This window comes from Heterocephalus glaber, unplaced genomic scaffold (assembly GCF_053883595.1).
Source record: "Heterocephalus glaber isolate CG9 unplaced genomic scaffold, H.glaber_assembly_v1.0 deba00001687, whole genome shotgun sequence".
NCBI lineage: Eukaryota > Metazoa > Chordata > Mammalia > Rodentia > Bathyergidae > Heterocephalus > Heterocephalus glaber.
The window spans coordinates 18,574,769-18,714,477 of NW_028258412.1; the positions used below are offsets into that span (position 1 = coordinate 18,574,769).

The window sequence follows — 139,709 nt, forward strand, 5'->3', positions numbered from 1 at the left end:
CTCGAAGGGACTAAACCTCATGTCCGATGTCAGGTTTGCAGAAACGGGAAATGGCAGAGGGATGTGAGAGTGATTTATGAAGGAAGTGCGCCAGGAGAAAGGGGGAGGAAGTCACCCCAGGTGAGACTGAAGCAAAGCCTGGGCTTTAGCCTGATCCTGCAGGGCGGCTCAGCAGTGTAAATTACAGCCCAGAGCCCATCCCAACTCTCCCCAGGGAAAGAAGCCAGGTTTCCACCTTCTTCTACTGGTCCATCGTTGGCTGAGGGTCGCCCCAGAAGGGTGCTAGTGTTGTGCACTGCTTCCCAGCTACATCAGCTCTCTGGTTTTGCAGGCAGAACAGCCTGAGGCCTAGGAGCAGACACCTCCAAAGACACCTGCAGGTCCCATGCAAGACGCAACACTGTACAGAAGCGGTAAAGGAAAGGGGATCCAGATGCAGCTTCAGCCCTGAAAATCTGCCAAGACCTTGGGCGAGCAAGTGAAAGAAAGCAAACAGCCCAGGTTGCCATTTCTGGTCTGCAAAGTGCTGGATCAGATCCACAGTCCCAACTTCCTAGGACCCAGCAGACAAGACAAGCACACCTGGCACCTTCTGTGAGTCAGAGGCCACAGCTCAGCTTCAGCGGGCATCTATCCACGCCAGGCGTTTTCAGGCTCCCCTCCCTGCCTGTGATTTATGTGTCTACAAAGGCCGCTCATTAAAAGAACATCTGTGTCTCCCATCCACTGGGCTCCACCCTCTCAGAGAGGTTTCTTCACTTTCCTGTGAGCAGCTCCTCTGAGAATGAAGCATCCCCAAAGGCCCTGAGCCACCAGAGGTCGAAGGGTAGGCGGGAACTTCCGGAAGTTCCTTCCAAAATTCACTGGGGCGGTGAGTTCTTTGCAGAAAGGATGGGTTGCTCCCGTTGGTTCATCCGGGGAGACCAAGACCCGAACTAAGTCCAAAGGTAGCACAGAGGCTCTTCTCTGGTGAGGTTGCCTTAGCGGCATTAGGGCGCGTATTGGTTCGCTAGGGCTGTGTTAATGAAATTCCAGGCTGGGTGCCTCACATGGCACAGATCAGCGTCTCACCCTCTGGAGACAGAAGAGTGAGGTCAGGTGCCTGGGGGGCGGGTCCTTCTGAGGGCAGAGGGGATGCACGCGTCTCAGCCTGACCTCTGCCGGCGTCATCCGAGTCCACACCCCCCTCTTAGGACACTAGGCACGTAGGACTTAGAACCCACCCTGCTCTCAGAAGGTGTCATTGTCCATCTTAACAGATTTCACCGGCTTCTCCATGAGGTCACATCGAATGGACTGGGGTGTAGGATTTCAACCTATGAAGATTTGGGGAATACAATCCAACCCGAAGAGGGTGGCTTACAACAGGGCAGGCTGCCATCCTGTGATGTTAAGGACGGAAGGGGAAAGCCAAGTGTGATGACACACACCTGTAATCTGAGGCTGAGGCAGGAGGACTGCAAATTTGAAGCCAGCCTGGGGTAATTTAGCAGCTTAGTGAGACCCTGTCTCAAAATAAAAAAAACAAAAAGCCTGGGAATGTAACTGAATATGAAGGCCCTGGGTTCCATTCCCAGTACATTAAAAAAAAAGATGATGATGGTGATGATGGTGATGATGGTGATGGTGATGATGGTGATGATGGTGATGATGGTGATGATGGTGATGATGGTGATGGTGGTGATGATGATGATGATGGTGATGATGGTGATGGTGATGGTGATGGTGGTGATGAGTGAAGGGAAATGGTCACAGGGTGGAGGAAGGAGGAGCGGGCAAGTGATTGGCCATGGTGACAATGAGCCAGCCTTGCACTCTTCCCGGGGCACTGAGTGTTGCCCAGCTGTCTGTGCACCTCTCCCTACCTGCTCACGCCTGCCCTTACCCTCCACTGACGTGGCACCCGCTTCCACGGCACCAGCTTAGCACAGACAAAACTGGAGGGAACCACAGCCACCCCAGGACTGCTCTGTCCCACAGCCTGGGGGCGCCGTCAACAAAACAAGCTCCACCCCACTGTGTGACCTGGGGATGCGAGCAGGAACGTCCATGGCCTCTGCGTCCCGGAAGGATGGAGCCAGCAGGTGCACACTTCTCCCCTTCATGTCCAGGAGACCTTTTAGGGACGCATCTCACGGTGTCCTAGTCCTGCACACCATGCACAGATGCCTGTAGCAGTGGCCATGCCCTCTCCCTCCTGTCCTGACCCTTGCATGCAGCAAAATGTACGTGAACCCTTGCCTCAGGCTCGGCCTTCAGACTTGGGCTGAGACATTCTGTGCGCCTGCACTGAGGGAGGTGGAGTGGGCTTCTCCCTGGTGCCATAGGAACATGCAAAACTCCACAACGAGGACCGGGAGGCTGAGAAGAGCGGAGGGCCGGCAGGGGCCAGGCCACTGAGGGCGAGCTCTGGCCCCATCACCAGGGCTTCAGGGCACAGGCAACCCCAGCTCTGCAGAGCTGTGTCCAAAGTCCTATAAAGAAGCACCACTGTCCCTCCTGACCATGCCCAAGGGGCCACCCTGCCAGGGCATCATGTGTGACAGCATTGTCTGTGTAAGATGGATGCAAAGCTGTCGCAAAGCAGCAAGAGCCCCAGAGCTGTGCCCAGGGCTGGACACTCTGACGCTCACCTTGCACCGCACGACCTCAGGCTGGTCCCGGGGCCCTGTGCCCCTCATGGCATGTGTCCCCGCAGCGCTGGCATCCAAGGCCTGTGTCAGCTCAGTGCCCATGAGCCAGGTGCCTGCCTGGCCTGGCTACCAGTGGGTGTGTGGTCCCCATGCTGTCGGGGCACAGGGACTGAGAGGGCAGGCAAGAAGTGTCAGGGGCCGTTCTGGAAGCGGTCTCCACGGGTGTGACCGGTCTGTGCACTCTTCTTTTGCACGTCACATTTGAACAAGAAGTTTCAAGGCTAAATGAAGTCAAGTGACCTGCTACGGCCTCTGATGCTGGCGATGATGGTATGGTGATATCATTATGGGAGAAAGCAGAGGACTTCCTGTTTTACAATAAAACCCCAGGGACCTTGCCTAGGGCCCCTTTGACTTGCAACATCTGGAGCAAGAGCCCCAGGCTCCAATCCAGGGGCACTTTCAGGGGGCCCCTGCTGGGCCAGGTCCTCATCACTTGTCTTCCCTTCTGGAGGCCTAGCTGTCCAATGGAAAGGAATTACCTCTGCCTAATTCCAGATCCTGTTATAGTTCTCCATTGTACTGATGGGGAAACTGAGGCCATAGATGGTTCAACAAGCAGGCCCTCAAGCTTCCAGAAGGGCCACACTCTGTCATGCTGTCCCAGGCCAAATTGAGGAATAAAAATGACAACAGCACGGTGATTACGAGTGCAGTCTAAGCCCTTTCCGTGTCTTAGCTCATTTTGCCACGTGTATCCCCATTTTATAGAAATGGAAACTGAGGCACAGAGCATCCATGCTCCTAATTGCTGCTCTTCCGGCCAGGCCCCTGAGGCCGGGTGGGTGCTCCAATGCCTCCTGCCCCTCACTCGCTCCGCCTCCCCAACCCGTGCATTTAGCCAGGCTGGGTCCTGGCCAAGTCTCGGCTGTCACCGCGTTCCCATCTTTGATCACCAGTCAGCCCAGATGTTGGGCTGATCAAAGGCAGCTGCTGCCCTGACCCTCCCAGCACACACAGTTAGGGATGCAAGAGGGAGTCTGGAGGGACAGACACGTGCTGTGACATGGGGCCTTGCTGCCCAGGGCAGAGCCGGGCCCCTCCCCATTGCCCTGGGCCTCAGAAGGACCAGGGTCAGCCCAGGTCTCCAGAGCACGCTGGGCAGAGAAGCAGCGAGTGCGGCAGTAGAGCCAGGGCCCTGGCCCCCAACAAGTCAGGAAGCAGCATCTCCAAGGTGGACGAGGTGGACACAGAGGGCGCGAGAGCTTCCCCGGGGTACAAATCCCATCCTAAGCAGGATTCAGGCAGGGGCTCCACCCTGCTCTCTCACAGGCCCTCACGGGCTGAATTTTCTGTTTACAGTTAATTTAAAATCAGAGCATGAGATAGCATATCCAGGTTAGCTCGTGAGATTTTAATTTCACAATTAGGGTAGTGGGACAGAAAAGATGACAATTCATGCCTGTAAGAGCATAAACCAGGATATTTACAGCGTGTGGGTCAGTGGGGAAGCGTTTCCTTTTTTTCTTTTCTTCACTCATTCATACATTGATTCAATACCATCTATGGGCATGTTCTTAAATAATACTACCTAAGATCAAGTAAATGTTTATTGGATTCCCAAAATAGGCTTATCTCTGTGTGGAACCATTAATATGTTATTTTTGTCCCAAAAATGTTTAATTTGAATAAAATATAAAATAGTGTGCATTCTTGAGTACCACTTTCTAAAAGATACAGTGAGAGAGAGAGAGAGGGAGAGAGAGAGGGAGAGAACGAGAAGAGAACAAGACAAAAAGTGAGCGGAGATGCGTTCCCGGAGTCCACAGGCTGGCAGGTGGGACTCCCCCCACTTCCGGTCCTCAGTGTCCTCTCCCAAGGGCTGCACGCATGTGAGCGGGGTGTGGATGTAACCCGGTTCCCTCCTCAGAGACCCCACAACTGCAGCCCCTAAGCGGCCCCCAGATCACAGCGGTGGCCTTTGGAGCCCGGTCTGGAGTAAGTCTTCGCAGATGCCCTTTCCGACCTTCCCAGCCAGATGCGGAAACGGGGAAGAAGGGCCAGGGCTGCGTGCGCTGGAGTTGGGCCAGCCTGGCATTCAGGCCCCAGGCACTGAGTGTTCAGGAACTCGCCTGCCAGGTGTTGAACTTCACCATTATTAAAAATTAATGTTGCTGGAGATTTAGTTCAGTGGCGCCACCGCCTGCCTCGCAAGCGCAAGGTCCTGAGTTTGATCCCTGGTACCACAAAAAACAAAAAATTAATGCTGTAGCTTGTGAAGGGTGCAGCTCAGTGGCAGAGCACTTGCCTAGTTTGCCCAAGGCCCTGCGTTCAGTCCCTAGCACCACCAAAACGTTAAACTATATAAACTTACAGTGAAATAAATTATATTAACAACAGGGAAATACGCAAAGCTCTTCACTTCCTAATCATCTCACTGCATTTTACTTTCTTCTGGCTGGTGGAAATTTGATAAAATAGAAATTTTACTACACACATCCTCCCAACTTCATATTCAAGGCCATAAGGCTTAAACAAATTGGCCAGGTGTATTTACACCAGGGGCATTGGTAATTGCTACATATCAGGATTTATTTATTTATTTATTTATTTATTTGGTGGTGGTACTGGAGATTAAACTCGGGGCTTTAACACTGAGCCATATCCCCAGCATATTTATTTTTTATTTTCAGATAAGGTCTCGCCAAGTTCCCCAGGCTAGGCTTGAACTTGCAATCCTCGTGCCTCAGCCTCCCACAGTGCTAGGATTACAAGCATGCACCACTATGCCTCTCATCCTTGGCATATGAGCAGGATTTTTCCCAGAGAGCCATTGTTAAATATTTACCTACACACACCACAGTTGGAGCTGAAGTGACTTCTCCATGCCTGTCCTGAATTGCTGTCACTCTAGCCCTGGAAGAGCTCTGTGCCACCTCCCACCCTGGCCTCAGAACCAACAGGTACCAAGCCCTCCAGATAGGGCAAGAAATACAATGTACATTTCACGGGACAGATATGGGTCCTTTGATTCTCAGTGCAAGATGCAGGGATAGGATCCCATTCTGTTGATGCTGCAAGCTTTTTTAGAAAAACTGAATTGTCGAATAAAGACTGGATGTATTTAAAGTGTTCCCGTGTACTGCATGATGACTGTCACCATCTAATTACTGCACACACACTCTAGAGAAAGAGCCCAGCCCTGCCCTTGCTCCTGCACTGGGCCCATAGCTGGTACGCAGTGCTAATGAGAATCAGGACTCGTTTACTGAGCACTTGCTGTTTTGTTTGTCAGGGTCTGGGCAGAGCACTTGAAGAGAATCATCTCTTTCAGTTGTATTTTTATTAGGGCCTGTTGCAGTACATAATGATCACATTCCTCCTGGGAAGCTGGTGCCTGCACACAGCACCTCTTCTTGCTTTCTTTTTTTTCTTTCTTTCTTTCTTTCATTCATTTCCCTTCTGCTCCCCTCCTCCCCTTCCTTCCTCTCTTGGTCCCCTCCCCATTTGCAAAAGATCTAGCCCCCTGTTTCCTATTATCTACCTTTTATTTTGCTCCTTAATTTATGTTCAGACATTCAAATGTGCTGAGGAAAACCACCCACTTTACCTTTCTATCTCCATGAATGACCAGCCTTGGGCTAAAAGAGCCAAGCAGCCACAATCCCCAGATGTGCTGATTTTCCTTCTCTCCCTGCACACTGCATCTGCCTGGCGTCTCCAAGCACTCTGATTCCCAGGTCACAAGAGCAGAGGTAGAAAGCCCCTGGTCAATGGTTTGGAACTTGAGAACCCAATCTGGCACCAGCAGCTGACTTCTCATGGTCCAAGAAGTTTGGGGTGACACCCAGCCCTTCACTCCCTGCCTGATGCGCAAACCCAGAGCTCTCAGGCGAACTCCGAACTCCTCCACAAGGTCCAGGGTCAGCTCTGATTGGACCTGTTAGGCTTTTTGTCTAGATGATCCCCAAGACCCTCTCAGGCTCCCAGGCGTGTTTGGGGGAAGGTGATTGGACCATGGGCCTCAGAGCTGGCCTGCTGTTAGGAGGTGGGTCTGGCCAGGAGAAGGGGTCGTGGAGGCGTGGCCTGGAGAGGCGTGTCTCTTCCCAGGCTCCTCCTCACTCTCCACTTCCGGTTCGCCACACTGAGGCCCTCTCCTCCGCCATTCCCCGCTGCCCAGCCGTCCTGCCTTGGAGCAGCCAAAACAAACCTCTCCTCCTTAAGTTGTGGGTGTCAGTTATTTTGTCCCAGGAACGAGGGAAGTAACTCGGGCAGGACCCAGGTTCACGTTTGCAGTCCGGTCTCTCGTGGCTGCCTCTGGTGTCCTCTTCGATCCTGCGACACAAACCATCTCAGGCCTTCCAGGACCGAGCGTCGCCACCTCTGCCCACACAAGCTGGGTCCCCTCTCCCGGGCCATGGCTCACCCTCCCCGGCGCGCTGCACAGGTCTGGCTTCCAGGCGCCTTCGGACTCCTGTCGTCCACCAGGGGACAAAGCGTCCGGACACCTGAGCATCCCGTCAGCTCTAGCGCTCACCCATCCAAATCCACTCAGATGCACGCAGGACATCCCTGGTCCCCCACCTGTCCCGTGAGCGTCACCTGTGCGGAGCTGGCCTTGGCCTTGCCAGTCCCATCACGAGGCTCCGTTTCCCTCTCTGCCCCGCCCGGAGAATGTGGGCAGCAGCTGCCCCAGACCCGATCCCCCAGTGCTTGCTCAGCGCTGATGGCACCCAGGCCTCCTGGCTGAGCTCCTCACCTGTGTGTCACCTGGGTGGCTTGGATGAAAGGACCGGGGATGACGCACTTAGCTACTAGCTCAGCATCCACTGGGCCTTTGGAGTTGTTATTCGCGCATGCGTGGTGGTCTCATGGCTGGGGGGCTAGGGGCGGAGAGATGAATGGGGAATCCGAGGCGGCCCCAGCTGGGAGCTGGAGTCTCCGCGCCCGGCCCACTGGCCCCCAGAGCAGGAGACCAAAGCAGGGCTGATCAATCACCAGGACTTTAAAGGTTCCTTGGCTTTTGTACACTGTGTCCTCCTGATGTTTCTCTTAGCTACATGGCAACACCCGTTTGTTTAGAACTCGCAGCAAATACATCTTGGAGAGGACTTTGATCCCTGGCAGCTGTGTATGTGTGAGTGAGGCCGAGTCCCAGGGGCACAGAGGACATGGGAAAGAGGCAGGCTGCTCTGGTCTCTCTCATGCCCTTGGGCTGGGCTGGGCTGGGCTGGGCTGGGCTGGACAGGACACCCCACCCACCCCACCCCCAGGCCGCACCCCAGCTTTCTGCGCTTGGAGGCAGAATTGAGAGCAGAAGCCCAAACGCTAACCTCAGAGAGTTCTGGGTTCGAGTCCTGACTCTGCCACTAAAGTCGCTCAACCTCTCTGGGCATCACTTTGTTCATCTGTAAAATGGGCATCACAGGAGTTTTGAAGTCAGTAGCTTGTACAGGAGTAAATGGGATCATGCTCTGAAAGAGCATGAGATGAGGTAGGAGCCTAACTTTTTATTTATTTATTTTTATTTTTTTGGCTGTACTGGGGATTGGACCCAGGCCTTCCACACTAAGCTACATCCCCAGCCCTTTTTAAATGTTTTTTATCTGATCTTGAAACAGAATCTCACTAAGCTACTAAGTTGACTGGGTGGGACTCAATCTTGTGGTCCTCCTGCCTCAGCCTCCCCAATGCTGGGATTAAACACATGCTCTTTTGGGCCCCACTTGCTAACAAATCTCTGAACAAACATTTTGACTCTGCTTCTGAGAAAGGGAGAGGAACATTGTAATTTAAATGTTACATCAAAAAGCCAGGCATGGTGGCCTGAGCCTGTAATCTCAACACTCAGGAGGCTGAAGCAGGAGGATCACAAATTCAAGGCCAGCCTGGACTAGAAATGAAGACTCTCCAGAAAAGTCATGTTGCATGGAACTGTAACATAGCACTGTGTTTACAGTGTATTGGTGACCCCGCTACTGTCCGGCTGTGCAAGCTTTGGTGAGTTTCTGCCCCTTTCTGAGCCTCAGACTCCCCATCTGGACCATGGAAATCATAAATAGCTGCCTGGTGAAGAGGTTAATATACAAGTTAACTAAGGGAATACTTAGAACAGTATCTGGGACATTGTACCCACTCCATAAATATTACCTTCACTGTCATCCCACAAGGAGAGATGGTGGGATCCTTCCCTCAGTTTCCCCCACCTGGCACACAGGGAGTGCCCCCCCCAGTAATTCAGACACAGCATTGGGTGTGACTCTTTACACGGTAGGTGGAAGTTTTTTTCTGATCTCCTTGGGAATGTCCCCACTTTGTGGAGCAGAGTCCTTTATCCTGGCTTTGTGAGATGGTGGGAGAGGACAGAGCTTTGATTTTGTCCCTATTCCTCTCCCTTTAGCAGCAGGAACAGCAGGCCCAGGCATCCCAGAGGCCTTGACACCCACATTCCAGGAGACCCCCATCATGCTCATTCTGTCCCCACTGCCACCATCCCAGTCCAGGCCACGAAAACCCAACTCCATACAGTACTTTCCACCTTCATAATGAGACCCTGAGTTTGTCAAGGTGGTGCTGTGACTGCCTGGGAAACTACATTTTGCAGCATGTCTTCTTCAGCTAGTCATGTGACTGATTTCCAGCCAATGGTAAGCAGATGTGCACTATTCCCAGCATGCCTTTCAGCTCGAGAGACATGTGACTGCGTTCCAGACAATGCTAAGCAGATATTGGGAGACACCTGGGAAACCCAGCCTAAAGAGCCCTTTGAAGGCATCTGACTGCCTGCAAGGATGTTCACTCATCCTCCTTTCCGTCTCCTTCTTGTCTGGAACATGGAGCTGCAGATTCCCCTTCCATTTTCAACAAACATGACCTTACCTCGTGATATGTAATGGCTCCCCCAGCTCCTGCCTTTGTGTCTCCATTCCAGACAGAAGAGGAAGCGGGGGGGGGGGGTGTCCATGAATTTTGTTGTATCCATCAACTATAGTATTTAATTTTTTTTAAATTTAAACAGCTCTTGATTGTTGATCATTTCCATGGCTTCATCTTTCCACTATTATAAACAACACATTGATTCACATTTTTGAAGTTTTTATACATGTGTTCAACTATCTCTGTAAGATAAGCTCCAAGAAACGACACTTCTGTGAAAAAAAACTCCTGATATGGCTTCCAAATCACGTTTCCAGAAAAACCATACCTCTTCATACCCGTTTATCAGGTAATAGCAGTGCTGTTTTCCAACACCTTCACCAATACGGATTTTAGTACATTCCTTTTTTTTTTTTTTTAACCAAATGGGGAGCCATGGCCATGATGTGGATTCTTCTTAGCTTTATTTTTTTTATTTAACCAGGGATTGTTGCCAGCACACAGAAGCAGGGTCCAAAGGCCCCTTCGGCACACAGACAGCAGTGACTCCCAGCCAGGGGAACACTGATTTTCTCACGGTTCGGGAGGGAGGCTGAAGCCCAGGATCCCGGTGAGGCTCGGTTGGTTCCTCATGAAGTCTCTCTCCTGGCCAGCAGAGGGCCACCTTCTCGCTGTGTCCTCAAAGAAATGGGAGGAGGGCCTGGGATTTCCCTCCTTTTCTTTTTTTTTCTTTTTTTCTTTTTTTGTTTGTTTCTTTGTTTGTTTGTGGTGGTAGGGGTTGAATCCAGAGCCTTCACACTGAGCTACATTTCCAGCAGTTTTTGAGACAAAATCTCATTAAGTTGCTAAGTAGCCCAGGTTAGTCTTGAACTTGCAATCCTCCTGCCTCAGGCTCCCAGAGTGCCGGGATTAGACATGTGACACCTCTCCTGGCAACCTTGATGTTTTGCAGATGCTTTACTCCAACTGTGCTCCCTGGTCACACAGTGTCCTCCCCTGTGTGCATGCGTCCCTTTCTCTTCCTAGGAGGACCCGGTCACATTGAGTCAGGGCCAATCCTGACCCAGTGTGACCTCAGTGTAACCTGATTACACCTGCCAAGCCCTGTTCCTAAGCAAGGCCACGTTCACAGACACCGGGATCAGGACTTCCTTATTTCTTTTGGGTGAACGCCGCTCAACCCACCACACACAATTGAGGAAAGTACTCCATTTTGCAGATAACCAAACTGAGGCCGAGAGGTGCAGGGACTTCTCCAAGGTCACACAACTGGCCGGCAGCTGAAGCAGGGCTGGAACCTCGGTGTGAGCTGGTCTGCCAGTCTGCTGGGCCAGACAGTAGTGGGCCAACTCCTCAGACCAGTGCAGGGAGGCTGAGCAATTACCCTAAGGCCACACAGCTTCCAAGTGGAGCATCTGGATTCTGAACCCCAAATCCAACAGCCTCCCCTAAGCCCCAGTGATTCCTCCGGGTCGGGAGGCTGAGCTCCCCCTCTGGACCCTCCCTCTCAGCCCTGCATTGGTTCAGCCAGTGGCTCCGTCTCTGCCCATGGTGGGCCCCCTCTCCCTGCACTTATCCATGCCCTGTGGCTGCTGGAAGAAATGACCCCAAACTTGATGATATAAAACCAGGCCGCCAGGCATGGTGGTACACACCTGTCATCCCAGCACTGTGGGAGGCTGAGGCAGGAGGATCACAAATTCAAGCCCAGCCTGGGCAACTTAGGGACTTAGTGAGACCCTGTCTCAAAATAAAAACTAAAAAGGGCCGGGAATGTAGCTGAGTGTGAGACCCCTTCAGCTCCTGTCCCTTCCTGCCTGTCCAGTCAATCCCTTTGTAGATCCAGAAATATTTACCAACTACTGTACAGCAGGCGCTGTATTGAGCAGCGCCCTTCTGGTCGGAAAGCACGGGTCTGTCTCCTTCCATCCGTCTACTGTGCACAGCCAGGTTGGACACGTGGTCAAGATTCCTGGTTCCCCTGCTCTGCAGCGGCTGATCCACGGTTCTCTGCCTCCCCCTGCTGGTAATTACGTGGAATTGCAGGCAGCTTTTCTAACAGCGGAACAAAGTTGAGCTGGCTCAAGGCGTTCAAACCCAGTAAGGAAAAGGGAAAAAGAGATCTAGGGTAGTAAGTTGGTGTTTAGCAAAAGCACTGGGAGACAAAAACCTAAATCCACCTGAGGACATCAAGTTGACCAGGATCGTTTCACAAGCAGCTCCCCCGCTGTATGGTATACAATTCAGTGGTGGTGAACCTGTGGCACACGTGCTGCAGCGGGCTCTTTGTTATCATTGAAAGCTCTAAAAGATTCGCCATTGCTGATATAGATTGTAGGCTCCGACTGTCCACTAGTCCTGGCTGAGGGAGCTCAGGTAAGTCACATCGCCTCTCCGTGCCTGGTTTTGCCATCTGTATAATTGTCCCTGTATCTCTGGGTACCGTGGAGTTTAAATGAGTAGGTCGACCTCACCTTGCCCAGCACATTCTGCACAGCCCTGGTCTGTTTGATGAGTGATTTGTGATTTGTACTGTTTCCAGGTAGCTATGGTCCACTGCCAGAGCTTGAGGGGTCCCCAGCTGCCCACTGTTCAGCCCCCAGAAGGGCCCCTAGCACCCAGCCCCAGCCCCCACCTGCCCAGGTGAGCCACAAGAGCTGCACGCAGATGAGGCGGAGGCTGCTGCCCACCCGATCTCCTGGGCCTCTCAAGGGCCCTGTGCAGGTGGCCAGGAAGGGGCTCTGCACAGTGATGGCATCAGGAGGTGACAGCCATCTCTCGCCTCCACCTGCCACCCTGACTTCCGGTCCCTGAAGACAGCCACAGGTAGAAGAGAGCAAGGGGAGCCCAGCTTGAACCCGGCCTCGATCTCTTCCGTGCGGTCTCAACCAAGCATCTTTTCTTCTGGGGCCTCAGTTTCCCTGTATGGGAATAGGTTGCTGCAGGAATCCTTCTGCATCTGAAAAATGTCCAAAAATTACTATCTCCATGCCTTTCTCAATGACATCTAAGTCCCCCAAAGCCACACGCTGCATTTTTTTTTTTTTTTTTGGTACTGGGGATCAAACTCAGGACCTTGCACTTGTGAGGCAGGCGGTGGAACCACTGAGCTAAATCCCCGGCCCCACACACTGCTTATTAATGACAAAGGGGAGAAGTGTACAGAGGAGAAACCTGGCCGACACTTCCTTAACTAAGTGACAAGGTTTCCAACCTCAATGAAGATAGTGAGACGCTGTGCATCCTGACACGCTCGCTGTGGGTGACTCATCGTTCAGAGAACAGAAATCAAGTGCAGAAGCCTGCTGCCTTGGTGATTTCTAACGTGCCATTGTGATTGGTCCACATCTATAAACACGGGACTACTGCATCCCTTTGTCATTTAAAAAGATCTTTTAAAATATACTTAAGCCATATTTTAGGGTAGTTTTAAATTTACAGAAAAATTGTGAGAACATTACAGAAAGGTCCCCTGTACCCTTGACCCAGATTCCTTTATTATTAGCATTACTCTGGGGCAGTTGTCACAATTCATATGGCAATATTGACACACTATTATTCACTAACGACCACAGTTAGATTTCCTCATTTGGTACCTAACCTCCTCCTCTGTCCCAGGACCCCATATGACACTGAGTCCTCACATCTTAGGCTGCTCCTGGCTATGACAGTTTCTAATACTTTCCTTGGTTTTGGTGACCTTGACACATGTGTGTGTGTGTGTGTGTGTGTGTGTGTGTGTGTGTTACTGGGGATTGAACCCAGGGCTTTCACACTGAGCTACATTCCCAATCCTCTCTTTGTTCTTTATTTTGAGGCAGGGTCTCGCTAAGTCACTAAGTTGCCCAAGCTAGTTTCAGACTTGAGATCCTCCTGCCTCAGCCTCCCAGAGTGCTTGGATTATAGGTGTGCACCGCTACACCTGGCAACCTTGGCAGTTTTAAGGAGCACTGGTCAGGCCTTGGAGGATGCCCCTCCATCAGGGTTGGCCTACTGTTTTCTCACAATGAGACTGGGGTTGTGGGTCAGGTGAAGAAAAGTATCATTTCTCACACATCCAGTCGAGGGTGCCAGCTGTCCCTGGGGACCTCAGCCCTGACTGCCTGGCCGAGGGAGTGTGGGCGTCTCTCCAGTGTGAAGTCGCTGTCCTTCCTCGCTGTCAGATCCTGGTCTTTGCAAGGGGGTCACCATGCAGTCCAAGCTGAAGGTTGGGGATCTGTAGCATACTTCTGAGGTGAAGCATTATCACAAATCGATGGAAAGGGCAGGGAAGCAGCTTTGCCCTGGGAGCTGCAGAGGACCAGCCCTGCCCACCATGTGGCTTTAGGATTTCTGCCCTCTGGAGCTGAAGATGATCCGTGTTTAAGGCCACTCTGCCTGTGGCCGAGCCAGGGGGTGCTTGCTCCAGGTTGATAGTGGAGGAGACGGAAAGGGGGTGTTGAGGCGGAGATTTAAGAGGTGGGTTGATGGATTCCACAGAGGCTGAGTGAGGATGGGTCTCAGGGTGACCTCCGGTTCCTGGCTGGAACAGCTGGGGGGACATTGGTCCCATTCACTGGGACAGAGAGCAATGCTACATGGCGGGAACCCAAGGTTCCTGTGGATTCCTGCTTGCATCTCCTGCAGAACCTTTCAGAATCGCTCCCACGGCTGTTCCTCCCCGGGCCCTCTCTTGGGGACAAAACCTAACTTCTCGCAGCCTCGAGTTCAGCTAGTTGTGAAGCCCCCATGATGGGCTGGCCTGGACCTCCCTGGCTCTTTCACTCCCTGGCATCATCAGAGAAGCCTCAATCCGAATCCCTGCTTACTACGTGCCGGAGCGTGTGGCCCTGTATGGCCGTCCTTCCCTGGACATGTGGCGGCCACATTTCCCAGCCCCTGTGCTGGGAAGTGGGGTTCATAAACGGCATTCCATTTTCCTTCCATACCTTTAAAACACCTTATGATTTGTGAGTGTCTTTAGGGAAGGCTATATTTAGGTGAACATTTTAATAAAGGCAGTTCATGAAAATAATAAAAGTCTATGAAGCCAAGGTGGGCAGGGTAATCCCAGCATGCCCTCTTATTAGAGGGTAATACCTGGGAGCCACCTCGTAAAACCCACTCCAGCCCATCCAAACGGGGTCATGGGTGCAAGAACAACCCCCTCCTTGTCATTTAACTATAGACATAGCAATCCATAAAAATATCTGTTGAATAAATGAATGACCTTGAAACATGGTGACCCCGAAGCAATCTCCAGAAGTGAGGGGACATTTTTAAAAATTTTAACTGACACCTAATAAGTATACTTATTTATGGGGTACAGTGGGATGTTTCAATACTCTGTTAGTGTGTTATCATCAGATCGGGGTAACTGGCATTTAGCGTAAGTGCGTGTGTGTGCGCGCATGCACGCTGGTGAGATGGGGGAAAGGTACTCCTTGTTTTTTCTTTTCCCTACAGCTGCCCCAAGTGCCTCACACCTGGCCACAGCCACATCAGCCACCCCATGGCTGCTCCAGGAGACATTTGCTTTGGCGACAGCAAGCTCTGGTCACGGGTCCACCCTCCCCCCCAAACAATGGCTGACACTGTGCACATTGCTGACACATCATTGAGGAGGGGCCATCCTTCACCCCACTTCACTCCGCACACCCTGAGCCATCTCTTCTTCAGCTTGGCATCAGTGAGGTCCCTGTATGACCCCTGTCCTGGTGACGGATGTGCCTGTTCCAAGACATGTGCAGCCGTCCAGCTCTATAGCTCCATGGATGTCTCGAGTCCACAGAGCCTCATTGGCAATGGCCTCAATGAGACCCTAGTGCTTGCCTCCTTCTGCTGCCTAGTGTGATGCTTTGCAAAGATGGACCAGGCTCCTTTTGGCCACTTACAGTGGAGAGAACAGGCCACCTATCAGTAACCAACCAGGCTCCCGGCAGCCATCTCTGCAGGCTTGTTCTGTGGGCGGTGCACATGCGCCCTACCTCCTGGGTCCAGTGTGCAAGGCATGGGCTTCAGGGTGTGCATTTGGAGCATAGGAGCCAGGGAGGTTGCAGAAAGATACAAAAGTGGCCAAAAGCATGAAAATATTCTCCATTTCATTAGCCAATAGGGAAACATCAGTCAAAACTACAAGAGGGTATACCACTTTGTACCCACTAGGATGGCTATAATTTAAGAAGACCTAATAAAAATCTCAGTAGAGCTATGGGGAAATCAGAACCTTCATGTAATACTGGAAGAAATGTAAAATGTGCAGCCACTTTTGAAAATAATTCAGCTATTTCTAAAAAGGGTAGCATATGACCCAGCAACCTCCCTCCTAGAGATATACCCACAGGGAATAAAAACACGCTCCACACAAAAACTTGTACATGGATGTTCATAGCAACATTATTCGTAATGGCCACAACATAGAAAAAACCTAAATGTCCAGTGGATAAATGAAGTGTACTATGTCCATACATGCTATTTGATTCTGCAGGAAAAGGAGCGAACTGATTTGTGCTGCTACATGGGTGAAAACACCACATTAAGTGGAAGAAGCCAGTCACAAAAGACATGTCTTATACCATCTCTTGTGACAGAAACATAAAATGTCCAAAATAGATGTGTCAGGACAGAAGGTGGACTTGTAGTTGCTAGCAATTGGCAGGGAGCAATTGCCCAGGGACAAAACCCAGCAAATGTACTGAAGACTGTGGAGTTTTACACTTTCATGGGTGAACTGCACGGTATGCGAATTATATCTCAATGAAGCTATTAACAGCAATGACAAAGGAGGGTGAGGGGGGAAGGTGTCTCTAAGGTGAAGAAAATTGCAAAAGCCTGGGCAGGGTGTCCACTGTAGCCCAGGGTCTATAGGAAACAGGAAGTGCTGCTGTAAGGGGAGGAGATGGGCCGACTTCTTTTATTCTTGGTGACTCTGCCCCATCTAATAAAGGGTGCAGGGAGTGCTCAGAGAAGCAGCAGACCAATACCCCAGGCCTGTGCGATCTCTCTTCGAATCCGAGACGGTACAGAACCAACCCCACTTAACGGAGGAAGGCACAGGGGCTCACAGAGGTTAGTTCAACCAGGAACTCTTAGCTAGAAGGTCAACGGGCAGGAACAGGCCTAATGCTTGCAGGACTGGAATTGACCATGCGGTAGGGCCCTAAGCACCCCCCAGCTCAAATCTCAGATTCTTTCAGTCACATGATGTTGATAAAGTTGCTTCACTCGTTTGGTTCTCAGTTTATCCGCCTGCAAAATGGGGCTGTCCATTTCCAGTACGCATGTTCTAATATTTATGCAGCATGCTCAGTGATTGATTCATAATGCCTGGCAGACTGTAGGCCTCAGTTTCTCTAACTCTAAAAAGGAACAAGTATCCCTTATCTTGCCCCCGCTCTCTGGGCTGTTTTGGGATTCAAAATAAAATCGGGGACGGGACCAGAAAATGCCTTTTCCTAGGCGTTGGACATTAAAGATCCCTGCAATTACCCGATGATGTTGGGAACTGGCGCCCCCTGCTGAATTTTCTGCCCCATTGGCGTCTTTAGGAGCCGCCGAGGAACCTGCGCCTGCGCAGAACTCAGGCACTCGGCCTCTCCTCTCAGGGGTGTGACTTCCTCGAACTGCCGGGTTTGGGTCCGCCTACTTCCGGATGGGCGGGCCTTGGGGTGGGCCACGTGACTTTGTTCCGGCTCGCTAAAGATGGCGGCGCCCAGGGCAGCAGCGTGAAAGTTGCGGTAGGAAGACGCTGTCCCGCGGTGCTGACATAAAAAGCGGAGGGGGACCTTTCGCCATGTCGCGACTGATCGTGAAGAATCTCCCGAGTGGGGTGAGTGAATGGCCAGGACTTGGGATCTGAAAATGGGACCAGCTGGGAGCTGGTGGAAGAAAAAGGTGGCCGGAAAAAGTTGAGAGGTTTTTCGCTTTGGGGACTCCGAGAAGATCCAGACCCCAAAAGGGGTGGAACCTGGGTTTATCCCCATTTGACTGTTGGGGAGGACGGAATGTGGCTGCTAAAGGTCTCAGCTGACTTGTGGGGACCTGACTCAAATCTGACAGTTCTTTTAGGGAGATGTCAGCTCCTACCCTGACCCCATGCCCCGTTTCCACGGTCTCCTTATATTGCTCTGGCACTCGGGAATGCGTTGGGGAGGCACTTGGCTAGTATGTGCGGACCGGTGCGCGTTCCATTTCCCTCCCCCGTCTCCCTCAGGGAAAGTAAGAATACTGAGCGGGTGTGAAAGGCAATTTAAGTCATTTACCCAGTAAAGTAGGGAAGACTGCCCCAACCATGCTTTTCTGTTTCCTTAGAGACTACCACCGAACCTGACGTTGGACATTCAGTAAAAACATGAGTGAAGAAATAGAGGAATGTAGATGGCTGGGCGCAGTGTAGCGGTGTGAATCATCCTGTTTCACTGTAACTCTTCTTGGGTGGAGAGCCCCACCACTGGTGTGGCCACTGAGCTCCTGCCTCAAATCCATAATGAGCCATTTGGATGGCGGGGGTGTCTTCTGTACTCTTGGGGGCGTCCCCTTCCCTAGAAAAAGAACAAACGCAAAGCGATGTCGAGTCTATTAGTTTTTCTTTCTTCTTTTTACTTTGTCAGATAGGAGGGTTTTATGATACATGATTTTGAAAATTCAGACAGTACAATAGTGTGTAAAGTGAGAAGCAAAGTCTTGCTCCATTCTGCTCTCCATGTCTCACCAGGAGTAATGATCTTAAAGTAGTTCGTTTTTAGGACTCCTCGTAGGCATCTCTGGCCATTTCTTGGCCTCTTTAGCCCAGTGACTGTCTGCTGACTCTCCACTCTGAAAGATGAGGAGCTTAAATCATCTATTCCTCCCTTCCCTGTATTATTCTTTTTAATTCTTCTATCATTTACACTCAGTGGTGTGCTTTAAAAATATTTGTCATTGCTCCATTCACCAGCTTTCAACAGTGTCTCCTGATGCCACAGTTTGGTTGAGAATTTCAACTCAGCTCATCTTTTCCCTCCCAGTTTGTATTTCATTGTGCATCTCAGTATAGCTCCATCTTTCTATTGCTTGTCCTGTCTGGGGAATGAAACCATTAATAACAAAAACATGAACAGTAGCAGCCCTTGAAGAGGTTACTATTTGGCAACATTGAATCAGATGCTTTACATAAAGTAACTTATTTAACCCCCTCCTTAACCCTGAGTTAGCTTCCAGTCTTTCTATCATTTTAAAGGTAGAAAAATTGAAATACAGCCAGATAAACTCCTCTGCCTGAAGTCACACACAGTTGGTAATTCATATAGCAGGGATTGAATTGAGCAATCTGGTCCTAGAATTTGCATTCCTGCCCACTTTGCCTACCGTCTTTTGTAGCATAATTGCATGAACTTGTCTTAATTATTTTCCAGCAGGTAAAAAATTTTATTAATGAGGATTTGTGGTGTTGCTGACTTGTGGATAGAGGTGGACAAGACTTGGCTCCTGCATTTGTGAAGCTTGCAGGGTAGTGGAAGAGACAGACACCAGACTAAGGTGTAGGGATTGAAGTAGGAAGCACGTGCGGTGGGACCACAGCAGTGCTTTGTTACCTGACTCATCTGAGGGATCTAGCAAAGGCTTCCTGGAGGAGGTGATAAACTGAGTGTGAGGAGGACTTAGGAAGTCACTCAAAAGGTTCTGGTGGAGGAATGGCAGAATCAGACTTGAGTGAGGACTCTCCCATAATATAGGGACATGAATTCACTGGTTTTGTTTTTGTTTCAGTACTGGGTGTTGAACCCAGCTCCTTTGCCATAATCCACATCCCCAGCCCTTGTTTTATGTATTCATTTATTCATTTATTTATTCATTGTAGTACCAGGATTGAACCCAAGACCTTCACAGTGAGCTGTACCCTCAGAACTTTAAAAATTTTTATTACTAAATTGCCCAGGCTGGGCTCAAACTTGTGATCCTCTTGCTTCAGCCTCCCAGAGGGCTAGGACTACAGATAGGCAGGTGCTACCATGCTCGGCTTTGTTTTTAATTTTGAGACAGAAACTCACCAGGTCACTAAGTTTCCAGGGCTGGGTTTGAACTTATGATGATCCTCCTGCCTCAGCCTCCGCCAGGATTACAGCCATGCCACCACAGCCAGCTGAATTCAGTCTTTTATAGATCGGAGCTGAGTCACAGCCCTTGATTGTATAGACCTTGGGCAGAGCATTTGTTTCTGGAGTAAGTCTTTCATTTTCTCCTCTATAAAAATAGGTATGAAAAATTCCTAACCCAGCGACTGTGAGATTTCGATGACAGCGGAGTGGAGAAGCTGCCTCAGGGAGTTTCTCCATCTCGGGCTGCTGAAGCCTCTAGGTTCTTGCATTTTCAAACTCGTTTTGGCTGTTGGTGGGGCCCTGAGTGCCCCCGCAGCCTGCTTCCACACACTGTCTCCCAGCCTGCTCAGAAAACCCACTGAGGTGTAAGGCCGGCCCTGCTGGCGTGAGGATGGGAGAGCTAGCAGCCAGTTCTGCCTAGCGTGGGGGCCTCTTGTCCAAAATGTAATGGTATGGTTGTGGGGCTTGTCCGTTGCGGCCGTAACAAATCACCGTAATGCAAATGGGTTCATACCATTCTGGAGGTCAGAACCCTGGAATCGAGGTTGGGGTAGGGCTGCTGTCCTTCTAGAAGCCGTAAGGGAGAGTCTGTACCTTTGTCTACTTTGCTCAGCTTCTAGGGCCACCTGCCCTCCTGGGCTCCTAGCCCCACCCTTCCCCTAATAATGTAGCATCTTCCAATTGTTGCCCTTTATTTTCATCCTGACATCTCTTTCTCAGCCTGACCCTCCTGACTGCCTTTTCTGGGATTCTTGTGATGCCATTAGTCCCACCTGGAAAATCCAGATCATGCCCCCCACTATGGGATTCTTCATCAGAAGAAAAGGCACAATCTTCCTTGCCTTATAATATGATGCCAACCACAGGTTCCAGGGATTAGGATGGGACATCTTTTGGGAAGCTCCAGTTAGCAAACACTTACCTAGCTCACCACGTTCACTGATTCATTTATTCTGACAAGCCTATGTTAGGTGTCCACAACCGTTAGGGGTTTACTGTGATTATGTCATTGGTCTCAGCCTCACAGCAGCCTGTAGGGAGGGAAACAAGCAAGAGGCCTGAAGAGTTTCATTTCCTCATCAGTGCAGTGGGTCGGAGCCTGCTCACGGGCACACTGTAAGTGTTGGGTGACAGCTGGGACCTGGTCTGTACTGGTTAGCTTCCCTGTAGCTGAGACACAATACCCAGTGACTTGAAGGAGGAAAGGTTGAATGTAGCTCACGGGTTCAAGACATTCAGTCCATGGTCTGCTGGTTCCAAGACAGAAACATCATGGCTGTGGGGCATACAGAGCAAAGCTGTTCTGTTTATGGTGTTTAGGAAGCAGAGCAGGGCAGCAGCCCTGGAGAGGAATAGGCAAGGGACAGACATTTTGCCAGGGTCACACTTCCATGACCCACCTAGACACACCCAGGAACTCGCTTCGCTAATCTGCTAGGCATTCTGTTCCTTAATCCCATGAAGCTGCCGAGTCAGGATGGACGGTCACAGCAGAAAAGCCCAGGGTGCCGCCTCCGCATCTCAGGTCACCCTGGACATCCTGGGGCTTCCAGGTTTTCAGCCCATTTTGCTCTTTTGCCCTGAGGATCCCCCAGCTCCTCCCTCGTGGCACCTCCTGTGTTTCAGATGAAGGAGGAGCGCTTCCGGCAGCTGTTTGCCGCCTTCGGCACCCTGACTGACTGCAGCCTAAAGTTCACCAAAGATGGCAAGTTCCGCAAGTTCGGCTTCATTGGCTTCAAGTCGGAGGTGGAGGCCCAGAGGGCGCTGAGCCATTTCAACAAGTGCTTCATTGACACGGCCCGCATCACAGTGAGTCGGGCGCACGAAGCTCGCCTTTGTTGCCTGTCCAGAGCGATGCCAGTGGTCTGTCCCTCCACACGTGGTCCCAACTCTGTCCTCTTCAGACTGTGTGGTCCCACGCTTTCATGTGTGTCCCATTCCCCGGGCGTTGTTAGGGCTGTTAGCCAGGCGTACCCCTGGGGTTACTCAGTCAGCAAGCAGAGGTGGGGCCCGAGAGCGCGTGTGGCACAGGCTCTCAGAGGACGCCTGGCAGCTGCGCTAGGACCACACTTTGGGAAGCACAGGCGTGGACCCTTAAGCTGCCCGAGTCCAGTGCCATCAGAGCTGTGGCAGGGCAGCACCGGGGACCTGAGGAGCAGCAGGCCTTCTGGTCAGGGAGGAGTCAGGCAGGCTTCCTGGAGGAGGGCGTCCCGCTCGGCTCCCTCATGTGCATTTAATGACGTGGTAAAGCATCTCTCATGCTTTGTCGACAAGGAAAAAACCAGACAGACAAGTGTACATCCATGATTGGATTCAGCACCTCCAGGTCTGTTGGTCGTTGGTCTCTGTGCATGACCTGCGGCAAGGGCTGCTGCTAGGGTTTTCACCAAGTTGCGTGACCCCTCTCTAGATGGCAGGAACTGGGTCGACTGTCTTGTAACTCCCACTGCACTCTTTTCCACTGTTTGGTTTGTGTGCCATGAGCACATCTCTGTACAGTTGCTTGGAAAGGCCACACTAAGGAGCAGAGCTAGATAGCTGTCTCTCTCCCTGCGAAAGTGGTTGGCCAGCGAGCGTCAGAGTGTCACTTGGGTGTCACTCAGAGTGGCTGAGGTGGCAGTGCCCGGCAGAGCCAGCCCTCCCAAAGCCTGCCTTTGAGAGTGCACTTCAGGGTTAGGGCCCGAGAAGTACATGGGCTTCATGCTCAGTGGTCTTCCAAGCCCCCACGGTCACCCTGCTTTCCCCATTGCCCTAAAACTGTTCTCTGGGGCCAGCCGAGCTTTGCCTCATGTGATCAGAATAACCTGGCACCTGTGGCCGGGTTCATGTCATGGCCATCTTTTGGTGTGGTCAAGTAAAAAGCTTGGACTCCCTATTCCTGAGACACCCTGCGGTCCTGTGTGCACCCTGTCCCGTGCTCCCTGGGTCACTCGGGGCAAGTTACTTTCTGTCTCTGTGCTTTGGTTTTCTGGTCTGGGAATGCGAGAGGAGGAGGCCCAGCATACCCACAGTGGACACTCGGAGAGCACTCAAGTCAGTGGCCACGGGAGGGTTCCTAAGAAGGGACTTAAAATGACTTTACAGGGACACAGCCAAGGCCCAGGGTGATAACATCCAATTTGCTTCCATTAACTCAAGTTAGTGGCAGCTGCCTGTCTATGAAGTCCAAGCCTCCCGATGCCGTGACAGCTGTAACAAGCACCCCGTTTTCCCTCTCAGGTGGAGTTCTGCAAGTCCTTTGGGGACCCGACAAAGCCCCGAGCCTGGAGCAAACATGCCCAGAAACCCAGCGAGCCCAAGAAGTCTCAGAAAGACTCTGCTTGCCCAGAAACTAAGAAAGTACGCAGGTGTCGCTCCCTTTCCACCCGGTGTCAGCAGGGTGGTCCCTCCCCAGGGCAGGGCAGGGCAGGGCAATCCCGGCTTCCTTTCCCTGTGTGACCCTCGCTGGCTGTGCCTTCTGCTTTTAGGAGAAGAAGAAAAGGGAGCCGAGTGAACTGGAGAAGGTGAGCGAGTGTCCCATTCACGGAGAGGGAGGGGCTGGCCAGGATGCTGGGCGCTGTGTCTGTGGTTTCTGTCTGCCTTCCACACCTGGCCCTCGGGTCCACTGGAGGTCGGGGGGCGCGAGCTCGGAGGATGCTCTTCCCCTCCTGAGAGTGAGGAAGGCCGAGCCTGTCTGAGCCGGCTCTGCCTCTTCTCTCTCCTCCCCCATCCCTGCGGCATCAGCTGAAGGAAGACACCGAGTTCCAGGAGTTCCTGTCAGTTCACCAGAAGAGGACGCAGGTGGCCACATGGGCCAACGATGCGCTGGACACTGAGCTCCCTAGAGGGAAGGGCAAGTCAGCCAGCGACTACCTGAACTTTGACTCTGACTCCGGGCAGGAGAGTGAGGAGGAGGAGGAGGAGGAGGAGGCAGCAGGGGAGGAGCTGGAAGGTGAGGCCGGTGCTCCATGCCAGGGTGTGTGCCTGGCCTGGCCTGTGCCTGCCATCGGGCTGACGGGCACCGGGGTGCCCTCTGTCACACCCAGGATGGGCAGGCCGGACACTGCCCTCGAACCCCCTCCAGTGGGCGATTACCGCAGGGACCTCCGCCCTGACTAATCTTGTCACTTGCTAGGTCAGTCAGTCTGTCACTCATCAGGCAACGCACAAATGTCCTCCTTTATACAAAGTGTACTGTATGCAAAGGGTACAGAGTAAGTAGCAAATTAGTAGAATGAGCAGGTTTGAAGACCTAATGTACAACATGAGGACAGTCGTTAGAACTAGTGTATTTACTCAGGATTTTTGCAAAACAAGTAGATTGCTACTCACTAGGTAGTAGGTGGCTGCCTCTACCACGGGGCAGAAACAGATTACTATACAAGGGACTAATTGCTTCCACTACGGTAACCATTGTATTGACAGTGTGTGTGACGTGTGTGCATTTTAATACAGTCATCTTTTCGAAAGAGATTAAATCAGCTGGGCACAGTGGCACATGCCTGTAAGCCTTGCACCCAGGATGCTGAGGCAGGAGGTTCATGAGTTCAAGGCTAGCCCGGGCTGCATTGAATTCACAGCCAGACTGGACTAAGTAGTAAGGCCCTATTTAAAATACAAATGAAGGGCCGGGGATTTAGCTTAGTGGTGCTGCCACCTGCCTCGCAAGCACAAGGTCCCAAGTTCGATCCCTGGTACCAAAAAAAAAAATACAAATGAATGACTAAACAGTGGCCATAAAAGGACACAGAAAGGCTGGTGATGGGGAGCCATAGAGCTCTCGGTGCTCCTTATCGTATGATTTATTGGAGCCTCTGGGCACAAGCCCTGGTCATGCTGGGTGTGGCACCGAGGGCCACCTGGCCCCTGCTGTCCTATTTGCTGGTGAAGGTCGTGACCCTGGCCTTGCTGCTTTTCCAGGGGAGCAGGACCTCAAGCCCAAGGCAGCTGTGCAGAAGGAGCTGTCGGACATGGACTACCTGAAATCCAAGATGGTACAGGCTGGCTCAGTCTCTTCCCTGGAGGAGGAGAGTGAAGATGAAGCCATGAACTGTGATGAAGAGAGTGAGGCCAAAGAAGAGGAGGAAACAGAGCGCAGGGCGGCCAGCCCGGGACACAGGGCCCCACCTGAGCATGGGAGACCCCAGGACTCCAGAGCTGAGGTGCGTGTGCATCTTGGGGACAGAGGGACAGAGGGAGTATGGAACTGCCGACCGGAGTTGAGGGGCGGAGGTGAGCTAGTGAGGGCCAGGAGTGGGTCACCCTTCCTGTTCAGCGACACGGCAGACTGATGGGAATGGGCTCGTCACACAGAGTGGTAGATAAGATTAGTCGAGAGCTTGCTACCAGCCAGGCCTGGAACCCGCAGGTCCTTGTGTCTCATCACAGTCCTTGGGGCAGGTGTCCTTGTCCCATCTCACAGGTGAGGAAACCAAGCCCTGGAGAAGGGAATTGACTAACACAGGAAGGTCATGGCCGGGACGGAGCGGCGTCAGGACTCAGACCCGGGGCTGCCGGGCTCTGATGTGGGGATTATAAAGCTCATGTGACCATGGAGGACAGTCTCCTTATCTTCTTATCCCCCTTATCCCCCACCAGGAGCGCTTGGGCATACAGTTCAGGGTGGGCTTTGCTGGGAACTGAGTTCAAGTCAGAGCAGGTTTTGTCCCCATGGAGTTTCCAAGAACTTGGATTTTTTTAGAGCTACTTGGATTCCAGAATTACGGGGAAAGATCCTGAACCCAGAATCCCTATGAAATTATAATAGGGATTTAGCAGGACACTGGCACCTACCAAGGGCTAGGCAAGGTGTGTGGCACTGAGGTGTCCCTGCAGCAGTGGCAGCCGTGTCGCTGTACCTCAAGGCTCCTTCCCGACCCTTCTGGCCTTCCCAGAAGCCTGGGACCCAGCACCCTTTCCGGCCCTGAGCCATCCCAGTCCACCTGCTGCCTCGGCACCAGGGAGCTCACTGAGCCCTTTCTCTCTGTTCTCTGCAATCCCTCAGTCGGAGAAACCTACAAACCAGAAAGAGCCCACCACCTGCCACACCGTGAAGCTGCGGGGAGCCCCATTCAACGTCACAGAGGTATGTGCTCACCGGGGACACGGGCAGGAGCTAAGAATGTGATCAAGAAGAAGCCCAAGGCCAGAAAGGCTGCTAGATAACATCTCAGGCACGTTATTATCTTGTCATTGCAAGGAAGCAGGGACACCTGCATCAAGACTGGCTTCATTCACCCATGTCTACCCAGGGAATGGGCAGACTTTCTATAAAGGGGACAGGGACAGCTGGTGAATATTTAAAGCCTATGGTCAGTACAGTGTGTTGCACCTCCACTATCCAGCGCGTATAACACAAAAGCAGTTAGACATGGGTAAGCAAATGAGCATGGCTGTGTTCCAATAAAACTTTATGTGTAAAAACAGGCAGCAGGCCAGATCTGGCCCATGGGCTGTAGTTTGCTGACTCTGGGTCTAAACGAGCAGAGAACACTGAATTTCCCTTCTTTTGAAAGTCATAGAAGTTCAATAGAAATTCAAAACAATGTAGCTAAAGAAAAAGAATGTAAAAATCACCTGTAGCTGGGATGACTGTGTACATCGTCAGCCCCACCAAGTGGAGAGTCAGGCTGTAGCCAGAGAGGTTGCAGGTGCAATGGCCACAGATGTGACAGCCACCTGTGCCGGGCTAGGTCGCATGGATGACACCCACTCCTACAATGGGGCCTGTCTGAAACAGTTTTTTCTTCGCATACAAACATTGACCCCGTCTTTTTATTTTCATTTGATTTTTTGGTTTAATTTTTATTAGTATGTTTACAGTATGTAATAATTACATTGCCATGCGGAGTTGGTGCCTATATATAATACATCTTTTTGCATCCCTTCCCTTTCTGTTTTTAAAAAGCATTCCTGGGCTAGGGATTTAGCTCAGTGGCACCACGCCTGCCTCGCAAGTGCAAGGTTGTGAGTTCCATCCCCGGTACAAAAAAACAACATTCCTTCAAAGGAAGTGCTGCAAAACTTCTCTCCCCTCGTCCAGATCCGTTGTAAACATCTTTGAATACCAGTGTGCTCTGCCACGGCGGCATTTTTCATGCAGCATGCTCTTCCTCCCTCAGCCTACTCTTTGATGTATTTACCCAGGATAAATTGGAAGATGGGGGCTTTTTTTGCTATTAGAAGTACTGATAGGGGCCGGTGATTTAGCTCAGTAGTTTTGCTGCCTGCCTCGCAACTGCAGGGTCCCGAGTTCAATCCCTGGTACCAAAAAAAAAAAAAGAAGTACTGATGCAGTTCTTTGCAATCAGAGATCAGCAGACTGTTTTTGTAAAGACCAGCTAATAAATAAATATTTTAGGCTTTGTTAGCTGCATCATCTCTGTCATTCTTTTTCTTTTCTTGAAAGAGTGCTTTGACAGTGTGGCGAACCATTGGCCGTACAGAACCAGGCATGGGGGGGCAGTGGCCCACGGGCTGAAGTGTGCCAGCCCTTGCCCCAGGTGAATGGTACCTCAAGTACATGCATGTGCGTTTTTAAGGCACTGACACAGAATGTCACTTGTCCCCTGGGTCCTAATGTCCCCTTTCTCACCAGAGGGTTAGACTACTCATTTCCCCAAGCGCTGTGTATTAGCATTGCTTTGATATTTACCAATATGACAGGTGAAAACGCATCGCCTTTCAGTTTATATTTTAAATTACTCGTGAGATCTGCTATCCTTTCACATTTGTAGATACGGTGTTTGTCCTTGTTTGGAAAATACTGAGCCTTTTTTCTCTCAAAGTGTTCATCTCTTTCGATAATTTGTGCATTTACAACTATAGTACTTCTCAAAGTTCTGAGAAGCAGATGCTGGGATTTTGTAAGAGTAAATTGTCTGAATTTTGGATCAGAATCCTTTCAATACCAGCCATGCAGGAAGCCACATGTTTTACTTACAAAAAAAAAAAAAAGTTAAATACTTGGAAATGTAATGTCCAGAAGTTTGTGAATTTCCTCTATACAAACAATAACGGAAAAAATAATGGAAAAAAAATTTCTTTTATATATCAACCGAACAGATAAACTAGATATTCTGACAAATGTTGCTGGGGAGAGGGGGCTGAATGGACATTCTAATGAAAGTTTGGGAGCTTCTGTGAAAAGGAAATGTGAAATTTCACTGAAAGACTTAAGAACATTTACATAAATGGAAAGCCAGACTTCATTCCCAGAATATAAAAATTCTAGTTTTTAATTAGTGAAAGAATGGAGCAGTTTGATGAGCTCACACTCACGGTGTTTGCTAACCTGGCCGATGTAGAGAGCAGGCTGCGATGTGCGGCAAGAGAGGACCCTCCCCCTACGCAGTGCTGAAAAATTATTTTAAAGCTACAGCAGTTAGAACATTGTGGTTTAGGGAAAGGGTTGACAGGTTATTGGGCAAGCCAGATTATTCTGTAAATAGTGATGCAACAAGCAGTTACCTTTTTAAAGTTTTCATTTTGTTTTGTTTTGCTTTGCTTTTTGACCTGGAATGGAACTTGGGGTGTCCTGCTGGCTCGGTAGGTGTTCTACCCTGGGCGACACCCTCACCCACTAATGTTTTTGAAGAGAAACAAAAGAATGATGAACCCTTGTCTTACTTGTGGCTACAAATTTAAGGTGCATTAAGGATGGAAGGACCTTTTTAAGCAATTTGTAAAATTTGATAGCCTTAAGGAAAAAGATTGATTACATGCCAATTAAAACTTGTTAGGCACCAAATGTCATAAATAAAGATAAACTACAAGTATTTATAGCACAACAGTAAAAAACTCTTACTTCTTTAATTTATTCATTTATTTATTGATTGATATTTAAAAATTTTTTGTGTGTTTTGACGCAGGGTCTCCCTTTGTAGTTCAGCCTGGCTCTCAACTCACTATGTAGCCCAGGCTGGCCTCGAACCTGTGGCAATCCTCCTGCCTCAGCCTCCCAAGTGCTGGGATTACAGGCATACGCCACTATGCCCAGCTTTACTTTTTAAATTTACAGATAGACATTTATAAAGGACATACAAACCAGTAGAAAAATGGACAAAGGGAAGGAGGTTTTGCAAGGAAAATGAGTTCCCATGGTGAATACAGATGTTTGAATTGGCTCACAATTATTTTTTTAAAAGAACAATAAAAAAACCTAGGTGATCATGTTTTCCACATGCCAAATTGGCAAACATTTTCAACCTTTGATGCTAAATAAACCCTTCCTTGTGCTTTTGGCTCAGCCTTTGGGAGGGTGACTTGGAACTGTGAGGATCAGGAGTGTTCATGCCTGTGCCAAGCCACTCTCTACCCAAGACCACCAACATCTGAATGCACCAGTGCTTACAACAGCCTCCTTTTGTTGCCTGTTATTTATAACTTAATGTGTTCATTTATAGTCATTTCATTTATAAAAACAAAGAACTGGAAACAGCCTTTGAGCTCCATCACTAGGGAAGTGGCTCTGTCCATGATTCACAACAGGCCATGAACTGCCCCCTCGGGAACATGTGGCCATGTGTGGGGCATTTCTGGTTGTCACAGCTGTTGGGGTGGGGCATCCAGGGAGCAGAGGCCAGGGCACTGCCAGATACCTGTAGTGCATGATCAGCTCCACAACGAAGAACCGCCAAGCCCCAGTGTCAACAGTGCCACCACTGAGAAGCCCCGGGATAACTAAACTGTGACACTGAAGCAGTAAAGTACAGTGTGTCATTGCAGCAACGCACTGCTCTTAGAAGGTGCCTAAGAATGAGAAAACCCGAAGAACTCAGTAAGAAGTAAGGGTGTAGTTCTGGTCATGGAATTATGGATGTTTCTTGTTTCCTTATTTGCACTTTTCAGTGTCTGTTAGAATATCATATCCTGTGTGTTTTGCTTTTAAAAATGTTTTTAAGTCATACCCATGTCCAAAATGGGGAGTAGTTAAGAAAATCAGGACCCAAATACAATATTACTTCAGGTTTGGCACCATAAAGTACAGTAGGACAAAGAGATCTTCATGGTTTCATGAGAAGGCCAGATTTAATCCCCAGTAAATTTTTAAAACTTCTCAGAAGATAGAAGATGCCTTAAAATACTGATGGTGACATTCCTTTTTATATTTATATTGTTAATTTCTTTCAGAATTTTCCCAAGGTAATTTTATTTTGGAATGAAGAAAAGATGCATGTAATTTTAAAGGAAAGAAGAAAAACTCTAAAGGCTGAGATGCTTTGCAGTCTTTTCTGACTTGGAGATTTGCCCCATATCTTCTTTTTTTTGGTACCAGGGATCGAACTCAGGACCTTGCGCTTGCGAGGCAGGCGGCAGAACCACTGAGCTAAATCCCCAGCCCCTTGCCCCATATCTTCTTATTAGATTGCACTTTTAGCATTGAACTGATAATGGAGAAATTTTTCTTTTTCTTACAGAAAAATGTTACAGAATTCCTGGCTCCCCTGAAGCCAGTGGCCATTCGAATAGTGAGAAATGCTCATGGGAACAAAACAGGTAAGGTCTTGGGGATGTTTGGGCGGGAGAGAGCAGGCACCCCAACCTTTTTAGCCCCAGGGATTGGTTTCAGGGAAGACAGTTCCCCACTGGCCAGGCCAGGTTCAGGCTGACTCGAGGGGCACATAGCCTAGATGCCCCATGCACAGTTCATGGTAGGGTTCCAGCCCCTATGAGAGTCTAATGCCACCAGTGACCTGGCAGGAGGCGGGGCTCAGGTGGTAATGCCAGCTTCAAAGCTTCATTTCCTCCGCTGCCATCCACCTATGTGGCCTGGTCCCTAATAGCACACAATCCATGGTGCAGGGACTGGGGACTCCTGGGTCCAGATGTGCAGGTCAGAGATCTGGGCCACTTGTTTAAAGGAAAAGGTTTAAGGAGGACAACCTTTTTTTTCCCCTATGTGTGGTCCTCAGTTCTGTGGCTGTGATTAAACTGTTTAGGACTCGTCCCTGCCCCTGGCTGCCTGGCCTGCAGTGACAGGGTTTCACCTGTGTATCTCCCTGCCCCAGCTGCTTACCCGTAGGCTCCTGTTCCCTTAGATCAACACCCACAGGTCTGTGGTCTCCGGGCCAAGTCCATGGACAGCTGTGCTCATGGGTGGGGCTCTACCTTCCGGCCCATTGCGGTGCTATCCCCACTCCGCCCTTGGCAGGTGTCCCCCATTCTCTGAGGTGGGGATCCCGGGGGAACTGGGCACTTGCCCCCAGCCTGTTGCTCGCCAGCCCAGGGGATGCAGCAGCAGAATGGCCACGTCCAGACCGAGGCCGCAGAGTCTGGCACTGCAGGGTGGTGACGTCCTTGGCAGGAAGAGGCTGCTGGGCAGAGCAATGGAGGTTTCCCAGGCAGCACTTGAGGAAGAGTGTGCGTCAGGGTTTCTGGTCCCCTTCCTGTTCTGCACTCCTTCCCCGGCCCACTCACTGGGCTGACTCCTGCGAGTGGCCTTCCTGCTCTCTTTGTACACTCACTTGGATGCAGTGGGGAGCAGGAGAAAGATCCCAGTCTTCTGAGCTTGGGCAGAGGACACAGCCTCGGTGTCCGTGTCCCAGCAGTGGGCTGAGCCTGTGTCATCCTTGGGGGGAGTCAGAGCTAACACTGGGACAGTGCTGAGCACCGACGTGAGCCCTGTGAGAACCACTGTGAACGTCAGTGGTCCTGGTGCTGGTGGTCGTGGGGACCAGACAGGAAGCAGAAGGGAGCATGTTGGAGTTGCCCAGGCTGAGAGAGAACCATGTTGGGGCCGCTGCTGGAGAGCACTGGCATGGAGCAGCTCACTTTGAGGGTCACCAGCGTCCCTGCCGAGGAGCTGGGACAGGGCAGGCCAGGCCCTCGGGCCTTGGCAAGGGTGGGCTGTGGGCAGATCAGCATGGTCCCTGGCAGGTGGGGCGGCCTGGAGCAGGGCCTGCGGAGGCTCTGGCACTCCTGATGCAAGCTGGGCCCTGTGACTGGGGGGGGGGGGGGGGCGTGGAGGATGTTTATGGGGTGGATGAGGTGCGTGCGTGGGGGCCGAGGGAGAAGGGACCGCGAAGGAAGTGAAAACACCCTCGTGAAAGAGGCAGAAACCCCACGGGCTTTGGACCAGGTTCCAGCATTGCCACCACATAGCCCTATGACCCTGCATGTGTCACCTAACGCGCCCAGTGAGGGGGGGGCGTGCGAGACCCAGCAACCCCTGTTTCTGCACAAGTCGGGCCTCAGGAGCTCGGGGAAAGGGTCTCAAAGGTGACTCCTGGCGCTGAGCTGGGCCCAGCGCTGCCACCGCAGGGGGAGAATGTGGTAGGTGGGAGGGGGCTGGGAGGAGGCCGAAGACCTGTGTCTCTGACTCCTGGGGCCCAGCGCCTTCAGCCACAAACCAGGCCTTGGGGTTTGAATGCGCCCTCCTGGGGGGCTGGGCTGGCCTAGGCAGCATCTGTTTGTTGTTGGAGATTTAGCAAAGACAGGGGCCCCCCACTGTGTACCCAGCACAGGGCGGGCATCCCTGTGACTCCCACGAGCGTCCCAGGTCTGCAGAGCTCACCTTCGCCGTCGTCCTCTCTCAGGGTACATCTTTGTGGATTTCAGCAGCGAAGAAGAAGTGAAGAAAGCGCTGAAATGCAACCGAGAGTACATGGGTAAGGAGCACCAAGTGGGAGTGGTCACAGAGCGTGTACGTGTTTGTTCCTGTGTGTGTGTGCATGTGTGTGCATGTGTGCATGCACTGAGCACTCTCTGCCAGGCACTGCTGTGGGCACCGGGAGTACAACAGTGAGCAAGGGGACCACAGTCCCTGCCCCTGCGGCTGCCACGGCAGGGAGATGGGCAGTGAGGAGTAAAGGAGCAGCCGCTGCATGGGGGGAAGCAGACACACGAGGCTCCCGAGGCCCGCAAGGATGGAGACGGCACGTCTATAACAGGAGCACATCTGCTGTGGCCTGGCTGAGGGCTGACAGTCCCAGAGTTGGGTGGATGCGATCTCTGATCTATCCTTGGTCTGGGAGCGATTGGATCCTGCCGGTTTTCTCGGTATCAGCAGTTCAGGTGGGAGGTATCCTTGAGCTCCTGGGTGTGTGTGGGACACAGGTGATAGGTGAGCTACTTAAACACATGGACGCAGCGGCAGTTCAGCAGCAGGTGTAGTAGTTATCCAGGGTCAGGTTGTCCCTGAGACCCGTCCCTCGGCACAGCAACCACCAGTGCCAGAGATCGGGCCGCAGAACTCAGGACACGTCCCTGGGGTCTGGGGTGGCCCAGGTGGGCTCCCCTGGGTCACGGCTGCACCGCATGATGAGTGAGGTCCCTCTGTCCCCAGTCCGTCCTCGCTCACCTTGGCTGTGGCATCTGGAAGGTAGCATAGAAGAGCTGGACTCGCCGGCCAAGGTGTCTGTAGTTCGGGGGATCCCCAACCCCAGCCCTGACCCCTGCCCTCTCATAGGTGGGCGCTATATCGAGGTATTTAGGGAGAAGCAGGTCCCCATGGCCAAGGAGCCCCTGAAGAGCAGCACCAAAGCTTGGCAAGGCCGGATGCTCGGGGAGAACGAGGAGGAGGAGGACCTGGCCGACTCCGGGAGGCTCTTCGTGCGCAACCTGCCCTACACCAGCACTGAGGAGGACCTGGAGAAACTCTTCTCCACCTACGGTAGGCGGCCCCTCCAGGCCACCGAAGCCCAGCGGCAGATCCCCAGTGCCCAGACATGGGCCTCCGACACAGTCCTGGGCCCGGTCCTGGCCTCGGGCAGGGGCTCCTGACCTCCAGCCTGGCTCTCCTTTGTCCTGTCTGTCATAAGGGGCTCCCTGTCCCTGAGCTGCCACAGGCTCAGTGTTGTCTTCAGCCGTCCGAACTCAAACTCTGCACTTTTGCTCTCTCGACGCCAAGCTGCAGGGGTGGAGCCGTTTTCCTTGCTGGCCACATCCTCGCCTCTCCATGCCCCTGGCCAGGAAACCTCCACTGCCTAAAGTCTTCCTGTGCAGCCCAGCTGTCGGCAGTGGGGGCTGGTTCTGTGCTCGTCCCACTGTCATTCTCAGGCCGAGAACTTGGGTGCCTATAGCTCAGCTTGGTCACACCGGGTGCACGGGCGTCAAAGGGAAGGAACACGGGGGTCAGAGAGGGATGAGGGCTTGGCGCCCGAGAGGCCGTTCTGGGTGCTGGAGGGTCAGAGGGGCTGCTCGAGTGCAGAGGAGGGCCAAGAGGCCCCGAGTTGTGGGCGTGGTGCCCTGCATGGGACCTGCTGGCAGGCAAGGGGGCGTCATCTCCGTCTGGTGTCCACCCTCTCCTCACCAGCTTCTTCCACATGGGCTGAGGCCCCAGTTTCGGCTGCAGAGCTGGCCAGGGGGAGAGGCTTTGTCCGGAGATGCCAGGTGTCCACTGGGGAAGACAGAGCCAGAGGGGACGTGGCTGCTCCCTGGACCATACTTTGAGTGTGACGAGCTCCGCCTGGCACTTTCAGGGCACGGAGGACAGCAGGGGTGCAGGCACATCGCGTGTCACCGGTTAGCGCGTTCCACCCTGGCGGCCACTCTCCTGCCGCGGTTTAGTGAGAAGCCGATGCCTGTGCCTTCCCTGAGGCAGCCACCATGCACTGTAGGCGCCTCACCCTGCGCTCTCAGGACAGACAGCAGGGCATATCGGGTGACACCCTTGGCCTGGAGCTTGGTCACCCTGGGCCAAGCGGCCTCAGTGACCCCAGCAGCTGTCCCGTGCTCTTAGGGTCACCCCAATTCACAGGGGACTGATGTGTCTCCTGTCCTCAGGGCCCCTGTCAGAGCTGCACTTCCCCATCGACAGCCTGACCAAGAAGCCCAAGGGCTTTGCCTTCGTCACCTTCCTGTTCCCAGAGCATGCCGTGAAGGCCTACTCGGCGGTGGACGGGCAGGTGTTCCAGGTGAGGGGCTCGGGCGGCCGGAGGCCTTGGCTGTGTGTGCCTGCGTGCACGTGTCTGGGTTTTGGGCCTAACAACCTGCAGCAGCCTGCCAGGCTGCGACCTCCAGAGAGCTGCTGCGGGCTTACGGGTGCGACCTCCACAAGGGCGGGGTCTGTTCCCCTCGCTGCTGTGCGGTGCCTAGAACAGCACCTAGCACAGAGTGGGCCCTGAGGACTGGTTGAGTGAATAAACGTGATTTTTGCTGCCAGAAATACCTCCCTCGGTGAGCGAGGAGGGTGTCTGCCAGGCTTGGTGGTGCACGCCTTGTAATCCCAGCACTCTGGGAGGCTGAGGCAGGAGGATCACCAAGTTCAAGCCCAGCCTGGGCAATTTAGTGAGACCCTGTCTCAAAAATTTTAAAAGGGGAGCTGGTGGCTGGGTATGTAACCCAGTGTGAAGGCCATGAGTTCCATCCCCAGTACTGCCGAATAAAGAGAAAGAAAGGCATCTGCCATGGGCGAGGACAGTGACGGCTTAGGGTAGTGTGGGACGCTGTCCTCTTCCCGGTGTCCCCAGGGGAAGGGCTTAGCTCACCCAGATCCCCAGGCTGCCTGATCCCCAGGCTGCCTCGTCATACTTGGTCCTTTTCTTCTTCCTTTCTTTTGTGGTCTCCAGGCCACGAATTCTCACATGCATGGGGCGGGGCTGGGCCGCTGTAGGCGTTGCTCGCACAGTACAGGTTTCCTTCCCTCATCCTTACCACCCCAGGCAGCCTGGGAGCAGCCACACGGTCACCCTGCTGGCGTCCCCGCCCCGCAGTCCCAGTCCTCAGGGGCTTTCCTTTACCCCTCGCCCCACCCCTGCAGGGCAGGATGCTGCACGTGCTGCCATCCACCATCAGGAAGGAGGCCAGCGAGGAGGCGGGCGCCCCGGGATCATCTTACAAGAGGAAGAAGGACTCCAAGGACAAAGCCAACAGTGCCAGGTCCCTCTCAGCAGGCCGTGCCCTCTGAGCCCCTTTGCCCGGTCCTTTCACTGTCCACAGTGGGTTTAGTCCAGAGCCTCGGTGTCTATCTGTGAAATGGGGCAGGCGGTGCAGTGCCTCAGTTGTGCAGTGTCGTGTGGGACGAGCCCAGCCCAGAGACGGTGCTTGACACCTTAGGGCCAGCCAGGCCCGCTGTCTGTCCCAGCCTCAGGCCTGTGTACTTAGCCAGGACGCATGTGTTGGGGGAGGGAAGCCCGACCCGGAGCCGTAGCTTTTTCGCCTGAAAATCCCCGGTCCAGCCACCCCATGACCCCGCCTGCCTCTGTCCCTCAGCTCCCACAACTGGAACACGCTGTTTATGGGGCCGAACGCCGTGGCCGACGCCATCGCACGCAAGTACAATGCCACCAAGAGCCAAGTGTTTGACCACGTGAGTGGGGGCGTGTGCGCGCATGCGTGAGTGTATGCTTGTGCATACTGGGTCTCCACACATCCTATTTTCAAACGCACATATCAGGCAGTAGACGCCTGCCGATGACTCTCAGACCAGACCCGGGAGTGTTCCCAGCCAGGTGACAGAGGCGTCCTCCCCAGACACCCAGGGTCAGTGCTGTCAGAAGTGGAGCGCACGCCACCTCTGTGACTGAGTATCCCGGTGGCCGCGTTGCAAACAGGCAAAAAGAAACAGGCAAAATTATGAATGATTTTAATAATACGTTTTACTTAATATATCCAAAATATTACTTCAACATAGGGACAATGTTAAAAAAATTTCATTCTTTTTTTCATATTAAATCCAGGGTATCTTTCAAAGTCAGCACAGTGCTGATTTGAACTTGTCCCGTTTCCAGTGCGCTGTGGCTCTGTGGCTTGTGGCCTAAGTCTGGAGGAGGGGTGTAAGGGTACCGCAGTCCCCTCTGAGCCATAGCAGGCCATCAGTGCCGGGACAGGGAGGTCCCCACCTAGTGCCTTGTAACGGGGAAGACCCTGACCATGAACAGAGTGAAGAACAGTGACCTCCAGGGCAGCATAGGCAGCAAGGGTGGGCAGGCAGTCAGCAGGGCAACACAGGAGCAGGAACTGTGGGATGAGGGGCTGGGGATAGGAGCCCTCTGAGACCCACGTCCTGAGCTCTGAGGGGACAGCAGGCTGAGCGGGCAGGGGCAGCAGAGATCCGCCACCTGGACAGAGAAGGCAGCGCGGGAAGGGGAATCTGCAGAGGGGACTGTGAAGTCCCGGATGTACTGTATATGTCACGGGGAGCCAGACCCACAGCGCCGCTGACCGAACCATTGCTCCTGAGCCTCCTCGGCGGCTGGTTGAGGAGGCAAGCAAATCAACTACCTGACAGGCCGCGAGCGTCTTCCTTTCCTCCTCCCACAGGAGACCAAGGGCAGTGTGGCGGTACGTGTGGCCCTGGGGGAGACCCAGCTGGTCCAGGAAGTGCGGCGCTTTCTCCTAGACAACGGGGTCTGCCTGGACTCCTTCAGCCAGGTGGGTGCTCGCTGCCCCTCCAGCAGGCTGCCATGGGAGCCTTATTTATTTCGGGGGAATCCTGCAGGCTGGGTCCTCATAAGTGTTCTACCCAAAGGACAGGGTACCCCAACTCCTGGGCTGCTCCAGGTTGAGCGCCTGGGCACCTCCTGCTTCCCACAGCCTTGGCAGCAGTAGGCAGGAAGAATCCCTGGGCACTGAGGCACCGGACTTGGTCATGGGAGGCCTGTCTGGGGTGTCCTGGGAGGTCCAGCTGGGGCCGTGGTGGGCCCTGTTGGATCTGTGTCTCACAGCGCAGGGGCTGGGATTAGACTCATGAGCCACTAAGCCGTGAGCTCCACCCGCCGAGAGCTGCCCCTCGTCCATGGAACCAGTGAGGCCGAACACCACTGGTCCATGCTGGTGCCAGGCTGAGGAGCCCCTCCTCTGGCCCACGCATGACCTCGACCCCGCCACCCCCCAACTCTGCAGGCCGCAGCAGAGCGAAGCAAGACGGTGATTCTGGCCAAGAACCTTCCAGCGGGCACCCTGGCAGCTGAGCTGCAGGAGACCTTCGGCCGTTTTGGCAGCCTGGGCCGCGTGCTGCTGCCCGAAGGTGGCGTCACAGCCATCGTGGAGTTCCTGGAGCCCCTGGAGGCCCGCAAGGCCTTCAGACACCTGGCCTATTCCAAGGTAGGGCTGCCGAGCCACAGCCTGTGATGGGCAAAGATGGAGGGGTGCTCCAGGCTCAGGGGTACAGGAGCTGCCGGGCTGAGGGAGCTCAGCCAGAACCCAGCATCTCTGTGTGATCCTGAGTATCCTCCTGGCTGCCAAGCACCTCGGAGAGCACGCATGGCTCCCACCAGCTCGGGCCTTCACTCCTAGCCTTCCCGTTCCTGGGCCACCTTGACATCATCCTTGCTGCCCTCGCTGCACTGTACCTCCAGGAGAGCAAAGGCAGCGCTGTTGCTGCGCCTGTTTCCTTATTCTTGGATATAAGAAAGAGAAACAATAACAGTAGGTTAGTTTCCTGGGGCTGCCCTAACCAGTTACCATGAACTCAGCAGCCTGCAGCAGCACGAATGTCTTCTCCAGCCAGAGTCCTAAGCCGAGGCGTCTGTGGGCCAGGTTCCCCGAGGCTCTGGGCACAGTCTGTCCCCTGCCTCTTCCTGCTCCCGGTGGCTCCTGGTCCCCCTGGCCTGTTGCACCCTGAAGGCTCTGCCTCCCCTTCCCACATCCCCTTCTCCTCTGGGTCTAGCGTCCCTCTGGGTTTCTCTTAACAGAACACTTGGGATTTGCATCCCACCCTGATTGGGGTTGCCCCCCTTTTCGTCCTCTGCTACCTTGGGAAGAAACTCAGTCACCCAAACGCTCTTGCAGTTGTGAGCAACAGGGCAAGGGCAGACTGGACAAGGCTGTCTTTACATTGACGGTGTCTGTTGCGCCTGCTCCTCCCCTCAGCATCGCTGTCCCCACTTTGCACGTGGAGCAGCCGAGGCCCAGTGGCCCCGAGCCACACAGCTAGAGTGCTGCAGCCAAGCGCCCGCCTGTCTCCCTCCTGTGCCCGTGTGTTTTCTTAAACGTAATGAACTTGTGAGGCCTGCGTGTGGTGTGGAATCTGAAGATTCTCAAAGGGCATAGTTGCCAGGGTTCCCTGCCACACGTCCTGCCGCTACACAGTTGCCTTCGGAGGCTGCTGATTTCAGTGTCTCGTTTAGGCTTTAAACACACCATGCGTGTACATGCATTGGGCCTCCCCCTTGAGCCCCAAGATCAGCACAGGCCTGGGTGTTTTTCTCAGGCTGTGGTCCTCCCCTGGCTCTAGGCCCTGATGAATCACAGTCCCGTCTGACCCTCGAGCTCTTCCTCTGCGAATGGGCCGAGGGCTGCAGTGAGGACCGCAATGTGGACACCCCTCTCTCCGCAGTTCCACCACGTGCCCCTCTATCTGGAGTGGGCTCCCATCAGCATCTTCTCCAGCACAGCCCCGCAGGAGAAAGCACCCCAGAATCCACCAGCAGAGCCTGCAGGAAAGGACAGGGCGGAGCCAGAGGCCGGTAAGAGCAGGTCTGAGCTCAGGGTACAGAGGGATGGAAGGGCGAGGGACAGTGCAACATTGTTCACCGGGCCCCCAGTTCAGGCCAGCAGGGCTGAGTCCCGCTGTGTCATGGAACATCAGAATATGGGTGCTGCATAAGGCAGCCAGTTTTTAGTTTGTCAGTTAGAGGTGATGAGGAAGAAAACCCTCAATCTGTTAAGAGGGATTCCAGGCAGAGCAAATGGAAACCACCTCTTTGATAGTTGGTCCAGGGGCCTGGAAATGACACTCTGGCGTCCTTACACAGCACCCCCTGGTGTCCGGTGGCTGCGAGGCAGGAAAGGAAAGAGCAGTGGCGCCATCCTTGGCATTTGAGGCAGGACAGTGGCTCCTGTCTGGACTGCTGTGCAAACGCCAGACCTTCCTCACCCTGGACCTCACCCAGCACATGTCAGCAGTGCCCTGATCACTCCCCTACAGTGCCAGGTGCCAGCTGGGGTGGCGTGGCCTGCAGAGAGAACCGCTGAGTCTGGGACCATGACTGTCTCGCAGTCAGAGCCTGGAGGAGGGTCGCCGTTCTTACCCAGGCACTAAGTTCTTAGCGTTAGTGACGGCTCCCCAACAGGGCTCCCTAATAAGCCCCGTCTGCTGTCTCCATTGTTCTCATGGATTTCTGAAAAACAAAAAGAACATGAAAAGAATGTTTTCACAGCAAAAAGATGGTGGAGAAGCAAAATTGTCAGAGGTGAGATCCAAATCGAGTGTGAGCCCTGTCCTTGTCCACCCGGCTGGTGCCGTCTCCTTGCGGGTGTCGGGCCCAGCCCGGCTGGTACAAGGCATCTGGGAACCGCGGGTCTGGAGGCCTTGTTCTCACGAGCAAGGAGAGCTCTTGGGCCACTTTGCTCTTTGACAGTCCAAAGTATCCCAAGCCATTGGGTCAGCAATGACTTAGTAGAACCCTAAGGCCCCCCCAGCCCTGTTTACGAGTCAGCTTCGGCCAGTTTGGGTGAGGATTTCTTTCAGACCCACTCGTGCTGCCATCAGGAAATTTTCTGTGTGATCCTGGTTTGTTCCTGATCAGCTGTGACCCCTCCCTTGGTTCTTGGTTCTTGGTTAGGTTCCTACCTTTGAACCTGCATAAGCTCCTGTGGCCCGGAATGAGTTGTTTGAAACACAGAGCTTGGCCAGGGTTTGGGGTCCGAAGACGAGCCTGGCAGGGGCCTCTTCTCCGCTGATGTGGCTGCTATTCCTAGGCAGCCACTTCCGCATGACCAAACACTCCTGTGGGCTCCCGGTGACTCCCCCATTTACTGTGTTGTGTTCTGCTGACACCTCGGCGTGTGTATTTACTGTTTGTTGTGCTTGTTTTGAATTCTTGTCACACCTGCCCATGTGGCTCGAGCTCCTGGCACACGTGAGGTTTACAGGTCTGGGGTCGTTAGCCAGCCTCAGAGCGCTCATGGTGGCGGCCACACCACCAGTCACCGTAACAGAAGCGGCTCCTGTTTTGCCGCCCCAAGAGCTCCTTGATTGTGTCTCTCACGCCTCTCACTTCCTGGAGTGGCAAAGCTTCTGAGTTCATTTGCACTCGAATGTTGCTGGCACTGCCCCACCTTTCCGACCGCAGTGCCTGGGAAGGTGCCGACCTGGAAGGGGCGCTGTGCCCATGGCGGGAGCAGCTTTGTGTCTTCATTCCATGGGGCTCAGGCACAGTCAACCCTGTCCTCCCTGGCTCTGTAACCAGGCGAGCGTCGCCTTTGGAGGCTCAGTTTTTGTGTCTAAAACGGGGCAACAGCCACATGGCTCCTGGGGGCCTCGGCGAGGGTGTGGGGAGATGCACCGTGCAAATCCCCTGTCCTCCCATGGGCTGGGAGCTGGGCAGCGGCCGCCAGAGTGCAGAGGTGACAGAGAGACCTCTTCCCTTTGTGGCGTCTGCCCCAGGAGCTGCCTCCTGGGGCTGGTGTGAGTGGGCGCAGGTGGGCCTGGGTGCAGACCCAACGTGAGGGGAGTCATCTCCAGGCCAGGGACTCAGGCCCTGGAGTCAGAGGGGCCGCTGGCCGGACGAGGGCGCAGCTGCCCGCCAGGTTTGGGCCCTGAAGTTGTGCGGGTGTGCGCTTAGGCCGACCCCCGCCAGCCTCGGGCCCCGCCTTAGCTTCCGTTGGCCCTGTTTGCTCCTTCCTGCGTGTCTCCTGCGTGGCCCCTCCCTGTCCCTGGTCCCCTCAGCCTGCCTCTTCGTCTGCTCCTCCCCACCCCTGCCTCCACACATGTCCCCTGATCCCACTCCCCTTGGTTCACGTTGTCACCGGCTCCGCAGGAGGGAGGGGCGGAGCTTCTCACCCCCTGCTCCCGGCACCTCCTTTTCTCCGTGCCAGCCTCCAGGGAGGGGGTTTCGTGTTTTATCTCCCCACAACCAAGACCCTCACCTCCAGATAAAGGGCTCAGCATGGGGGGAGCTCCGCAAAGCTGCTCGCCACTGATAACAGTCTCTGCTGCCAGCCCGGCCCGAGAGCCCGGCGAGGGGCGGGGGCGAAGCATTCTGCGGCCTGATTAGAATACGGCCCCATGTGGCGGTGCATGACTGGATTTGCCTGCGCCGGCCACAGACGGACACGCGGTCCCCTGCCGCTCCCAGCCCCCCACCGCGCGTCCCCCGCCCCAGCCCAGCCCTGCCTCCTCTCACTTCCCCCCCCCTCCTCCTGGGTCCTGGTGATTTGGTTGGCAAACATCTGTTTGAGTTTCACAATACCTTATTTTTCTCTCTCCTCTTTTGTCTCCCCACTTGGGGCCAGGAGCAGAAGTACTTTTTAAACAGACTTTTGGCTTCATCGCCTGGCGCTTGGCTGTGTTGCATCCCCCTGGACCCAGGCATGGACCACAGCAGGGCTGGCCGGGGCACTTGGGAAGCTCAGGGTGGCCGGCAGGGCCGTGGTTCCCTGGCCGAGGAGGTGTGGTGCTGGCTGAGGGAGGGGAAGGACAGCCTGAGTCCTCTGTCCCTTAGAGCTAGGGCTTCCCACCCTCTCCCCTCGGCCTTTTCAGCAAGGCTGGCAGGGCAGCTGGGGTGATGCGGAGAGTGAGGACAGGGTCGGTGACTTCCGTGGTGCTCACCGCAGGCCAGGCAGGTGCTGTCCTAAGGCCTGTGTGCTGTAGTCCTCGGGAGCATCCTCCAGGAGGCACTGTTGTCATTGTCCCCGATCCTGGATGGAGAAAAGGGAGCAGAGACAGGTTGAGAGTGAAATTAGGTGTTAAGCCCAAGCCTGAGCTCTTCCCTGAGATCCCGAGGCATCCAGCCGAGATCAGGCCTGAAGGAGAAGTCTGATCAGCCTCTCCTAAGCGCGGTGACTGTTCACAGCTGTGCTGCATGCCGCATGTTCGTTGTCCACGTGTTTCTGAAGCGTGAGCTCCGAGCCTGGTGCTGGGGGTGCAGCCGCCCCTGGTGTGCCTGGGGCCGGTCCTCAGGGGCTCCCTCGCCATCAGAGTGCCTCTTCCACTTCCAGCCTATTGGGTGGGGTGTTGGTCGACGCACTGGACCTTGGAGAAGCCGGGGAGCCCCAGGCTTGGCCAGCCACACACCCCAGGTCCTAGGCTCCCGCCATCCTCCCAGTCCCCGCTCCTGGGCTGGGGCTGAGGGTGCTGACCTGCCAGGGCAGGGACCCATCCATTCCTGGGGTGCTGACCCCAGCCATTGCTCAGCTCAGCTCTGTCACTAAAGCCAAGCGTCACCTCTCCCTGGGCCGGTGCTGGAACCATGCGGACAGGGTGCTGACCACTCCGGCCATGCTGAGGGCCTGGGGACAGTGGAGCAAGGGCATCAGTCTGCCAGAGGCAGGGAGCGGCTGATTTGTTACCACTGCTGCTATAAAAGCCACAGTGCCACTGTGTTGACACCAAGATTAAAAACTTTTCCCCCAAAAGCTGGATTTTTCAGCTTCTTGCTCTGAACTTCTGGCCACACAGAGCCAACCATGTGGCAGCCATCAGCCAGTGTCGAGGGAGGTGATGGCTGTGACCCTGTCACCATCATCCCTGACACTCCGTCTCCATAGAGACCCTTTCCCTCCCTGGGATCTGGGATTCCAGTGCGGCAGCCTCCAGCACGCCCCTCCAGCCCCGTGTCTGGGAGCCCGGCCTCTTTGGGTATGAAGGGGACAGAGCACTTGAGGTCCAGAGCGGAGATCTGATCGGCCTCCCTCCCATATCTCCGTGATGTCAGATGCCAAGGAGACCCTGTTGGGTGGGACTGTCACTCTGCCTGAAGGTCACTGTTTCCTTCTTGATCAGAGTCCTTATTTGGGACCTGAAGTCGGAGCTCTTTGCATAGCTTCGCCTCCTGTGGTTGGTAATGCTGTTTCCTGTACTTGGCTCTGAACATCGGCTTCTGAGTACAGATGGCCCCACCGCAGAGTCTCTCGGCTGGGGCGGAGCCTCTGTGGAGATTCCTCTTTTCGTCCTGCGGCCTGAGTCTGGGTTCTGGGCTCACCATGAAGGGTGACAGCTGCAAGTTCCACTGATGTCAAAGAGACAGCATTATCACTGTGGCTGTTTCCATTAGCCTTGAAAGGGTGTTTCATGCAAAGCAGTTGAAGCTCAATTAAACTTGAAAGCCCTGGGCTTGCCCGGAAAGGGCAGGGAGCCAGGGACATCTCCATGCCCGTGAGAGGGTGTGGAACGATTTGAACACCAAGAAGCCCCCTTAGGTCGTGTGGCAGTTGGAACTATTGAGGCAAAGGTGGGTGGGGAGAAGCGGCTTGGCTCCATCAGCTTCCGGCCTTGTGACCTTCACGAGCTCCTGCCCAAAAGGTGTGCAGGGTGTGAGTCTTGGGGAGAGAGGTGGACACCTGCCTGGGGAGAATCACTGAGAGGCTGATTTCAGGGGGGCCATGGAGGGGGACCTGTCCCGCGGCCCTGACCCTGTGACCTGGGGAGATGAGGGGGTTGAACCAAACTGAGCACCTTGCCCTGAAGTGCCTCCCCAGAGGTCACCGTGCTGTCCTTCGCGCAGCCTTCCAGGCTTCTGTCCCATCCCCTGCGGGAGAGGTCCATGCTCAGCAGCCGGGCCATTCTGATCAGAGCCCTGCCCAGCCCCTTGCCCATGCTGCAGCTGCACACTTGTGTGCACACACGCGTGCGCGCCCCTCACTAGTGCACGGCTCCACTTTGGCTCTCCCTTCAGAGCAGACTGGTGCAAGGAGTGGGCGTGGCGGGTTGAAAGGAGGCTACCTGGAGCCTCATTCCACAGAAACCCCCAAGTCTTCAGGTGCGTCTCTCCCACAGTCCCTTGCGTGTGTCTGTGTGCACACAAGTGTTTTCTCAGAAACACTGTAGATCATGATTGCAATCGCATTGTGCTTTTTAAAAATTTATCTAAATTTTTATATTATGGGCTCTTGTTTGATGTCATTAAATGTCCCTCAGAAACATCCTTTTCAGTGCCAGCATGTTATAGGACACCGTTCCCTGGTGTCCCGTAGCCTTCCTAATCTGTGAATATGTCGTGTTTTTCCCACTTTACAATACTATATGTAATATAATTATGTGAATTTAATATATCACGTGTAGGTAAAACCACACCCTTCTGTACGTCCTCAAAGTAATGTGTAGTAGGGATTTTTCTTGAATCCTTTAGGCTTGAGGGGTAAAAGAATGTTCTGAGTTTTTCACCCATTCTGGAACTTTTAGTTTTCAGTTGCCTTTTAGTTTGAAATTTCACTAAGTGCTGGGGGAACAGTAACATTTTGCTAATGTTCATGGTTCAGGGGAACAGTTCACATGTACATTTATTTTGAAGTTCAAATAGTGTAGCCTCGGCCTACAAGGGACTCACTGTTTGGGTCTGTGTTTTATATCCCATGCCCTCTAAAGCGGGACAGATGGCAGAACGTGCTGTCTTGCGTCTGTCTCTCTTCTGTGTCCTCTTTCTCTCACCCACCCGCCCCTTCTCTCTTTCCTTCGCCCCTCACTGCGGTGCCTGTAGAGCAGGCCATATTTGATCCAGAAGATTCTGTGCCTTAAGCCTTTGGTTTTGGTAAGTTAGCCATCATTTAATGGGTGGATTTGTTTGTTTTTGTTGGGGGCCCAGTAGCTGACAGCGAGACCCCAGGAACTGGAAAGCCAGCAGAGGAAAGAGCGGCAGCCTCCACAACCAAGATGGAAGAAGAGGAAGAGCAGGAGGAAGAGGAGGAAAATGAGAGCCTTCCAGGGTGTACTCTGTTTATTAAAAACCTCAACTTCGACACCACAGAGGAGACGCTGAAGGAAGTGAGTGGGCTCTCGGGACAGGAGGAAGAGGGTGTGGGTGTCGGGGGAGCATCCAGACTAGGCCTGTGTTTCCTGGGAGATGTGCCCAGAGCCAGCCCAAGAGCATCCTGGGAGGTAAAGGCTCGGGAGCTGGGAGGCGCAGCCAGGATGACCACGTCCAGTTTCTCCCCATTCTGTGTCTGGAGACGGAGCTGCAGGGAGGCTGTGTCCCTGTCCTGAGGTTACGCACAGCCCATTAGCACTGTGGGGAAGGGCCTCACTCCCAGGACTTCTGTCCCAGCTGTTGTCTGAGTGTAGAGCCATGAACAATGTCCACCTGCCTGGGCCTGGCTTCCGCCTTCGCTCCTTCCTAATGGTGAGCCCTGGCCGATGCCGTTCCATGCCTCAGTTTCCCCACGTGTCGTGTGAAGATGCCGATGGAGTCATCTCACATCCAAGTCCTATATCTGGCTCTTGCCATCCAGGCTGCTGCTTGGCTCATGTGTTTATCAGGACCCCTGCTCCCCGTTTCCCATCGCACTTGTGTGCTTCCCTGGGCCCTGCGGGTGTTTGGTGCCGCAACCAGATCCACGTAGGTTTTGCTCTGGCTGGGCCCAAGCAAGAGAGACAGAAAAAGGACAGGGAAAGAGAGAATTTAATATGACTTCAATTAGGGTTTTTAAAAAGTCCTTTGGGGTTTAAGTGCAGGGGCCAGTGAGAGGCTGGGCCTGGTCGGTGGATACCACGCCTCCCATCAGCTTCCCTGGCCTGGACTGCACAGCCCTGTGACTGCTCCGTGCACCACCCACCACCTCTGGAGCCAAGGCCAGAAACCAGCCCCACAGTCTGTATGGGAGCCCTCGGGGCTATCCAGTCCCTTAGAGCAGGTGCCACTCGTCACCTCCAGGCTTGGCATCCCCAGGATCTCACTGTGGCAAATTTGGGGGTGCAGCCTTCCTTGCCTGCATAGTGTTGGAGCCTGGATCAGCAGCCCCAATATCCGGGTCCCCATCTCAGCCCAGCACTTCTGGGCCCTGTAACCCTGGGTAGGGGCCATCTCTGAACCCCTGAGCCTCAGTCTTTGCATCTGAAAAATGAGACGTAATAATGGAGGCTCCCCAGGCCCCTGAGAGAGTTAACCTTGCAGGGGGGTCAGTGTGGGGCCAGCCGCAGGGAGCCACTGGAACCCCTACCTCCCCATGCCCAAGGCAGGATGTGTGACCAGCGCCTGTACAGGTGGGCGGGTTCACCTGGAAAAGCAGGCGATGCATGTGAACATTCTTTCCCAGGTGTTTTCCAAAGCGGGGGCGGTGAGGAGCTGCTCTGTCTCCAAGAAGAAGAACAAAGAAGGTACGCTGCCTGAAATCTCAGAGAGAGGCATGCCAGAAGCTGTAGCCGTGGGAGGGGCTGGGAGCAGAGCTGAAAAGAGAAACTTCACAGCGGCATGAAATGCTGGGCAAAGGTGGATGAGGATGCATGGAATTTCACGTCCGAGGGGAAAAATACAATGAGTGACCTGTTTTTAGTGTCCCATGAACCCCCTCGCACACACACATGGAGGCACGCACGCACAATATCTGGTCAGAGGGGAAGGCAGCCAATAGCTAATAATGAGTCCCCTCCTTAGCCAGACTACTGTATATCTGAGATCCAGAAAGGAAGTGTGAGGCGGGCGTGGTGAGGAGTGCCTGTAATCCCAGCACTCGGGAGGGAGGGAGGCAGAGGCTGGAGGCCGAGGCAGAAGGATGGCTGCAAGTTCAAGGCCACCCTGGGCTGCATAGCAAGACCCTGTCTCAAAGAACAGGAGAGAAGAAAGAGAAAGACAGAGTAGGTGTGGCCAGTGGCAGGAATACCTGTAAAGAGGAAGCCTTGGATTTCTGTGTGTGTGTTCGCCAAATGGTCAAATGCATTAGGTGTGGAAGCAGGGCCTAGGTAGAGGTGTCGCGCTTGTCATGACGATGGTCCCCCCCCCCCGCCCCGGGCAGAATCCTGTTGTAATTATCAGGTCATTCTGGTCAGCCAGCCTTGGGTCAACCATAGACTTCATTGGTGGAGTCCTTTGGATGCCTGGTCCTAAACGGAGCCACCGAGATCTTCTCAGGCTGGCAGAGGTTGCAAAGAGAAGAGAAAATGATGCAGAAACCTGGGTCCTGGGCTCACCTGTGGCCCTCCGGTGGGGTTTCTTTCCCTCTCACAGGTGCACTGCTGTCCATGGGCTTTGGATTTGTGGAGTACAGGAAGCCGGAGCACGCACAGAAAGCCCTCAGACAGCTCCAGGTAAAAGGGGCTCTCAGGGCTTGGCTTGGGGGTGCAGTGGTGTCTGAGTCCGTGTTGTCCTGGGCCTGTCACTTTCACCAGGTCTCGAGGGGACCGTTCTCAACTCTGATTCACTGAGCAGTCAGCCAGGTGGGGGGGGGGGAGTACATGCTAAGGGCCTGTGGCAGGGACGCTAAGGTAGGGATGAGGTTTGTGTGTTTGAGAAGCTGAAGAGGCCACTGTGAGGGGCAGAGTTGTAGGGCAAGGGATCAGGGCACAGGGCAAGCGATCTTAAAGGACTCTGGATTTCACCCTGAAGGCTGCAAGAAAGCAAGAGACCACAGGGGCCCGGAGCACCCTGGGGAGGGGCCTGACTTGAGCTTCAGGACCCTCTCCTGAGCTGCTGCATGGTGAGCAGGTGGGCAGAGCCCACCAGGAAACACTGGAGTTACTCAGGCAAGAGACAACGATGGCCTGGGCCGGGGTGCAGCCATGAAGCGGGAAGAAGGACAGAGGGGCGTTTGGAGAGGAAGCCCATGTTCTGTGCAGACCGCAGGGAAACGCCCTCCCGGCAGGCTGAGCATGAGCAGCACCCTCAGGGGCCGCTGGGCCTGGCTGGAGAGGGGGACCAAGGCTGTGCATGCTGACGCCCCATGGGCCTGGCAGGGGTAAACAGTGCTGTATTGTTCTGGGTTTTGTTGTTTTTCTAAAAAGCTTCAGAAATCTCACCTTGTAATTTGATACTGTGTACTCACTTAGCTGAAATTCACCTCTACCAGTTCAGGAGTCCTGACTTTCTCTTCGCTATATTTAAAGGTTTTGTGAAATTCCATTTATGCACATGCAGCAAGCTATGTACACGGCTGCCCGAGTGCACACCACCTCTAAGGCCCAGTACTTTCTGGGAGGTCTGAGGCGTTTCCAGTGGCCCTGAGCTAATGTGCCAGCTTTGCCTTGAGGGACTAGGCCAGAGCCCGGCCTAGGGGCAGCATGCTGTGATCTCGAATGTTTTTCCAAGGCCTGCAATGTCCACAGGCCAGACCTGAGAGGCGCCTGCCCCCTAAAATGCTCATAACCGATGGGGACCTCTGGGCCCCGCATGGTTCAAAGGCCGAGGCTCATTCGGCATGGGGATATCGGAAGGCTGGGTCTCTGCCCTCGGTGCCTGTCAGCCCACTCCCTTTGGAGGCCTTGAGGCAGGGCCATGCTGTGTGGGGGCTGGGGGTGCAGAAGAGTTTGAGGCCAGGGCTGAGCCTCACTCACTGTCTTACCTCTTAGGGTCACGTCGTGGACGGCCACAAGCTGGAGTTGCGGATCTCAGAACGAGCCACCAGGTGAGTCTCCCGCGCCTCCTGCCCGAGGTTGGCACTGGGCCCTTCTGACCTTGGCGCTGGCCGCCCTGCAGGGTGTCTCGGGTGCAGCGCCCCCACCCACTTAGGAGTCTCCCTCATTAAGGGCCCTATCGAAGTCGGTGTTTGCCAGCTCTGACCCCGAGTCCCTCCTGAACTGGGACCGTGCTAGTCCTTTGCATGAATTCTTTTTGCTTCGTTTTTCTGATACTCTTAGTCCACATTTGCAGTACATACTGTTCGTGTTCCTTGTGCCGAGTTCATACGAGGAAATCACACATCTTAGCTCATTTTCATCCCCTTTCCCTCCTCCCCTCCATGTCTTGATCCCTTCCCTTTTGCAAAAGATCTGTCTCCCTGTTTCCTGCCATCTTTTACTTGGCTCTTTATTTACACTTTGGGTTTCTCATGCAAGAGAAGCCATGTGATATTGAAGCTTGTGCGTCTAATTTATTTCACTTAACATTGTGGTCTCAAAATGCATCCATTTTCCTAAAGGTGACACATTTATCCTTCTTTATGGGAGAGTAGTACCCCATTGTATGTAAATATCACTTTTTCTTTGTCCATTCATCTGTTGACGGGCATATGGACCACTTCCAAAATTTAGCCCTTCTGAATTGTGCTGCTGTGAACGTGGGTGCGCATATATCACTGCAATCCGATGTCTAACTCTCTGGGGGAAGATACATGGAAGGGGAATAGCTGGGTTGAATTCTTTGCACACCCTTTTTATAGTGAAAGGAATAAGTGTAGGAGAAACAGGCAGTGAACACTCATCTCAGGGGTGGAAATAAACCCCAAAAGAGTTTCGCGACACTGCTGCTTCAGACGAACCCTAAGAAGCTGCAGCCCCCAGACATTTCGTTTCACGGAGCAGTCTTTCTGAGAGTGGGGGCCCGAGTAGGTGCAGGTAACTGGGAGGAGACGCAGCAGGTGTGAGGGGCTGCACAGGCCCGTCTGCCCAGGGCCACCTCCCCGCAGAGGGGCGTCCTAGAGCTTGGCTGTGCTCCTGTGTCCGCCTGCTTGTCATCCAAGCCACCCACACGCGAGGGGCTCCCACCACGGAGCACGCGCCCTGGGAGCCATTAGCCCCACCTTATTGTCACCTCCCTGCCTTGGGTGCCGAAATGACCGCTCCAGCAGTCCTGGAGCTGCCTTAAGATGTTTATTTGGTCATTTCCAGCAAACTGGCCGTTGTTGTGATCGTTGAGCAAATTAGCTGCCAACAGATGGACCAGGTGCAGCTGCTTTTCCTTCCTTCTCAGCGATTTTAACCCTGCCTGTGAGTCCGGCTCAGGGCAGCTCTGGGAGTTTTCATCCTTCGAGGTCTGCCCTGCTGAACACCCTGAGTGAGAAGAAGGCCTGGGTCGGGCTCTCTGGAGTCCTTTGGGGGCTCCTGGTTCTGATCCAGGAGCTGCATGACCTTGGGCAGGTGATGTGGCCTGTAGGGCAAAATGTGACCCCAAGGGGCTGTATGAAAAGCATGTGGCACATGCCGTGCCCCAAGCGCTCCACCAGGATGGTTACCTTCCTTGTGTGTCCCTTCTCAGAGCGGCCCGGAGCCAGCCCTGCCTGCTCCTGCCTCCTGACTGATGGTCTCAGACACTGTCATTGAGACCCAGTATCCGACACCTGCAACTTAAAGGAGATGTGAATTCTGGCTTCGGTTCAGTAGTCACAGGCCTTGCATGGTCGGCTGGCTCCAAGGCAGGACAGAGGGCACAGGGCCGTGGTGGCGGAAAAGCTGCTCACGGCACAGCAGGCAGGAAGCAGGGGCACCCAAGGAGGAGCCAGAAAGGGAGATGAGGCCTTGGGGTCCCAACCACAGGGACCGCCTCTTCAGCCAGGCCCCGCCTCTACACAACAGGTCACTCTCAACCCCATGACAGTCAGTGCCAGAGGTCTCGCCCAGAGTCCGGGAGACGTTAGGAGGACGTCTGCATAGAAACCACAACACTGGTGTCTGTGACATCGAGTCCTTGCTCAACAAATGCATATAGGAAGCCATAGTGCACCAGACTCTTCCTGGGCACCACACTGGCATCTGCTGGTGGCCTTCAAGTCTCAGAGCAGTGTTGTCGGACAGACACTTGCATGGCGACAGAAATTTTCCACACCCGAGCTCTGCAGGAGGGGGCAAGTGCCACTGTACTCGTTACCCCCTGCTGCTCAACAAGCCACGCCACACCACAGCCAGGACAGTAAAAGGCCACATCCTCACAGGTTCTGGGGCATGGAGTCCAGAGCAGCCCTGCTGGGGAGCTGACATGGCCTCTGGGAGGCTTAGAGGTGTCCCTGCATGGCCGCGGCTCACCCTGGGCCTGCTCAGAGTCCCGGTGACGTGACGCTGGCTTCCCTGGAGTGAGAGACCCAAGAGGGAGCAGGGAGGAAGAGCAGTGTCTCGAGTGAGCTGTGTCACAGTCGCACATGGTGGCTTCAGTTGCCCTGAATCGGGGTGGAGGGGCTCGGGGTCAGGAGGACCAGCTGGGAGTGGGGTGTTCACCGAGTTCATCCTAATTCAGACTGAAGCAGCCACCTGCAGCAGGGGCTGCTGTGTGGGACGGCACTGCCCCGGGCGACAGGACAGACAGGACAGGGAAGAGTGGTGGGAGGTGTGTGAACTGTAGGCGGAGTGAGTCCAGGAAAGGGACCAAGTCGGGGTGCATGCAGGGGCTGCTGAGCTGTGGAGATGGGGAGGCCTCTGAGGAGTCGGAGGAGGTTGAGAGGGCAGAGTCTCGACAGTCATCGTCACCACAGCGGCCGTGGGGACCGTTGCCCACCTGTGGGTACGGTGCCAAGTCCCCTCTCATGAAGTCTCTGCCACCCATTCCGCATCTGAGAAATCACACTCGGGGACGCTGAGGCACTTGCCCAAGGTGATGCAGAGTCTGGGGGTCAGCCTGGCTGGCGTTTGCGCCTCACTTGGTGCTGCACGGCCTTTCTCGCTGCTCTGGCCCGCTGGGAGCAGCGGGAGGTGACAGGGGCCTGTTAGGGATGGCCCGGAACCCTGAGCTGAGAGTTTTTCCTGCCATGTGGCCCAGCTCTGCTCAGGGCCCCTCGGGGTCCTCAGGTAAAACAATGCGTCCCAAACTTGGCCTTTGGGAACCATCCAATGTCTTTCAGAGAAGGAAACGGAGATTGGGTTTGGTGGGGAGCCATTCCTCCTCCATCCAGGTCCTTTCTGGTGGCAAGGACGGATGTGTGGGCCGGATGCCACAGCTGCTTTAGGGGAAGACAGTTCCCATTCGTGTCCCCTGGGGGGCACTGCCTTCCTCCTCTTGCATCGAGGCCTCTCCCACACATGCTGCTTGGTCCCTCACCTGAACGTCGGACAGGAGCTTCTGTTCTGCTAGGAAGGGGCTGGGTCAGTGTAGGGCAGCGGGAGCATGGGCACCTCCAGGAACCTGAGCCCCTTTCCCTCCTGCTCCAGGCCAGCCCTGACGTCTTCCCGGAAGAAGCAAGTCCCCAGGAAGCAGACAACCTCCAAGATCCTGGTGCGGAACATCCCCTTCCAAGCCAGCCTCCGCGAGATCCGGGAGCTATTCAGGTGAGATGCGCATGGGTCGGTCCACGGTGCAGGCGAGCAGCGGCTCAACTGCCCACTGTAGCCTCGCTGAGGATGGTGCCTGGCCTGGAAGGCTCCGCTGCAGGCCAGCACCATAACTTTCCAAGGTCATGTTCTGGCTGCCTTGGACTTATCTCAGAGAGCATTGGGCAGAAAAGTGAGACCAGCCAGGCTTTTCTTTCCCCTCCACATGCCGCAGGAGGGGCCAGAGCCTTGGCGCTAAAACTCTGCTCTCCCTGCAGCCTGTTTCAAATGGCCCTCGTCCGTTTGGTTGAAGGTGGTGCTGCTCCACCTTGGGCACCTTCAGGTCACCTGGTGACTTTGCCAAACATCCCTTTGCTGGAGGAGGGCATCTGATGGGCGAGAGCGCTGGGGGCCTGCATCCCTGTGGGCTCCCCGGGGCTGACCCTTCACCGTTCTGCATCCGGGTGCAGTGGTTCGGCCTCCGCTTGTCAATTTAATGTGAAGAGCAAGAGTAAAGTCTGGTGGAAAGGCCAGCTGCCGTCTTGCCTGGAAACTGCAGGTGCAGACGGAGTCCCAAGTTTGGGAGGTGGGAAAGAATTGTCTGTGTGCCGAATATGCCCTCTTCATTCTCCCTGTGTGGTTTAGAGACTGGGAAGCCATTCGGGGCCTTTGCTTCCTCCTCCTCCTCCTCCTCCTCCTCCTCCTCCTCCTCCTCCTCCTCCTCCTCCTCCTCCTCCTCCTCCTCCTCCTCCTCCTGCTCCTGCTTCTCCTCCTCCTCTTCCTCCTCCTGTTCCTCCTCCTCCTCCTCCTGGATGCTGCAGATCACGAGTCAGTGGCAGTTGCCCACAGACGTCAGTGAGAGCTGACGCAGAGGCATCGTCCCTGCCTGTGCCTGAGAAGCGGGTCTCAGCGAGGATCCCGGGTGTCCCACCCAGCAGGACCAGCCTGCAGAGACAGGGCATGGCCTGGGGGACACCGGTGGCCCATCGCCCTGCACCTGGGTAGATCAGGCAGAGGGGTCCTGAAGCCTCACCACAGTGAGGCGCATGTGGGGTGCGCCTGCACGTTTTAACCTGCCTCTGCTTTTTAAAAAGAGTCCAATTTAAGAACTGCCAGATCAGAACAAGCTTGCTAAGAACAGCGCATGTTGATCAGGAAATAATATCCCTCGGAAATGACAGTTTCTCTCAGTTCCGCAGTCTATTTAGGATGACACTTATCCTGGGAAACAAAAGAGCACAGGGGAAGGGAAGGCGCTTTGTTTGATCTGAGTATTATATTTATCTTTAGGAGACAGGGAATTAGTATCCACCGAGCATAATTACACGCAGCGTCGCTTCTCCCCGCCGTTGCTCTGACAAGTGTCCTCCTAGACCCTGCAAAGACGAGCCCTTCCTGGGGGGGCTCTACCTTGCTTTTGTTGTTGGCTCCTGCTGGCAGTGTGGGGCAGTTTTGCGTGGCGGGCAGCAGGGGTCGCCGTGAGCCTGCTCAGGGACCAAAGCTGGTCCAGGGATGCTCCAGACAAATTCAGACAAAGCCACTGGCCAGCAAAGGTCACCTGCAGGGGTGAGCTCAGGGTTTGGGGTACCTGGTCTGCTGCATTGTGTCAGGCAGGTTTTGTGGATCTGTGCCACCCTGTGTAGTAAATTAGCCCCCTGACAGCTCTCAGGTGTGCTAGGCTCTGTGTGAGTGTGCACCATTCACGTGGCCTTGTGTAGGAGGGACAGTGCTGTCCCTTTTGCCCCAAGGGAAACTGGAGCCTCGGGGTGAGCACCCGGCCTGGGGCCACACAGCTGAGCCAGGGTGTGGATTTCAGTCTGACTGAGTCTGGGGCCTGGACGCATCCTCTCTGCCACCCAGATCAGGAAGGTTCCATCGTGGTCCTTTGTGCCAGGCCCTGTGCTCGGCACTGGGCACGCCACTGTGTCAGGAGAGACCCAGGCCCCTCTCCACTGCCCAGAGGACCAGGGAGGGGACTGGAGCAGCCAGGGCAAGGTCCTGCCAGGATGCTGGGGAACAGGCAAAGGGCATTTCCTGGAGGGACCTTGGCTGGGGGTGCGAGGAGTCTCTCCTAGCCCTGGTCAGCATTTCCGGGCACTTCCCTGAGGCTCCAGCCTCCCACCAGACCCCAGTGATGGGCAGGTGCTGGAAGCACTGTGGTTGCAGGCCCGGGGTGGGTCCGGGAAGGTCAAGGGTCAGTCACCCTGTGGGAACTCAGGACAGGGATTCTTTTGTTCTCTGGGCCTCAGTTTCCCCTTGCATAAAACAGTTGTGCTGATGCTAACACCAGCCTGCTCTGTGATTGTTGATGGTGGCACGACTGTGAACATTAGTTATCAGTGCTGTTATACACCGGGCCCTGTGAGGTGTCTCAGTGCAGAGTGGTTACCGCTGCCTCCCATTCACAGCCAAGAGACAGCTGGTTAACAGGTGGTAACTGGAGTCACACAGCGCCAAACCGGGGAGCCGGGGCCCAAACCCACACCGGACTCTGACCCCAGGCAGAACCGCATCTTCAGCAGCAGGGGAGTCCCTGAGCCTCTCCACAGCACTTCCATGGTTTTCCTCATCCCTGGCCATATCCTGGCCTCCCAAGCTGCCGCTTTCTAGGAAGGTTCTAGGAGCCAGGCTACCCCAGCAGCCGAGCAGCCAATAATACTCGTCTTTCCTGAACTGAAACCTCAGTACGTAGGTATAATTGCAGCGCTGGCACTTTATGATAAATGAGTGGATTTGGGGTTGCAGGTTGGGCGCTCATCTCTGAAAGGCTCGCCATCGCTGGTCTAGGACATGGTCAGCAAGGACCGTGACGGTCCAGCCCAGCCTATTTCTCTACCATGTAGAAGGCAGTGGGGGAGACATTCGAGGTGCCCCAGACTGCGAGTGTGCGTGTGTTTGCTGCCATGCTCGTTTTATTCCTCCTGATCCTGGCCGAGGGATGCCAGAGTGGAGCCAGGTGCGCACAGGAAAGAAGTGGCAGGGCCTCTGTCCTAGGCGGAGCTGAAGCACTGGTGGGACGGGGCTCATTCCACCCACACTGCATGCGGCAACCCTTCTTAGAGAGCCATGTGACAGCAGAGATGGCCTCCAGGCTCCCTCAGCTGAGCAGCCAGTGTCCCCGGGCAGCCGACAAAGCCGGGTTCCGGATGAGGATGCTGGAGACAGAGGCAAAGAACCGTTCCTGGAAGTACCTGGGCTCGCTCCGTGTCCTCTTCAGTGGGCGACCTCACCCTGAGCCCCCCGGTTTCTGGAGGGCAGAGTCTCCTTCTGCAGATCTGGGGCCTGCATGGTCGCACAGGATTTCACACTCGGTTCAGTGTTCTGCCATCACCATCTTGAAATTCTTCCATGTTGGACCTGAGCCCTCTGGTTTTCAGTTGCCATAGCCCGGCCTGCAGACTAACAGGAAGGATCAGCGCCTTCGGGCCAGAGTGCAGCTCGGCAGTCTGCCAGCCTCGGTTCCCACACCCGGGGATAGGCAGCGGAAGGCTTGGCCTCAGGACGGGTGGACAGACTGCCGGGGACAGACTGGCATTGTCTCCTCTATGGCTTGAAAAGCTGAGCTCCCCAAGCCCGATCTGTCCTCTCTCCCTTTTGCCATCAGTGGCTTGGTCTCCCCGGGCGCTGGGTTAGGGCCACAGTGGACCCGAGTGGCCAGCGGCCTTGGTTGGTCTTGGTGGTTGGCTCCTCCTCGAGTGTCTCCAAGAAGGAATTGTGCATGGGGCTGTCACCAGGGCAGCGTGTGTCACGAGTGGGTTTCCAGTCTTACAAAGCCCAGAGTCTGTGGAGAGCCTGAGCCCAGTTACCGGGCCGTCCCTGGGTCCCTGGTTACCCGCTGGTTACTGCAGAAGCAGAGCCCAGCCCTGGGACCTGGCCTTTCTGTGACTGCCTGAGGCCCACAGTGAGTCTGCAGCCTCAGTTTCCCTTCATACAGTGGTTTCCTTGCGGTGCCCTCCTTGTAGAGGGCTCTCAGGGTGTGCAAGGCCACCCCACTGAGGAGGGGCCACATCCCACAGGCGCTCCCCTCCCTTCCACCCCGGTGCCCAGTCCCGCATGACCTTGCACCCGCGTGGCCAGTTCGCAGCCCTGCAGCCCCTGGGTGTGGTTACCTGACCCACCCGGTATCGGGGCTGGGGTGGGTGAATTGTGCCCCCCCGCCGTGTGCCAAACATGGGGTCTGCATACAGCCCTGTGTTCCTTTTAGTTGTTAGCTTTTTCTTTTAGGTACTAGGGATGGAGCCTAGGGCCTCATGTGTGCCAGGCACGTTCCGCACTACCCAGCCACACCTCACCCCTTTCATTTGTTATTACTGGAGGGGTCTCGTTAAGTTGCCAAGGCAGGGCATCCTCCTGCTTCAGCTTCTCAGCTAGGCTTACCGGAAGGTCCCAGTGGGCCCAGTTCAGCCCAGTTTCTTTTTTTTTGGTACCGGGGATCGAACTTGGGACCTTGCAGTTGCAAGGCAGGCACCAGGCAGCCCAGTTTCTGACCTTGGAAAATGGCAGGGTCTCAGTCCATTGGGCTGGACTCCCTAACAGCTGCTCCCTCCAGGGGCACCGGGTGCAGACAGAGCACTGGTTCCCGCCTTGCCCCCTCCTCTGCCTCCCACCCCAGACTTGCCTAGGGCAGGGCTGGCCTTGGTCACCAACTGCCTCTGGCTTCTCCTCCCCTCTGCCCATTTCTTTCAAGTGCCCCATGCCCCTGTTGATGCCCTGGAACCCAGTGTTTGCCAGGCTGACCTCGAGGCAAGACTGTCCACACACAGAGGCCCCTGTGTCATGTGGTCATCAGACGTGTCGGGGAGTTGACAGCAGTGAGTGCAGTCACTAACTCTGCAGGACGGGCCCCGTCCCAGGTCTGCCGTGTCTAGCTGTGACCTTTGGCATGCTGCCTCCCCTCTCTGTGCCTAAGGATTCTCTGGAGAACAGAATCCACAGAGCGGTGTGAGGGTGAAGCATTGGGCAGGTGCCCTGTTGAATCGAGCCTTCCACTCCCACTCCCCGGCCAGGTGTCTTCTCCCCATTACCTCTGTACCCCGATGTGCCTCACAGCGGCCCCCGATCTGCTGTCCATGTGCTCTGTTCCTGCAGGCTGGAAGGTCGCGGCAGGCTGTCTACAGGTGCCTGGTAGACTGGCAGCTCAATCCCCGAGTGCCTGGACTCTGCATGAAGCCTCCCTTCACGGGACCCTGGAGTGGACAGACTGCGAGTGAGCACAGAGAGGCTCAGGAGTTTGCCAGGGTCACATAGCTCCCGCCCTAGAGCCCACTCCGTCCCCCAAAGCTCTCTCGAGGGCCCGGGATGGGGAGAACCACTGGCTCCAGACGAGGGTGCTTGCTCCTCTCAGCCCCGTGCCCAGTGCTGTCCCTCCTGCTGTTTTCTTCCTGAGCGGTGTGAAGCGCCTGCCGGGTGTGAATGGGCGAGTTCCCGGCAGGTGTCTGGAGGCTCTCACTGGTGCCCTGTGCGCCGCCTTGTGCCCAGGGCCCTCCGTCCCTGTCCTGCCCGCCAGCCTGTGTGTTTCCTCTCGTGGTGACGGCAACCGCAGAGGCAGGGCTGAGGACCGCCTGCTCGCCCAGTCCCACTTGTGCTGCGCCTGGGGTAGGGGTCCCCACCCATCACCCCCACCTGTCATCAGTGCCTGTCCATGGGCTGCAGCCCCAGCACCTGCTCCAGGCCCCCAGGGATGCACCGTGCCACGCTCAGGTTCTGCAGCGATTTGTGGAGCACCTGTGCTGGGGGCTGCGGGGCCGGAACAGGGACACAGGCCCTGGCTCGTGGCTCTCACATCCTGGTGGGGGAGTAAGCAGCCCTGCAGCTCGGATGTGACGCCGCACGAGGGGCAATGGCACCCAGGGCAGCTCCAGGGGCCCGGAGTCCAGAGCTGCCGGGACAAATTGCCTCGAACAGGGCGGCTCCCACCCGCAGAGACCGGTCCTCCCGGCCTGGAGGCTAGGAGTGCAAACACAGGGTGTGGGCAGGGCCGTGTCCCTCAGAGGCTCCTTCCTGCCCCGTGCAGCAGGAGGGTGCAGGCTGTCCTTGGTGTCCCGTGCCATGGTGGCATCCTGCCACTCATCAGGAGGGTGTCAGCCATTGGGTTTGGAGCCTGCACTGATCCAAGTGACCTCATCTCGCCCTGGTGACATCTGTGGAGGCCCCGTGTCTCAGTGGGCTGCACTCGGGGGTTCTGGATGGACACGAATTTGGGGCACCCTGCTGACCCAGCGCAGGGGCTCAGGAGGGGTGATCGGGGAAGATACACACAGGCTGAGCGGTCGTGGGCCATTGTGTCTCACCACCTCACGTCTGCAGAAACAGGCAGGAGGTGTGCCATGTGCCACATGGTGATAGACAGTGCACTGTTTGGCAGCCCAGCTCAAGATGCAGATGTCACCATTTGCCCCCCATTCTGCCATCACCATCCAGGAACCCTGCTCCTGAGTTGCACCATGCACAGTGTCACCGGCCGTGGACTCCGGGTAAACCGCATCCACACCCACCCTGTGTCCAGCTTCCCGGCTGAGCACTTCATGTGTGCGTCATCCATGGTTGTCTCCGTTCCTGTTGCTGGCTGGTACTGCATTGTGCGACTGTCATAGGCAGCACCCGCATCCGTCTCATTGGCCCGCATTCGGGCATTGTTCAGGTTCTGGGCTGTTGGGGATGCTGTCCCCGGGGACTGTCCTCAGGGCACCGCTGGGCACGCATTTCTGCAGGGCATGCAGCAGTAGAACCACGGGCCACGGGGGACAGCAGCAGGTGGGCTCCCCTCAGTCACCGCACAGGCGTGAGTGTCCCACCCCTCCACCTCCCCCACACTAAGTGTTCTCGTTCCCCATCTTTCTCTCCCACCTGTTTACCGGGATCCCCGTGGTTCCCTGAGTCTGGTTAATCTGTGCCTCCCTGGTAGCTAAGGAAGTCAGTCTTGGTACGTGGTGAGCCGTTTGGATGTGGTCTCTTGTAGAAGCCTGTTCGAGTCCTTTGGCCAGTTTTTTAAATTGGATTGTCTGGGGGTTTTTTGATTGATTTTCTTATTCTGTTTCTCACTGTTTATGTAATCCTGGGTCCCAGCCCTGTGGCGGTGGATATGGTGTGAGCTCTTTTCTCTCCCCCAGTTGACAGGCAGCTTCCCATCCTCTTCATCTTAATGCTGTCACTGTCGTTGTGGTAGTCCTGTCACTCTCCAGCCACCCGGCCACCTAGCAGCGCAGTCCGTCTGAACCGCTCCCCTGGCAACATGGGGAGGTCAGGGTGCGGCTTCCCCATGTGGAGACTCAGGTGGTCCAGCGCTGGTCACCTCCACGGCCCTGTTCCCCTCCACTGTGCAGCATGTGACGTCCGTGGAGGCTTGGGCTGTTCCTCCAAGGGTTCCTTCAGGCCTTGGCATCTTGTTGGGTCACATTTGTCCCAACTTGAGGGCTGAGTTGAGAGAAGAAACAGGATGACGCCTGAGTTTGGGTCCCACTGAGCCAGCAGGGTGATGAGCCCCGTCTGGGCACAGTGTCCGAGGAGCCCTTTGTGTTGCAGTGCCGCCACTCACTGTGTCCCCGTCCTTACGGTGTGTGCTTGGCTGCACTGTGGAGGTGCCCAGATGACACCCTCTGACCTGTGTGCCTCACCCAGCATGGGCCCCGCTGGCCAGGATGGCTTTGTGCTTGGGATTCCATCCGTTCCTCCACCCACACAAGACCCATGCATCAGCTGGCTTCCTAGTGCCACAGCCCTGAGTGGACACAGCCACAGTCACTTTCACACACCTCATCCTGTGTCAACGAGCTGCTCACCCTGTGCTTCAAGCCCCTGGCACAGGATCATGGCAGCGAAAGGCGGCGATGGCCACCTGGAAGGTGGGCACAGTCACAAGGCAGCCCTGCAGGTGGCTCAGGGAATAGCCCAAGGCGGAAGAAGATCTGGGTTCTCCCTGGGCTCTAGGGTTCCCAGCTGAGCAGAGTCCCAAGGTCCAAATCCAGGTGTCCCTGTGACCTCCTCTCAGCAAGCTGCACAAGGTCACTGGTACAGGAGGGAGAGACCCAGAATAGCCAGGTTCTGTCAGGTCAGATGATCGGGCTGGCCCGGGCATCAGAAGGCTGCAGAATCACAGTGAATGCGGCAGAGAGCCAAAGGTCTGCCGAGGGGACACAAACGCATGACCCTATACCTGTCACATGGCTGAAGTAAGAATGGGGCACGGTGCTGGCAAGGACGTGCAGAAAAGGCCTGAGGCCGGTGGGCACCTACACGGCACACCCGCCCTGAGACTGCCCAAGCCTGCGCTCGCTCCCTTGGGCATGGACACTGGAGATCCAACACTTCCACTCCACACGCCCATCACAGCTGACTGCGGACCATGGAGGGCGGAGGCCAGGCCACCAGAGGCGGGAAGCACTGATTCTCATAGATTATATTTGTATCCAGCGCCCAGAACAGGCAACCCAGCAGAGACCGAATGTGGGCTCCTAGTGGGGAAGCAGGGGATGAGACGGGGGAGATGCTACAGGGCCCCAGGCTGCTTTCCAAGGTGATGACAGTGAGCTAAAACTGACCGTGGTGAAGGTCATACGGGTCTGTGAATGCACTCAAACCGACCGAGTTGTGTACTTCAAACGGGCAAATTGTGGAAGTTGTGAATCGTATTTCGATAAAGCTGTTGGGAAAAAAAAGAAGAAAAAAACCCCTATATACAGATGTTCATAGCGGCTCTAAACACAACCACCAAAAATTATGAACAACCCACGTGTCTGGAGGAGCGTGTGGGAGAGCAGACTGAGGCACATCCACACTGTGGAATACTACTCAGCAGTGAAGAGGAGACCATGGAGTCACACTGCAGGCTGTGACCCTCCAGAGAATTGCCTGGATGGAGATGGCGAGTCCCAGAAGCTGCACACTGTGACCCTCTGGGGATGACGAGATTGGAGAGGTGGTGGACATGTGGCTGCCAGGGGGGAGTGAGATGGCCGGGGGCGCTGGGGGCACTCGGGGTCCCCGTGATGATGCTGGGTGGAGGGCAGACAGGGCCTCCCCGGTGCTTTCCTGCGAGAACCTCACTGGGTCTCTCTTGCATGTGCATTTGTAATTATCTCAAAATTAGGTTTTAAAAAATGGACACCCGGAACCCTAAAAGATGACAGTAGTGAGTTGCCCATCACCAGGAATAAGCAAGTGAAGTCTAGGGCAGCTGAGGCTAAGCATACTTGGGAAGGAATTCCTGGTGTCCTGAGAGGCCAGCGGAAGTGTGCTCGGCAGAGTCTGCGGGGCCGGGGGGAGAATGAGGCTGGGTGTCAGCCTGGGTGATCTGGCTCCTTGGTGAGAAGGAGGTTGACTCTCCTAGCACTGTCACCAGCCAAGGTGTGTGCACCAAGGAGAGGGAGACCCCCGGCTTTCAGATGCCCCGGACCCAGTTCCATGCTTTGTTACCTAAACCCAGGCTGATTGAACCAGGGAAGTAGCTCGGCCCCGTGAGGCTTTGCCCTCCTGGGACCTGTGTGTACCTGGCAGTGTAGTGTGTGAGCCTGGGCCTGTGTGGAAGGCGGGAGGACCGAGCCTCGGCTGTCTGAGGTGTGCAGGCTGCCTGGGTGTCAGAGTGGAGGCACCGTGCCTGGCTCCTGCCCGCCCTGCTCCTGGCAGCACTGATCTCAGCTCGATGTGACAATCACACCAGTCACAGGGTGCAGCCAGGGAGTCAGGGGATGGGCCTCTGTCCAGGCTCCATACTGCTCCCACTGTGTGAGCTCGGCCACTGCACGACCTCTCTGGGCCTCCATTTTTTGAATGAATCTAAAAGGGTTGGGCCAGGCCCCTCCCAGCGATAGCTTCTGCTTTCCCAGCCGCCAGCATGAACCAGTTGGTCATGGCAGCCTGCCGTTCTGTGGGGGAGGCGTGTGAGGCTGGCTTTTTGGGCCATGGAAAGTGGCGTTGTAACTGATTAGTGATGTGTGCTGCAGGGGCAGGCGGGAAGCAGCCCCAGGTGTCTGCCCTGGCTCTCTGATGGGACCTGCTCTGGACTAGGTGCCGGAGCTGCTGATCATGTCCTGGGACCTTGGGCAGTGGAGCCGGACGGCCTCGAGACCCCCGAGCAGCAGCTTCCGGCTGCTGGTCTGGAGCATTCTGGGACGGGCTTTCCATACACAGCTGTGCGTTGAGCAGGGCTCGAGGGTGGGGCGGGCATTTCCAGCATCACTCCTGGGCCAGGGCTGCTGTGGGGCCTGGGTTACGGGAAGAGATGTGGACCCCGGTGAGGAAGGGGCCAGCTGGGCTGGGGGTACAGATTCACCTCACTGCAGACCCAAGGGTAGAGATGGGTCATTTGCGTCCTGTGGCCCTGGCTTGGGGGAACTCGGACTGAGGACCTGGCTCTCTGGGGCCCTCGTTTTGTGGACGGCAGGGTGGGCTGGTTGGCTATGAGGGCCGAGGGCGGGAGCTTGCTGGTGTCCTCCTGGCCCGGGATGGCTGTCCTGTCTGTGTCGCTCACACCTGGGGCCTCTAGAAGACACAGGGCTCTGCTAAGAGGCAGGGGAATAATGACCTCCCCTAGTCCTGCTGCTGAGCAGCTGTGTGCCCCTAGGAAAACCACCCTGCCTTTCTGACCCTCCCTGAGGAATCTGAGGGAAGGGAGCCCAACTCTTCTTCCCTTCCAAGGAGTCATTTCTACAGACCCTTCATAAAACTACGGGCATCACTGTGTTCCTTAATTGGGAGCGAGGTAGAAAAAGCCCTGTAAAAGAAAAGGCAGAGCTGGGCGCAGTGGCATGCACCTATAATCCCGGTACTTCAGGAGGCTGAGGCAGGAGAATCTCAAGTTCATGCCCAGCCTGGGCAATTTAGCAAGACCTTGTTTCAAAATATAAGAAGGGGTCCAGGGATTTAGCTCAGTGGTTCTGCCGCCTGCCTCACAAGCGCAAGGACCCAAGTTCGATCCCTGGTACCAAAAAAAAAAAAAAATATATATATATATATGAAGGGTGGGGCTTTAATTGTCAGTGCTGCAGAAAAGGAAAGAAAATAACAAGAGAGACCTCATAGTTCTTCTCCACAGTGACAATGTAAATATTTTTATTGTTACTTTATGTACAAATGTGGAACCCAAAATAAACTGACAGCTCACGCTGATGGTTCTGTTAGGACTATAAAAACCAACACACATTCTCAAGTTAAATACAAACAAAATTTAAAATCAATAAAATTCAAATTAACAACATTATTTCAGTGTGATGGATGATGTCGTTTTGCAGAAACTAAATTCCGATCGTGCGTTTTAATATTAGAAAGACGGCCTCGGATGAGATCCATAACCTGCCAGGTCCCCTCTCACTGGTAATTCTCATGTGAGGCGCCCGCTGGCATAAGTGAGTGCAGCCTGCAGGAGAGTGGTGCTGCTGCCCCGGGCGTAATTGGCCAGATCAGCAGGAGGAGACAGGCTTGTTTGAGGCCTGGCCAAGCTCTGTTTCCACACAGCCATCCCGATCGCTTAGCCACAGAAGCTAGCACTGTGGAGCCACTCCTGGAATCGAGGACTGCTTCACCGTGCGCCCTGGCAAATTGATCCCTCGTCACGGGCCGGGCCGGGTAAAGACAGGAGCAGCGGGAACTCAGTGTGCCAGGACACCTGGTGCCCATCTCTCTGGGAGGCTGAGGCAGGAGGATCGCGTGTTCAAGCCCAGCCTGGGTAATTTAGTGACTCAGTGAGAACCGGTCTCAAAATAGAGACTAGAGAAAGGGCTGGGCTGTAGCTCAGTGCGAAGGGCCTGGGAGCAGCCCCAGTTTATTTGCGCAGGTACATCGAGAGGCAGGCGGCCCCGACTTAAGACACCGCTGCCCACATTTTAGGGCCAGGACCCTTGTTGGGCCCGCTCGACCTCTACATCTTTTTTGCTGCCAAGCCCACCCATGGCTGAAATACTGCTGGGGGGCACCATTTACCCGTAGGGCCCACTGGTTCTGCTCCTCGGCTGCCACGGTTAAATGGAGCTTCTGTTGTTCTTCGAGTTCTGTTTTCCTGGGAACAGGATGTGGCCGGGAGCTCCCGTAGCAGGACCGCACTAGTCAAGCTGAGACAATGGTTGGTCAGTGCAGAGAAAGGAGCTGTTAAAGCTGGAGGCTGTGTGCTAGAGACGCCTGCTGTTCGCATAGTGACGCAGATCGACAACCTGTAGGGCCAGCAGCTTCTAGGGCTGTGCGGTGTTCACCCTGAACCTCCTAATGTGGCAGCCCTGGGAGTCCACCCAGCAAGTGTTTTGGAGTCTTGACTCCTCTAGCATTTGGATGTGTCCTTTAAACACCCTGGCTCAATCTGTGCACTTGTAAAATGAGGACCGCTGTAAATGCTTGCCAGGATTCAAAAAGATAACGCAAGTGAAGATGTTAGGAGTTGGTCATCGCCATGCTTCTCAAAGTGTGTGGCCTGGGGCCTTGGGTGCCCCAGGGACCAAGCAGCCGTGCTGTGAGGCAGCCCAAGTCTGGGAGAGGCAGCAGCGTCTGTCAGAGAGGGCGTGAGCTGCTATGTATGTTGGGTATGGCTTTCGGCCCAGGGCTACCATGAGAAATTACTGGGTCCCCAAAGGGTGCCACATCCCGAGAAAGTCCAGGGGCCCTGGCTGGCTCCGGTGGCCGTCAGCATTTGAAGTCACTTTCCTGAGACGTATGTGATCTGATGCTTCTCTCACGTTGCCGCATCTCTGGGGCTGTGGCCGGTGCCTGGTGCCACCCACTCTTCCCGCCCCTCTGTGCATCTCCTCCTATACAGTGCGTTTCCAGGCCCGAGTCCCAGCCCAGACGTGGGGCGGCACAAGAGCTCCCCAGATGGAAAGGTCGCCAAAGGGTGTCCCTGCCCCCAGGGATCCCGGCAAGGACGGGGACGGCCTCAGCCTGGGCCTTAGGGCTGGACACGGTCCCCGGCTGAGAAGCACCTCGAAGTTCTCGGTGCTGTGGGAGACGGGGCCAGAGGACTCGCCTGGGGCAGGCAGACAAGCAGAGTGCGGCATAGGGAAGACAGGCGGACCCGGGGCACGGGAGGCTTCTGTTTGGTTTCTTTGCTTTGTTTTTATTTTTGTTTTAGTTTTGCAGTACTGAGCACCTTTGCACTGAGCTACATCCCCAGCCCTTTTTTTTTTTTGAGACAGGGTGTCGCTGTGTAGTTCAGGCTGCCTTGAACTCTTATGTACCCCAGGCTGGCCTCACACTCATGGCGATCTTCCTGCTTCGGCCTCCCAAGTGCTGAGATTACAGGCATGCACCACCATACCCAGCTTTACATTTTTTAATCTTGAGAAAGGATCTCACTAAAACTACCAAATTGCCCAAGCTGTACTCACACGTGTGCTCCTCCTGCCTCAGCCTCCCAGAGGGCTGGGATCACAGGCGGTCACCACTTTATTGTGTGTTCCCCCATTTTGAACCCTTCTGTGTGCCTGGCTCACACCTGAGCTCTCTCGGACTCCCTCCCTTTTTCTCTGCCTACACACACACACATCTTTAGACATGTAGATGCATACTGAGAGATAGAGATATGACTAAGAGAAAGAATATAGCTGAGATTTTATATGGATATAAAATTGTGGGCCAGGGATGTAGCTCAGTGGTGCCATGCCTGCCTGGCAAACTCAAGGTCCTGAGTTCAATTTCCAGTACTGGGAAAAAAAATTGTTTCTTCTTCAAAAATTAAATTTAGTTGCACAGCTGAAACATAAATGTTTTCCTTATTGGAAAGCTCCCAGCCCAGGCACGTTTCCCTCCTCCACCCTCCCTAAATGTCTTTACTTACGCTGTCACTGTCGTGTCTGCTCGCTGTCCTGAATCGATTCAGAACTTTTACCTTTTATGGTCATTTTGACTTTGGGAAAGAGCCAGAAGTCGCGGTGCCATCCAGTGAGAAAAGAGAGTGCGGCCACACCGTGATGTTTTTACCAGCTGCCTTTGTGTCGGATGGCGCTCAGCAGCAGCATCCACCATGTTTTAGATCATACTTTGTAGAGACCCTCAGGAAAGGACTCCAGAGCCGCTTCAGAAAGTGGCCGGAAGAAGGGGCTAAGTACATTCAAAGCAAGGCGGTGTATTTTGAGGGCGATTCATGGAAATGTGTCTTTTGCTGTAGTGAATGGTTTTAATTTAGCATGCGCCGTATATTTCAGTCACAGCGCGTACATGCCGTGTTAAGGTGGCACGAGATGACTGCCTGCCTCTCCTCCCCGACTCTCCATGTGTCTGCACTGTTGGCCATTTGGGATGAGATGTGCTGCTGGGAGGTCTTGTGCCTTGACTCATGGCAGAAGTGGGGAGAACGCACCAGGAAGAGGGCTGAAGAAGGAAGCAGGGGCCGGTGGGATGGGGAGGCTGAGCTGAGCTCCCAGGTGCCCTGTGTCGAGGGTACCGAGCACAACACTGCCCGGTGGAGCTTCCTGCAGCAGGAGGGCATCCCCGCTGTCCAGCACAACAGCCACCAGTACTTGGAAGGGGGCTGGCATGACAGGGGCACTAGATTTTATTTAATTTAAAGAGCCTGCCTGTCTTAGTCACTTTCTCATTCTGGACAAAATCCCTGACACCCCCAAGTTAAAGGAGAAAGGTTTATTTTAGCTCACAGTCTGTAGAGATATCGATGTGTAGTTGGCTGGCTCCCTGGCAGAGGGACCTGGCAGAGATGGCGTGCTCAGGGCTTCGCAGCCGCAGCGGGAAGCAGGGCAGAGATGGAGGCAGAAGGAGGAATGTGTGCCCTCCAGGCCACGCCCACAGTGACCGCCTCTTCCCCCCAGGCTTCACCTCCCAGCGTCACACCCAGCTGTGGAGCCACTCATGGGCTTAGCCAGTGTCACATACTCACAATCCAGTCACTCCCAGAAGCCCTGCCTAGGAGCCCATGGGCCTTTTCAGGGGTACAGGATACGAAACTTAACACTAACACTGTGTTAGTCTGTTTTGCATTACTGCAACAGAATCCCTGAGGCTGAGTAGCTGATAAAGCTAAGAGGCTTATGTGGTTCATGGTTCTGGCGCTGGAGGGGCCAGAGCACAGTGAGGGCCACCTGGCTGCGTCACAGCATGGCAGAGAAGCGGTCAAGTCACTGGCCACATGAAGAAGGGACTCCTGGGAAGCAGCAGCAATCCCTTCCCGAGGTGCTGTCAGCATCACCAGCTCTCAGTGGGGAGCCAGCGCCCAGCACCGGCGTAGGGAGAAAGAGCCCAAAGCCAACTCCTTCCCGTGGTAAGGAAGGGCTGCCTGAAGGACAGCACAGACCTGGACCCTTTAGAACACCCTCTGACGGAATCGTTCCACTTCCAGACCTCTAGCCTCAGGAATTAATTGGAAATTTGGACACATTTTTATATGCAGCATCTTCCACGACGCGTTTATGACAGCGAAAGATTGGAAACCCTGTTTCAGTGGTGAGAGGGAGTGGGCTGAGGAAGCCACGGGAGGGGTCCAGGAAGACCTCAGCAAGGTCCGAGAGGTCGTCAGAGGCGGAACGCAGTCCTTCACCCTGACAGGAGGAGCCCGAGGCAGAGGAGACTCTCCAGGCCGCGCACGCACCAGGAAGACCTGGAGCGAACACCCAGGCCCACGTGGGGCGGCCGGGAAGGTGTTTCGTGAAGCACGCGGTTCAGAAGCGCGACCCTGTTCTCTTTTATGACCCCTTGGGAGTGGATCCCTGTGTCTCACTTCCCATCCCCCTGCGGCCTCCTCTCGGACCCCAGAGCCAGCCCCTTCCTGGCATCTCTGTGTGAAATGAAGCCGGACAGTGCTGCGCTTGGTGGAATCTTGCCCAGCGTCTCCTGTCATTTCAAACACTTTTGCTTACAGCATCTTTGCAATCTCTCCTAGCAAATCAATTGTGTTACATCTTTGGTGTGTTTGGTTTTTCATGGGATTGAACCCAGGGACACTCTACCACCGAGTTATATCCACAGCCTTTATTTTTTATTTTGAGTCAAGTTGGCCTCAAACTTGTGACCATCCTGCCTCAGCCTCCCAAGCACTCGAATTAGAGGTATGCGCCACTGCGCCCTGCATAATTTTTGCTCTTTAAAAATTTTTCTTCCTATTTCTAAAACTAACCCCATTCAGGCCAGTTTGAGAAAGTGAGCTAAGCAGGAGAAAGCCACCTGTATCTCCAACACAGAACAGCAAGCACTGTGCCCCTACACATCCGCCTGCCCCTCTCCTCCCGCCACAGGCCCCTGTCTGCAGGCAGGAAGTCATATCCCTGTTTCCCGGATGCAGAGATGGCGGCGCAGGGGGCTTAAGTGAGTCGCCTGAGGTCTCATAGCCAGTTAAGTGGCAGAACCAAGGCTGAGCCCAGGTTCTATCCGAGTTCTTCCCCAGCTGGATAGGTGAGGTTTGTCATCACCCCAAACAGACGTCGCCCCTGTTCAGGCTCCTGAGAGCCTCTCGTCCTTCCAAGTGCTGCGCTTCACAGCCTCCTGACAGCTCGGCTCCCAAGCTGAGCCCCTCTTTTTGGAGTTTGCCTTGTAAAGTAGACATGGGTGATGCAGACATGCTAGTTCAGGACACAAGTGTCGCAGGCAAGCGGAATAACCTAAGTGTTCCCCGGAACAGGGATGAGGACACTTTCTGGGGGGGATGAGTGGGAAGAAAGGGAGACCCATCCAGAAGAGGTTTTCCTCCAGGCAGCACAACTGCGCCTCCCTGAGACAGTTATTCTCCGCTCCCTTCCATTTAAATAAAGAAGAATTATTAGCAGCTTTATTTCACACCAGCCTGGGCCACCACCTCAGCTTCTTTTCATATAGCCGAGGGGCAGCTTCAGCCCAGAGCAGTTTGTAAGTTGAAAACAAAGCTTCGGTGAATTTTTTTAAGCCCTAAACCTCTGGCTGGGGACAGTGTGTGGGGGCGGTGTTCAGAGGCGCCCTGGGCCCTCAAGTAAACGGATGTTTCATGCCCCCTCCCCGTCCCTTCCACCTGGACAAGCAGAGTGACCAGCCAGCAGCCGGCGACCAGGTTTAGGGGGCGCCACTGTCCCCTTCCCAGGGAACCTCGGGCAAGTGCTGCCCGAACACTTGGTGTCCCCAGGACTCATCTGTGCTTTCCTAAACAAGTTGTGCCAGCGTCGACTTCCCGGGGGAGAAACAGCCTGAGTTTGGGGGAAAGAGTCGGCTTGAAAACGGTCCAGCAGCCAGCTCAAGGGTGACCGGAAGGGGCTGTGAGGGTGAGAGGTGCCGAGGAAGCCGTCCGACATCCCGTGCGTGCCTGGACCTCCGTGCCGCTCCCCAGATGGCTGGGCAGAGAGAAGCCCACGGGTGGCTCCCTCCCGAGCGTCCTGCGGTGCTTCAGCACACCCCGGAGCCGGAGCCGGCGTCCCTGGGGGAAGCATCTCAGACTGGTGCTGAAGTCCCGGGTAGCCCCGCAAGGGGCCGGCCGTGTTCTTGGGCAAGTCTTCCGGGCCCATCCTATCGGTTTTTGTTTTCTCAGCTGGTCTCCCCGCAGTGGCCGTGCACATCCCCAAGCATCCCCCGCCACACTCGGGAGCCGGCGGGCTGCGGGAGAAGCCCAGCGCATCCCACTCATGAAAACTCCCTCATTTGTATCTCATTTTCGAGTTATTATCGAGCTGCCGGTTGTGAGAGTATTTTGACAGCAGCTGTCAGCAAGGTGCAAGCGGCTGCCATCGCCTCCGATTGGCTGAAGATACCAATGGCAGCAGGCTGAATAATGTTCCAGTCCACGCTGCCCCCGCCAGGGGGAGAGGAAAGGAAAACAGCGCAGGGAGGAAGGGGACCGGAGGAGGAAGGGAAAACATGGGCTCCCAGGCCCAGGACCTGCCTGGATCCCTGCATCGTTGGCATTTTCCCGACTCCCGCCAGAGAAGGCAGCCACAAAAGACTCAGATTGCGTCTCATGTTGTATTTAATTTATTTTATTTTAGTTGAGGTTTTGGGCAGCCGGGGGCGGGGGGGATGAGAGAGGATCCGTCCAAACAACCATTTAGGCTGTCAGAGTTCATTTATTGAATTAGCGAGGTTACCGCTCTCGGGTCCCAGCTGCCAGGGCTGCAGCCGCACAGCCAGAGGCTCCAGCACGAGCTGGTGAGTGGGCGGACCGGAACCAGGCGCCCCATCAATTACAGCCTCTGTTTCTCTCCCTCTTCCCCTCTGCTTAATTGAAGTGCAGTAGAATGCAAGTGTTTCCCTTTCTTCCTTGAAGACTCTTCTCGATCTGTAATATAAATCGTTCCACATGTGGCTGGGTTTTTTTTTCTTCCAGAGACTTGCATCCAGGCAGGGGAATAAATAATATTTTGTGTTCACTGCCTTTTATCTAAGCAGTTTAAAAATTCGTCATTGGTTTCCTTTTAAGTATGAAAAGAAAATGTCAGCGACACCAGAAGGCAGACGCTTGATGATGGGGAAGCAGGCGCGTTTCCGCCGTAAACCAGGACTGGCGGGGTGGTCGGAGTACAGCGCGCCGCGGGAGCACATCATCTTTGCGGACCAGGGAAGGGACGACCATGTGTCTTTGTTTCCTACCCCCAAAATTCCAAAATCAACTCAGACTTCCACCGTGGGAGTCAGAGTTCCCCTTACCTTGGGTTTCGGCTGCTGTGATCCAGTTTGGGGCTGGATTTTCCATGCCTGTCGGTGCCTGGAACCAGAGAGCCACCGTCTGGAGAGCATCTATAGCAGCGGTAATCAACCTGGGGTGCTAGTGCCTATCGGGGGACATCTGGCAATGTCGGAAGTCTTTTGGGGTTGGCACAACCCAGAGGGTGCTGCTGGCATGCCAGGGGCAGCCAGGGATCCCACTGGGCTGCTCGAGACAACAGCAGAGGTTGGGGGCGCTGGTCTGTAGGCAGAGGGTCTGATTTGAGCCTCCCAGTGTTTGTAAACAGAGAAGCAGCTGGCACGGGGGAGGACCTGGCCTGGCCCCTCGGGGCATTTCACAGGTGTGACTGCCACCCAGCAGGTGACAACCAAAAACAGCCCCCCCCCCCGCCGCCCGTGTCCCGAGTAGCCCTCTGGGGGGCAGTGCTGCCCATCAGGAGCTGCTGCCTGGATTGATTTTGTCTTTCATGCTGACGCTGTGCCAGGTGCTAGCCTGAGTCCCCACATGTCCCTGATGTTGTGGAGCCACTGTCCCACAAGGGGACGTTCAGCGCACACAGGCAGGGAATGCTGACCCAGGAGAGGTCCCGGGCTACAGCTGAAGACGGGACTGGAACCCAGACTCTGCCAGTCACTGGTCCCTGAAGCCTCAGTGTCCTCATCCTTTAAGTGAGGGAACAGCTGCCCATCCTGCCACCTCCATGTTTCCTCAGTCTTAACCGTGCACATAAAAAGGATTGAAAAGGTAGCGTGAGCAGTGTGCAGTGGTGCCCGCCTATGATCCCAGCATTCCAGAAGGCTGAGGCAGGAGGATCACAAGTTCAAGCCCAGCTTGGGCAGCTCAGCAACTTAGCGAGACCGTGTCTCAAAGTAAGAAAGGGTTGGGAACATGGCTCAGTGAAGATCTGTGTAGCGCAGCACGCAGAGCACAAGAAAATGGCAGTCTTTCCCCTCCCTGGGAAGAACCTGAAACCATGCGGCCGGGGAAAGCAGTTTTCACGAACCTGCTGTCAACCGAGTGGGCGGCCCTGAGATGTGCGTTTTGATCAAGGTGTAGAAGCCAGGCTGGGTTTGGGATAAAACCTACAAAGTGTTGTGAAGCAGAATCACATACTCTCGGACTGACGGGGTGCTGCTGTTTCCGGCCTGGGTTAAGTCTTCAGACAAATTGTTACACAATGTCACCTCAGATGGGATCTTTTTAAAATGTTGAGTTTCTATGAAAAGCAGCTCGGTTCTTAAAACCAAAATGAGAGCCTTTGTCATGGACAAAAGCATGACTTACCCAGCTTTTAAGGATGATGTTTGCCCTTTAATTGGCAGCTGCTGCGTACTTCTGTCTGTTTATAGAGTATTCGTGTAACTTGCTGAAAAGAGAAAAACCTAGTTAACTCTGAAAAAGCATAGTGACAAAGGCCCCCCCAACTCAAACTCTCCGTAGCATTCTATGCCCACCCCTCCCTCCTTTTCTCCTCTTCTTCCTCTTCTCTCTCTCCCTCTTTTTCTCTACTTCTAAAGTTGAGAACCAGACCAGCTTCATCAGAAGGAGAGACGCTAAGGGCAGGGAGAGGGCGGGCTCCTCTTTGTGGCTCATTTGAGCTCTGCCAGAGGAACTGGGCACAGTAAGCAACTGGACGTGCCTGCACCAATGAATCTTTGTTATGGCGGCGAAATGGGAATTTCGTATCATCTTCTTATGTCACAAAATGTTACTCTTGTGATATTTCTGACCCCCAACCAGTTAAAACCATGAAGGTGCACCTCACTGCGGCTGTGCAGAAGCAGGCGTCCCCCTCAACACTGCCGGTGCAGACCTCCTGGGGTTCTTTGGGGAGCGGGGCTCCTCTCTGAATCTCCTGCTGTCACACAGGCACCTCTGTCCTTGGCACCGTGGCCCGCTCAGGCCTCCCTGCCCGTATCACTGGTGACTGCCACGTGCCCTGCTGGCCACTCCGGGCCCCTGAGCTTCCTCCTCCCTGTGCCTGACTCTATCTCTTCCAGACTCGCACATGCCCAGCTCCTTCTCAGGGTTCATGGTCTCCTCGACTGTCACCTCCTCAGAGAGGCCTCCCTTGGCCACCCTGTGTGAAACAGCACTGTCCCCTCCCTCTGCTCAGGACCGTCCTCACATGTGCAGCTCTCTGCCCTGTGTCTGTCTTCCCTGCAGAGAGGGTGCCACTTCTCCCCTGTGCCCTCGGTGCCCAGAACAGTGCTTGGCACATAGGAGGTGCATGTCATGGGAACTTGGGAAATGTTGGCCAAGTGAACGAATGAGGACATAGACGGAGCACTGGGAGCTGGGTGCCCACACGCTCATCCTTCATAGTCACCGTGTGACTTGCAGGGTCCACACCAGCCTAACAGCATTTGCCGCTGGACGCTTGGGTCCCCATCGAGGCCACAGTGCGGAAGCCCTTGGCAGACTCTGCAGACCCGTCGGTCTGGGTCGAGTGCCGGAGACAGGCTCCACACAGCCTTCCAGGCTTGCTCTTTGTCTCCCTAAAGCTCCCTTAAGGACTGACTCCTTAGAATACCCAGGTCCGTCCCTCGTGGAAACGGCAAAGCTGAGAGAGGGGGTATGAGTGTATGTGGAGGAAAACTTTTCTTTGGGTCCTAAAATAATTCAGAAATAGAAACTTTGTAGGAATTTGGTAAGAAATGATGAGTCCCCCAAGTTAACATTAAACCTGTTTCGTTATTCTGTGTATTCACATCCACTAGCTGTCTGTGAACTGCTTCAGCATAAGTCGCGGTACGTGGGGGCAGAGCTGATGTTTCCTCACCCCTAAATACTTAGGAGTGTTTTTCTTCCAGGGTGAGTGGTCCAATCTCAGCTGTTTGGGGGCGCTGAGGCACATGGATCACAAGTCCGAGGCCAGCCCGGGCAACTTAACAAGACCCTGTCTCAAAAAATAAAAAAGGATGGAAGTATCGCTCAGAGGTAGAGCACTTGCCTAGATATGCAAGGCCATAGGTTCCATCCCTAATTCTGCCCCCTACACAAGTATTTTTCTTAAAACAAAGACAGGCTGGGGATTTAGCTCAGTGGTTCTGGCGCCTGCCTTGCAAGCGCAAGGTCCCAAGTTCAATCCCTGGTACCAAAAAAAAAAAAAAAAAAAACAAAGACAAGATTTTACTATCAGTACACCACAATCATCAAACCAGGCAATGTGGATATCGTGTTATCATTTAATCTATACATCTTATTCAGAATTTTGCCAGTTTTCTAAATAATGTCTTTTACAGAGAAAAAAAGCATAATCCTATTCAAGCATCGGTCCAGAGTCACACATTCCAGCTCATTTCTGCCTCTCCAGTTTCCTTTAGGTTTGGGGCCGTGGCCTGGATTTCTGAGTTGTCGCGGTCCCAAGAGCTCTGAACAGTCCTTCGGGCTGCTCCATGGATGTCCCCACGTGGGCTAGCCAGAAGTTTCCTCCTGGTTAGGCCAGGCTGTGACTTGGGTCAGTACCAGACTTGCCGTGGGGTCGGGATGTCAGCTATCTTTGATCACTTGGTTTAAGTTCTTTTGGGCAGGTTTTTCCACTCGGTTATTGTTTTTCTTTTTTGTAATTAGTGAATATCTGGGAGGAGACTTTGAGACTCTGGAAATACCCAGCGTCCAGGCCTCTTAGTTTTAGCGTCTGCTGCTGAGTCTTGGCTGAATTACTTACCACCGAGTTGGTTCCCAAACGGTGATTTTGTAACTCCGTCCATCCTCCTACACTTCCTGCGTGGTGTTCTCCTCCTGGGAGGGGCTTTTCTCCGTGCTGCACACACAGAGCACTTATTTTATTTTGCAGTGTGAACTCAGGGTTTTATCTAACAAGTCAGAAACCATCATTATCATTGTTAGTTTTGTCACTGAAATTCTCCCCGTCCCGCTGGTGGGAAGTGTGGACTGCATCCTTCCCCGCGCTTCATTGTTATTATTTTAAGCACGTCTTTAAGATTATCTCAGGCAGATATACCAGCGCCTCTTTTACTTTCTCAGCTCCACCCTGGCATCAGCTCGTTCTCCAAGGGGCCTGGGTTCTTACAGCGGTTGTTGGGACTCAGAGTCCCAGATGCGATGCTGATAATGTGCAAAAGAGCTTGTGAGCCTTGGCAGTTTGGGCTGAGTGACTCTGGGGTGGGGACCCTCCCCCGTGTGTAGAACAGGGAGGGCCTCTGCCCCCTTGACGCCAGTGGCAACTTGTACCCGATTGTGACAACCAGAAATGTCTCCAGACACTGCCAGAAGTCCTGGGGAATGGAGGTGGGGACCAGGGAAGATTTGCCCGGAATAGCTAGGCATAGCTGTGCACACCTGTAATCTCAGCACTTTGGGAGGCTGAGGCAGGAAGATCACAAATTCCAGCCCACCTTGGGCAACTTAGCTGGACCCTGTCTCAAGATAAAGAATAAAAAGTGGGAAGTAGCACAGTACAAAGGCCTTGGATTAATTCCCCAGTATAAAAGTGCTTGTTGAGAATCCAGCTCTCTTAAGAGACATTGCCAGGGGGAAATACAAATGTATACACACACAGGCAAATAGACTTTCATATCTGTGTCTCTATCTGTGTTAAAAGCCTGAGCTCACATTGACACCTCCGGTTCCGGCCCAGGCTTGTGTCACAGGCTCCGTCTGCCCTCCTTTTCCATCGTAGTCCTTTCCATCTCCAGCAGGGAGGACCCTGCTCCCATCATCTGTCTGTTTCAGAATTTCTAGCCCACTGGTGGTAAGATTTTAAAGCTCACCTCTGTCCTTTTTCCCTTTCATTTTAAGATTGTTTTCCCTCACCACATGGACGCCTTATAAAAACAGATGCATTTCTAACATAGTTAAACGCATAAGGGAATTAGATGGCAAGTTCCAGTGAAACCAGGGGCAGCCATGTTTACCATCCTGGCCCTAGCACTATGCCTGACACATAGTAAGCACTCAACAATGTTCAGGTCTGCAGCTCCCCTGAAGGCCCACGCGTTAAAGGCTTGGTCCCCAGGCCATGATGCCATCGGGAGGTGGGGGCCTGGGTGGGCCCGGTGGGAGGTTTGGGTCACGTGTCACCGAGGTGTGTCCTTGGAGGAGCTTGGGGGTCCCTGTTTTGCCCTCTCTTTCCTGCCATGAGGTGAGTAGCCTCAACTTCCATTTGTTTTCCCCAGCAGAAGGGAAAGCAGGGACAGATTCCATAAAAGCGGCTCTACTGGGGAGCACTAGGTTCACGCTGCACCTGGGGGCTGGTGACAGGCGCCTGGGTCCTCCATCTGAGCCATAGACAAGACGGCGTGGTGAGAAGGACAGAGATCGGGAAACGAGGCAGACTTTGGTTCATGAATGTCCAGCTCAGCCTGTGTGGGCCCGTAGCCACGACCCTGCCACCGCGCCTGGACGCCCTCGGGTCCCCCATCCGTGACTCAGGAGGGAAAGTACCGAGCGCCCCATCGAGAGATGCTGGGCATGAAGGTGACCGGGCCTTGTGCTTGGGGGCTTGGGGTCCGATCACGTGGGCTCCGAGTTTGGGCAAGTTTGGGCCTCAGTTTCTGCGTTTGTGAAATGGGACTAATAATCAGCACTGCCTGCCTTGCGGTGTGAGTGTAATGGAAGTTAAATGGTAAACCCCAACTGTGGCTTTTGGTTTTGTTTTTGTTTTGCAATACTGGGGCTTGAATCCAAGGCCTCACACCACGCTACATCCCCAGCCTTTTTCTTTTAATTTTTTAAATTTATTTTGAGACAAGGTCTTGCTAAATTAGTATCATCCTAGCTGGGCTTCAACTCGTGACCCTCCTGCCTCACCCTCCCGAGTGCTGGGATTGCAGCTGTGCACCTCGCCCAGCTCTGGCTGTGGCTTTGAACGCTGCTGAGCATGCGTGAGCTTGCTTGGCAGTAGCGTAGCAATTGTAGAGTCCACCGGGACGGACTCAGGGATCGTTTCCCCTGCAGTATTTGCTCGGCCCTTATTTCCTAGCTCCTCGGCGAGCACTCAGCTAGTGGAGCCCAGAGCCGCCCTGGCCGTGGGCAGCTCGCCATCCGGGGCACTGTTTGTGCTGGACTCGCCCCTCTCCCGTGTTCCTCCCTGGTCTCGCCACCCGCAGCCCAGCCATTACACCCAGCCACGTTACACCCAGCCACCACCGGGTCTCCAGCAGCCTCGGGCCTCCTGGAAATCTGGAAGTCCCTACACCAGGTTATTTTAGGGAGGATGGCTCTCACCTTGTGCCTTTTCTGCTCTGCACGTCTCTCCCTCCCTCCCCCCTCCTCTGTACCTGGCTCCTTCCAGGGGCCTTAGACCCAGAGTTGGTCTTGAGCCAGCATCCCTGGGCTCACCTGAAGGATACATCCGGGAAGCTGCATTGCCTGGCGAGCACCTGCTTCCCGGAGATAGTGGAGGCTGGCAGGGTCCGAGGGTGAGCAGGTACCCCAGGCTCTGTGGAGCCCTGCGCGTCCCCCTTCCCTGGCCATCAGTCCCGCCCTCCCGTTGGGCCCCTCTTACTCCAGTCCCCGCTAAGCAGGATATACTGTCTCTGTCTCAAGACTTTGGATGGAAGCCTGGAGCTCCTTTAAAGGCAAACCTGCTGCTTCTTTGCCTCTGAGGGGGAAATTTTGCTAGAGTGCAAAACTGGTTAGGACAGTGCTTGTGTGCAGGGCCTGTCTTTGCACCTGCAGAGTGGCCAAGCCACCCAGTCCCCTCACACAGGCACAGTGACTTGCTCAGGCCACAGAGCCCGGGGCCTGGTTTCAGCCGGACAAGCGGTGTGTATTAGTCACTCTTATATTTTGTTGGAACAAAATTCCCAACACCTACAACTCAAAGGGGAGGTTTATTTAGCTCACAATTTCTAGCAGTTCAGTCCATGGTCAGCTGGCTCCAGGGCAGAAACGGCATGGCGGAAGGATCTGGTGGAGGAAAGCTGCTCACATCTTGGAGGCCAGGAAGCAGAGAGAAAGAGGAGGAGCCAGGGACAAGAATCCACCCTTGGAGCTTCATGACCAGTGACCACCACCAACCAGGCCTCACCTCCCCACAGCACTTTCAGCCATGAAGTCATCAATCAATGAGTCCACCGAGGAGTACAGGCCCCACGGTCCTACCGCCCTCCAAACGCAGGACTTCGGAGGAACTTCTTAGATCTAAAGCATAGCACGGTAGGGACAGAGAGCCCAGGACTCCCTAGGTGGTCTGGTCTCTGTTAGGGGTACAGGCAGTGGGGATTTCTTTCTTCTCAGCCTAGCCACGAAGCCCAGCACCAAGGGATCCCCGTATACTGGCCCTGCCCTGGCTTGTCCCCCTAGCCAAGAAGACAGGAGAACAGGATATGCCGGATCCAAGATGTGGATCCCAGAGGCCACAGGACTTGGTCCAGCTAGGGAGGGGCCTGGAGGGTCCTGGACAGAAGCTCAGGTAGGAGGAAAACAGCTGTGCAGAGCTGCCGTGGTGTGGACTGGTGCGCCAGGCCTGTCCCCATTCGTGCTGAAGGCTGTGCCCTTGTTCCCAGCATAGCTGAGACATCCCCTTCCCGACTTATTCCCAAGAGTGGGTGGGCACAGAAGCAACTCCTGGTTCTCAGAAGGGAAGGATTTCTCCAGGGTCCTGAGGTCCAGGGCAGTGACTTCTCACACCTCCAGCAGAGGACCAGTGTTTTCTCTTCTGCCCTGGCCCAGTCTTATTTTTGCCCGCACGGGGCCCAAAAGAGGGAGGGAGGAGCCCATCAAAGGCTCACTCGTACGAGCTGTCATTTGAAGGAAAGACACTGCAGGCTTGGGATCCACAGGAAACAGACCTAGCGGCCAGCGGAGGCCACGGTTTGGAGTAGAGGGCCCTGCAGTTTTTCTAATTCACTTGTTTCCCTCCCGCAAAAGCAGATAAGTCGAACACTCCCACCCGGCTCTGGGTAAAAAATGTTCTCAGCCCTCCTTCTCCCACACCAGGGCCCTCCTCTGGCTCCAGGAACTTAGATTATTTTTTGGAGGCGGGGACATCAAGCCACACGACGCTTGTCCTCCTTCCTTTCTTCCCATGACAGATGGTTAAATTATTCCGAGGGAACCTGAGCTCTGAGGCTAAATTACCACGACGGGCGTATCATGGCAACTGTACCTGTTTCGCCTTCTTCTATCCCTTTCCTTCCCAGCTGCAGTAGCGGCAGCGAACTTGGTACAGAGAAGTCCTCACAGGCGGGCAGCTCCTGCCTCCCTCCACAGAGCAGCGCCCCAGCCGGGCCGGGCCTCGTGTGTATAGCCAAGCAGATCGGGGTCTGGGGGTGCTTCGTGTGCAATGGGGGTGCCTGTGTGAGCAGGTGAGAAACTCCCTGAGCTTCGGGACTATGTGATGTTGTTGACAGCGGTGTTCTTAGAAGAGGCAAGACAGAGTGGGCTCTACTTCCCACGTCCCTGATTAGTACCCTCATTCATTCCTTTCTTGATCATTGAGCCCATGGTGTGGCCCTGCTGTCCTGGAGCTGCCACACAGGTGGGGAGTGGACAGCTAGTCAGGCAGCCACAGAAAGCAGTAGCAATTCATAGGCTGGTGAGGCCCGACCAGGGCTCTGGTACCTGGACGGTAGCTCGGTCAGGGGCCGAAAGCCTGCTGCCCGGAGGAGGATCACGTATGCAGCTGGGTCCATGGCTGAGCTCTGTGTAGTGAGTGTCCCGGGTGACATTTGAGCACAGCTGTAGTATTTGCTTGTTCTTTATCTGGCTTTCACACTTCCGGGGCCTCCTGTGTTTTAGCTGGTAGCCCTCACCACTGTTCCTGAGGCCTGAGTGGTGGACCGGAGGGAGTCACACTGCCAGTGAGCGTGAACCAGGAGCTACGTCCAAATGAAGAGGTCATCGGCCCAAGCCCCAAGCCCCCTCTCCGCTCACCCTCCAGCCTCCCATGAGGGGGTCTCGGTGGTGCCCTCCTTAGGGGTAAATGGAGCTGTAGTGGGAGTAGGAGGGGCCAGCGCAGGCTGAGAGTTCTCATGATAGAATCCTGATTCCACCTGAGCTCCCTGGCAGCCTAAGGGATAAGGGAAACAAGTGCTTTTGCTGGGAAACACATGGGGCAGGGTAGAAAATTGTCTCCTTGGCACCACACCCCTCAGAGGAAGGAATGAACTGCAACCCAGCTGCAGGTGAAAGGGAGCTGGCGTTTGAGATGTCAATGTTTCTTTTCCTCTTTAAAATATAATCTCATAAAATGTATGATAATTTTTATCAAAGTCACACATGTGGTGTAAAAGTGGATGGAATAAATGCTAAGTGTCCGTCTTTGCTCGGTTCTCCTGGAGACAGAGCTGAGAGGACACCTTCTTACTGGCAGCCACCCTGGGGAGCAGAGAGGTGGGCACAGAGGAGTTGAGGTCCACACGCAGGTACATACCAGGACTGCTGCTGTGCGCCCCGGGGTGGATGGGGAGGACATGGAAACGGAGCCGTCATGGTGCCGCCATCTGCGGTGGACCGGAGTTCTAGCACTGAGCTGTGTCCTCAGCAGCCAGTGTCTGTTTCACACCAGTGCCGACCCCTGCATGCGCGTTTGCACACACCCTACACATCTCCCGGGCCTCTATATGCTCGACAAGCACTCTGCACTGAGCCACCCCCTCAGCCTCCCATGGGGCCAGGGATTCTTCTTCCGGCCACTGCAGGCAGCCCATGCTGGGGGCAGCCTCAGTCAAGGCCACCCCGCTTCACAGCCCCCCGGGTACAGGCCGTGTGGCGAGTGGAGGGCAGAGGCCTGAGGAGGTGGCTGCAGGCACCCCTCATGACCGGGTGACTCGGGCCTTCCTCTCCCTCACAGTGAAGGAGAACCAAGTGGGCAGGCAAGGAGGGAGAGACACCTGGTTCTCAGGGAGAAGCAGTCAGGACTCTGGGTGGAGCAGGATGGAGACAGGGGCCGCATGACACCTGGGGGGGGGGGCAGGATGGCGTGATCCGGAGCAGGGCTTCTCAGTTTCTGTAAAGAGCCGGAGAGAGCAGATCTTCTCCACTTGGCAGCACAAACACTGCCTTTCTGGCACACAGCAGCCACCGAAAAAATGGGCTGTTGCCAGCCAGTTACTTACTTGTGAATTTAGTTGGGGAAATCTGGCCCACAGGCCGTGTGTGTGGTTGCTGCCCCTGGTCTGAAAGCATCAGTCACCCTTTCCTCCTCTCTTCTTGTTAGGAAAACAGGAGTCGCTGTCCCGGTGCTGAAGGGCCTAAGAGAGCAGAGCTGGGCCTTGTGCTCAGTAGGTGCTTCCAAACTGCGCCCAGAGCCGATCCAGCCTCGGGTTCTGAGGACTGACCCTTGAGCCCTCATCCCAGGGCCACTGCTCGAGACCTCCCTCTGCCCCGGTGCATTTCGGCAGCTTCCCCTGGGCCTCGCTCCTCACCATCCCATCTTGTTGCTCAGGGTGGAGCAGAGGTGCTGCAGTGACAACAGCAGATGTGTATGCCCAGGGCAGGGGGCCACAGTGGGCTAGGCTTCCCCAAGCCACTCAGGACACAGCTTCAAGGTGGCAGAGGAGGGGTGAGCTGTAGAACCCTGATCAGCTTCTGCCCAATCCATAGGCCAGGGCTGGTCACATGGCTCTGCTGACTCCGCCCACCCACAGGGCTGGGACTGGGGTGCCGTGGACATTTGGAGAGCAGGTCTCAGACCCGTACACAGTGGGCCCTGACCACAGGTGGGCACTGGGGTGGCAGGCAGGGTCTTTCTCCCCAGCGGACAGCACAGGGAACTGTCCTTTGTGGAGTTGGAGAGGTTGAGGCAGGCAGAACATCCCAGTGGCCACCGGGGCAGCCCCACGGGGTAAGGGGCCGGTGGGTTGGAGATGCCAGCACAGTCTGGGCGTTTTGCTGGGTGGGCTGGGAGTGCCTTCCCCTCCCTTGCCCCAGCTGCAGAGTGGGCTGGGTCCTGTGACCACAGAGATGTCATGACACCTGTGGGGGGGGCTGCCCCCCCTGCCCCACATGCAGCCTCTGTGTTCATTCTGCCCTTCATTCATCTGTTGGTTCGCCCACTCCCTGGTTCCTGCACTCATGTCCACTTCGCTTCTCGGTGCTCCCAGTGGGCCCGTCTCTGCGCTAAGCACCTCGGGCCCACCCTCATTCCATCGTTACCAGGACTCAGTGGCATGTGGGGGCCGTGGTGCCATTTCACAGACAGGCAAGTGGAGGCAGAGGGGAGGTGAGAGCTGCTGCACCCCCGGGGTTCCCGCCTCTTCTTTCCAGTCTCCATTGGGCCCTCCGAGCTTGGACTGCAAACTCAGCCCCCCTGCTGAAGGCGCAGCTCACCCCTGGGGCTGCAGACACTGCATCTGGGCCTCTGTTTGTCAGGTGCTCGAATCCAGCCAGAGAAACCCAGTCTCGTTTTAATGATCTCCCACCCACCCCAAAGTGTTCGTGGGAGAAAGCTATGTCCACTCCTTGGTTTTCCCACCCCCCAAATCCTGTCTGGCCCTAGTTGGGCTTTCTTGATGGAGAAAAGAGCCCCCACCCACAGACACCAGCAGCGGCTCCACCCTGGCTTTCCAATGTGCACACCCAGCCCCCCAGCTCTGGGACCAGCCCACCAGGAGCTGAGCCTCCAAGGTGCCCTCTCCCTCCCACGCCCCAACCAGCCATGGACCTGACTGAGGTAGAGCCCACGCCTCACCCAGTCCCAGGCGTAATTGAATTGAGGCCTCTGTTGGTTTGTTTGGCCCCGAACAAATGGTCCATCTCACAGATCCATCTCACCCTTTCCTCGCACCTTAAAGCTCACCAGCATCCTGAGCTCAGGTTGTTTTATTGTTGTTTTGTTTCCCAGACTTTTAACAATAACGTTTGTCCCAGCAGAGGTGAGTGGCTGTCCTCTCCCCGGGAGCTGGCAGCCTCTGCAGCATGAATCACTGCAGCTCACGGCTGCCTGTCCCCGGCCTGCCCTCGAGGCCTTCAAGGCCGCCGCCCTGGAGCGTGGTGCCTGCGGCTCACAAAGGCTTCTCTGCTGCTGTCCTCCCTGGGTGGCAGCAGGCCTGGCCCTCGCTGGCGTCCCGGAGTTGAGGCTGTTCGGTTCTGTGAGGCAGGACTTCAGACTGTACCCCGCTTGACTGGAAAAGTGGGCACTCCTGTGACCCATCGGTCCTGGGACTTCAGGGGTTTCCTGCCTGGACACAGGGGAGCTCCTGCCCGGGGCCCGGGGAGTGTCTGAGGTGGCTTTCCAGTGGAGTGGTGATTGGAAGTCTCTCCTAATGGCAGGTGTCGGAAGAAGCTTCTAGAAGGCTGAGCTTTTCAGAGCTGCCCTCCTACCTGTCATCTCCTGGGCCTCTTTTCACTCCCTCCGGCTTCCCAGTGACAGACAGGCTCCCACCAGAGGCTGAGGAGTGAGTTCGAGGGCAGAAGTCACTCACTGTGCCTCCCATCAGTGGCTTTGTCACCTCTGTGGTAAAGCATCAGCTCTCTGAAAATACAGACCAGTCAGTGGAACTTTTCCTTCAGTACGCAGTGCCTCGAGGGACACAGAGCCCAGGCTGCACCCCAGGGGTGTCAGTGGGAACTAGTAAGGGTGGCTGCTGTTTGCCCCGTGCCAGGTGTCCCTGCACTGCGGACTTTTCCAGCTGTCACAGTGTCACCTCAGCCACCTGGCCTCCGTGTTCCCTGGTAAGGAGGGTCTAGATTGTCGGAGCTTCGTACCTTTACAGGAGACGTTAGGGTGGGCCGTGACTAGCTAGAAAAGCAGGACTGACGCAGAGCGACTCAAGGTAATCTGAGTTCAGGAAATGGGGCCTTCATTAAGGGTTTGAGCATTGAAGTGGCTCCCAAAGAAATGAAACTGATAGAAATGTTTGGGTTTTGGGTTTGCTTTGAGATGGGATCTTGCTAAGTTGTCCAGGCTGGCCTCAACCACTGTATCTTCCTGCCTCAGCCTCCTGAGCAGAAATGGTTCAGTGGCAAGGGAGTCTCCCTCCTCAGCACCCATGCTCACCCGGGGCTGTGGGCCCAGCTACCTGCTCTATTTAGCAGGGAGCTCACCCTATTTTCTCCTCCTGCCACCCCACCAATGTGACTCCCACCGCAGCCTCCCAAGTTCCTGCAGAGTGGCGGTGATGGAAGGTGAGAAGCAGGTTTCGTGCCGTTGTAACATCCTGGGTTCTTGCAGTTTCCCGAGTTGCTGTGGAGATGTCAGGTGGGAAAGGTAGAGACCACTGCAAGCAAGCTGCATGGCAGGTTAATTCCTTAACCAGTTTCAGGCTCACCACAAAGAGCCTGGGTCTTTTTCTCCTCTCCCTCTCTCTCTCATTTTTGTCCTTCCTCCTTGCAGGCATTGCCTGTGTGGAGGATAACGACCCCAAAGGGTGTTAAATTGGCTCTGAATGTCCACCTCTGGCTGGCCACACTCTTGTAACGATTTCATTAGCCTGAATTATCCACTTTATTTTCTTGTAATGGGATTAGCTGTACTCGAGGCAGCTGAAGACCAGAGGGGGCAAGTGCGGGGAGGATGTCCGCTGTGGATTTCATTAACTCACTGGCGGAGGGCGGGGCTGACCGGAAGTGCGCCCCCATCCTCCTCGGTGTAAAGGAAGCAAGACACCGGCCATTCCAGTGGTGTGCTGGGCCAGGCGAAGGCAGGGGCACACGGGCCTGGCTGAGGGGTGGTTCCTTAGGGACCGTTTCTTCCAGTTGTCTTGTGAAACTAGTAGGATGTGTGTGTAAGATGGAGAGGGGCTGCCTGGGTGACAGGGTCAGTCCCGGCCTCTTCAGCGCCGGTCACTCTGTCATCGAAGCTCTGCTGGACACAGCTGCAGCTTGTAATGCTAAGGGCGCCGATGAACACAGATTCTGCACACGCAGTTCCTGATACAGGCCCAGGGTGGGGGCCGAGTCCCACTTCACAGGTGATAAAACCGAGCCTCAGAAAGGTGGCAGCAGGTGCACATCTGACTCCAGATTCAGGGGCCGTGGGTGCTGCTATAGCTCCGCCCCCACCATCAGAACTGAACCCTTCTGCAGAAGCCACCCACTTGGTGCCATCCCTGATGAACTAAAGGTGTCTCCTGACGTGAAAGACAAGGCATCAGAGTGCACCTGGGACCTCCTTGGTACCGTGCCCGGCACACCGTGCGTCTCAAATAATACAAGGGGTGGCCCCAAAAAGTACCTGTTGGCAGTGAGTTGGCAGAGCAGGGAAGAAAATACTAGAATTTTCATTTCTGTCTAGATTGTATTCCATCCTTTAAGTTTTTCTAATTTTTAAACAATTCAAGATATACTTAGTAAAGCAGCAGTATGTGCGCATACTGTTTATAATTAAAGGTGCACGTGTATTGGGAATATGTGTTTAACACTGTTTAACCGGGGTATGCACTGACCTAAGAGGGAAAAGCAGAGAACCAGCGGCTTACAGTCGGCACCCTCAGAGGCTAGAGCCAGGCCTGTCCTGTTCTTTCCAGCTCAGGGCTCGGTGCCTGCATACATGGGGCCCGTGGAAGCCTTTGCCAGGTGCATGCAGGCTCCACAGGCCTGGTCAGCAGTCTCTTTATGATCCCACCTACACTTTAGAGAGAGAACGGTGAGGGCGGCCAGTTCAGTGTAGGCGTAGCCACCGTGTCCCCGCCAGGGACAGACGCTGCCTAGGAATCCCAGTGGCAGGAGTCCATAGATAGAGTCCCTGAGAAGCCACATCCTCTGAACACAAGCATGGGGAGGGTGGCAGGCTGCAGGTGGCAGGGGGATGAGGTCACAGAGGTCCGAGAAGTAGAGAGGAAAAGGATTCCTCAGTGGGATCTCTTAGGCCCAAATCAGAATGGAACTCAAACAAGGACGTGGCACACAACACCTGCCATATTTGGTGCCACTGTGTTGAAAATGTTTTGGTTTTGTTGCCAGTGTGGTAAAATATTAAAAGAACCTGGATATAGGCTGCCTCTGAAGGGGAAGAGGTGCCAGTCCTGGGCCCACAGTTAGCCTGGATGACCAAGCCAGGCTGAGGGGTCCCCACCAGCCCTGGGGAGCAGTGGCCCCCAACCTTGAGCAGCCTCAGGCTCTCCTGTTGCAGTCCCCTGGGGTTGGGGCGAGACCATCTCTCTGAGGCTGAGGCCAGCTGCCCTCCTCTCTCACTGCTCCGTCCTGCTCTCGGTTACCGGTCCAGTGTGCACATGACTGTCCCAGGGTCACCCGGCCCTAGCCCAGCAGCCTCCACTTTCTGCACCAGCTTGCCCGCGCCAGCACCTCTGCAGCGAGGCCACAGGCCCCATCCATAAGGTGTCCCTAGCTTGGATTCCGAGGTACCATTTAACTGCTCGGCGCCAGGTCTTCTCATCTAGAAAACGAGAGGGTCACCCTCGCCTGGCAAGGGCCCCATGAAAAGCTATTGAAAAGCTAAATGCCTCCTCTGCACCTCTTCCCTCACTTCCTCGGAAACCAGGCCGTTTTTCTGCTTCCAAGAGGCCAAATGAAAGGGAGTAGCACGCTGCAGGCGATCGGGTAACCTTTCTACATCCACTCTCCCCGGGCTGAGCAGCGAGTAATTGGAAAAGTTCAGCGTAAAAGCCACTCTTTAAAAGAGCGAGCTCCGGAACAAAGAGTGGAGGCTTCACACCACAGTGTGGCTCCAGCAGCTGAGCGGAGTGGACTCGAGCCTGCAGTTTGTCCACACTCGTCCATCCACACCACCCGGGGCAGGGGTGCAAACGTGGATCCGCTCTGATGCCCCATGCAGGTGTCTGCCCCTCAGCCAGGGCGTCCGCAGAGCCCCATGTCTTCCCTTCCCTACCAGGCAGGGCACAGCTCTGAAGCAGGGTCAAGGGCCAAGCCTTCTTGCTTGCTGGGATTTAGGCACTGCAATCGAAGGAGTAAACAGGGGTGCTTTGAAGGGGTGCCCAAGTGCTAAACACCCCCCGTAAAACAGGCAGTCAGATTACAAAAGAGCGTCACCCTAAGGAATAGACTGGAGGTTCTGCCCAGGTGTGCCCCCTCCACAACAGCAGGTCACAGGGGACGGGGACCTGACCCTTACACCCGTAGGGAGGATTCTGGGATTAAGTGGTCTGGAGGGTTTTCTAGGTATCGGGCCAGTTCCAGAATAAAGACCCTGCCATCCTGGAGTATGCTTTCTGTTTGCAGCAAAGGATGAGGAGATAAATAAGCAGATAGCAGTGCACACAGTAGTCAGCCATGACAGTGTGGCTGGTGGGCAGAGGAGGCAACATTAAGTATGGTGGCCACTAATGGCGTCTTGAGGCAGCATTTGAGGTGAAAATTGCATGACAAGAAGGAGATGATGATGATGGGGTTATCCAGGTAAAGAGGGTGCCTGGTCATGGGAAAAGCAAGTGCAAAGGCCCTGGGGTAGGTGTGCTTTTGGTGGAATCAGGGACCAAGGAGAAAACCAGCATGGGTTCTCCATAGTAAGAGAGGAGGGGCAGGGTGTGAGTTAAACTTGGAGAGCAGGACAGGCAGGCATCCGACCAGGCACAGCCTTCAGTGCCAAGTAAGAAGTTTGGAAGTGACACCAAGGATGGGAAAGACCATAGAGTGTTCCTCAACATGGGAGCAGTGATGACCGACGTGTGCAGGACTCTGTGTAGAGTAGTGGCCCCTGGAGCCCACTGTGAGAGAGAGGGTGCCAGGCGCATGCGTGACAGCAGGAGTCCCCCGGCACAGCGCTGTGGTGGGTGATGACAAGTGTGGATCCTGGGCCTGGGGCAGCAGTCACTAGTGGAGTCTCTGGGTCCAAGGGCAGCAGCCTCTGTTCCCCAGCTGTCACAGCAGGCGTGTGCAGCCTGCGAGCCCATGCAGGCCTGGATGGCTGGTAGTGCAGCCCCGCAGGTGACTGACACATGCTGTTTTGACACATGCTGTGGTTTTCAGCCCTGTTTTTCCTGCCTCGATTGCATGGTGCTCACACACGGACTCTGTGGGTGACGACAGTGCTTAGGGGAGGGCGCTCAGCAGTGCTGAGCCTTCTGTGCCTGTCACTCACAGTCAGCAGGCTCCAAACCTGCGTGTATCAGGCATTGCACGCACTTGTGCAAATGCAGCGATCATCGCTGATAGCATTCCAAGCCGCACACAGGTGTGCCTGCAGACAGGTGTTTCTTGTTATTAAGCAGATGTGTATGTTTTCTTGTTTAATTTATATGCAGCCCAAAACAATCCCGCTTCCCTCCGTGTAGTCCAGGCAAGCCCAGAGGTCGGACTCCATGCCTTAGGGGATTGCAAGAGGCACCCTGGGAGCAGTGGCACTGGAGACTTTGGTCTGTCCACACCCCAGAGAAGGTGAGAAACTGAGGTGCTACTCCAGTCCCCAGCCTCCCTTGCTGTGGCTGTCCCTGTTGGAGACTGGTTCGTCTCTAAGTCTAGCTGGCCGGTCTCTCCCCCTTGCCTCAACCGGGACCCTTAGCTGTAAGGACAAGGGCCACTTAACAGGACATCTGCTGCCCACTGAGCATATCCGGTGGGTCCCCAAATTCACTGGTGCACCCCTTTTTGGATTCCTCAGGGGAGTGGTGAGCAAGGGTCAGAAACTGCAGACCCCATCCGTTGTGATAGGAGGCTTTACCCAGAGTCCTGTGCTGTGTCTGAGCGGAGCTGCGCTGGCTGCCATTGAGGAGGAGACGTCTCCTCCCTCCCGCATGGCTGTCCCCAGCCGGGCCAGGGTCCTGGGACCTGAGTTGAAGGCTGACCCGCCATCCACTTTCCCTCAGCACCTTGCACACTTGGGGCCTTTGCTTGGTGACTCTTAAGGAGGCAGAGGCATGGATTGGGGGGCAGACTGCTCGCCCCAAGCGCAGCATGGCCGGTCACCACCCTGGGACCTTTGGGCATAGCACTGAGCCCCCTGTGGTAGAGAACGACTCCCCAGATGACCATGGGGAAGTAGGAATGACAGTGTTAAGGTCCCGAGGGTCAAAAGAGTTCTCATCCACCAGGTGCCTCACACTCAGCCAGGCGCAGAGCATGGTGGCCCCTGGGACCTGCGCATGCAGAAACATGTTGGAAATGTGGTGCTGGCGGTATAGCGGGAGGCTTTTTAATGCCAAGAGGCTTAGCCATTTCCTCTACCTCCAGAAGGAGCGGGAGCCAGTAGTTACTCTGACCGCAAAACCACCCTTCATCTTGTTCAGATCTCGCCGTTGCTCCTACTCCAGGTCCCTTGGGTGGCAGCACGATTTTTCCTCAGCAGTGCCTGAGCTCGGGCAGGGAGAAGTCTTGCCAACAAACTTCCCAAGGGACGAAGCTGGCCTGGGATCCTGGTCCTTCCAGCAGATCCAAAAGGTGACAGGACTTCCATCCTGGAAACCGGCTCCTCAGGCTGTCCTTGGGCCATGGCTTCACTTGGGAGGGAGAGAGGGGGACCGGGAGGCTGTCCCTTTGCAGTGGCAGCCCTGGCCTGCACAGACAGGCCATCCCCACCCACCACAGACCCACACACGCACAGGGCACGCGCCTCGTGTCCGCCTCTGGGGCTGTGTGCAAACATGCTTTGCAAACCCGGTGTGTTTACCGGGGCTGGGTGTAATTGGCTCATCTCCCTCCTCACCTCAATGCCCCACACACCCCTCCGCCCACACCTCGGAAGAAATTAGCAATGTGACATCCAGTCGTCATGGAAAACCCAGAAGGCACCCCCAGTCCTGTGCATCGCCGGCGCGGTGCAGGGGGTGGGATGCGGGGCGGGGAGTAATTGGTGAACCTGAGGTGAATGAAATAATTGGAAAAGTGAGGTGTTAGTTTGTCACCGAGTGCGAGCGTGGTGGGGGAAGGAAGGAGGGCCGTGTTTAAAAGCCTGGTATGTCCTCTTTATTCACAGCTTCTGATACAGTAATTGCTATTTTGTGGTTTCTATTATCTACGCAGTGGGGAGCGTGCGTGTCTGCGTCCCCCAGCTCCCCCAGCATGAGGCTGGGCCAGGAGCAGTCCCCGAGGGCCTGGCTTCCTTCCTCGCCAGGGATGGCGGCCCTGCCCTGCCTCACCCCCCCCGGCCCTCACTCCCCCGGGAGACAGGGCTCATGCAAAACTCCCTTCAAAAGCCGCTCTTAAAAATGGCTCACTGGACCTTGCTGGCAGATAAGGCCTTCATAATGGCTGGTATTTATACATCGCTTATCTCCAAGGAGCTAAAGGTACTTCATCGATTTTTTTTCTCTCCATCCTTTTTTTCTTTCCCCCTTTTTAATTCTCTTCCGATATCTCCTTGCGATGGCTGGGTGGACCTCATGTGACTCCACATAGTCTCACAACCACCCGAGGACCTTTGCTGCCAGCATTGTCCCCAGCCCCAGGAGAGCTCACCTGGGCTTTGAGTCCTCAGGCCGTGGACTGGGGTGGGCACTTTGCATCTCTGGCCCTTGGTTTTCTCCTATCGGACACAGCAGTGGTGATGCTACACTCCCCCAGTTGTTGTTATATCTGGAAATGCTGTATCCCAGAGATCGGTCACCTGGAAGGCACTCCTTGCTGGGTGGGGTGATGGCAACAGTGTTGGTGTCCTGAATCCCTGCTGTACATTTTGGGAAGTGGCCATAGGTGGCTGGAAGTTCCTTGCCAAATCTAACCCTAATCCTCCAGCTCCTTCTTAGCCAGTGCAGGCTCAAGTCCCCTCTCTGTCTCTCTCTGTCTCATCTCTCTCTCATTAAAAGGAAGGAGCCTGCTACCTGTATCCATCGTCCTAAAGCTGCCTGTGGCTTTTGTTTGCCGTGCACCTGTCTGTCTACAAGCCCCAGATGTGACCTCCCAGGTAGCCCCCACACACTCCCCATCCTTGCCCGAGGCCTCTGGTGGATCCAGTGTCCTTGTGGCATGGCTCCCCCTGCCAAGCTCTCACATGCCACTTCTGCAGGCCATGGAAGCCTGGCTCCTTCAGCTTCCTCACCAGCTTCTTTCTCCACCTTTTAATTATTTTCTTCGCCTTTCTCCAGACCCTCAGCTGCTTACCATGCACAGAGCATCCGCAGCTTGCAGTGTGCTGCAGAGGCAGGAATTAACCTCAACAGTCTCTCTCTCCCCCTCTCTCTGTCTCTCCCTCCGACACATATACACACCCACACACACACAGCATGGCTCACCAGTACCCAGGGCTGAGAAACCCGGGCAGAGTGTGTTGAGCCTGTCACAGACGGAAGAGCAGCTTCCTGTAGACAGAAGTAGGGGTTGCCTGCAGCTGGGTGAAGGGCCTGGGGCTCAGTCTCCCTCCCTTTGCCCTGTGGTCCTGGTCACCCTGGATCCCCAGAGTCTGCACAGGGCTCTCCTAGCCATCCCCAGCATGGCCTCCCGCTTCCCCAGACCTGGCCAAGCCTTGGGAAAAGGAGGCTCAGCTCCAGAAAGTGACTCATCCCCACCCAGGGGGCAGAAGGGCATTGAAACAGGTGGCAGAAAGCAAGCTCAGGCCTGGATTCCCTTTCAAACACTGCCACTTTCTAGCAAGAGCCAGCTGCTGCCCCAAGAGACAGTTTCTCCTTCTGTAAAATGGGGATGTTGAGACTTAGGGCCAGTATCATCTGTGCCATTTGCATTTGCCCCATGGCCTGTTCATTTAACCCTCACCCTCTTCCTCTAGGGGCGGTGGAATCTACTCATGGCTGTGTCTACCTTCAGGCCTTCTGTTTGCTTGCTTGTCTATTGCAAAAATATCTCTAGGCATCCATGCAGGGCCAGGGTGCCGGGCTCCTTGCTGCAGACCCAGCGGTGAGCAATACAGATGTGGTTTCTACTACTTGGAGCTGAGTCCCAGCCCGGGGGAAGGCAGGGAAGTTAAACAAGCACTGGCCCCAGTGTCGGGTTCATGGCACCATGAGCCATGACATTGCAGAGGGTAGCACCAGCGCTGCGCAGGGAGGTGGGAAAGTCGGCTCCGAGCTAGCAGCAGAGGTGGGCATGGGGCCCGGGGAGGGCTGGGAGTGGACAGAGGGGACCAGCAGCCCTGAGGTGCCCGGGCTCCCTGAGAGCTTGGAGCCAAAGACCATGAACCTGAGTGAACCAGCAGGAAAACCTGTCCGTCCATCACAGCTTCCCTGCCCCAGCAGAGGACCTCGTGGGGGGAACGCAAGGTCGCCGCGTGTCTGTCATGGATGTGTTGGCCTTTAGGTGGCAGAAGAAAGCAGCGTTTGCAGACCGGGCTTCTGTCGCTTTCCACCCCTCACCTCCTCAAGCCGCCTGCCTGGCCTTGGTCCCCAACCCCGGCCTCTCTCGGCTGGGAGACCCCTGGGGCTGGCTCTGCTCCTTCCCCTCCTCGGAGGCTGGCCCTGCTGCCTGCGCCTTCCCAGTCTCACACGGGAGGCTCAGGGAGGGGAGCGGAGCTGCCGGGGAGAGCTCTAAGGAGACGTGCAGATTCATTTTGAGGATTCATAATGCTGCATCCCCACTCCATCCTGCCTGCAGAAATTGGGCTGCCAGATGCCTGGTCATGCTGGCAGGGCTGGGGGTTAACACCTCGGATTTAGCTTATATCATTTCACGAGAGCTTACAGCCCTTACTGTGTTTCTTACCCAATCGGCCCCTGGCCCCGAAGCATCCTAGACCGAAGTGTGCATGTGTGTACACCCAGGCGGCCGCAAGTGTGTGTAGGTTTTCAAATAAAGTAATACCTCTCTTCAGATGCCATGCACATTAAATATTTATCGGCAGCAATTTGTGCGTATAGATTTGATAAATGGACATTAGGAAGGGGCTGGGGGGTGGGCAGCGAGACGAGAGAGCCAGGCAGGCCCTGAGAAAGCACAGCCCTTTGTGCCAGCGTCGCTGGGAGGTTGAGCACGGTGGAGAGGAGAGGGGCCTGGGGCGGTCTGGGCCATGTTCCCCTGTGTGGCCCCTATTGGGAGGAGCGGGTCTCTTTTCCTCTCTGGGGCACAGCTTGAGAGGAAGGGGCCGTGTGTCATTGGAGCACTGAGCCCCAAAGGCACCTCTAGGTCCAAGGCCCTGGGTCAGGGAAAAGGGCCCTTGCCACCTGCCCAGCCCCGAGAGGATTCGCCAGGTGCCCACTGGATGTGGAGGTGGCTTGGAAAGGTCAGGAGACCCCACTGAACCCCTGTCCAACCCAGAGCCTCCATAGCCCAGCAGCATGGATCCAAGGCAGGGTTCCCCTGGCAAAAGTCACCCCCACAGGGCCAAGGAGGGCAGGGCCTCCAGCTCCTGACAGAGGATCCAAAATTTTCCATCAGCATCTCCAACCCGCTGTCCCCTCCAGGCCAGGAACTGAGAGGGGGCTGCTCAGTTGGGGGGGGGGGGGCTGACACCAGAGAGAGTGTGTGTGTGTGTGTGTGTGTGTGTGTGTGTGTGTGTGTGTACATACGCGCCTGCGCGCACTTCTCCTTTGTAACCCGAAGGAATAGATTAGCTCGTGGGAATCAGTCTTGCAGGCCCCAGTTCTTCAACTCCTGTGTTTGTCTTTTGTTTCTAGCACCTTCGGGGAGCTGAAGACGGTCCGTTTGCCGAAGAAGATGACAGGGACAGGCGCACACAGAGGGTTCGGCTTCGTGGACTTCCTCACGAAGCAGGATGCAAAGGTGAGAGGCAGCTGCTCCGCCCCCCCCCACCCGACCCGCTTCTCCTTCTCCTTCCTGTCCCTTTGTGGGAGCAGCAGGGCGTCGCCACCCCCACCGTGTTTGTCTTTGTTCCCTGACCCTGCAAAATTTGCACTATGACATCCGTGGAAGGGGAGGGATAAGCGCTGGCGTTTGTGTTTGGAGGGAGGGGCAGTGTCTGGGCTCCCCTTCCTGGCTATGCACCTGCCAGGGCTCCCCAGGGCTCTCCATCAGAGGAAACTGCTGTCCAGGTGGCCCCCAGGCCTGGGCGGCATGGGAAATGCTGTGTGGAAGAGCACATGTGAAGGAGGGGAAAGGCGCCCAGAAAGCAGCATGTGGGAGCTGCCGCCTTCCCCTCCCCCATCCCATCGCGGGGCTCTGTCCATGCTGGTCCCCCGGAGCAGCCTAGGTGGAGGTGGACACTGCTGTGCCCAAGCACTCGCACAAATACTCTGCCAACATCCTGGAGGCAAAGAACGCCTCTGGGTTTTCAATCGAGGCAGCTGCTCTACTTTTGGGCCCAGGGCCAGGTCACTTCTACCAGGATGCTGGGTCCTGCCCGGCTGGCATGGGCATCCTTCAGGGCCTGTGTCACTGCCCTCTTAGCCCCAGGCTCAGACGGTCAGGACCCGGTGGAGAGGTGGGCATGGGGCCGTCACCTCGCCCTCCCTCTGCAAGCTCTGTGCAAGCTCTGTGGCCTTGCTCTGCTGCCCTCGGCCGTGCTCTGGGCTCCCTCCCTGACCAGGAACCTTCAGAAGAGCAGGAGGCCACAGAGTGAAGCCATGTGGGGCAGAACCCGCACCACCACTGATAGGTATTCCGAGAGGCTGGGGGTGCATGCAGGGCCTCTGTCGTCTCTTTCACGTCCCAGCTCCCACGTGAGTTGAAGGAGGGAGAAATGGAGGGCAGTGTCCTCTGCTGACCTGAGAAACACCTCTCTCCAAGCCTGGTGCCTGGCTGGTCAGTGACGCGCAAACTCTGAATCCAGGCTGCCTGTGTCTGGATTCCAGTGCCACCTCTTACCGACCGTGTGGTCTTGGGCAAGGGACTCGCTTTCTGCATGCCTCAGTTTCCCCCCTTGTGAGCTAGTCGTGGTAAGGTATGGGTGTGGCATCCCCTGGCCCTTGTGCACTCTGGCTGTTGACCTTGAGGTTGCTCAGTGGCGGATGCTGCAGGAGTAGGGAGCACAGGCCCTTCCAGGAGCTCGGTGTCAGGGTTGATGTGGCACCTGGGCCTGGAGGGAGGGCCCCGTGTGATGTCCACCCTGGACACCATGTGTCCCTGTACGTCATGACATCTCTGCTCCTTGGGTTCTTTGCATGTAGCAGCCCCGGCTGCACTGGGCACCTGTACAAGGAGGGTTACTTCCTGAGCCGGCACAGCTCTCTCTGGTGATTTGTGCATGTGGCAGCTCCTCTTCCTCCATCCTCTCTTTGCCTCTGTGCCCAGCTCAGGGAGGGAAAGGGCATCTGAGGACAGCAAGGGCTCAGCCCATAGCCCTGGCGTCTGGCACATCTGCGCCTCGCCTCTGCCAGTGGCCATTTCTGGCCCCGCCTTCCTGCAGCAACTTTTCCCTCCCGGGCACCAGGGCCAGGACCCTTTGTGCCCACAGTGCAGAGCAAGCAAGCCAGGCTTCCAGAAAATCTGACCCCAGCCATGGCAAGCATCTCCTTGCAGAGTTCTCTGCTGTTTTTGCCCTCAGGGAAGCTGCCACACTCATCCCTCCACTCTTCCTGGTCAGTCTGAGTGGAGTGGGGAGTGCTGTCCACTGATACACACAACCGTGCACTCTCTGTGCCCAGGCACAAACTGAGTATTGGGCTTCCAGAGGGACAGCAGTCTGCAGAGCGCTGGGAGGAGGTACCTCCAGGGCTCACCTGTTCCTGAGCCCCTGGAATCTGCCCCAGGGTCCTGCGTGGTCCCTTCCACACACATCACCTCTGCCCCTCTGCAGCACCTGGAGTCGGGCAGGAGGTTTGCACAGGGTCTCCCTTCCCGATCCCTTGGGGCATCTGCTGAGCTCAGCTTAGCTGCAGCAGAGCCGGGGACCTGATGGGAAGCCCAGCCCCAGGCTGGTACCAAGATACTGTGGCAACCTGGGGTGGGACCGGCCCATCTGCGCTCATCACAGGTGCTGGTGCCCGGAGCCTGGCTCTCGGAAAGCCAGATCGATGAGTTGGCACATTTTCCCAACCCTAGGACATTTTGTCAGCCCCTGATGTTCCGAGAAGTAAATGTCAGTCCCTGTGAAAGTGCTGGTGTTATCTAAACCTCCAGGTGTGATGATCCGGCATTTCTCCCAGATCTCGCCTGGGGGGAGCAGGAGGCGGAGGTCAGCAGGGAAGGAGAGCCGGTATCCAGGAAGTCAGGGGCTCACACACGTCCTGAATGCAGCGGTCCTCCAGGCCACAGCAGTGTCTCTCTCTGAAAGGCAGCGTCTCTGAATGGATGAAACCATCAGCTTCCGAAATCCCGTCCTGGGCAGGGACAGCGCTGGACATTTGGGTGCATTAGTGTCACTCCTCACCATGCCCTAAGGACAGGTGCTGGGGACTGTTTGGAAGTCAGGCACACTGAGGCACAAAGGCTGGAGGTCACTTGCTCAAGGTCCTGCAGCCAGCAGTTGGCAGCTGGGAGCAGTCAGGGTCCTCCCTCCTCTCGTTCACTGGTTCACTTAAACCAGGTGCCGCACTGTCCCTGCAGCCTCCCCTCTCACCACTGACAGGGCCCGCCCATTAAAGATGCTCCTCGGGAAGGCCCAGAGGCCCTCCCTGAACGCAGGTCTCAGGAGGGCAGCGTCCTGGACAGAACAGGGCCCCTCGGGTCCAAAGAGGCGTGTGGCCTTCACTAAGAGGCACAGTTCCTCCAGGCTCCCCGTCCCCCACACCCAGCCTCTTACCTCCTACCTGGGCAGGTGTGCTGCACTCCCCTGGCTAGGTATGCCCATCCCTATTGGCTGAGCAGCTACCAATGGCCACTGGGATTCCATTTCAAGCCACCCCTTCCTCCCCCTTCACCCGGAGCAGGCTGAGCTCACGATGGGAGAAAGGAAGGGCCTCACACAGAAGGGGAAGGACGCAGGAGCGGGCGCGCAGTCCAGAAACCAGAACGTTCATTTTTCCCGTGTACCGTGCCTTTAATTTCTTCCTCCCCGAGCCGCCGTGCGCCTTTGTACTTTTGCAGTGCAGCTGTTTTTATTTGCCGCCACTGCTGTTGTTTTAAAAGGTCTATTTTCACATGGAATGTTATCCAATTAGCAGAGCAATGTGTTGGCTTAAATAAACACTTGGGGGGAGCCGGTAGTGGGGAGAAGCGATGGCGGCTGGCATTGGCAGGCGGCTCTTCTCACTCTGGTAAACAACCGCAGCTTTAATTGCAGGGTCGCTCACTGCAGCTCGAGTCTCCATCCTCATTTCTCACTTGTCCACCAGGCTGGGGGTGGCCGCAGGGAGTGACGTGGACCTGCGTCCCAGCCCAGTTCGGGCATTGCTGAGTACCATCAGGGCTCGTGTTGTGCCACTCAAGGGTGCTGGCCACACCCCACGGGTCTGCACCCAGGGCACCCATGAGACCTGCCGGGCAGTGTTGGTGACAAGGGGACCCAACAGCCTCCTCCACAATCATGCACAGGGAAGTGTCTGTCCACTTGTGGTGGTGTGTGCTCAGCATGCGTCTAGGTGTCTGAGTGTGTGGGAGGGAAGACAAGAGCCATTGTCCCCGGGGACCCATGGGAACACAGGGCCTAGAGGGCACGTTGCCCTGAGGAAGGAGGAGCTGGGCGCAGGGCAGTGCCGTGCTGGGGTCACTGCAGCCTGTGATGTCAGAGCTGCCTCCTCCCTGACGAAGGAGTGTGGCTGGGACCTGGAGTCCCTGAGGCCCCTGGGACGCGTTCTTACAGCGTCACCCTTGGGCCTGCTGTGAAGGTTAAAGAGACAGACACAGGAAGCCCGTGGGCTTGCAGACCCTCTGGGCCCCCGTGGGTCCCGAGCTGGGTGTGGTTGCTCTGTGGGCCCCAGAATATGAACTGGAAGCAAAGCCAGGAATTAGGGTTTTGTCCCCACTTTTCTGTCCAGGTGTGTGTGTGTTCTGTGTTAAATTCACACCCATGTTCTCATGCTGGGCTTTCGCCAAGTTCCTATCATCACAGCCCAGAGGTAAAAGAAATGTGTTTGATTATGGAGCTGGTATTCCAAGGCAAGGACTCAGACTCAGACAACTCAGTTACAGGCTGAAACCCAGGATCAGGTTCAATGAGCCCAGGCCACACAGCTTCGTCACTGAGGTGTGGGCAGGGCCAGGACATGGCTCCCTGAAGACCTGTCTGGCCACTCGGAGACAAAAGTAGGGAAGATTTGGGTTTGTGCGTCCTGCTTTCTCAGATGTATCAGGCAATCAATAGGACTTACCAAGGAAAGGTGGAAGTCCCAACCAGATACCTCTCTCCTGTCAGCTGCATTAAAATATCTAACCACCAGTGGAACAAGAGTAGGAGCCAGGACCCTGCCCCGGGAGATCACACAGCACCCCCGTCCTGCAGTGGAGAAAGTGGGAGCTGAGAAGTTCCTCACCAGGTCACATAGCCAGGCACCAGAGTGTCACCAGGCCACCTGCCTGTCGCCTCATGGCTTCCTGCCTTGTACCCTGGCCTGAGCCCTCTTTCCCCACTGGCGGTCCTGCCTGTGCCAGGGGTGTGGGAACCTCGAAGGTGTCCTGTTCTCTCGTCCCCTAGGGCAGCACTTGGCTCAGAGCAGGGGACAGCAGGTCCCAAGGGGCCGTGAGTTGAATGAGGCGGAGCTGAGGAAGGGAGGGGAAGGAGAGAACCCACGGCCTGGATGTGGGCCGAGCTTTAGGGGCCTTGCTCCCAACTCCGCGGTGTGGTTGCCCAGAAGGGACTCGGAGACTAAGCCAGGGCCCACAGAGGGTCCCTGTTAGCAGAGAGCTCGACTTAACCATAGGTCGGACGCCTGCATCGCAGGTGGCTCGCCCATCTCCGCCTCAGGCGCTGTGGGACCAACCGGGAGGACAGGGGCACATAGCGCTCGCCGTCCATCCATGTCTGGGAGGCTGAGCTTCCCCCCAGAAGGCTCTGGCCTCTTTTTCTGGACCATCTGGGAACAGGGGAGGACCTGGGCCTCAGTAGCACTGGCAGGACCCAAGTCCCCTGTCCCCGTGTTCAGTGGCCCTGCTCCCGCCACGTGGGCCTTCTTGGCTGACTCAGAACCTGCTGACTCACGGCCAAGGGTACCTATAGTTCGGGGCAGGTCTGTCTCCCCGTGTTCAGATGCGTTCGCCGTCTGCCAGAGACGCAGCCCCTGCACACCGGGCGGCTCCCCAGGGAGCAAGAGGGGTCCAGAGAGAGGCCGTCCTCGACTCTGCCCAACAGCCGTGGCCTCGCTCAGTTCATCGCAGTCCCTGGGGCCAGGAGCACTGCCAAGGGCCCAGAGCGGCTTTTGTTGCTGGGACAAAGCTGCTGTCTCCAGGGAGCTGTGGAAAGGTCAGCCCGGTGCTGCGCTGGCCGCCTTCCACTGCCCGCCTGGCCTTGAAAGACGGCCACCAGGCCCGGTCCCAGTCCAGCCTGCATTGTCATCCCCACGCCACTCAGAAGACCTCCTTCTGGGGAACCCAGAGCAGGCAGCACAAGGCCAGGCCTCGCCAGACCTGTGCGCCATCGCTCCAGTCAGAGATCAGGAAGCCAGATGTCCGCGCAGCCGGGCCAGAGACTGGACAGTGGGACAGCCCTGGAGGCCATTGAGAGCCACTGCCCAGGGCCCTGATCAGGGTCTGGCCTTCAAATGTGCTGCCCGAGGCAGGGAACCCACCTGCGCCCCATCAGGGCAGAAGGACTCGGGCACCATCAGAGCAAGCGTTCTCGTTCAAGGGAAGAGAGGTTTACAGAGGAGTAAATGACTCTGAAGGACTCACCAGAGACCAGCGACAGCGGGGAAATCTCACCTCCCTTAGGGAAGAGTCCCCGCCTCTCCTCCCTGCATCTGACCCCTGCCTCCTGTTCTCTTCCCCTGGGTAGAAAGCACAGGGAGTCCTGGGCATTGGCTCCTAAGCATAGAAAATGGGGGTGGCCAGCATCGCCCATCAGGGAGAGGGGACAGGGAGAGGCCTCCAGGGCTAGCTGGCTTCTCTTCAGTGTTCTCTTTGCCAACCACAGGTCTCCAGAGTTCTTCTGGACAGGGGGCTTCCCCAGCAGGCCAGCAGGGGCCTTGCTGTGTGGTCTCTGGAAGCTGGCAGCAAGGGCCCGATCCTGCATGTGGAGTGCAGGGCCAGTCCAGGATGTGTGCCGCGACCTGAAGGTCAGGTGGCCCCGGGCTGCGCCCTCTGACAGTCACACTCCTGTCCTCATTGTCTTCCTGAACTTCGTGCGGGGGCGGGATGGGAGCTGTGGCAGGATGGCTAAGCCAGGCCACCCTGGCTGGCCACTCCGGCCCGGGGCCAGGTGTACTGGCTCAGGGACAGCCCTGGCTGCAGCCTGTGTATGAGGACAGAGCCTTCCCTGGGCTTCCAGCAGGACCCTTGTGGGGCCAACTGGAAATGGACCATCTGAAGGCTGAAAAGGAAAGAAGGAGGGAAGTTGACCTGCGTATGTGCCGTGGCTGGTGCCTCTGCTTTCCCCTTGTTGAAATGGGAGAATGATGCTCGCTCTCAGGAGTAAGTGGAGATCCTGTGCTTGGATTCTGTGAACCACAATCAAGAATCCATGCCTTTGATATCCAGAAAGGAGCAGCGTTTGGAGAGGTGCCAAGGTCCAGGACACGGAATCCCCCGAGGGGAGCAGGGGAGGTGGCATCTTGGGGTCGGACACAGATCGGAAGCTGCTAGCAGAGGGTCCACTCTTCCCTCTCTGTGCCTGGAGCCTTCGTCCCCACAGCGTGTCCCTGTAACGGCCGAAAGCCCTCGGGGTCAGGACTGTGTCTTCTGCTCCTCACCCCTCCCCTGCCCCCTAGGATCCCTCAACTACAGCAAGCTCCCATTACACCTTCTTAATGAAATGCAATTACTCTGGATTATCCGAAGCCAACTTTAGCCTCAAATCACTGTCCTCACACCGCTTGCGACAGTTTGAGGCCGCCGACAGTTTGAGGCCACCGCGGCAGTGGGCGCTCGAGAACGCAACCTGATTTCCTGTTATGCTGGGGGCCTGGAACGAGGAAGAGTGATTCTGCTATTTTTGGAGAACCCCATACTGTGTTCTAACTGCAAACACAAAGGAGGTTTTGGGTCCCAGCTACCATTGTTCCTGCTCTCTGGCTGCTAACGAAAAGTCAGGCGTGCATTGTCATCATCGTCATAGTAATAGCAGCCAACATTTCCTGAGGCTTCTGACACATGGCACGGTGTGCTCAGCCTGAGAATAAACAGTTCACTGAATCCCTCCCATCTTTGGCTGCTGCCGCTCTTTTACACATGAAGAAGCCAAGGCTCAGAGATGTTAAGCAACTTGCTGAAGGTCACATAGCTTTTAAGTGGTGGCACTGGGATCTGAACCGAAGTAGCCAGCTGCAGAGCCTGCACTCTGTGTGCTGCTATGCCCTCCCACCTCTGAGCATGGAAAGTCCTTCCGGGCAAATGAAATACAAGCGAGCTTTGCCAAAGAGATGGCATTTGCCAGGGGCAATGTCAGAGGGGGCCGGGTCGGGCAGATCGTCCAACAGATGCAGCCTCCTGGCTGCCCCTCCCTGCTGGGTCCCGGGGACACAGCTCCTCAGGCCCTGGTGCCAGCTGGAATACTCCCCTCACCAGACTCCCCAGTTCCTCTCCCATCTCAAAGCCCCACTCCCCCAGTCAGACCATTCCCCTGCCTCGCCAGCTGAGAGCCCGTGTGTTCAGAGCTCTGAATGGGCCATTTCAACACGGAGTCCAGATGCAACTTTATATCTGCCTGAAAAAAGATGCAGAGCCTGTGCTGGCAGAGAGAGAAGGTTTTAAATGAAAGTTAAAAAAAGAGAAAGAGAAAGTTCCCTGCACCTGGCCCTTCTCTCGGCACAACAGCGCGGAGGAGGACGAAGCGGCCCTGCAGCCTGGCCACCTGTGTGGTTTTAAACATGGCTTCCTGCTCCTCCTCCCATCCTTCTGGATTCCATTTTCACTGCAGAGACACCGAGTACCGCTCTCCTGCACTCACTTCCAGTCCCACCCATGGCACCCTGACCAGGAGGACTTGCCCAAGGTCACCACTTTACCGCTGTGACAGAGCGCCCCAGACCTCGTGACTTCAACAACAGATCTGTCCTTCCTGGCACTCCCAGAGGCTAGGGGCCAGCAGGGCTGGCTCCCCCGGGGGAATTCCCCAGCCGGCTCTCCTGGCTTCTGGTGGCAGCTGGCAATCGTAGGTGTCCTTGTGCAGTCTCATCACTCCGGTGTCCCCCTCTGTCCCCACACAGCCCCCTGGAGTCACCAGCCCCGTTGGGTGAGGGCCACCTGCCACCCTGTGCCCTCATCCCGCCTTCTGCCTCCCACAGTCACTTGTTTCCAATACGGTCACATCCTGAGGTCCTGGGGTGAGACAGCACAGCCATAACCGTTGTCTCCAGCAAGGCCGAGTGGTTGGTTCCATCCAGGCTGGGCCTCTGGTTATATGGCGCCACTGGACTCCACAGAAGCAAGAGGGACAAACCCGCCCGTCCCCTCCTGGTCCTGTGGCCACTGTTACCACCCAGAGGCAGAGCTGAGGCTCTCTGGAGCCCTGGGGCTTTAAGCTGACTGCCTGGCTGGGGCCTCTGCTGACAGACAGAATGCAAGTGTGTCGAGTCAGATGAGAACAGAGCAAGGAGGAGCGCTGGCACCTGAGGAGCACTTGTGTCCCTGTACAGAGTTTAAAACAAGCAGAGGGGACCGGCCAGAGGCTGGAAGGGTGAAAGGCAGGGGGAGGGAGGGACAGGACAAGCAAGGAGGCCACAGGGCAGAGGAGGAGACAGAGCCTCGGGCTGGGGCGAGAGAGTGGCCGCGTGACACTGAGGGCCCGTGTGTCTGTCCTGCTGTGGCCGGGGCTGCTGACAGGCAGGTGGAGTTGGCCTGCTAATGGGGTCGCCCCTGGCAGACAGGAAGCAACGTGGGAAATGAGGTGGCCGCCCAGCCCTGGCGCCAGTTACGGCCCGGCAGCAGTGACCGTGTGGACTGCTCAGTCACTTGCAGCTCTGTCCCTGGAAACACAACCCACTAATTAGATAGAGGTGCACGACCGCACCCCAACCCCTCGCCGGGGATCCAGTGTGACAGGGCCAGCGCCCAGGCCCTGAGTCTGAGACTCCGGGAAGCAGAGTCCCCTGTCCTGTTTCACTGACCCACTCCCGTTTTTCTTGTCCCCCACAGCGAGCCTTCAATGCCCTGTGTCACAGCACCCACTTGTACGGCCGGAGGCTGGTCCTGGAGTGGGCGGACTCTGAGGTGACCCTGCAGACCCTGCGGCGAAAGACAGCTGAGCACTTCCACGGTAGGAGCAGCGTCGGGGGCCTGGGGGATGGCAGGAGGGCCGGGCCCCCCATGAGCACTGCCTGGAGTCCCGAGCGCTGGTCCTGTGCTGGGCACCTTCTTCTCACTCTGCCTCAGGTGGCCATGTCACCTGGACCTCGGGCAGGCGCATGAGAGCATGTGTTGTCCCCACACTCGCTCCTGCCAGGGTTCTGAGGCCCTGACTCGAGCCCCCGGCCCTGCTGTGTCCATACACAGTCTCTGTCCCGGTCCCGGTCTGCTCTGTGTCACCCGGGATGGCAGGGCTGTCCCCAGGCACCACTCTCACCAATTTCAGTCCTCTCTGTCCCCATTCCACCTTCCCACGTTCCCCTCCCTGTCCCTGGGCCATGCACTTCCTGCCAGGGCCCTGTGCTCACGGGCCTGGCTCCACCTCCCACACGCGTGGTGGCACCTCGTGACCTTACTATTGCTCAGTGACTGGAGGATCCTAAGCATCCGCCGTGTCCTTGTGCTGGGGGCACTGCGGGGATGGAGCTGGCTGCAGGCCTCCAGGAGGAGGGTGCTAGGGGACTCTGTGTCATCGGGTGGCCTGGGCCGGCAGGGCCAGCAGAGAGTCCTGAGAGCCCAGTGCATCTGAGGAGCAGGGAGCCTGCGGGCTGGGGCTGAGAGCCAGAGAGAAGGGCGGTGACCCCAGAGGGCTCAGTGCAGTGGGTCCCACGGCCCCGTGGCCACTGCCTTCCTCTGTATGGCCGTCCCTGGGGTCTCAGGTGCCTGTATTGTCATCTGTGCCACCCCACGGGGCACTGAGGGCAGGGTGTCACTGGGGCTATCTGCTCCTGAGTCCCCTTCATACTCATGCACGTGGGGAGAACCCGGAGCCGGGAGTGACCATTGTCTCACCAGGCTCCGAGGCCAGGCTCCCAGAGCAGGGGCAGAAAAGCAGAGCCTCTGACCCACAGAGCCTCGAAACAGACTCCACCTGCCCTGCTCTTTTTCTTGCCACGCTGTCGTCTGGGGGCCACATGGTGCTCATCCTTGTCAGCCATCTGTTCATCTCAGCCCCCGTGTCCCGCACAGTCTGACACCACATGGGCCAGGCCCTCCGTCCACGGCTGGAAAGAGTTGAGGCGGGGGGAACTTGAGACCAGGAGAGCATAGGCTGAGTATACAGCCGCAAGCCCACAACTCAATACACCCCCAAATCCTGACCCACAGAAAGCCTGTCCTTATTGACAGGCATTGACAGCCCCACATGCCCCGTCGGCAGTGTTTGTGTAAGGGCTCTCCCTGGAGTGCTCGCAGCACTTCTGCCCGGGTGGAGAGGAGCCCCTTCAATAAATCGAGCACCACAGGCAGCGTGGGAGGACCCGGCCTGAAGCCTGTCTGTTCCATGTCGGGTACCTGGAGTCCCTGTGGGGAGCAGTGAGACAGAGCAGGTGCCCCACGAATGCCCCTTCTGCCACCACACCTGGGCTGTCCAGAATGGACCTTGGGGCTCCTACGCTCCTGGCCAGGCCTCTTCCCTCAGTGCCCTTTCCCTGTGGTGAAAACTACCCAGCTCATTTGTGTCAAAATCTGCATTGTTCGAAGCTCCCCGGGCCCTGGCAGATGCCGAGGGCAGTGGGATCCGTGCCCAGCACCTCTGCTCTGGCTTTGGCCTGATCTCTGCCAAGAAGGCACTCAGGTCTCAGGCGGAGGCCACCGAGTGGCAGCCACAACAAAAGACCCCTGTGGGACCAGGGCCACGGCAGAAGGCAGCGTCTGAGCCTTCTCAGGCCTGGCAGCAAGCTTGCCAGTGCCCCTGCAGCCTTCGAGCCCTTCCTGGGGACAGTGAGGGTGGCCGAGCAGGTAGACAGCAGCCAGCATGGGGCCCCCTGAGGCTGCCCTGCCCCATGAGGGCTCACCTGACAGGCCTCCCTCAGGCTCTGGGGATATGACACCTGTGGCATCCAGGGGTAAACCCAGTCACCATCCTGTTTTAACTGACAAGGAGAGTGCCGCACAGAGAGGACAGGTGGCTTGCTCAGGGGCAGCCAGCCACCAACAGAGTCAGGACTCAGCCCTGGGCTTGGCTGTCCTGCTGGCCGTGTGTCTGGCTGCCCGTGTGTGCAGCCACCACCTCCCAAACCTGTCCTACAGCCTCAGCTTTGTCACCTGTACAGTGGGTGTGGGGTACCCACCTCCCCGGGGGATTGTGGGGCTCGAAGGGGTGGCTGCCTGTGAAGGAAGTGACAAGAGTGAGCATCAGGGTACATGACATGTGACAGCTGTGATCTTATCATTGCCCCCAAGGTGCCAGTTCTGCCTCTTGCCCTGGGCTGCCAAGAGCTCTCTGAGCCCTGCCCGCATCGGGTCGTGCATGTGCGTGCATGTGCATGCATGCATGTGTGTGTGTATGTGTGTGCATGTGTGGAGGTGCCAGGCACAGGTGCTCAGGACAGGGTGTCTGTGACTGGCTCCAGATGTCACCTGTCTCCTGCATCTCAGGCCAGCGCCACAGAGCCCGGCACACAGTAGGAACTTAATTAGTGCACAGTGGTATGGCTGTCAACACCACCAATGCGTTCTGCTCTGCCTTCCAAGCCCGGGGCTGCCCCAGACTGCTTCCCGAGACCAAGAGAAGCCACTCGGAGGCCCAGCTCCTCCCTGCCCTGGCCCGGGGTGGCCTCCTCAGCTGGTCCCTGCACTGCGGCCCCATCCTAGATCCCCTTGCAGGTCCGTGCTTGAAAAGCACCTGTCAAATTGAGCAGCGGAGGGCAGATCTTACATTGAACGTCCTCGTGAAAGTCGCCTGAGTAGGCAGGGACCTTGACCCCAGGCGGGTGCTTCGAGGAAGGAATAGCAAGCCAGACGCTCTCCCCAAACCACTCTCACTTCTCCCCATCCTCTTCTTCCCTCCACCCTCTGCCTCCCTCCCCACTTCCCTCCCCAGCCAAGAATCAGATTTCTCATCCTGCTCGCTCACGGCCCCCTCGTAGGTGAAGTGCTATTCTTCAGCGCCTTGCATGTGGGATTGTGAACAGAGAGCATGCGGAGGGAAGAAAGACACGAGTCGGCCACTAGCTGCGTCCTTTTCTTCCTGAGCGTGTTACAAAGCAGCAGGGTCGCGGCGCCGAGAAGCTTTCAGGGCCCGGCAGGCCGCTGTACCTGCTCACGCAGCCAGGGAACATAATGGCATGGAAGAAATCTGCCCGCACAGCCCTCTGTCTTAAGCGCTCACAGCCAGGGAGGCCGGGCAAACAGGCTTTTATTTGGCTGGGAGCGTGGCTCTGCTTCCTCGTGTTGTCTTATTCCAGCTGGGGAGCACTGATGGGCTGTGGTTAACATTGGTACCTTTCACCTCTGGAGCCGGGAGCCCGGACATGACCAGAATGGCAAGTGGCTGGTGGTGGCGCCGTCCTCCGCCCACCTGTGCCAGGATCCGAGAGCAGTGGAGAGGCTGGACTCACGCAGACAGGGTCTGACCCAGTCACTTGCTGGCCTCTGCCCAAGCCGGCGCCCAGCCTGTCCAGAGCAGGGAAGGAGCCCGAGTGCCCAAGCCCTCACCCCGGCCGCCAGCCCCCCTCACCTCCAGGGCTTGGCCAGAGTCAGAGACAGGGCTTCCTCTTCCCGAGCCCCTCTTCTACTTCCCACACACCCTTTGGATGTGTCAGCCTGCCGTCATGTGTTCATATGCAGTTAAGACCCCTCGTCCCTCAAACTTGAGCCTCCAGGAACAAGGTCCCCTGTACGTGCCCTGCAAGGAGCACAGAGCGGGTGCACAGCGACGGTGGAGGACTGGATGAACAACAGTAAGCCCAGTGCTCAGGGTGGCCAGTGTTAGTTGAGCATCTAATATGTTCTAGGCACTGGGCAAGTGCTGACTCCAGTCACTTTCCCTGGTAGACGAGGACACCAGGGCTCAGGAAGGGTTAGTTAGAGGCATAGCCAGTGCCAGGGTCCTGCTTGGTTGGAAGCCAGTTCTCTCCCCTTGTGTCTGAAGGCACTGCTGATCTGGAAAAGAGGGTGCAAAGTACATTCTCAGTAAAGATCGAGTCAGGCAGAGGGGAAAGAATGGGGAGACAGCTTTGTCAGGGACCTACTGCATGCAGGGAGTGAAAAACTGGATTTCTTTTCAGCCGTCCGCTTCCTGGAGAGAGGAGCTATTCCTGTTGTTAAGAAGCACATCTGAGACCCAGAGAGATGTAGTGACTGGCCTATTCATACATAGCTCGGGACCCTGCAGAACAGCTAACCCTGCTACCCCCTGGTCCTGCACAGAGCAAGGGTGAAGGCCCTCGGTCCTATGGGGTGGCTACCCTTTATTTTACCCAGGTGTCCCAGGTGGCTGATTCCTCCCACCATGATGATTCTAGGGATAGGATAATGCAAGATGCTCTTTAGGGAAAGAGAGGAGAGATTTCCAACGTGCTAGTTGTATGAAGTCTCTCCCCAGGGAGTCATCATTTCTCTGTTAACCAGCTGAATCTCTGGGGGAAGCATCCCAGGAAGAGGGAATGATAGGTGCAAAGATCCAGGGGCACAACCTCATTCAAACCAGGCCTTGGCAGCTGGAAAACAGGTCCAAGGAGGAGAATGGTAGAAGCCAGACTGGAGGGGCCAGCAGGGCTCCATGCTCAGCTGTGGGGCCTGTCTGGCCTGGCAGGAAGCCTAGATTTCTTTCAAGATGGAGCGAGTAGGTCCTAGAAGGCTGAAGGAGGGGTGTACTGAGGCCAGATAGACACCGGCAGATCTCATCTCTGCTGCTGTGTGGGGCTTGCGTCTTGAGGGTGCAAGAAGGGGTTAGTAGGCGCGTTGTCACCGTCCCAGCGCTTGGGGGCTGGAGGTGGAGAGCCTTTGGGGAAAGGGGGAATCCAGTAGACTTGGTTCCGGGGTGGGGGGCAGGAGAGAAAGTGGGGCTGGCAGCCAGGCCTGTGACAGGGTGACAGGTGGGGGCCGAGTTGTGGACGCGCTGGTTCCGAGGCGCCTGTCAGGACGGGCCGTGGTGTCAGGCAGATAGATCTATGAGTTTCAAGCTCAGGGGCAGAGTCTAGGCTGAGATATAAATTTGGAAGCCATCAGCATAGAGATGATATTTAAAGCCAGCAACAGTTCACACGCACACATACACGCTCCGTAACTTAATCATCCGTTGGACGGCACATTTTCAAAAGACCGGGACAAGGAGAGCCGGTGATCCCCGCGCCAGCCCTTGCAAATGGGGCTCCTTGATCTTGGCTGTGGAAACATAATGATCGAGCTTTAAAAACCACAGGCTGGAAAGTTCAGGCAAGGATGTGAAGTCACAGAATTTATCATTCAAGATCTCCCTGCCGGTGCTCCTCGCAGTCACCTGGAAACCGAGGTTTTCTGCCAGCTCCCGTTTCGGTCCCTCGCCTGGGCCCCTGGGTGCCTCTTGCACCCTCAGTTGTGGCAGCCCATTGAGGTGTGCAAGGGAGAGTGTCCGGGAGTGCTGGAAAACAAGGGTACCCCCGAGAAAGGCTACGGCCACCGGTGGGCATGGGGAGATGAGCAGGACGTGTTTTGTCGCTGTTCTGTATTTTTTTATTTTAAGACAAGGTCTCACCAAGTTACTAGGCTGGAGCCTCCCACCTGAGCCTCCTGCGTGCTGGGATCACAGGTGTGGGCCACCTCTCCCACCACGGGTTCTCCTCTTTCCCTGGCTCCTGGCTGCATCAGTGGGCAGCACCCAGAGAGTCTGACATTGGCCAGGAGACCCACTCCTTCCCGTGCGCCCCTGGCCCCCACAGCTGGTACAAGCAGAATCGAGAGAGGGAAAATAAAAAGCAGAACTGTTTTGGTCACGGCAGCTCCTAGCCAGGATGGGGAGAGGCAGCTTCCGACAGCCGGATGCTTCTCCCGGCAGAGGTGCTCTGGGAGCTCGGACCCAAGCCTAGCCGGAGCAGGAGTCCCCAACAGCCCTTCCGCACCCCACCAGAGCCTCGCTGGGTGGTGTTTGGGAAATATTTCCCGGCGCTTCGACAATATCCTGCACACTCACGGCCCGTCCCCCGGGAGCGGCTGTCCGTGTGGGGAAGGCACTTGCTCCCAATCCAGCTAAATTGTTATTGACTTGTGTTCTCTGCGTTCTGCAAACATTTCACTCAGCCGTTGCCAGCAAGGCCAGGGATCCCTGCTAGGGCTAACGGGGAAGCCAGCTGTGCTGGGCCATCGCTCCTGCTCCTCCTCATCGATCACGGAATTAAACTGACAGGAGGCGGATTGCAGAGCGCCCAGGAGGGGCAGGGGCCCAGCCATGATTGGAGAAGGCTCCAGGGGCCTAAGGACAGGGCTGTGCCAGTGGTCAGGGATGGCCAGACTTCCTGGTCGGGAGAAAGGCCTGGAAAACAGGCAGGGCTTTTGTGACTGGTACACAACCCCGAGTGAGACTAGCTGGACATGATGGCCAGAGGAGAGAGAACAGGGCAGAGGCCACTGGGTGAGCCAGGAGCCAGGAGCAGCCGAAGCTTTGTGTTGCCTGCACAATATGAAAATGGCCAGACACTATAGTGCATGCCCGTAATCCCAGCTGCTCAGAAGGCTGAGGCAGAAGGATCACAAGTTAGATGCCAGCCTGGGCAACTTAGCAAGAGCCTGTCTCAAAGTGAAAAACAAATTTTAAAGGTGTGGGAGTGTAGCTCAGTGGGAGAACCCGCCTGGCATCCGTAAGCCCCTGAGTTCAATCTCCACCCCCACAAAAAAAGATATGAAAACAAAAGTGTTTTAAATTAATCACTCCTGTTTTACTGTTGGAAGATTTGGCCTGAAAATCAAGATTCTGCCATCTCTTAAGACATCGGGGCTCCCCTGAACCCCCATCCCACCCACTCCCCACCCCCCACAGCAGCGGGGCCTTCGGAGCACCTGCCTGTTTCTGCCAAGTGGAAACAGGTTTCCTGTTTGCTGCAGGTTGCAGCCCTCCCCGGCCCCTGCGGGCCCTGCACACACAGATCCTGTGCAGACCTCGGGGGGCCCCAGCCCCGTGAGGAAATGTCCCCAAGTCCCCCTCAACTCCACCTCCACCCAGGGCCTGCGCCAGGAGGAAACCAGCGTGGCAGGGACACCGTCCACCCCGCCATGGCCCTTTGCCTTTCCCCTGCCGAGAGTCCCCTCTGACAGGTCTGCGGGTCTCCCAGCTACGTGACTATGCAGACAAAGGCAGGACCAGGCCAGGGCACCTTCGCCCGCCCTGTACATGGGGCATGCCCGGCCCGTCCAACCATGCAGACCTGGCACACACACAGCATGCCCAGGGCAAGATCAGTGCACCAGCCTGCACCATGGTCGTGTGCTCTCAGGGACCCAGACCCTCTGCAGCTGGGTTAACAATAGCAGCCATCATGGTGACCTGATACTCAGTGCCCGCCCAGGCTGCCTGCACCCCAGCCTGTGGCGTAGGCTCCGGGCCTCAGTGGTTTGCTTCTGGCAGATTCTGCCGGGCACTGGGTAATTGACCTCTGGCCTTCAAGGAGCCTGTGGATGTAGTGTGGGTGCTGCCAGGAGCCCCAGTGTGTTCTCCACCTCTCCTGCTGCATCCTTCCTTCCAAAGCAGGGCTGAATGGCCATCTGCCACTGCCACACCAGTGGCCTTGGGCTCGTCTGTAGGGGAAGCCGGCCACCCTTTGTGCCAGGCCCCACACGGAGAGGCTGCCACGGTCACATGACTTCCCAGAGCCCTAGAACAGCCACTTCCTGGGCTGAAAACTGGGTCAGTGATGTCACCAGCTCCTGGGACTGGGACTGGGAGAATCTACACCCGCCCCGCTGCGCAGAGCCAGAGGTGCCTGGAGACACGTCCCTGTTTTGTGTCCCCAGCCCTAGGATGAGTAGCTGTGTTTTCCGTTTGCTGAGCCCTGTTCCTCTTCTGGGGCAGCCTCGAGGAGCCCTGATTTCACTCTCCACGTTAGCTCAGCACCCTGAGAGCCAGGCCCTGGGCTGCCCACCCTTGGGCCCTGTGTCACCAGATCCTCTGCTGGGCACCACTTCCCGGTCCCTGTTGGTGCACAAGTAACTGGGGAGTGCAGAGGCCCTGGAGTGTACATCACCCCAGTTCCACCGCCCCGAGCCCCAGTGTGCCCCCCCCAGCCGCTGCACTTTGTCCTTGGGGGTTTTGGTCCCCAGGAGACCAACAGTGCCACCGTGGTCCCAGTCAGCAGATCAGAGCTGGGAGTCTGGAGTGAAGCTCTGCACCAAGTCTGGGAGGCAGCAGAGGCGGGTGGGTCACTGAGTCCTGAGTGCTGGCTCCGGGGACAGACTGTGCCCTTGGTTCCTGAGCACCAGCTGTGAACTGCGCTGGGCAAGGGCCTGTCAGGGAGCTTGAGGGCTCTGCCCAGGGGGACGGCAAGATGGAGTCTGGGGCAGGGCAACCCGTCAGGGCACCCGAGCCCCCCTCAGCACTCACGCCATGTTCTCCAGTGGAATCGCAGGTGGCTGGTGACCCCTGGGATTGGTGGCAGCTGTTGGAGCAGAGGGAGCCCCCAGAGGGCCACACTGCTGATGCCAGGCCCTGCTGGCCCATCTCGGGGACTCCGGGACAGGCAGGCAGCACCGCGCCAGCCTAGCTCCCGTCTCCAGGCACAGCGAGGACACAGGCAGCAGTGACAGCCAGGCAGGCAGAGACAGGCTGGCGTGCAGGTGTGCACAGCGCAGCAACCGGGGAGCAGGCTCTGGGCACAGCACCCACGTGTCGATGCCAAAACTGATTTCCTTTCTCACAGCACGTCATGTGGATGCCCTCACGGGCCACCAGGGAGACCCTGTGTCATCCATGTGGTCCCCCTTGGCCCCGGGTCTGGTGTCACTGCCCTGATTTAGAAAGCAGAGTAGTGGCACCCTATGCTGAGTGTCCACTGTGTGCCAGGCACGGGCTTTCAGCCTGACAGTCACCCTGTTTTCTTTTTTTTTTGAAATGAGGTCTTATGATAAGGTCCAGACTATCCTTAAACTTGCAGTCGTCCTGCCTCAGCCTCCTGAGCAGCTGGGATTACAGGCGTGCACACCTTAAACATCCTAGGCAGTGGGCGCTGTAAATGCCATTGTCATTCAGTAGCTGCAGACCCAACCCAGAGAGGTGAAACTACTTGCGCGAGGTCTCCCAGCCTGAAGCAGCAGGGCTCGTCTGGAGGCCCCGCCCGGCCCAGCCCCGTCCCCTCCCTGGCTGTCAGGCCACCTCTTCTTAGGACCTGTCTCAGACCCTTTTCAGACCCCAGTTTCCCTTCCTCAGCACTGCCTCCCTCCCAATCCAAACCCTGAGCAGGAGCAGCGCTGCCTCTGGTCCCGGACAGCCGCGGCCCCGCCCACCTTTCTCTCCATCCGCCTGGGCCTCAGGCGCTGCAGGGCGTCCTCGCCAGCCAGGGAGGGGAGCGACTCAGGCTGGCATTCTGTCAAGGAATTCATTGAAAAATAAAATCATTAGGTGGGAACTCCAGAAGTGCAGACTCGGTGGTTGGAGGTTGGGGGCTGGGGGCAGGACTAGGGGGCTGTTGGGGGCGGCTGAGCTTTTGGCGAGTTAACTTCCCGGGTATTGATGTTTGGTGACATTCATTTGTTGTTTATCTTCGGGTGCAGCTGTAACACTGAAAGAAAATGCACAGCTTGTTTCATTTATTTATTTTACACCTTTCTCCGGTTGTGCATTCTGTTTGTTTGGTGAAGCCCACCGAGGCTTTTGATGTCGGGGAACTGGGACGTTGGCAGCTGTTCTGGGTGGTCGGGGTGCTGCACACACAAGCGGGCCTGCAGGGCGCCGGGGTCTGAGGTGGGGGGAGCTGGATCCTGGTGCATCCGGGTGGGGGGGGGGTGGGACCATCCTGAACCCTGGCTTTGGACTGGAGACTGCGGGGCTCCTGCCGGGGGCAGTAGGAGTGGACCCGGTGCTTCCTTCACCCCAAGTGCTCCCCTGCAGGGCACCTGGCTCCCCACTGAGCTTCTTTGAAGCCGGGGTGGCAGAGAGGAAGCTGAGGCCCTCAGGCAGGGTCAGAGGGTGGGGGTGGGGCTGGTGTCCAGGCCGAGTAGGACAGTGGGTCTGGCCACCGGGCCGGAAGCAGCGAAGCCCAGCTCCAGGGCAGCGGGGAGCCCAGCTGGTGCTAAGGTGGAGAGGGGTCAGGGTGCTGGGTGCCACCAAGCGGTCCCCACAGCTCTATGCCAAAGGGCAGTTGCCACCACGGTGGAGCGAGGGCCTGGGGTGGAAGTCTGTTGGACACTGATTTGGTCACGCTGTCACCGGCAGGAAGCTGCCCTGATCGTCCAACAGAGGAGCAAGCGCCTCCCTGTCACCAGGCTCGTCCTCCCTTGGGCTGCAGATGTCTGGGGCCTTCGTCCTACAGGGGGCTGAGCTGCTCTTGTTGGCGGCCATGTCTGCCGTGGGAGGAGGGGAAACGTCTCTCAGCCTCATCTCTGCTTCTGTTTGTCCTTCAGCAGCGTGAACCCCTGACCCTCAGCTCTCCCTGTCCTTCCATCAGTCACTCAGCAACACTGAGCATCCACCGCGTGCCAGGCACTGTTCTAGGCTTGGAGATAGGGCAGGGACCTATCGATGAGGGTCAATGGGCCTGCCCTGCTGGGCAGAGAGGTCAAGAGTGAAACAGCCAGGTGGGGTCTGTGCCAGGCAAGTGCTCTACCACCGAGCCGCACGCCGGCCCTTGGTGACTTTTACTTTGAGACAGGGTCTCCCTGTGTGGCCCAGGCTGGCTCGAGTTCGAACATCCTCCTGCCTCCACCTCCCAAGCAGCTGGAATTATAAGTGTGCACCACCAGGCCCTGCTCGGATCTGGTTGAGAGCACAGCCACCTTAGCAAATGGGGAGAGAACTCACCCCTGGCCAGCCCTGGGCTCGGGCTGCAGGAAGACCAGCCCAGCCAGCGCTGAAAGCAGGCACTGCCATCTTGGTGTCAGCAACCGGGAGGGGTGGGCAGGGCCGGGCAGCAGGCCCTATTTTGTTGCCCTTCTAGCTCCAAAGCCCTATTTTGTTGACCTAGCTGCCAGCATTTGTCACCTGCCTGCAAATGCAATTTCCAGAGCCCATTGTGCGCCTCTGGGCCTCCGATTATGAGTGGGCTGTGCAGGAGGGAAGGCAAGGCCACCCTCCCCCCGCCGCTAACAATGATGGGTGCGGCCGCTGCCCCTCTCACTGCTATGCTCCCCCAGCCCGGCTCCCTCTCCTGTGCCCAGGCCTCCTCGCCAGCCCTCTGGTGCCAGGCAGAGAAGAGGGCACCACAGGAAAAGAGGGGAGGAGCAGGGTGTGGTACGCACGCCTGTGATCCCAGTACTCAGGAGGCTGAGGCAGGAGGATTGCTGCGAGTTCCAGGCCAGCCTGGGCCACACAGCAGAACTCTGCTCAAAAAGAAAAAACAGACAGAGAATGAAAAGGAGAGACCCAGCTCTGGGTCCCTCCTCTGGAGGGGATGGTCTCAGCTGGGAGGAGCAGGGCCCCAGAGAAGGGGAGAGGCTGACCGGAAGCTGCGTGGAGGAGGTGGGAAGGGGCAGGGTCTCGGCAACTCCGGGAGGGGTGAGACTGCAGGACCCAGGTCACCCTGCTGGGCAGGGAGGGCGGAGAGGAGGCAGTGCCGCCTACAGGAAGCACTGACCGGGCTCCACAGAGGGGCAGGACCGGACCCCACCCCGCGGGGAGGGACAGCCGGCATCTCCTGCCAGCCCCGTGAGGGAGTGACCAGACCACCGCAGAGGGACTGGGCCAGGCAGCCTGGAGCCCCGGGGACCGGCGCGCCTCACGGCCTCAGGCTCTTCTCTGGGGGTGACTTGGGCTTCAGTCCTGGCCCCGCCGCTTCCTGGCTGGGCAGCCTTGGACCCACCTGTCCACTCCCTAACCCACACAGGTGGGCACAGCACCTGCCAGTGGGCTCGAGGGAGGAGGCAGGCCACACACGGGGACACTCAGTCCGTGGAGATGGGGCCTGGGAGGTCCACATCTGTGTTGCTCAGCCCACTGTGCCCTTTCATACTCCCTGCTTTCTTCCCAGTGTGCACCTGAGTCCCGTTCTCACCCCATCTCCACCCAGAAAACTCCTCTACTTTCATCAAAGCCCAAGTCAAATAGCCCCTCTTCTCCCAAACTACTCCTACTTGTTAGCCCTTTGCTCCTCTGGGCATTTTGGGCTCAGCCCCTGTTTCCCTAGCATGTATTTAGCTCCTACTGTTTACCAGCCACTTACTACACCCTTAGAGTCCTAGCCTCCAAGGAAGCAGGACCAGCTTTTGCTTGTTTCTTTAACCCCTGGCCGTGCTGGGCTCAGCCTCAGGCCTATGGGGAGGATGGAGTCTGCTGGAGTCCACCCTCCCTCTTGGGGCACCCTGTCCTCGGGGGTGCAGGTGGAGGGAGCCGGCTGGCAGAGGGAGGAGAGGCTGGAGGCTGACGCATGCTTCTCTGTTTTCCCCTCCTTCCTCTCGGACTGCCCCATCGCTGCCCCTTGCCATCTGGGCCCCCGCAGAGCCCCCAAAGAAGAAGCAGTCTGCAGTGTTGGATGGGATCCTGGGGCAGCTGGAGGACAGCGAGAGCGATGGCGAGGAGCAGACCCTTCAGCTGTGAGCTGGAACCGCCAGGGTACGTGGCTGTGGGCCCTGGGGCAGGGGAGCCGCTCTGGCTCCTGTGGCCAGGGCTGGGTGGCTGGGTGGGAGCCCAGGGTTGAAGGGGACACCAGCCTCCATCCAGCAGCTGACGCCTGGGCACCCTGACTGCAGGTGACTCCTCAGAGCCCAGCTCATCCCGAACCCCCTGGGCCCCGGTCCTCCTGGCTCCCCAGCTCTTGCTCCCTGAGACCTCCGTGAGAAACAGACCAGCGACCCAGAGCCGTGCAGCGCCAAGTCTCACATCCCACCAAGCCGCCCACGTCCGTCCTGAGGACGAGGCCTCTGTCCTGCACGTCCTGGTCACAGGGACCACGAGCTTGCTTCTGTCACCCCAGGGCACTAAGCAGCTCCAGCACCAGGCCAACTGGCCCTGCCCAGCTGGGATGCAGTGGGGGCCATGCCACACTCAGAATAGGGGCCGTGGACACACCGAGGGTCTCGCCCCAGACAGCAGTGTCCCCAGCCTGTCCCTGGCCAGGAGCAGGGCGGCACAGCCCAAGGCCAGGTGACACAGAGGAGGGGCCACGGCCCTCAGCCTCAGCCCACATCCCCAGGCGGCCGTTCCAGCCATGTGTACCGGATGGTTGCTGGGCCGTTCCTGGGTTCCTGGGCTGCAGCCCGGCAGTGACGCCCGCCCAGCCAGAGCGGCTGGAGAGTGGCGAGTCAGTCCAGTAAACCCGGATGTGCACCTGCACTTGTGGCCTCCTTCATGTGGGACCCAAAGGGACTGACCTCCGAAGGAGGCCCTGGCCCTGCCGCCTTCCTGCCTGAAACAGTCCCTGCATTTCTGTCCCTGCGAGGCTCCGGTCCCGGGCAGCTCTCGGTGAGGCCCAGCCCCCAGCCGGGCTGCATGGTGCCACAGGTCACCCCAGGTCACCCTGACTCGCCCCTGAGAATTGGCAGTGAGTGACAGAGACCCAGAGTGGCTGTGCCCAGCTCCCCAGGGAGACACCCCGCAGACATCATAGTGGCCATGGCGGGGTTGGGCTGGGGACCAGGCTCCCGAGGGCCGTGGGTCTGGGGGCGGCAGGGCTGGGCACCCACCTGCTGTGCCTGCCATTTGCACTGGGCGGCGGCGGCTCCTGCTTAAGCCCCGGTGCGTGTGGTTTGCACTCCTGTCCCCACCCTCAGCGGCAGGGCACAGCCTCGTGGTCACCAAAAATAAGTGAGAGCCCTGTGGGCCTGACACAGACCAGGACAGACAGAGGCTCCCAGGCCCTCGCCCAGCAGGGCCCTCGTCCCCAGCTGCTGGGCATCACGGGCCTGCTGACAGGTCCGGTCCAGCCTGGCTTCGGGATGCTGCACCGCTCGGTGGCCTGGAGCCAGGCCAAGTGACCCCTCCTGCATCGTCGGTCTCCTCCTCATCCACAGAGGCACCATGAGGCCAGAGAGCTTCGGGCGCCTGTCCTGGGTCACGGGTGCCTGTCCTGGGTCACACAGCGTGGTCGGGATACGAATCGCTGTCTGACCACAGACAGAGCAGCAGGGAGGCCGGGCACAGAAGCGCTTGGCTGAAGGAGGAACTGGGGCGGGCGCTGCCCCCACTCACCAGCCTGGTCCAGACTTGGCTGGGGTGAGGAGGCCAGGAGGGCCGCGTCCCCTCCAGCCTGTTCCAGTTCACATCTAGAGTGTCCCCAAGGGCTCCCGTGTTGACAGCTGCATCCCAGGGGTGCTGGCGTCCCGAGGGGATTCATCCACAGAGCAGCTCGGGGCCGGGCCCTGCTGGAGGAGGTGTCCCCAGGGCACCTCTGTGAGGCGTCTCCCTCCCCTTGCGCTCTGCTGCCATGGGTGAGCAGCTGTCCTCTCTTGTCCCCACCACACTTTTCCTGCCCCCACGGAAAGGGAGCCAAATAGGCCTCTCCTTGCTGACGATGGGGCCAGGTATTTTGGGCCAGCAGAGGACGTGTGACCAATGAACCCCTCCACCTGGCCTCTGCGCTGCCATCCTGGGGTTCACAAATAGCCCCAGGGTCCCTGTCACGCCTCCTGCCACCCCGCGGCAGGCTCCGAGCTTCACAGGCAGCCACCGGCCTGTGGCTGAAGCCATGATGTGGGTCGAGTCTGCCCGTAGTTGAAGCCGTCAAGGCCTCCTCTGTGCACCAGGGCCTGCCCCTTCGCAGCGCTCAGGCCTCCCCCGCAGGTCCCCACCGTGGGGCCTTCGCACGAGCTCTGTGCCGCTCCTGGGGTCCCGGCTCCTCGTCTCTCCTGTGTGGTTCCTCTCGTTTCCCCCGTGAGGTCTGAGTACAGATTCACCCGAGCTGAGTCCCCTGAGCAGTTCAGCTGTCCCTGTCCCCAGGCCCAGTTCCTTCAGTCACTGCTCTGAGTGACAGAGCAGGGACACTGGGAAGGCAGTTGGGGGGGGGGGTGCATCCAGCAGGCTGTGGGCTGAGTCGCCAGACTTGCCATGGCAGCAAAAGGGTGACCATCGGTTGCTGTTGCACAGGGAGCCTTCCGGGGCACCAGTGGTCCAGGCACCCAGAGGACATGGGGGAGATCCCGGAAGTGACGCCCGGAGGCCCAGCTGGGCAGGGCGATGGCCAGGAGCAAGCTGCGGCAGTAAATGTCGTCAGGTGCAGAAGGCAAGGTCAGCCACTGGTCAGGGAGTCAGGGGAGCTGTGACAGGGTTGCACTAGAGCAAGTGCCTGGAGAGCCAGTGAGACCCGGGGACATGGGGGATAGGGGGGGCTGACACGAGGCCACCACTCAAGTGCTCAGCAAAGGGGCTCGGGTGGGAGCAGGGTGCTGTTTCCTGTTTCTCCCCACCCCCACCCCACCCGTGCCCACCTGGGGCTGGTGGAGCAGCCAGGACACCCCACCCATCCCTCATGCCCTCCAGTGTGGGGGACCGTAGCAGCCTGCTGTTGTCCCCAACCTCTGGCCTCCTGCTCTTCTGACCCCCAGAGGAGTCAGCACCATAGGAGGCCCACGCGGCAAAGGGGGGGACCCAGAAGGAAGGCCTGCTTGCTGGGACAGCAGGGTAGGGCAGCGGGTGGCACCCTGCATGGTCTGTGCACATGGGGTGCCGGAGGATGAGGCCTCGGAAGCCCTGCCAGTGGATTGAGGGGGAGTGACCTTGGCAGGAGCCAGGCAGAAGCCAGGGGAGAACCTCTACACCCTGAGATCTTCTAAAGCTAAGCAGATCTTAGGGGGAGAGGCCTGGCAGGGCTGCATGTGTGGTGAGTGCCCACCAGGAGTTCCCATGTGAGCACTGTAGCAGGCTGCGTGCAGAGGTCCCAGGGCCAGCAGGGCAGTGTTACCTGGTCCATACCTGGCTGCTAGGACAGGAGTGCCCGGCGTCGCTGTGTCTGCCCGGCCTTTCCCTGTGGGTCCTGCTCGGGGGAGGGCAGGGCAGGGCCCACTGTTCACAGTGGCCAAACTGCCCTCTCCGAGGCCCACTCGGGGCGGGGAGCAGATCCACAGTTGACAGGAGGGCCCTGGGCGTGAGCAGCCCCCCTCCCTCCCGAGCTCTGCCTCCTTCCGCTGAAATGAGCTACATCCTCATCCTCCAGTGGGCTCCAGCCCCAGCGGCCCCTGTGTGCGGGCACCCGGGTGTGAGGACAGCAGCCCAGGTGGGCCCCCGCATGTCTCCTTGGGGCACTGGTTCCTAGCTGGCTGGCCCCAGGGTCTGTCCCAGGCTTCAAGACCCGGTGCAGGCACGAGCATCTCCAGCAGCCCAGGCGTCCCACATCCTCCCTGCCCTCCGGCGCCTCCCTGGAGATTGCCTTTTTGTCTTTTGTGCAGGCCCCGCTCCTCTGTCCAGGCAGCGGCTGGGACAGGATTAGCTGGGGCCGGCTCGCAGGCTTTGGTGAACAGAGCCCAGCTCGGCTTCAACATCTAATTCAATTTGTTCTGCCGAGATTGAAATATGAAATGGTTGCCAGTCAAACGTTCAAGGGACGGGGGAGGGAGGGAGGCCTGATGAAATTTAAATTTTAATGAAAATGACTTTAACCGTTTGCTGTACCTTGGGGGAGCGGAGCGCCCTCCCGTCCCAGGAAGAGAGCGGGTCAGGGCTCCGTCCTCCTCCCGCCTCTCCCTCTCTGGGGCCACTTTCATGGTAAGTGTCCTCCATTTGTCTTAGCCGTGGAAATGGCTGCTTCTGCAAGCCCCGTATGGGACACGCCAGCTCGCCGAGACAGTCCAGTGACCCAGCAGAGCGGCGGCCAGGCCTGGTGCATCCCTCTGTGAAGAGTGGTCCCCCTTGCTCCTCCCAGAAGCTTACTGGATGCGTAGAAACAGCATCTCCAAGAGCGGCCGACATGCCCAAGAGCAGGGTGTGCAAGGGGCCAGGGCTGCGCCGGTTCCCTGGGCAGGACGGGGTGGGCAGCAGGGCCACCATCCCGCTCAGCCTGGCCCTGGGACTGGGAGTGGAGCACACTGCATCTGTTGTCATCAAGGTGGCTCAGACCAGGGCGGTAGCAGTGGGGGGCCGGGGGGGGGGGCCGGGGTGGCCAGAGCCTGGAGAGGAAAGGGGGTCCCCGGGGCACCTGAAGGTTCAGCTGAAGGGTGCATAGGGCCCGGTCTGGGACTGCAGCGAGCAGAGCAGTCAGCTGCCAATGTCTGGGGCAGCTCAGAGCCTCCGGGCTCCCGACGCTGTGTGCAGGTGATCGGCAGCGGGTGTGTGTCTCAGCGAAGGGGAGGGGCAGACGGAGGACAAAGTGGGAAAGTGTCCTTTTGCCTTTAAGAAATCCAAGAGGCCCTGTGGAGACTCAGCCTCTAGAGACAGCCAGGAAACCCTAGCACAGCTCAGTAGTTTCAAGGTTAGGGCCAGGGATTTAGCTCAATGGTGCCGCCGCCTGCCTCATAAGGGCAAGGTCCTGAGTTCGATCCCCAGTACCCAAAAAAAAGTTTCGAGGTTTGTTGTTACTGTTGTTTGTCGTTTTGTTTGTGGCACCAGGGATGGAACCGGGGCCAGGTGCTTGCTAGGCAAGCGCTCCACCACCGAGCTGCATTGCAGCACTGAGTTCATTGAGGCCACTTTCAGATAACTCCAAATGCTTTTGGCCACAGAACCCCATTTCCAAACAAAAGTCTGATGCAAACCCAGCATAAAAACCAGAGAAAGCAAGAACTACTGCATTCACGGTTGGGTTATAGGGCCTGACCCTCCCACATTCATCCCCCCACTCAGTACCTGAGGAGTGTAAAAACCATCCCTAGGAGCAGGAGCCTGGACCCAAGGTGGGGGAGATGATTTTAAGGGCCCAGGGGCTTTTTTAATTTATGATTTTACTTTTGCATGCTTGCCACAACCACAGATCCATAACTACCTCATCCAGCCTGTGGTGTGCCAGGCTATAAGGAAAGAGTTGGTATAAAGAAAAATATTAAGTGTATGAATTTAATAAAACAAAAGTAATAAAGAATTGACATGAATGATTCAAAGCACAGGTCAGCAAAGTGCTGGCCCTGGGCAGACCAGCGGCTGTCCGTTTGTATAAGTAAAGTTTTATTGGAACACAGCCATGCCCACTGGTTTCCATATTGTCTGCAGCAGGTTGCTGTGCGTGGCAGAGGTGAGCAGTTACCGCAGAAGGCATATGGCCACAGAGCCTAAAATAGGTACCAGGTAGTGCATCAAGTGTGCCAGCTCCTGCCAAATCCCATTAATTTTGTCAGGTCAAAGAGCCAGACCAGAGAGCTCAAGTGGCATCTGCGAGGTCACACTGTGGCAAAACTCCCCGCTCTATCTCACTGCTTTGCTGTGTCTCAGGGACCCTTTGTCCGGTAACAGCACAGTGCGGAGCCAGCTCTGCTCCTTACCCACCGTGTGACCCTGAGCAAGCCCTTTGAACCTGTGAACCGAGACCGCAGCACCCCAGCACCCCAGGGTTGGAGGGATGGAGCAGATCAAGATGAGCCCAGGGCTTGGAAAGCAGGCTGCTCCACAGCGCTGCACAGCCTCAGCTGTCACCACCGGGGCCCCCTGGAAAGCCAGTGCCCCCCACACCCTGCCAGGTTCTCCTCACCCCCAACACCCGGGAGGCTTGAATGCCCCAGCCCTGCCCCAGGCTGGGGTCTTCTGGACCAATGACAAAGTAAAAGAGACCCTTCGATTTCATCACAGCATCGCCAGGAGCCAGGGCCGCCTTCCCCTCCAGCTTCCCTAGTGAACCCACTTCCCTTGATCGCTTCCCTCGTGAAGACAATGCTGGCCTTGGGCTCGAGCCAACAGCCAGCACTTTCTGGTTTGCAGATTTCTGGATGGCAGCTGCTCCTGCCTTCCCTGGGAACTGTCCCCCATCCTGGTGCCCCACGGGCTCCAGATGACAATATCACTGCCACCCTGTGCAGCAGCAGCTCACAAAGCGGTTCATACAGTCACTCAGTTAAGTCCTGGTGGAGTCACAGGCAAGGGCTGGCAGCCCCATTGCCCAGGAGGAAACTGAGGCTGAGGAAATGAACTGAGTCGCCCATGGCTAATGTCCCAGGAAGGAGTGGCCCCTTCTTCCCCTTTAGCCTTGTGGACAAAGGGAGTTGGCTCAATGGGGGGCGGGGGGCGGGGGGAGGCCTGGCAGGAAACACCCGCAAGTCCCAAAGCTGTTGGGTATGGGGCTGGATAGTTGGGGTCCAGACCCCCGGCATCTCCCCTCCCCACGATTGTGTCTTGATGCTCAGCTCTCGCATTAGCCTCTCCTTGCAGGAGTTATGAGTGGTGAGATGTCCTGTGGCCCCTGAACCACAAGCCCATGTCTTCCCTTGGGGCTCAACCAGAGAGCGGCAGCAAGCTGAGGACGGACACCAACCGTCTCTCCTTCCCAGGAGACAGGCATAGAACCAGGTTCATCCTGCTGCCAGGACACACCCAGACATCGGGGTCCACAAGAGGATGGGGTGGGGTTCTGTCCCAGCTGACAGCTGGGATCTCCTTGCCCACCCTGCACCTTCACCAGCAGCCATTGCCTTCCCCAGCCCTCCCAGGACACTTCCTGGACATTCTCACAGGGTCCTGCCTACATCCTTTTGGCCAGGCCATAGGCACATGGCTGACCCTAACTGCAAGGGATGCTGGGAAGTAGGGTCTTCCTCCTGGAGCCTGCAGGTCCCACAACACCCGGAGCTCCTGGTTGACCAAAGCAGGAGGGTGCCGGTACAGACCAAAGCTTCTGCCGCGATGTGTGGAGGCTTCTGCCCAGGCTCCTCCAGGGTATTTTCAAGGTCAGCTTATCTGCCCTGATGGCCACTTTTTGGGCTGACTTGAGAATTTCACCTCCATAAGCACGTGATAAATTCTAAATATCTGATGTGTTCATTAGTTGTCTCGTTGGCTTTGTTGTTGTTGTTATTTTGATACTGAGTGCTGAACCTGGGGCCCTTGCACTGAGCAACATCCCCATCATTTCTTTTAGACAGAGTCTCGATAAGTTGCTAAGTTCTCCAGGTGGGACTCAAACTTGGAATCTTCCTACCTCAGCCTCCCAGAGTGCTGGGATCACAGCTGTGCGCCACCATGCCCAGTGTATTTGTCAGATCTTAACCCAAGGAAGGGCCCACCCCCAGCCCCTGAGTGTTAGCTGTCCATGAAAACCCTATTCAAGGAGACAAAATGGCACTTTTAGGTCCCCATGCGGCTCACAGCAACCATTCTGGGTCCCTTTCCCTCATCAAGTCACCACCTCTGGCTGGAGACCAGTGGGCTCACAGGCTGGAGACATGGCCTGAGAACAGGGGACTGCCACCCCAAACATCAGGGAGGGCTTCCCGGAAAAAGTGGGCGTCACTTGAGTCCCAGTAGGACTGGTCCGAGGACAGCAGGGAGCCCTGGAAGGTCCAACATGGCACAGGGAACCGGGTGACCTCTGCTGGGCAGCGTGAGAGCCACAGGGGCTATCGTTGTGCTGCCACCCGCAGGAGGGACCCAGCCTTGCCCAGTGCTGGGCTGAAGAGGACTCAGTCCGGGAGCTTAAGTGGTCAGCACACAGAATCTAGAAACCTGCCTGACCAGGCCCCATTTCAGCCATGAGCACCATTTAGATTGCAAGAGACAGAGCAGAGGCTGGCATTTGTTTGTTTTCACACAGAAGCCTGAGAGCTAGCACCTGCACCTAAAGACCAAACCCAGCCACACACCAGGCTGTTGTGGAAGGGATGGCACTGTTGTCCCCACTGGACAGAGGAGCAAATGGAGGCTCAGACACCAAAGGTCACAGGGCTATTCATGGAGGGGACAGGAGACTTCAGCTTCCCTTGCTCTGCCCGCAGCAGAGCAAACAGACAAAGCGAAGGAGCAGTGTTATTCAGAGGCGTGGGCAGGGATCCACATGGGACTCTGGTGGGGTTGGGGGAAAATCCTGATTCCCGGGCCGACTGAAGCCGGGTGCTGTGGTGTGTGCCTTTCATCTCAGCTACTTGGAAGCTGAGGCAGGAGGATCATGAGTTCAAGGCCAGCCTAAGCATCATAACTAGGCCCTATCTTAAATAAACACTGCAACTGTCAGATGTCTTTTTTAAAACAACAGGAGTCAGGCATGGTGGCACACACCTGTGATCCCAGCATGAGAGAGGCTGAGGCAGGAGGATCACCATGAATTTGAGGCCAGCCTGGGCAACTGAGTGACTTAGTGAGACCTTGTTTCAAAATAAAAATAGAAAGGGCTGGGATGTAGCTCAGTGTGAAGATCCTGGGTTCAATCCCTAATACTGCAAAAAATAAAAAGCCATGGATGTTGAGGTAGAAAGGGGTGAAAAATGGCCTATGAGCACATCTCCCACCTCCTCTTACACATACCTCACATCCAGCCCCCTCTGGAGGCTCCATGGAGCACAGCCCCATCTGCTGCCTGGGGACCACTTCCTGTCACCCTGTCACCCAGGACGACTCCCTCTTCCATCTCCCTGCCTCTCCCCCAAAACTGCCGCCTGTTTGTCCTCCAGTCCAGACCCCCTTCCGTTCAGGCCACCCCTGGCCTCTGTGACACGCTGCCCCCCAGCGCTGTGGCCCGAGGGCTCCGCCACCCAGCTGTGACCCCTTCAAGGGCAGGGACGTGGTCTGGTCCCCCAGGCACCTGCAGGGCACTTGCTGGCATTTGGGTAACCCCTGCCAGCCCCTGGAGAAACGAGACATCCCGAGGCTTTCGATGCTGAAACCAATGCTAGCACAGCCTCCGGGATTGCTCTTGGTCCCCTGTGCCTCTTTGCGTCTCCTCCCCACTCTGGCCCAGCCCTCCCTGATTGCCAAGGCCATGAGGGCCACTCACTGACACCCTACTCAGACCAGTGGTGCTGCCTGCAGTTTCAAAGTAGCCCCGGGGCTCCCGAGCGGCGGATCCAGTTCATTCCAATGCCCTGGCTAGGTTGTTTCAAACTCCATTTTCCCTGGGAAAACTTTGAATTTGGAAGTAGGAGATTTGGATTCGGCCTCATTTCTCTGCGTTCTGGTTCCTCTCCAGTCCCCCAGGGCCTCGCTGCCTTCACCCAGGAGCCCTAAATCAGGGACGGGCAGGGCTGCTGCACCCTCATTTCTGGGGGAGACGAGAAACCAGCTCATTCCTGCTGCAGAGGTCCCGGGTTTAACTCACCAGTGTCTCCAAAGCAGTCCCAATTCCTCACTATCTTGTTTGGTTTGGGTTGCGTTGGGTTTTTTTGGTTTTTGTTTTTGTTTTTTTTCTGAGACAGTAATTTAGGCTGGCCTTACATTTGTGACCCTCCTGCCTCAGCCTCCTGAGTGCTGGGATCACAGGCCTGCACCACCACTTCCAGTTAGTACACAGGGAACTTGGGAGAGTCTGCACATCCCCAGTGCCTCTCCCCACCCCTGCTGAACTGCAACAGCTTTTGAAATGAAGAGGGGTGTGGGATGCGGTACAGGCAGCCTCGGTGTTTTCTGGGGTGACCATCAAGTATTCATTCTGATGGCTTCTTTCGGGACAGCCTCGGCTTGTGGAGCAAAAGCCACCTGGCCCACAAGAGGAGATTGTGGCCAAGAAACTCCTGAGGGTGAGAGCGGAAGCTTTGATCTTTAACCCGGAAGCACAACTGGAGAACTGCCCCGCAACCCAGACACTGCTCCTTCTTTCTGGACCCCTGCACCTGCTTCTTCCCCTGAAGATGGGCAGAACCGGCCGCTCCCTTCTGGGAGCTCCCAGGGCCAGGGGGCAGGTGCTGAGCCAGCCCCGAGTACCCACCTAGTCTTGCTCATCGCTGCCCTACGCCAGCACACGAGAGTGGGCCGAGGGGACAGGTCCGGGCCCCTGGAGGCTCGTCCCCAAGCGCCCAGACACAGTGACACACTGGTGCCACGTGACGGGGGGGCGGGGCACAGCCCCCGTGGGTCACAGTGGGGCTGATTCAGAGGAGCCGATGAGAAAGAAAGAGGAGGCCGCAGGAAGAAGAGTTCCGGACAGTGGGAGGAGCTCGTGCCAGGGGCCGTGGGGGAGCGGGGAGCGTGCACCCCCAGCCCGTCCCCTGCTGCAGGGCACGGAGCGCTGCCAGCCAGGGGCGGCTCCCAGGACACCGCGCCGCCCCTCTCTGAGGACCGAGGCCATGCGTCAGGCGGGCTGCCCAGGTCCGCATCCTCGCCGGCCTCCTCCTGAGGCAGGAAGCGGTCACGTGGCGACCGGCTGGGGTTTCAGTGAATCTGCTTATGAATATCAATCAGGCCCGGTAATTCACAGTAAGTGGGATCCAGATTGACTAATAAGCAAGGCTTTCACCCCAAACTGGGTCCGGGAAAAAGAGTGGCAGCGGCCAGCAGGTGCCGGTGCGATGTGACCAGAATTAGAAAAGCTGACGGCAGAGCCGAGGGTGACAGGGTGGCCATGCTCCCTCCCCTGCCTGCCTGGGGTGGAGTGGGGGCCACGAGGTAGCTCGGGGAGCGGGGTCCTCGGGCACAGGCTTGGGGCCCCAACTGGAGTAGAGCAGCCAGAGGGGGCTGCAGCCCTGGCCCCTCGGGCGACCACAGCTGTGGGGCCCACCTGGCCATCACGGGGAGGTGGGTCCCCAGGCTACCAACTTGAGGGACAGGAGCCTCACTGCCGCGGACACGCAGCATCCTGCCCCCCACAGAAGAACCCGAGAGACTAGGGCTCAGAGGATGACACAGCCCTACGGCCCGGGTCCTGACAGGCACCACCCTTGTAGAGAGCCAAGTTCAAGGGCCCAGCGACCAGGTATGGGATCCACACCATGGACCCCTGGGTGCTGCTATTTCCCATGTGTACAGTGGAGAAACTGAGGCCCAGGCTGGAGTCATACAGCTCGGCAGAGGCGGGTGTAATGTTCCTGCTGGGTCCTGACCTCCAACCCCGGCAGACAGCTGGAGGCCTGGGAGAGAGGCCAGCACATTTGTCCACTCAGCAGTGCCGACTGCAGTCGGCAGCCCTTCCCTGCCCAGTCTGGGTCCCAGGACACGAGTGGACACAGCGCCTGCCCCAGAAGCCCAGGCTGGCGTGCAGGCTGTGCAGGCACTCACAGGGGGTGGAGGGTGCTGAGCTTGGGGCGCATGGGGGCTATGGCAGCCTGAGTGTGAGTGAACGTGTGTTCACACGTGAGGGGTCGGGACACCATGCATATGCTGCTCTGTGGTCGCTTCACCTTCCAGAGCCCACGTGCCCCAAACAAGTCACCAAGGAGTGCAGGCAGGAGTGGGGCCGGAGTCGGGGTCCCAGGACCTTGCCCCTGGGGGACAGCGGCAGGCTGCGTCACCTGAGGAGGGAAACAAGTCGTCTACCTTTGGCTTGGACAAACCATGTTGGTGTCAGCAGCCCAGCCAGGACGCCTGAGGACCGGGAGTCCTGGCTGACCGGCTGGATCAAGCCCAGGGTGACCCTGCAGAATGTGACCGTGGCATTTGGACTGAGCCGAGGCCAGTGATTTGGGTCCATGGTCAGGCTGGGGCAGATCATGGTTGCCCTGCCTCAGTTTCCCTACCCATCTCACAGTGGCACCTCCAGTACCCTGTGGAAACAGCCCAGGAGGCCCACGTGATCTCGGAAGCAGTGATCCTGTTCTGAGCCTGTCCTGTGGGAGAAATCCAGCCACCATCGCCACCCCAGCGGCAGACACTGCTGTCTGTCCCTCTTCTGGACAGGGACAGGGCCACAGAGAGGAGTCCCAGCTGTCCAAGACAGCTGCCAGGTCCCGAGTCTGCAAAGCATTGGTTCGGCCACAGGGGGCAGGCTCGCTGCATGGAGCGTGCACACAGTAAGTGCTCAATAAACTCGGCCACGTGGCAGGGCTTTTCCTGGTGTCGTCTGCATCCCTGCCTGGCTCCCATCGATCTACACAGATGCTGGGTCAGCTCAAAATTCCCCGGGCTGAACTGCAAAGGTGGCGGTACTCGGGGCCCGTGGGGAGTGGAGGAGCCGATCTGCACTGCCGCTAAGGTGGATCTGCATCTCCAGGCAGCCTGGTGGACGCTGTACAGGAAGGGACCATGCTGGAGGGTGAGGCCCCAGCGCCCCTCTGCATCCAGCTGCAGGTTTGGCAGCCGCTGGCGAGGGCTGGGAGCTCTGAGGCCCAGCACTGCCTCCTGGGACATACTCCACACTAGGTAGTTTCTCATTTTCCCCTTGAGTAGTTTCACAGCGCAGTTAAACCCGCAGCAGTGGCTCACAGGATGGAGACCCAGGCCGGGGAAGGAGGCGGGGCGGGGGGTCAGGGATCGCGTGTGCCCCTCTGCCTGCCCTGCCCCCACACGGACAAACTGCTCCACGCCCAGGCTGAGCTCAGGGCAGGCAGGGACTGACAAACGCAGCCCTGGCCCAGCAGCCAAGGTGCGCACTGGGCAAATACAGAAACGCACACAGCTCAGGGACCCCACTTGGGGACCAGTATTTTGCAAACAGAGCAGGAAACTGCACAAAGACACTTTGTTCTGGCTCCTTATCTTTTAAAGCAGAAATTTGCCCCCTGGTTCGTTTCCCTAAAACTCCATTCAGCTGCAGGTGTCTGTCCTTGTTGGGATTCTCTTAGGCAACCCCTTCGTGAGCGCCTGAAGTGCTGCTATCCACACCCTCCCTGGCCCCCCAGCTTGCTCGCTCTGAGCCCACTGAGGCTCAGAGAGGTTTGGCACCTGGCCCGGGGCCACACAGCTCACACAGGCAGGGCTGGGCTTCCCAGTCTGGCTCCAAAGCCAGTGCTCACTCCAGAGGATGCTCTGGTGGGAGAGCCAGAAGGAGAGATGGTGGCCACTTGGGGACAGTGGCAGTTTACCTGCGGCCTCTCCGGGCCCCTGTGCAGCTGGCTGTCAAGCAGCATACGCAGGAGGGAGAGACTTCCCGGCAGGTCTCCCTGGGAGGGCAGTCATGGAGGGGCAGGGCCACCATGCACAGCACCTCCGGGTGCCACCTGGGGTTGACCTGGCCACCCAGGCTGGGGCCTCGGGTTGCCCAAGGGCCAAAAAGGGGCCAAGACCAGCAGTGTCCTCCACCTCTGCCCACACTCCAGCCTGAGGATAACTAACAATGGCCACAGTCTTTTCTTTTGTGCAGTGCTGGGGATGGAACCCAGGGCACGAGGGCAGGGCCTGCTGAGCCCCAGCACCTGGCTCAGCCTCTGAGGAAAGGCACATGGTGACTGTGGTGGACAGCCCTGCATCTCCCTCCCTCCTCCTCCCACCCCCACTTTGCAGACGGGAACACTGAGGCCAGGACAGAGCACCACGCCGCTCGTGGGCCGAGAGGCCCTAGTGTCCTTGCCTCCAGGGACCCCAGCCAGCCCTTCAGGGGCACCAGCCCCACAGGCCTGTCCTCCACCGAGGTCAGGAGGTCAGCTCTGGCAGCCAATGCCTTTTCAGACAAGTAGAAATGGGGAACAAACCAAGGCGGAAGCTGTAGCTCGGGCTGGACTGGCCTTGGAGCCAGGGCTGCAGAGGGAGCGTGGTGGACTCGAGTCTGGGTCTGCAGGGCACCGTTGGCCATGGCGGCGGCTTCGTTAGAATGCAGCCCGGAGATGGCGCTTCTCTCTGATGGCTGCGAGTGATTGACACTTACAAATTACCCAGCCGAAAGTGTCGAGTCTTTGACCCCTGAGTAACATCTTTGGCAAGCCTGAGATTTGCCAGCATTTTGTCATCTAATTACTACAAATCCCTTGAAAATTCACTGGCTGGTGAATTTTTAATGCGGGGCAATTTCAATGTGATGCATGGCCCAGATGGGTTCTTGATTTCTCACCTTTCCTTCTCTTCTTCTCTCTCTCTTCCTCTCTCGGCCTCTCTTTGCTTAACTTTTTTTTTTTCTTTAAATCTCCAAAACTTGAATGTGCTCACAGGGGCAGGCCCACCCTAGCTTTTGGGAGAAGCTGGGATGGGCTGCATGGTCTTCGCCCCTGATCCTCTTCGGGCTGTGTTGCTGGACAGGTGCCTGCAGACCTGGTCACCGAGTGTACATGCCTTCTCCTCCTCAGCAGCGCTGACCAACCGGCCTCCTCCAGCACTCACCTTCCGGTTGGTCCCGCTCTGCAGGCGAGCAGGCTGGTGGCTACCTGCAAGGTTGGCTGCATCCACTCTGAACAAGTGCTTCCTGCAGTATTGCTGTTATTCTTCCCTCTTCTTCCTGAGGCCCTCGGGGAATGACATCCAGCCAGGCAGGGAAAAGATGGTGCCTTAGGGAGCAGAGCTGAAGCTGCATGTTCGGCCCCAAGTATTTGCACCTTGCACATGAGATGGACTCCTGCCTTCACTGACCGGAAACCGGAAGTCAGCTCAGGTGCCACGTGGACTCCTGGAAGGGACTCAACTCTTAGCCCAAAGGAAGTCAGACCTCCCAGGCACTGGGGGCTTCTTTCCCCAGGAGCCAAATTATCCCCAGACCTCAAGTTGGAAGTGGCTCATGAGTGAGAAACGTGGGTTGCATTCTCTGAAAAGTTCCCTTCCCCATCCCGTGTGAGTTTAAGGTACTTCTTATTCCTCATTTTTCACCTTTTCTATGTATACTGGGTTTTTGTTTTGTTTTGTTTTTTTTAGTACAGGAGATTGAACCCAGGGCCTTCGCACTGAACTATATCCTCAGCCCTTTTTATTTTTTATTTTGAGACAGCATCTCAGTAAGTTGCTAAGTTGCCTGGGCTGGGCTTGAGTCTGCCATCCTCCTGTCTCAGCCTCCCAGAGTGCTGGGTGTGCAGTCAGGGGCCACTGCACCCGGTTAAGGATTTTTATTTCTAAATACAAACACAAGATGCCTTCTGAACTTTGTACCCACAACAGTGCTCCTGAGGACGTTTTCCTTAGCAACACAACAGAGGAGAGCCGGGGTCCTGGCCTCTGCTGCTTGTGGTATAGATGAGTCTCGCCTGCCACCTACGCCTGCCCCCACCAGTCCCCTCCTACTCAGGGGAGCAGGCTTTGCTTTTCAACCCCATTTCTGGTTACACATGTACATGGCTGATAAAATATTCCTCTTCACCCCCTGTCCCCATGGGACCCGCTGTCTTACGGGAAAAAGGTTTATATGACAGCGACCCCAGCAGACTGTGTGCCGCCTAGAAACTGTGAGGGGTGTCTCTCTCCCTCCCTCCCTTCCTCTCTCTCCCTCCCTCTCCCTCCCTTCCTCTCTCTGTCTCTCTCTCCCTCCCTCCCTCTCTCTCTCTGTCCCTCCCTTCCGTTCTCTCTGTCCCTCCCTCCCTCACTCTCCCTCCCTCCCTCTCTCTCTCTCCCTCCCTTTCTCTGTCTGTCTCACTCTCCCTCCCCTTCTCTCTCTGTCTCTCTCTCCCTCCCCTTCTCTCTCTGTCTCTCTCTCCCTCCCTTTCTCTCTCTCCCTCCCTTTCTCTCTCTCTCCCTCCCTTTCTCTCTCTCTCTCTCTCTCTCTCTCTCTCTCTCTGTCCCTCCCTTCCGCTCTCTCTCTCCTGGTTTTAATAAAGTCCTTGCAGAGACACAGAAAGCTTAGGCTTCCTCCTGGGCTCCGAGGTTGCTGAGGTTACTTGCCCCCAGAGGAAGATGCTACCCAGGACTGGACTGTGCCCTCCCTGGGCCCCCCCTGGGGCCCTCAGCCCCGCAAAGGCATCTTCTGCCTCTGCAGAGTGGGTCTGCAGTGGCCCCGAAGGTCCCAGATGTCGGATGCTGGGGCTGGGACTGCGCTGCACCTGGAGACCCCCCAGTGGGAAGCCACCCAGAAGTGGCCTGGCTGGGCCAGCAGGAAGACCCATCTCCAACGCAAGGATGAGCTCCAGACGCACAGTGTTCCGGACCGAAAAGTCTGCGGGGGACAGAGTGGAAGAGCGAAGGCCCTGTGCATGAAAGAGCATCAAGTAGGGTCCAGAATGGGGCATGGGAGGCTGAAGCAGGAGGATCACAGTTCATGCCCAACCTGGGCAACTTAATGATTACAAGACTCTGTCTCAAAATACAAAACTAAAAAAGGGCTGGGGATGTAGCTCAGTGAGAAGGCCCTGGGTTCAATTCCCAGTACTGTCAAACAACAACAACAACAAAAATAAATAAATAAATAAATATAAATAACACAGTGTCAAGAGGATGAGAATAAGTCACTTCTGGCAGGTCGGAGAAGGTGGTGTTGGACGCAAGCATCATAGGGGGCGACTCTTAGAAGGACGGCATCCAGGTGGCACCCACCAGGGTGAGGACGGCCCACCTCGGTGGTCTCCCCACGTGCCTCGAGTACCCTGTGCAGGGCAGGGCAGGGCTGCTTTGAGGCTGGGCCTGATTCAGGTCAAGGTCCCCATGCCATTCTGTGTAAGGGGCAGCCCGATCCGCTGGGCTGGCAAGGCCAGGTCCCAGTGGGAAGAAGCCATCCAGACCCAAGATAAGACAGCCAAGGCGAGGGCGAGGTCCAGGACCTCAACAGTGCTGCCTGTTGACGGCTCGTGTCCCCGGGAAAAGAGGAAGCAGAACAGCTGGTGGCAAAATGTGAGCTCTTTACTTACTGGTTTATGTTTTGCCATGCTTTGCTATTCCTGTTTTTCTTTCCTTATTCTTTTGTGTGTGTCTGTGTGTGTGTGTTTGTGAACACACGTGTGTGTTGCCTGGAAATCGTGGGGAAGGTATTTAGGAGGCTGAGGCAGGAGGATCACCAAATTTGAGGCCAACCTGGGTAACTTATCCAGACCCTGTCTCAAAATATTACCAAGGAGGACTGGTGTGTTGCTCAGTGGTGTGGTGCTTGTCTAGCACGTGTGAGGTCCTGGGCTTGATCTCCATCCAGCACACACACACACACACAGCACAGAGATAGGGAAGGGTTTGGGGATGTCATGCTGCCTGGGTCTAAGGAAGAGGCTGGGGAGGCATTTAGGTACATTACGGCACCTAGGGAGGGTCTGCCATGCCCTGAAATAGCAGACCCTGTGGGCTTTCTGGTTGTTTCCAATTTTCTTTGCCTATGTTGCCTTCACAGGCCTTGCTTTCACAGGCCCTGTGGCAGGTTGGGGTGTCTGGGACAGAGTTCTAGACACAGGCATGAGGAGAAATCTGCTAGAAGTTTTCCAGGAGATTTTTTGTTTTCCTAATTTAAAAAAGGAAAGAAAATAAAATCACAAACTCTCCCCCTTTCCATTTCTTTCTTCTGCCTTTAACTCAGATGTGATGTCTGCAGCTGCAGCAGCTATTTTGCCACCTTGAGGGGAAGGCCAAAGGAGTCACAAAGTTGTATGAGCTACTTAATCTACACCAGCCGCCTCTCTCCAGAGTTCTCATTATATAAGAAGAATGGCTCCCACCCATTTAAGGCATAGTTAGTTGGCTTTTCCATTACTTGCTCTCAAAAGTGTTCTTGACCTGATCTATGGAATAAAGAGTTGGGGCTGGGAAGGGGTGAATAACAATATAGGTGAGTGTTAGTTCTAAAGCAGCAGCCCTAAGGTTGTGGGATGGAAAAAAGGAAAAAGATTATAAGGTGGATAGGGAGAGGCCTCTTGGATGGTAAAGTGAATCTGCTTCAACTCCACTTTCATTGGAAAGGAACCAAGATAGACATGGATTTTTTTAAAGGTTTTTTTGAAACAGGGTCTCACTATGTAGCCCAGGCTGGCCTCCAACTCAATCCTCCTGCCTCAGCCTCTCAAGAGCTGGACTACAGGTGTGCACCACCACACCAGGCCTACCTGCTCGGTATGTTCTGTCCTGGGTGCTGGAATCACCAACAGCCAAGGAGTTATCGTGATAAAAGACAGACATCGGGCAGCTGTCCAGGGAGAATAAACATTCTGGCCGCCACGTTCTCTGCTAGGACGTGCTTCGGGCTGCCTCTCCATCAGGACGCGGTCCTTCAGCATCCGGACAGTTCCAGGTGTGGCCTCGACCCTCAGGATCGCAGTGGTGGGACATTTCCGGGCGGGACGTTGTCCCATGGCCGGGGTGAGGCCCGGTGTGTTCCTGACGCACAGGAAGGGTCGGCATCTACACCCCCACCACCGGAAGTCGGGTTTGGGACCTCAGGTGCAGGGAGAAACCGAAGACAGTGCACAGAAAAGACGGACGGGGAGGTCAGGCGAGCATGGCCATCGAGGCTTGGGGGAGCAGACGCGTGAACAGAGCGACCAGGCAGCGTGACCGCCACTGCGGGGAGGACCTGGCGGACACTGGGAGAGGGGCAGGCGCAGGGCTCAGTAGGCTGCGTGGGACGAGGTCGCCAGCGTCCACTGGCCGCTAGGGGACGAGGGCACGGAAATCACTAAGCTTCGGGATTGCCTAGCTCTGAGAAATCTCAAGAAACCAGAGTACTCAGCCCTTCTGCAAGCGGCCCCGCCCAGACCACAAGCTCCCCCAGTAGCACAGCGGCCACGCCTCTGCCCAACTGCTAACCGGTGCTCGGCTAGAGAGGAAGGGCTCCCACAGTGACTGGAAGGCAGGCTGAACAGACGCCAACTGATTGTGCCCAAGCTGCTCAGCTGGTGCGCGGTAAAAACTCATGCAGGAGCAGGTGCTGGACATCATCTGTGCAGGGAGGCTGAGCCAGAATGTGTGTAATTCCAGGACTGTGGGAGGCTGAGGCAGGAGAAGCCCAGCCTGAGCAACTAAGTGACTTAGCGAGAACTGGAATCAAAGTAAAAAAAATTAAACAGGGCTGTGGATGTAGCCCAGGGCAGAGGTCTTCGATTCAATTTCAGTGCTGGGGCGGGGGTGGGGGGCGGTGAAAGGGGAAAAAACGACTTTCTGCGAGAGTCCCTGTTTAGTTAGGCCAGCAGGGGGCGCTGGCGAAAGCACGCGGGCAGGGCAGGGCAGGGAGAGGCTGGGTGTCCCTCCCAGGCTCCCGTCCCTGCCTTCCGCAGAGCCCAGGGGCTCGACCAACCTCTCTAGCGGGTGTCTTTACAGGGTGTGATCAAAAATAAGGTGACTGCTGCTGCCGAGTGCCGTCCAACTGGGAAAGACAGTCTTGTCAAGACCCCACGGTGGGGCCTTGTCCGCGGATGACGGGATAAGCGTGCCAGAGGAAAGGGAGAACTGCGAGGGCGGCTGCAATCTTTTCTTGTAATACATTTTCTTTAAAAATTTAAACATGCACTGTATCTTTTGCTCCCATCTAGTACCTATCGATATTTACCATTTTAGAAATCAAAAGGACATTTCCAAACACTTCATGAAGGGCTGGAGTTGTAGATCAGTGTGAAGCACTTACCTAGCATGTGCGAGGCTGGGAATTAATTCATTTAAAAAGCAACAACAATAAAGTCAACATGAACACTTTCACAGAAAGCGAAGAACATTTTCCTAGAAGTGTAGTAGGAAGAGCGGCACCTTGGTGTATTTTTGCAAATCGCCACAGTGTCTGGCTTCATGAAAACCCCTGGCCCCCAGGCCTGCTCCTGCGTCCCGTTGGACACCTTCTGGCCTTCTGATGCGGAGTCCAGAGAAAATCACAGCCCTCCCGAGAGCCCTCTGCACTGTTACTGTCTTCATTTCTTAGGTGGTGAGACAGGCCCAGAGAGGCACAGTGACTTATCCAAGGTCACACAGCAGGATGAGGCCAGCTCTGCCTGGAACAACTGAGAGCAGCATGTGCCAACCTCTCCCTCCTCCACCTGAGACGCCCAGCAGACCCAGGCACCACACTTCGAAACCTGAAAACTCGGAGAGCTCTTCCTGTTTACCCTGCATTGTTTGTTCTGAGCATACAGATACATTCATTTAATTTCCCCCACAACCCACAATCCATAACTGTGCCCCTTTTACAGATGAAGGAAAAGATTCAGAGAGGTTAAGGAACTTGCCTTAGGCCGCAGTTAGGAAGGGGCAGTGCCAGTGAGGAACTCGGGGAGCTCAGTGTGTGTGGGTACGTTTTTAAAGTCATGGTATTTGCATGGAAAACTCTGGAAAAATGGATTCTAACTCATGAGCTGTGGTCACTTACAGGATTAAGAAAATATATGGAAGCTTACTTGCTAAATTTTTTCTTGTAATGGTTGAAAGTAAATCAGAAAAATAAAATAGAGTTTTGTTTTGCTTTGAGACAGGGTCCCGCTATATAGCCCAGGCTGGCCTCAAACTCACAGCCATCCACCTGCCTCAGCACCCCCAGTATGTCATCACACCTGGCTAACAGAATTTTTAAAAAAATAAGTCTATAATCCTTTGTTGATTTGTGGAGCAGGCCCAGGGTGTGTGCCGTGTGTGCGCATGCGTGCGAGTGTGTACCTATTTATCAGACGGGGCGGTTCCCGAAAAGCCACAGGCTGGGGGCCGTTTCCCGGCCTGGGCACAGGGCCCTGCAGAGCCAGGCAATGCTGGGGAATGACAGGTTGTTCACAATGGTGCTGGCTCCCCGAAGCCCTCCAAGTGTGCACCCCACGAGGGGGACCACGGGGCGCCCCCGGAAGATCTGCAGGTGCCTCCCGCCTCTGGAGTCCGCGGCTGGGGCCTCCCTCCGCCCCCGCTCGTGCTCATCCTCCCGCTTGAACAGTCCCCCCCCCCCGAGTTCACAAGCCGGGAGATTCTCATTTTCACCCGCAGACAGCCTGTCTGTCGGAGAGCTGGGAGCCGCCTTCTATTTTTTTCTTTTCCTGCATGATAATTTTCCCCCCTTTTTTTGTAGCTAAAAATCACCCAGGCTTGTCCAGACGAGAGGGCAGAAAATTATTCGGTGAAAGAGAAGGGAAGATAATTTCTCTGGGTCACAGACGTTCTCACTTGTCATCTGTCGGCAGGAGGAGACTCGAGGAGGGAGGAGGGAGGGCGTTTGCGGGACGGGAATGAGAACCGAATCCATCACTGTCCGGAGCCTCCCCGGGGGGACACAGCCGGGGAGGGCGTGGGGGGCAGGAGGGCCTCGCTCTGTATGGACCCCTGCCCCGGGCTCCCGGCCGACAGGCCCACTTCCCCTGGGCCTCAGTTTCCCCGTTGAGAAAACAGGGACCGCGGCTCCTCCTCCTCTCCTCCTCCTCCTCCTCCTCCTCCTCCTCCTCCTCCTCCTCCTCCTCCTCCTCCTCCTCCTCCTCCTCCCCCCCCCCCTGCAACTGCCAGCCCTGCAGCACACTCAGGAGATGACATGGAGACGTGCGGACAGCTGGACCCCTGGAGCAAGGGGTGCGGGGGGAGCAGGACTGGGAGCCACTGAGGCAGAGGAAGCCTGCAGGGTGTGGAACAAGCCAGGGCTGGGGCCCATCGCAGCCCTGTCCAAGCCTCAGTTTTCCCATCTGTAAACCGGGGCTAGGAAAGCCACCTGTTTCATCGGATTCATTTTGAGGATGAAGCGACAATTACACACGGTGCGTCTGGGACGGTAACCACCAACGGCACCAGCGACAGAAGTGAGTGAGTGACGGGGGCCAACTCACAGTCCCCCATGCTGTCACCCGAAACTAGACCGGGCTGGAACTCTCAGCAATCCTCCTGTCTTAGCCTCCTGAGCGCTGGGATTACAGGGCGCACCACCACACCCGGCTTCAGCATGTAGAGTCAGGCAGTGGGTGGAATCCTAGCTCTGCACCCACGGCCTGCACTGGGTAAGTCACTTGACCTCCTTGGGCCTCAGTTTCCCCATCTGCAGAAAGCAGCTAGCAAACCCCATCTGGTTGCTGGGAGGATTAGAAATGCCATGTGGAACCTGCCCAAGATGGGGTGACCACAGGTCCTCCACATTCTGTCCACTAAGCACAGGGTGGGATTTCGCTTTGGCAGCCAGGTGGGTGCTGCTGCCATTTCTCAGCTCCACCATGGTGGCCTAGCTGGGAGAGCAGCATAGACAACTGGTCAACAAGGGTGCGCCAGCCCCCACACTGCTTTATAAAAATGAGTGCAGGCCACCTCTGGCCCGTGGGGCGCACCTGGTGGAACCCTGGGCTGATAGCGCAAAGCTGTGAGGCCTGAGGCTGGGGTTGGGGTCCCGAAGTTGCATTCTTTACCCAACTCGCCCCGTCCAGCCACCACCGGATGCCCTTCACAACCTGTCCCTTGTACACATATCTGCTGTCACTCCCTGCTGCCCACTGCTCCCTGCTGGGCTCTATGGTCTTCCAACACCTTGTTCCCTGATGTTTTCTCTGGTGGGAATGCTTTTATTCTTAGCCTGGCTGGTCAGTTTGGAGTTGACCTTCAAGAGTTGGCTCCAATACTGGTTTGAGATTTTCAAAGAACTTCGAGAGCACTCCCTAAAGCAAGACAGCAAGTATATAGCACACATCACTCATGCTCTTTTCCTGTTCTGAGGCAGACATTACTAATCAATCTGGCACTCTTTCCTGCCTTAGGCACCCGTTAAATCACACAGAGTTGCTTTTGAGATAAATGCTAATTGCCATGAATGCTAAAAAGAAAGGAAAGCTAGGCTGTAATCAGAGCACTCTGGAAGGCTGAGGCAGGAGGGTGGCAAATTTGAGCCCAGTGACTTAGTGATTGTATTAAGATTTTGTCTCAAAATTTAAAAATGTTTAAGATGGGGTGAGGTGGTGTGGGATGTAGCTCATTGTGAAGCCCTTGGGTCCCCAGTACCAAAAAAGAAAGGAAGAAAGGAAGGTCAAGAAAAAGAAGGGGAAAAGAAAAGAAAGAGAAGAGCTCCTCTAGTGCTGGCTTCTTTTCCTGGCCAGAGAAGTCTGAGGTCTGAGATGACCATGAGGCCATCCCTGTCACAGTACCAGCTACTTGCTAAGAGCCCCTTCCATGGGAGCTCCCATGGTTCCTGGATCCCACTCGGCTCCTGGTGACCCCTTCTAGAAGGTGTGAACCCAGTGCAAAAGCCTGCCTGTTGCACATCCTGACAGGAGCTTCTGGGTGGTTAGATATCAGCCAAGATCCCCAAAATTCAAGGTCCCGTCTGTCCAAGGAGGAAGGATGCAGGTCCTCTCGTGGTGGGGATGTGCAAGAGGCAGGTGAGCTACTCTCCCCTGGCTGTCCAGGGCTCCCTGTTTTAAACATGTCAACACCCCTCCTCTGACTTGTCTTCATTTTTCCCAGCTTGTCATACCTGCCTGTCACAGGGCCTTTGCACCTGCTGTAACTGCTGCCTGAAATGGCTGTCCCTGCCCTCTTCACCTAACTGAGGTAGACTCAGCCTGCAGCTGAGGTAGACTCTCAACTGAGGTGTATGACAGGTCCAGGGGGAAGATGGATGTAATACAAAACCAGGGTGAGGCTGTATCAATCAGCTCCTGCTACAACAGTGCTGCAAAACAAACTGCCCCGCACTCGGCAGTTCCATGCCATAAGCCTGAAGTGTTCCCTGGCCAGCCTCTGCATCATGGCTCTCGGCTTTGACTGGGCGTCTCTCCAGCCAGTGGCAAGTAGTGGGATGGGTGGTAACTCTGCTGACCCAGGCTGGCTGCGCTCCCATGTCTGAAGGTAGCTGGAGGCCAATGGTCTACAATGGCCTCTGCCAGGAAGTTTTGGCTCCTCTCCACACCGTTGCTCATCCTAAAGCAGGCCCTCTGAGCGTCGCTCTCAAGGTGAGAGCTGAGGGTGTGGAGGCTGAAAGGTCTCTTGAGGTCTGAACTCAATTAGCTCGGGGCACTTCCGCAAAGTTCTACTGACCAAAGCAAGCCAGGGGCCAGCCCAGACTCAAGGGGTACGAGACAGGTGCCACGTCTCTATGGGAGGGGCTGTAGGATCCACCCTTCTGTGGGAGGGGCATTAGGCCCCACCCCCATGGGGAGGGGCTGTAGGCTCCACCTTCTGTGGGAGGGGTTGTAGACTCTTCCTTTCTGTATCCACAGTAAGAAGCGGTGCCGGAACCTCAGTGGCCTTCCTGAACATCAGCGACAGGGAGGCTGGGAGGATACCCTCGGCTTTGGGCTGCCCCAGAACTGACTGCAGGGGGCACGATGCCTCCGCCTGGCCCCTGGGAGCCCCCTCTACCCTCCTCCCCCGAGCTGCCGCGAGGAGAGGAGGCAGCGTTCTTCCTCCCAAAGTTTAATTAAGTGATCTGCCGCCACGGGGTTAATCCTGTTATCACTGCCCGGAGCTGACCGCAGGGGAAACCGCGGGCCCGTGTAAAATGTCAGCTGTCTGGAAGGCCTGGTGGGCCACTGAAAGCCACTGGAATTTGGGGGGAGGCAGGGGGTGGGACGGAAGCCAGAGCCCCCACAGGGGCAGGACATCCGCTTTCCAGACGGCACACAAAGGGGCTGAGCCGGGCTTC

At 56.3% G+C, this 139,709-nt stretch overlaps 1 protein-coding gene and 1 long non-coding RNA gene across 3 annotated transcripts; one reads left to right on the top strand and one right to left on the bottom strand.

Annotated features, from left to right (window-relative positions):
- Positions 1 to 3,990: 3,990 nt before the first annotated feature.
- Positions 3,991 to 7,675, bottom strand: LOC110348825 (uncharacterized). Its single transcript, XR_002394398.2, has 3 exons — positions 7,393 to 7,675; positions 6,844 to 6,968; positions 3,991 to 4,870 (listed from the first exon to the last, which is right to left on the bottom strand). It is a non-coding gene; the product is annotated as an uncharacterized LOC110348825 (long non-coding RNA).
- Positions 7,676 to 17,149: 9,474 nt separating this feature from the next.
- Positions 17,150 to 115,942, top strand: Rbm19 (RNA binding motif protein 19). 2 transcript variants are annotated; one of them, XM_004843727.4, is made up of 25 exons: positions 17,150 to 17,316; positions 21,191 to 21,373; positions 22,784 to 22,903; positions 23,032 to 23,067; positions 23,288 to 23,495; positions 24,464 to 24,705; positions 25,548 to 25,628; positions 29,962 to 30,040; positions 32,080 to 32,151; positions 32,952 to 33,155; positions 34,268 to 34,398; positions 35,244 to 35,362; positions 35,696 to 35,792; positions 36,746 to 36,856; positions 37,328 to 37,528; positions 38,763 to 38,892; positions 44,950 to 45,128; positions 46,397 to 46,457; positions 47,305 to 47,384; positions 48,642 to 48,697; positions 52,146 to 52,262; positions 93,117 to 93,222; positions 102,562 to 102,682; positions 115,110 to 115,222; positions 115,360 to 115,942. In XM_004843727.4, exons 1-24 carry the CDS (start codon positions 17,281 to 17,283, stop codon positions 115,205 to 115,207), a joined length of 2,868 nt encoding a protein of 955 aa, XP_004843784.1. In that variant the 5' UTR covers positions 17,150 to 17,280; the 3' UTR covers positions 115,208 to 115,222; positions 115,360 to 115,942. The 2 variants fall into 2 exon arrangements, with proteins under 2 accessions (XP_004843784.1, XP_004843785.1); XM_004843728.4 differs by having other exon boundaries at positions 44,953 to 45,128.
- The last annotated feature ends 23,767 nt before the right edge of the window (positions 115,943 to 139,709 follow it).

Bases quoted from the DNA above. Each gene is read 5' to 3' on its own strand.
- Rbm19 (XM_004843727.4), top strand. From the start codon at position 17,281: ATGTCGCGACTGATCGTGAAGAATCTCCCGAGTGGG. The intron at 30,041-32,079 runs GTAAGGTCTTGG...GTCCTCTCTCAG, and splicing joins TGCTCATGGGAACAAAACAG to GGTACATCTTTGTGGATTTC. The intron at 33,156-34,267 runs GTAGGCGGCCCC...TCCTGTCCTCAG, and splicing joins GAAACTCTTCTCCACCTACG to GGCCCCTGTCAGAGCTGCAC.